General features: G+C 36.2%; 4 protein-coding genes across 8 annotated transcripts; 2 read left to right on the plus strand and 2 right to left on the minus strand.

Moving 5' to 3' along the window:
- Nucleotides 1–6,343: 6,343 nt before the first annotated feature.
- Nucleotides 6,344–33,497, minus strand: NSUN3 (NOP2/Sun RNA methyltransferase 3). The gene is made up of 6 exons (XM_070943737.1): nucleotides 33,405–33,497; nucleotides 32,482–32,591; nucleotides 26,583–26,926; nucleotides 25,901–26,055; nucleotides 21,007–21,128; nucleotides 6,344–6,606 (listed from the first exon to the last, which is right to left on the minus strand). Exons 1-6 carry the CDS (start codon nucleotides 33,495–33,497, stop codon nucleotides 6,345–6,347), a joined length of 1,086 nt encoding a protein of 361 aa, XP_070799838.1. The 3' UTR covers nucleotide 6,344.
- Nucleotides 33,498–36,764: 3,267 nt separating this feature from the next.
- ARL13B (ARF like GTPase 13B) lies at nucleotides 36,765–78,909 on the minus strand. Of its 5 annotated transcripts, XM_070943744.1 has the most exons (13): nucleotides 78,845–78,909; nucleotides 77,552–77,660; nucleotides 76,781–76,944; nucleotides 73,112–73,182; nucleotides 71,577–71,826; nucleotides 53,709–53,814; nucleotides 50,729–50,931; nucleotides 48,515–48,629; nucleotides 44,706–44,961; nucleotides 44,009–44,125; nucleotides 42,743–42,811; nucleotides 41,405–41,447; nucleotides 37,928–37,970 (listed from the first exon to the last, which is right to left on the minus strand). In XM_070943744.1, the coding sequence occupies exons 3-12, from the start codon at nucleotides 76,837–76,839 to the stop codon at nucleotides 41,440–41,442; spliced, it is 1,254 nt and encodes a 417-aa protein (XP_070799845.1). In that variant the 5' UTR covers nucleotides 76,840–76,944; nucleotides 77,552–77,660; nucleotides 78,845–78,909; the 3' UTR covers nucleotides 37,928–37,970; nucleotides 41,405–41,439. The 5 variants fall into 5 exon arrangements, with proteins under 5 accessions (XP_070799844.1, XP_070799841.1, XP_070799842.1 ...); XM_070943743.1 differs by lacking the exon at nucleotides 41,405–41,447 and having other exon boundaries at nucleotides 36,765–37,970; nucleotides 76,781–76,893; XM_070943740.1 differs by lacking the exon at nucleotides 41,405–41,447 and having other exon boundaries at nucleotides 36,765–37,970.
- On the plus strand, nucleotides 62,590–63,471 carry STX19 (syntaxin 19). The gene has a single exon (XM_070943738.1). The coding sequence runs from the start codon at nucleotides 62,590–62,592 to the stop codon at nucleotides 63,469–63,471; it is 882 nt and encodes a 293-aa protein (XP_070799839.1).
- A 3,869-nt stretch (nucleotides 78,910–82,778) lies between the features above and the next one.
- Nucleotides 82,779–120,971, plus strand: PROS1 (protein S). Its single transcript, XM_070943745.1, has 15 exons — nucleotides 82,779–83,102; nucleotides 97,921–98,078; nucleotides 98,754–98,778; nucleotides 100,750–100,836; nucleotides 103,612–103,734; nucleotides 103,846–103,977; nucleotides 104,994–105,119; nucleotides 106,798–106,919; nucleotides 109,371–109,489; nucleotides 111,269–111,458; nucleotides 113,668–113,835; nucleotides 116,571–116,739; nucleotides 118,265–118,416; nucleotides 119,460–119,676; nucleotides 120,548–120,971. The coding sequence occupies exons 1-15, from the start codon at nucleotides 83,018–83,020 to the stop codon at nucleotides 120,727–120,729; spliced, it is 2,055 nt and encodes a 684-aa protein (XP_070799846.1). The 5' UTR covers nucleotides 82,779–83,017; the 3' UTR covers nucleotides 120,730–120,971.
- The last annotated feature ends 23,208 nt before the right edge of the window (nucleotides 120,972–144,179 follow it).

Below are 144,179 nucleotides of genomic sequence, written 5' to 3' on the forward strand. Positions count from 1 at the left end.
ACATTGTCTGGCAGACGGCACCCTGAGGAGGCCCACTCTGTGCGAGCGTACTGGCCGGTGGGAGGCTATTGGTGGCAGAAGGCGGTCTCGTAAATATCCCGGCCCTAAGCCATGGAGCGCTTTAAAGGTGGTCACCAACACCTTGAAGCGCACCCAGAAGACCACCGGGAGCCAGTGCAGCTTGCGCAGGAGAGGTGTCACATGGGAGCGCCTCGTTGCCCCCATAATCCCCCGTGCGGCCGCGTTCTGGACCAGCTGGAGCCTCCGGGTGCACCCCAGGGGGAGCCCCATGTAGAGAGCGTTGCAGTAGTCCAGGCGGGAAGTGACGAGTGCCTGAGTGACTGTGCGTAGGGAGTCCCGATCTAGAAAGGGGCGCAACTGGCGTATCAGGCGAACCTGATAAAAAGCCCCCCTGGCCACGGCCGTCAAATGATCTTCTAAAGACAGCCGTGCGTCCAGGAGGACGCCCAAGTTACGAGCCCTCTCCGTGGGGGCGAGTGATTCACCCCCAATAGCCAGCGATGGCATCAGCTGGCTATATCGGGATGCCGGAAGCCACAGCCACTCGGTCTTGGAGGGGTTGAGTCGGAGCCTGTTTCTCCCCATCCAGGCCCGCACGGCCTCCAGGCACTGGGACATCACTTCAAGGGCATCGTTGGGGTGGCCTGGGGTGGAGATGTACAGCTGGGTGTCATCAGCGTACTGATGGAACTCCACCCCGAAGCCATGGATGATCTCACCCAGCGGCTTCACATAAATGTTGAACAGAAGGGGCGAGAGGACCGACTCTTGTGGCACCCCACAAGCAAGGTGCCTTGGGGTCGACCGCTGCCCCCCTGTCAACACAGATTGCGACCGGTCAGAGAGGTAGGAGGAGAACCACCGCAGAACGGTGCCCCCCACTCCCAACCCCGCCAGCCGGTGCAACATGATACCATGGTCGATGGTATCAAAAGCCACTGAGAGGTCTAACAGGACCAGGATAGAGGAGCAACCCCTATCCCGAGCCCTCCAGAGATCATCCACCAACGCGACCAATGCCGTTTCCGTGCTGTGCCCAGGCCGGAAGCCGGACTGGAGCGGGTCTAGATAGACAGCTTCATCCAGGTACCGGGGAAGCTGTTGCGCCACCACACTCTCAACAACCTTCGCAATGAAGCGAAGGTTGGAGACTGGACGGTAGTTAGCCAAAACAGCCGGCTCCAGAGAGGGCTTCTTGAGGAGGAGCCTCACAACCACTTCTTTCAAAGCGGCCGACAGGACCCCCTCACTCAAAGAAGCGTTAACAATCTTCTGGAGCCAGCCTCGTGTCACCTCCCGGGAAGCCAGTACCAACCAGGAGGGACACAGGTCCAATAAACATGTGGTCGTGTTCAGCTGTCCCAGGACCCTGTCCATGTCCTTGGGAGTCACAGGATCGAACTCCCCCCAGATAACACTCTCAAGACCTGCCTCAGTCATCCCGTCCGGACATACCCAGTGAGAGGCAAGCCCTTCCCGAATCTGAGCGATTTTGTCATACAGATACTGCACAAAATCCTCAGCTCGGCCCTGCAAGGGGTCATCCCGCACTTCCAGATGGAGGAGGGAGCGGGTCACCCTAAACAGGGCGGCCGGGCGATTATCTGATGATGCGATAAGAGCGGCAAAATAGCTAGTTTTCGCCGCTTTTATCGCCACTAGGTAGGTCTTAATATGAGACCTCACCAGTGTTCGGTCAGATTCGGAGCGGCTGGTCCTCCAACTACTCTCCAGGCGTCTTTTCCGGCGCTTCATCTCCCTAAGCTCCTCGGAGAACCAAGGAGCTAGGTGAGTTCGGTGCCAGGTCAGAGGCCGCAAAGGCACGACACGGTCCAAGGCCCCGGCAGCCGCACTATCCCAGGCGGCCACCAGGTCTTTAGCTGAGTCATGAGCCAGAATCTCAGGAAATGGCCCAAGCTGCATCTGGAACCTATCAGGATCCATCAGGCGCCTGGGGCGGAACCACCTAGTTGGTCCCGCCTCCCTGCAGCGGGGTGCAGCGGTTAGAAAGTCCAGTCGAAGGAGCGAGTGGTCAGACCATGACAAGGGTTCGATGGCTATATCCCCTATATCAAGGCCACTCAACCACTGACCAGAGACAAAAACTAAATCCAGAGTGTGTCCCCCTGTGTGAGTGGGGTCATGAATTAACTGAGTAAGGTCCATGGCCGTCATGGAAGCCATGAACTCTCGAGCCACTTTAGACGTTTCACCGATAGATGGCAGGTTGAAATCCCCCATGATGACAAGTCTGGGGGTGTCCACCGCCACCTCGGCTATAACGTTAAGCAGCTTGGGCAGGGCCGTTGCCACGTGGCAGGGAGCCAGGTACGTGACCAACAAGCCCATCTGTACTCCACGACCCCACTTCACAAAGAGGGACTCACATCCGGCTATCTGTGGAACAGTGGTCTCCCTTGGATCCAGACCTTCCTTTATAATAACCGCCACCCCCCCCGCCCCTGCCCTGAGCCCTCGGCTGATGAAATGCACGGAAGCCTGGTGGGCATATATCCACGAGGGGGACTTCCCCCTCCTGGCCCAACCAGGTCTCCGTAATGCCTGCCAGGTCCACCTCCCCCTCCTGAATAAGATCGTGAACGAGGGGGGCTTTATTAACAACGGACCTGGCGTTGCATAACATCAGCCGAAGGCTCTGGCCCTGAGAATCTGGACAACCTGGGGAACGAGGAAAGCATTGGAGACCGGAGTGCGCAATCGCTCTAAGATAGCGAGTGCGCATTCCCCGAAAATGATGTGGTCCCCAGCTTCCGCCATATCTGCCCCTCCCACTCACTATACTAATGGAACAGCCCTCTTTAAATCGAACTCCAACCCCCTCCCCAGCCTCCGGTTCTACGTCCCTGGTGTCGTAGCCCTTCGCTGAGGCTGGTCTTGAACCCGGTGGATTTCCCCCAGAACCCACCCTAATCCCCCCCGAACCCCTTAAAATTTTAGTTAAAAACCCACTAAAAAACCCACTTAAAAAACCCCTCAAACTCTTCTTTGCCGCATGCCATTCAGCCCCACAAGTTTTTATATGTTCCTCAGAGCTTTTCTTTACACCTGTTGTTGAAAATCAGTAGTCACTGTTCTGAAGTACAAAATAAATCAAAATGAAAATTATAATCCTCTAACTTTTAATGAGTTTAGGTTCAGCACCAAAGATTTGGAAGGACTGAAAGAGATAAATTGAAGGTAGGATTCGGTAAAAACTTTCTCAAATCCAGATTATCCCCCCCCCCCCAAAAAAAAAGACAGTACATTATAATAGAGAATCAAACAATGATCCTTCTTTGCTTACACAAATGTATATAAACCAAAACATTTCATTACATTTTTTTTTACCCAGTTGGAGATATAGCATATTTTAGAGCCCGACATTGAATTCAGAACAGGAAGTTAAAATGTTAGAGTTAAAATGTTATAATAGAAAAAGAAAAGATACTTGACTTCATTTTAAAGGAAGATGTGATATTGATTCAAAGCAAAATAATTCTACATAAGAATTATGCTTCCATACACTATCAATATTTTAGGTTATATGCCAGAAAGAAATCAACTATACAAACATTTCTTTGATTCCATTTACAGAATATATTGCTTGGATAAAAATATTACTGAAGCTATTCCGTTGTGCCCAATGTTGACCTATAAAATACTTTATTGTTGGATGCCTAATTATCTACAGGACAATCTTTTACCTGAATCAGCCCATTCAGTACATTTTCCTAGGGTGTTTTTGGTTCTATGCCATTTTTATATAGAGAATGATGGCCAGGAGGTCCTGTTTCTTTTTTGTTATTCCAGCTTTGGAATATTTTGGAATACTTTTCTCTTAGAATTAAGCTTTGATGCATTCCTTCTAACATTCTGGAAGCTAGTGATGATGCTGGATCTTTTCTTGAGAGTGGTTATTCAAAGTCTGCCATCAACATCTTCAATTCTTTGTCCTTTGAATTATCTAAACTGTAATTTTACTTGGCTTTGTTATGATGTTATGTCTTATTGCTGTTAACAGGGTGGATTTGATTTAAATTGAGTTGATTTAAATCACAATTTAAATCATGATTTAAACCACTAGTAAAAAGGCTTGATTTAAATCAACTCGATTTAAATCATAATTTTTAAAGAGCAACTGTCATCTCTGCTACTCCTTTGACCCACTGTTGACTCACCGATAGTCCCAGTGTTGCAGAATATACAGCCTCATGCTACATAACTAAGCTCCATTTCATGCTGAATAAACTAAATTATTTATGTATCTTAAATAGAAAACTATCTTATGATAAATTTTTACCCCAAAAGTTTTTTATTAAAATAAATTTGATAAAAATCAAAAAAATCCAATTTAAATAAAAAAAATCTGATTTAAATAAAAAAAATCTGATTTAAATAAAAAAAATCTGATTTTTTTGATTTTTTTAAAAAAAATCATTGATTTTTATCCACCCTGGCTGTTAATCTAAGTCTCCTTGAATTTTATTTCGTTAGATGTTGGCTGTGAACACTTTGACTGTGGACATTTTTGTGTTATTTCAGCAGAATGAGAACAAAATAAATGAATAAACAAGCAGTTAGTGTAAGCATACAAAGGCAACCCTATTGTTCGCATTCCCTAGCTATTTCTGCAACTTTCTTAGCATTCACCAAGAGGATATGCAAGTTCATGAATGACTTAGTTTCCGTACTTTTACATATCCAAACAGATCTCTATTTGAAAGGGAATACATTTTAAGAATTAAGAGTTGATACAAACAAATGTATCACAATATGGTATACACAGTGTAACAGAGAATAGCGAAAAATATAGTCTTGTGTAAAAAGACTGGCTATACACTTCCTATACAACAGTCCATTTTTGAAAGAAGTCTGCTTTGGAACAATTATTCAGGAAAAAAAACCTAACATGATTTTGAATAAACTCTTTGTTCAGTTTGTTTACTTCAGTAATTACAGTGGTAGTTATATAGAAATGCCCTTGCAATACTGTGTTGAATACAGCTATTCCTCATCCTAGATTTGAAGTTGCTTTGTCAATGCTAGGTATACTACATTTATCTCCAAAGATGCAAACCAAAGTACATTTGCTGGTGATCAGCTCTTGAAAGGTGTTTTCCCAGAATTCCCCTATTGTACATTCTGGCAGTAGAAGTGGTAGCACCAATTAAAATTGTTTCAATATAATCTGTGATTTTCAGTGGCAAAAACTATCACTTGCAAGAAGAACCTGCTAGCTCAGAATGATTTTGCATGAAGCTAGAATAGCTTCATTATAAAAGGGTCATTCATTTATTCATTTATATATTAACTGTTTTTCTTGATTTTTGAAAAGAAACCATTTGATACTATATCCAGGAATGCTAAGTTGCCATATATTATTATTATTTAGTTAGAGAAACTAGCTTTGTGACATGCAATCTGGGAAACTAGAAAAGTTAGCCTGTACTTGTCATATGTAAAATAAAAGTATCAGATTATGTCAGATGGTTACACTTTATTAACTGATTATAAATAATGGTTAAGTTGGTTTCTAGATCTATCTGAAATTGTCTAAGGTTTTTTTTTTCTCATCCTCTTTACCTCTTTCCATTACAACATACATATTGCAACTGCGAAAAAACCCCTAAAGAAATGGAACAAGAGCTGTGAATTCACAAGACAAACAGCCAATGTATGTTGTCAACTGTCTGAACAGGTCTTGAAGATAAATTGGAAGTTCTGAGTGGTTTCTTTCTGAGGTATTTCTTTAGGCCGGAAGGGCAAATCATGCTGGTTTAAAGAGAAGTGCTGTTTGCTTTCTCTCTGGCTATCAGGAAGAACCTACATACTAAACACTGAATATGGTTTAATTGGAAATCAGTGTTTTTCAACATAATCCATTATACATTCTTATACATTCCAGACAGGTTATCATTCAGAGCTTTTCTCTGAATACTCCATCTAACCATTGGGAACAAAAATTAGGAGAAAATGTAAGAGTTACTTCCAATACCTAGAAACTGAAATTAACTTCAGAATAGTTTTGCTTTATGGTGTTTTAAACTATACCACTTTTTCTTTGGAAGCAATAGACCTATACCAAATAGTTCCAATTTTTGTATCCACAGTTACTGCTGCAATATGGTTATAGGATTTAATAGAAATCTCTCCTCTTCATGAAACATGTAATTTCTCAAATATTTTAAGTAGTTTAGTTCAAAAAGAAAATACAAAGATTATTAAAATTGATTTTGTCAGTGGTGTATGAATCACAAGGTGTTCATTACTCTTGTCAAACCCTGTCATTATGATTCACAAGAACTACACAAGCATTTCATGAATCATACTTTCTTTAATTTAGATATATACATTGGTCCCCACGCTTTCCCTCTTTCTGGAAGTACCAAAAGTTCATGCTGTTGGACATTGGCAGCAAAACTGAATTCCTTGGATAGTGAAGTGACCAGGGTGTGCAAATCCACTGGCAAAACACTGCTGCAGGAATCAAGGATGTGATTTATGACATCATTATTCTCTGACTTAGAAAGAGTACATGTAGAATAAACCAGATATCCTCCAGGACGCAATGCTTTAATTGCAGATCTGTTAAATAATAAAAGCAAAACAAAGCAAAAAAGAGTAAATATATTGGGTTAAATTGGATTCATCAGCATACATATTTACACTTGGAATCTTCAGCTGCCAGAAAACCGTGCATACTTATGTGGATTAAGCTTAACATTTCAGTAATGGCATGTGATTATTATTGCTCAGCCAATACATACAATAGAATCCATTACTAAAACGTTGGAAGGATATACTACATTTTGCCCATAGGAGATAACTAGCTCATTCTGTTTCAAACTTTGACAAAATGTTAAACTGACAATAAATTTTGGAGAAAAAAATGACTAAGAGAAAAGAAGGGAGAAAATACATTAACCTAAATAATTGGTTTACTGAACTAGCTATAAGGAACTGGATATTCTACTAATCCTGATTTACAAAAAAATACCTGAGCCTTGCACCACACTAACCGAAAACTAAATGTACAATATGAGGTACAATATAAGTAACAGAAGTTTATAGGATTTAAACTATAGAAATCAACTGGACATTTCTTATTTCAGAGGAGCTATCAAATAAACAGCAGTCTTATGAAGTGACTCAGGTATCACCTTACCATATTATCTGGGTTCCTTTTGTGTTACTTCTGAGTAAGTGGATTATGAGTTCTCTAAGATGTTGTTGATTATGTGCAGGCTGCATGCTTGCCTGTTCCTTCTGGAAAGGGGCAGGATGGGGAATTGCTCCCTGGATTCAGGAAATTACAAATACCTTGTTATGGGAAGAATCACTATTAAAATAAGGCAGTTTCATACCCTTCTTAAGAGGCCCTCCTTGGAGCCAGAGGTATGGCTTGGCCTCCATACTCCCTTGATGAAACAATAGATTGGAATCAATTAGAGTGCTCTGGGTGGAGTAGGTATCTTAGACCTTGGTCAGGGTTCAAGCCCGGGGACAGGACAGAAATAGTAAAATTTGGTTTTTTTCTTGTGTGTGTGTGTGAGAGAGAGATTATTCAGTGGGTTGAATGGTAACTGGTAATATATTGCAAGCCCAGGTCACACTGGAGGTGCTATCTAAGTATCATTCTGGTGCGTGAAGACTTTTAACGTCTGTATGTGTAATGCTCTGTGGGAATACCCTTGAAAGATAGGAAGAGCAGCAGCTAGGGCAATGGTTAGGTAAGAGACATCTCAACTCACTGAAGGAACAGAGGTATAGAAAACATGTCAGAAGGGGCCCTTCCTAGTCCCTAGAAAGTAAAGACAAGGGAAGAGAGATGCATTTTCAGACTTGCAAGACTTTTACGTTACAATAAAGGCAGTTAAAATTCATGGAACTGGTTTGTCATCTGGATTATTCTGGAGAACAGAATACCTTAATCACACCAAACTTCCTCTTGTTTCTAATATATAAAGCACTACAGTGGGGCTGACTAAATAAAAGTATTTAGTCAGCCACCAATTGTGCAAGTTCTCCCACTTGAAAAAATGAGAGAGGCCTGTAATTGTCATCATAGGTAGACCTCAACTATGACAGACAAAATGAGAAAACAAATCCAGACAATCACATTGTCTGATTTGGAAAGAATTTATTTGCAAATTATGGTGGAAAATAAGTATTTGGTCACCTACAAACAAGCAAGATTTCTGGCTCTCACAGACCTGTAACTTCTTCTTTAAGAGGCTCCTCTGTCCTTCGCTCATTACCTGTATTAATGGCACCTGTTTGAACTTGTTATCAGTATAAAAGACACCTGTCCACAACCTCAAACAGTCACACTCCAAACTCCACTATGGTGAAGACCAAAGAGCTGTCGAAGGACACCAGAAACAAAATTGTAGACCTGCACCAGGCTGGGAAGACTGAATCTGCAATAGGCAAGCAGCTTGGTGTGAAGAAATCAACTGTGGGAGCAATAATTAGAAAATGGAAGACATACAAGACCACTGATAATCTCCCTTGATCTGGGGCTCCACGCAAGATCTCACCCCGTGGGGTCAAAATGATCACAAGAATGGTGAGCAAAAATCCCAGAACCACACCGGGGACCTAGTGAATGACCTGTAGAGAGCTGGGACCAACGTAACAAAGGCTACCATCAGTAACACACTACGCCGCCAGGGACTCAGATCCTGCAGTGCCAGACGTGTCCCCCTGCTTAAGCCAGTACACGTCCGGGCCCATCTGAAGTTTGCTAGAGAGCATTTGGATGATCCGGAAGAGGATTGGGAGAATGTCACATGGTCAAATGAAACCAAAGTAGAACTGTTTGGTAGAAACACAACTCGTGATTGGAGGAGAGAGAATGCCGAGTTGCATCCAAAGAACACTATACCTACTATGAAGCATGGGGGTGGCAACATCATGCTTTGGGGCTGTTTCTCTGCAAAGGGACCTGGACGACTGAGCCATGTACAGGAAAGAATGAATGGGGCCATGTATCATGAGATTTTGAGTGCAAACCTCCTTCCATCAGCAAGGGCATTGAAGATGAAACGTGGCTGGGTCTTTCAGCATGACAATGATCCCAAACACACTGCTCGGGCAACGAAGGAGTGGCTTCGTATGAAGCATTTCAAGGTCCTGGAGTGGCCTAGCCAGTCTCCAGATCTCAACCCCATAGAAACCATTTGGAGGGAGTTGAAAGTCCGTGTTGCCCGGCGACAGCCCCAAAACATCACTGCTCTAGAGGAGATCTGCATGGAGGAATGGGCCAACATACCAGCAACAGTGTGTGCCAACCTTGTGAAGACTTACAGAAAACATTTGACCTCTGTCATTGCCAACAAAGGATATATAACAAAGTATTGAGATGAACTTTTGATATGGACCAAATACTTACTTTCCACCATAATTTGTAAATAAATTCTTTCCAAATCAGACAATGTGATTGTCTGGATTTTTTTCTCATTTTGTCTCTCATAGTTGAGGTCTACCTATGATGACAATTACAGGCCTCTCTCATCTTTTTAAGTGGGAGAACTTGCACAATTGGTGGCTGACTAAATACTTTTTTGCCCCACTGTATATATATATTGGCACCAAATTACTTCTAGGATTGAATCTTTCCTTTGAGTTGGCATGACCACTTTGGTTTTACCAGGAGAAACAGCTAGTTTCATTTCTGGGACATGAGAGTCCAGATATAAGAGTTTTTTTATGATGGATCCAATTCTCTGGAATAGCATCCTATTGACTGGTTCTAACATTATCTGCCCTCCAGAATCAGTTAAAAATAACTTTTCTGGAGGGCATTTCAAGGTTGAGCTGAAGTATTGTGTTTTAGTTACTATTTTGTATTGTATTTCTTTATCATTTATGATTACATTAGTTTTCCTATTTTTGAGCAGCCAAGAGTCTCTGGATAAAATTCTGAATAATAAATTAAAGAATAAAACTGTTGTAAATTTTAATTAATTTTAACTGCTAAAAAGATGTACTTTAAAAAGGAAGAAATATATACCGTATTTTTCGGTGTATAAAATGCACCTTTTTACCCCCCAAAAGGGGGTGAAAATCTGGGTGCGTTTTATACGCCGAATGTAGCCACGCCTACCCGCTGGACCCCACTCTTCGGCCATTTTTGGCCAGTTCCAGGCGGCAGAGATCTCGGTCAGGGCACAGCCTGAGGAACAACCCTCCCTGTTCAGGACAGTGGGGGGGGGGGAGGAATCTGCCCAGCAGCTTTGGGAAACAAGGCGAGTGCCACAATTTGCGGCTGGTCACCCCTCTGGCCACGCTGACTTCACTCCCCAGCAATGTGAGAAGCCGCCGCCGCCGCTGCCTAACCCTCTCTGCGCCCAGGAGCCAAGCCAAACTGAATGGGAGCCCCTAAAGAGAAACGTTCCTTCTTTCCAGCCATCGCTGCCCGGATTCCAAAATGCAAACCAAAATGCAGTGGGGAACTGGGAAGTGCTTTGGATTCAGGGAGGAGATTGTAGCGCTGACGCCTAAAAGTGTTTTTCTGTACATTGCAGAACCGCGTGCCCCCGTCCTCCTTCTCAGCAGACTCTTCTCTTTCTTCCTGGCCAGATCTGCCGCCTGAAACATGATACACTTTTTTTTGTCTCTGCACACACCCCATGTTTGGAATCGGGAAGGGGATCACGGGTTCGGGCGGCAGACCCGGCTTAGGCAGCGGCGGCTCCTCACATTGCTGGGGAGTGAAGTCAGCGTGGCCAGAGGGGTGACCAGCCGCAAATCGTGGCTCCTGCCTTGTTCCCCAAAGCTGCTGGGCAGATTTCCCCTCCCCCACACTGTCCCGAAGAGGGAGGGTTGTTCCTCAGGCTGTGCTCTGTTCCTCCCCCCAGAGCATGCTAGGAGTCTCTTTGGGAGAAAGCGAGTAGTCCCTGCACCTCTCGCTTGCAGGAGGAAGAGGAGGGTGGCGCCACCTTAAATGCTGGTAGGCAGAGGTAAAATACTTTTTTCCTTGTTTTCCTCCCCCAAAATTAAGGTGCATCTTATACTCCGGTGCGTCTTATACACTGAAAAATACGGTATATCACTTCAAAATTTTAGCAATTGTGAAAAACTCAAAACATTCACAGCTTTTCCTCAAACACTGTTCACTGCAAAATGCCAAGAACCAAATACAATTTTCTGATTGGTTGCCATATTGCATTTAGACAGTTTTATCTTTGGGTCACCTGTTCACACTTAAATGTAAAAGGATGCAGGTATACATCAGAAAAGAGAAATGATATAGCAATTCATATTACAAACTTCACTCTCTCAGCCCACTCCTTAGTAATTACATGTTCTGCATTCTACTAGAATGGTCAAGATTAACTCTGTCATTAATTGATCTATTCTCCATATTGAAAAAGGAAAAAAAAAATCAGGGCAGATAGTGAGGACAGTGTCATATTTCAATGCTGCCATCTTGTGTTCATTAGCAGAAACTATTTTCTGAGACTGCAGAGATGGATCTGATCAGCAGGGAAAAAATTTGCTCCAAACCATTCAAACCACAGAAATAACATTGACATTCTTCCCTATATTCCTTCTTTATAAAAAAGGAATTCTGTTACCCCCCTTCCTTCTTTTATTGATCAACGTGGCATCTTCACATTACAGTAATTTGATTTCAATTTCTTCTTGCAATGGCCTGCTATTCTTCCTTACAAATTCATTGGAAGTTGCAAGAAACTCTTATCTGTATCCTCAACATACAATTTATCATGGGGCTGTACAGTACTGAGATAATGCAAATGAAGTCCCAGAAAGCTTTGCTTATATCAAGTCTCCAGCATTTCTCTCTCTAATATCATAGTCATAAGTTTCCCCTCAATTCCAGACTGATGTAACTTCTCTTCAGCGTTGAATGTTCCTTCAATTATGGGGAGTCTTATACAAAGACTTTTGAAACTTTTTACAATTTATAGTCATAACCACATGTAGAAGCAGCTGCTGGAAGATTTGCCAGACATTCCAAGAGTAATTTCTTAGAAGGCCTTGATAGATCCTTGCCATTTTTTAAACTGCTTTGCCTGGCATTCTAAAGAACCATTGACAAATGTTGTGCTGTAATCTCTATGGGCCCGGCCAAGCCAAGCTCCAAAGCAGTATAATAGAATTCAGATTAAAGTGCAATGGCAACTTATTAAAGGATAATGTTGCCTCTGCACAGCATTATATACCTTTTGTTACACAATCACTAGAAGAATATTAGTTATTAGACAGCTAGAGCAAAATCTCTTGGTCTTGAATGCCAAAAGTCAAGCAAAATAAAAGAAAAGCTGTCCAAGTAAAATTGTTTAAAAAGCTATTTAAGTTTTTTAAAATTCAAACTGAAATTGTACAGCATAATTAGACTTTATTAAAGGGCAACTGAAAAAGGTGTGTTTTTAAAGCTGGAGTAACAGCCTGAGTAAAAGGCAACTCTAGCGCTTCACTGAGAAGTTCCACATTGATGGCCCCACTAAGAAGAAAACCTGGCCTCAGTTTGTCAAAAGAGAAAGTTTTCCATCCTCTTTAGCACTTCTGAAAGCTATTCTTAAATTTGGATGAGCAATGTGAAATTCATAGTTTCAGAAAGGATGCAATTTTTTTCCAATGGAAGTCTCTATTGGATCAAAAGGATCTTTTTTAAAATTATTATTTGTTGATTGAGGGGAAACCAGTTTCAAATGCTGTATTTGTTTTCGGGTGATTCGTAGATTTTTATAGCAATGGGATCACCATTATAACTGAAAGGTCCTGAGAGCTAGTATAAATGTCATTGGTCAATTTTAGCTGTTTGCTTTGCTTTTTCTTATGTCATTAATACCTTCAGTTTACCCAAAAGAAAAAAGTACGAGAGCTTTGTAGTATATTATATAACAATGAAATATATTGATAAGTGAAATGTGGTATGAGTCCAGCAAATACTGAATTCCAGAGACACATTCAGACTCTAACCTGAATCTACTTATTTGTTTCTATGTCTTCTGGAAGTACTCAGGAAACAATTGGTTGAATAAATAGTAAATAGTTAAGAGTGCATCAACATGTGACAGGTAATGGTTTAGAATGTGTTTGAAAGAAAGAATGCAAAAAACATATTTTACTTGTATTTTAACATGAATCCAAAAAAACCCATCTCAAAATCCTTTTAAAAATGTATTCCTTAATCTTAATATATCATAACATTTCCATTGTGTGATTTATGACATGGCGGGGCTGGTTATGATAATTTTCATCCCCTCTAAATCCTAAACTTGGAGCTCTCTAGTAAATTTTGTGTGCAATTTTAGCTAGGAAGCTAATGTTAGTATTCCCCCCCCCCCCAATTTCAAGATTAAACTCTGAAATATGCTCTTGGTGAATTTCATTTGCATAATGGTAGTGTAGCAAAGCTTCCTGGTTGCACTCTTCTACTGCATCCTAGAGGAAAATTGTATGAAATTATACAGGAGAATGGAAAATGATTTTGTAATCAAGGGCTGACATGTGGACATTTTAAAGCTTTTTGGCCTTTGAAGTACACAGGTACAGTAAGTCACCAGAGGAAGAAAGTGAAAATTAGCCACTGCTGTATTGTCACTTAGCTAGGTACTATTTTATCAAGCCCCAATTTCTTTTTCTTCAAGAAAACAGGCTCCAATTTGATTAAATATGCTTAGGGGAATTGGACAATTTCAGCTTGCTAGTATCTTTTTTCTACCAACAAGATTCTTGTTGTCAAAAATGTTCCATTTTAGAGACATAATTTAGAATGATTTATACAAATTTGCAAAAATTTCACTGAATGATGTATGTTTCCTACAGCCAGAAGTCCACAAATTAGATTCTATATGTCAAATACTGGAAAAAGAAAACTGAAGGAGGTCAATGTTTTTAAATGTGATTGATTTCTCCAAAGGAAATGGGTGACATGATGCATTACTGCAATAAGACACTCATATTTTGGTTATAAATCACAGGCTTCCATTTTAGGTAGGAAGTCACTCCCTCTTAAAACAAAGGAGTAGGAAAACACAAACCTCCCAACCCTTTTTGTGATGCTGTTATGACAGATTTCCATAAAAAGCTCTACTTCCTTGAAAATAAACTATTTTATTTCTCTCTCAATTATGCTGACAACGAGTATGTATGATCAATAGCATGAAGTATGTATGATCAATTACTGAAGAAGTATGTAGCACGAGTATGTATGATCAATTACTGAAGAAGAAAAAAAAAGAGAAAAACCCTGGCTTATTAATCTCCTTGCTAGTAATATGTATTAACATTTCACCTAAATTAGTAAAACACAATATAATATAAATGTTAAGAAGATCTATGTTCAAATGCCAATGTCTAGGCCATCTAACCATTGAAGCACAGTATCGTTTATATTTTTTTAAAAAATCAGATACTGGACTGGTATATGCCCTCAGTTTACTGCCTGGTCACTATATAATCTACAATTTGACTTGGGACCCCCACAATCACACTGAGGGAGGATACTATACCCCATTTATACAGACAGTTTTGGCAGATGCCACGTGAGATATGAAATCTATAGTAAACTGAGTGTTCTTCTTTCAAAATTTTGAATATTCTTAACAGGTTTAAAATGGAAACTATTTAGACCAGGGCTGTCAAACTCACGGCCCATTGGCTGGATGTGTCACACAATGGCCACGCCCATGCCCGGTTTAGCGAAGGGAGAAAAAGTCCCGATACCTCACGTGACGCTGCCATGATGTCACGAGTTTGACACCTGATTTAGACTATATATTGCAGAATGCAGAGATGGTTAGCAATGACCAAACAATGTTTTGCAAAACTGCAGTGCTAATTAATTAAGAATAGGCCTACTTTTAAAATTAAGATGGATTTCTATGCAAACCTGCCTGAAAAGACAGGCAGCTCTTAAACAATACCCACCGGCCCTCTTAGCATAAAATAAATGATTCTGCCTGGCCTGATGACTCCTCTGTACATTATTGGTGTATACACCAATAATACATAAGATGGCCCAGTCTTTCAACTGCAATGTTAGCATTGCAGTATGGCCAGGTCAGATTTTTTTTTTGGGGGGGGGAAAGGAAGACTTTTACCTTGGAGCCATGGTGGCACAGTGGTTAGAGTATTGCATACTAATTCCGCTAATTCAGCTCACTGCCAGGAATTCGATCCTCACTGGCTCAAGGTTGACTCAGGTTTCCATCCTTTTGAGATCGGTAAAATGAGGACCCAGATTGTTGAGGGCAATATGCTGACTCTGTAAATTGCTTAGAGAGGGTTGTAAAGTACTGTGAAGCAGTATATAAGTCTAAGTGCTATTACTATCACCTTACTAATTTCTAAGTGTATCTCACTGCTGTCTCCCAACAAGTGTTGCCATGGAGAAGTAGAAAAAAGAATGGCAACAGAGACAATGATTTTAAAAAGGCCTTGTTTCTATGGATCTATCACAGAAAAGGTAAGTACTAGTTAACCTTTCAATATCAGTTCACGTAAATGAATGGAATAAGCTACTTTAATCTAAATCAGCTCTATGCCTGCTTAAGCTAAATTTAACATCTATTAGTCTAGGACAATGTATACTTTTTCTCACTTTTTGCATAGCTGATTCACTGTCTCTCTCGTGTCCGTCAAGCTTATTGTGTGAAGAGGACAATAGTGCTGGATCCAAAAAAGTGAATTTGTTAAAACCTATGGTTGAAAATGTTCCAACAAATAAAAGAAATCAAGTCAAAGGAGGGGTACAAAATGTTGTGCATGTGTGTCTGTGTTTTGCATAGGACTGGACTGACCCCTTGGATAGGTTACTGAAGTAACCTACTCCAAAAAGTAATCAGAGCAAAGGAGTGGATCTAGAAAAAAAGGAAACTTTAATTTTAATTCACTGGCTTCTATATTTGATTCCTTCAAGTCAGTGTTGATTCTTTGCAACTGCCTGTACAAGTCCCTGCATTTATTTATTTATTTGTTTGTTTATTTAGCAAAATTTCAGAAGTGGCTTACCATTGTAGCACCCTCTTCCTAGGCCTGAGAGAGTGACCTCTCCCCCCCAGTTGGCTTTGTGCCTGAAGTGGGACTAGAAGTCAGTTCCCTGGTTTTGAGCAGTGCTGTGGAGTCGGAGTCGGAGTCGGAGTCGAGGAGTCGGAGTCGGAGGAAATTTTGGGTACCTGGAGTCGGAGTCGGCAAACAATGCACCGACTCCGACTCCGACTCCTACTAAAAAGGAGATTTTAAAACACAAAAGAAAAAAAGCTTTATTTAACTAGGGAATTGTAATAATGGTTAAGTTTGGAGGAATATATGGGGGAAATTATTTGGTTTATTATTATTGGTAAATATAATTAATTGATTTGTAAGAAATTGGATTGCATGGAAATAATTGGAATATTCATGTTCATATTGATTAATATACAAAAAAGGTAGTTATATAACTAATTGATTTATATTAAAATGTTGAATTCATATTAAACAACTGTAATATTACATAATTAACCAATGTGAGGATGGATATAAAAATAGATGACAATGGGAAGGGGTATAATATAGAATAGAAGGGAAAAATTGAATTTGATTAAGATTAAGATTAGAGATGAGGATGAAGGGTAATATTGGTTTTTTACAAAAATAGATGAGGAATAAATACTCAGGCACATCACACCAGTGATTACCTTCAGAAGTTAGTGGAGGGTGTTCTAGAAGATTTTGAAATTAAAAAGGAACAGATTTTATGTGTTGTGACAGATAACGCTTCTAACATGTTGAGCACAATTGAGAAGATGAAGGCAGATGAAGAAGGTATCAAACAGATATTAGACTTAGAGGAAGACAGCTCTGCAAGTATTAGAGAAAGTTTAGAAACTGAAGAGAATGCTGACATTTTTTTAGACAACTTTGTTGAAGAAGCATTGAAGCTTGCTACTATTCATCATATGCGATGTGCTGTTCATACACTGCAACTTGCCATAAGAGATGGATTAAAAGATCGCCATGCAGCTACATTAATTGGCAAATTACGGCAAGTAACTGTTGCAGCCAGGGCCCCAAAAACAGATGCAATTTTGAAAAGACGTGCAGGAAAAGGAGCCATTTTGGATCAAACAACTCGCTGGGGAAGCACTTATTTAATGGTGAAGCGTTTGCTTGAACTTAAAGACTTCATAGAAGAAATGGACAATGAAAATCTTGCATTAACTGCAAGCCAGTGGACACAAACAAAAGAGCTGGAGAACCTTCTTTCTCACCCCTTCACTGTCACCAAGAGGTTGCAATGTGATGATCTAACCCCGGGTAAATTCCTCTTGGAATGGAAGAGCCTGTTATATCGCCTGAACAAAAATGGAGGGTTAATAGCTGAGGGCATTGCATCTTCAATGATGAAAAGAGAGAGTCTTTTGCTGGAAAATGAAATCTTGTTAGCGGCTATTTATGTCGACCCAATGAGCCGACTTTTATTGAACAGTAAACAGATTGCTACTGGGAAAAAGGCCCTCTATGATGTAGCAGTTCGCATGAAGGGATTACGACCTGAAATACCTCCACAGGAGGATGGAGTTCTTTTAAGCAATAGTGGTAACTCAGAATCATCTTCTTCAAACGAAGAATTAGACTTTGATTCCTTCTTAGACAAAATGGAAGTTGCTAAAGGAAAGCGACGTCGCATAAGCGTTACAGAACCAGTAAATGTCCAAATAAAAAAATTCCAACAGGAGTTTTATAAAGCACTAAAAGAAGTTGAAAAGTATGATCGCTCATCAAAACTTACTGTTGAAGAAGCCATCCTTGTTTATCCAGAGATCGTTAGTGATGTGGCCAGAATAGTTACTGCAATGCCACCCACCCAAGTCAGTGTCGAAAGATTATTTTCAGCCCTAAAAATAATAAAGTCTGACTTAAGAGCCTCTATGAAAGAGGATCTGGCAGAGGCAATTCTCTTCCTTAGAACTCTACATTGAATTGATTTGCATTTGCTAAGCCTATAACTACATTTCAAGATTAATATAAACCATTTCTAGGTTTTACAGATTTTGTTTTTGGTTCATATAGATAAGCTTTGTTTTTGTTCTAAAACAACCAAATAATGTGGTTTGTATTTTTGAACTGGTAAAGTTCCTGTTCCTGATGTTTATGCCTGCTGCTACTATCCAGCAACTTGATTAATTAAATTAATAAAAAAAAATTAATAAAACTTTGTTGTTTTCATTGTGTTTGTCTTTTGCTTAAACTGTTCAATACAGTAGACTGTTGGCTTCCCAGCCAGTAGTCCTGTGGTAATGACATGTATGTTGCCTTTCTTTCCTTCAAGGAATGTATAAAATACATTCGCATATTAATACAGAGGAGTCGGAGTCGGGGAGTCGGAGTCGGAGTCGGAGTCGGAAGTACAAAAAACTGAGGAGTCGGAGTCGGAGTCGGAACATTTATCTCCCGACTCCACAGCTCTGGTTTTGAGCTGGTGCCTTAACCACTACACCAAACTGGCTATCTTAATTAATAATTATATATTTTAATTCACTAATAGGCATCAAATAATTCAATAATCTTTATAATTTGGTGCTTCCTTTGAAGAGATTAAGGAAACATCATCCAAGGCCCCTGAGAAATTACATCTCTGTTCTATCATTTTCACTGCCCCGAGGTATTCATTCCTCTTGAATTGTCCTTCTTTTGAATTCTATTCTGATATGTAGCTAGACTTTTTCCCAGTAAGGTGTTTAAAAACCTAAGTCATGTAACAGCTGGGCAACCTTCAGAAATGCTATGACTATTACATTGGTTTCAACTGGCTGTTCTTTAGAGACAAGGGATTAGTTTATATAAAACTAACATACTCTTGGACTTTACAACATAGCTAATAATTTGAACCAAAGGACAGGAAAAAATTAATCTTTATTTGATAAATTAAGTTGTAATCAGGACTCAGAATATAGCTAAAAAGAACTATGGTTGGCTTAAATAGAAATGGAAAATGAAATCTTGAATTTTATACTTAAGATAGGGATAAAACATTTTTCCAATTAGGATGGGGAAGAGAATAGAGACTAAGTCAAACAACTGACTCTTTATATATGAAGTTTATAAATAATAATTAGCTTTATGCACCAAGACAAATTCCTTGTGTGTCCAATCACACTTGGCCAATAAAAAATTCTATTCTATTATACATACTGTACATTTAAAAATATGTCCCCAAGAGATTGCCCATCACATAACACTATGAAGAAAAAGAAAATTCTGATAACAATAATGTGCATTGTCCATGTATCTCTCTCTCTCTCTCTCTCTCTCTCTCTCTCTCTCTCTCTCTCTCTCTCTCTCTCTCTCTCTGTGTGTGTGTGTGTGTGTGCTTCTCTGCTAGGGAATGTAATTTGTTATGATTCATTTTTATTTACTTATGGATTGCATCCCCTCAATAAGCTAACCCTCCAAGTAAAGTATATCACCCAAACTAAATCACCAATTTATAACATATTGAATTGGGAGATGACCCCTCTCAGCAGCTTTATCTTAAACAGAACCAAAGAATCTTGAGACAAACTCTTTCCTTTTGTTAAACTGACTGAATTGACTTGCACAGGTAGGCAAGTGCCTCGAATTTCTAATCCTTGCAGACCATTCAGAAAAAATATTGTGGTTGACAATATTGAAGGCTGATGAGATTAAGACAAGGAAGGTTGTGCTGTCACTATTTAAGTTCCATCACAGAATATCCATGAGTGGCCAGCGCTGCTTCCATCTCATGCCAATATCTAAATCCACACTGTCCACCGGATGGTACTGGACTTTTAATTCCCTGACTGTATTGCTCACTAGGAGTTTTGAGAACTGTAATACAATAAATAGGAAAAGAAGTTGGTTAGGGACAAAGGCCGGCCTAGATCCTTGTTACGGGTACTCAATTTATGACAGCAACTGAGACTAGAATTTATCTTGTTAAACAATGCAGTCATAAAGTGCAACTGTATTGCTTAGCGACTATAATCCTTGAACTCCTAGTAGTCACAAAATCCCACGATCGCATGATTGTGAGGCAAGGCAACTTCCCGCTGACTTCCCACAACCAAAATCAGTGTGGAAGTCAGCAGGAAGTTGCAAGTCTCCAGGATGCAGGCAGGTAAGTGGCTGCTGCCAAATGGGAACCTAGGCGAGGGGGTATGCAAGGGGAAGGTCAGAGAAGGTACTGCGAAGGTAGCCAATGGTGATCATGTGGCATTTGACAACCAGTCGTAACAGTAGTGGGTTTCAATTTTGGCCGCTACCAGTTCACTTGTGGGTGCATGCACATGCGCAGAGACATCTGGGCAGGTAGGAGGAACCTCCTGCCGCCGCCGCCGCCGCTACCGGATCACCTGATCTGGGGCGAACCGGTAGCAACCCACCACTGAGTCATAAGTGTGAGTAGGTAGCCCAGTATCGAGGCTGTGATCATGTGACCATGGGAGTCCTGGGACAACTGGAACTCTGAGGACTGGTCATAGCCACCATTGGTTCAGTGCTGAGTAACTTGTAATGATCACAAGTTCACAGATCATAGGTCCAGGATTATCTGTATTGCTTTCTTCACCTGAATTTATAGACTAAAGGACACTTGGTACTCACAACTTTTACTTATTTACTTCAATTTAAGAATTGCAATTTTTTTTTTTTTTTTTGCTTAAGGTGTTTTTAAAAAGATTACCAGGCATTGATCTGTTGCTGTTGTTCAAGTACATTAAAACTCAGATATGGATGCCTGATGTTTTCCCTTCCTTCACCCTTTGGGAATGTCCTAGTTACAATTGCGAAAGAACTCAGCAGGAAAACTTGAATGGTACTCTCTATACACTATGGCAATTACCAGGAGAAAGCAGTGTAGCTCTATGCTTTTTGGAACAATGACTGGCTCAGTGTGACTACATATGGAGAGGATAATACATAGGTCAAGGAGACGTAGAGTTTCAGAATATGATTTAGCACGTCCTTCATTCTGGGAATGAGCAGTCCTTTTTTCTTTTCAATTTTTACCTGAGCAATTGTATCTGTACAGCAGATAATAGCTTCCTTTGTGCTAAACGCAGAGTAGCCTGCTGGGTATCAGAAGAGAATAACCAACTTCTATCATTTGAGCAAGGAGCATCCACTAGGATCTGAATAATCAATGACAACAACAACAACAAAAGGTTTAGTAGAATTACAAAACAGAATCACAGAGTTAAAGCATACTAGTTAGTTTAACCAAACTAAGACATTTCTTACAAATGGCTAACCAGCATTTGAATAAGTCTGAGTAATTGGTCCTATTGTTGTTAGAAAGCTTTTAACGTTCAGTAGGATATTGTCTTTCTGGAACTTAAATCCATTAAGACCTGCATCCTGGAATAATAAACAGATCTTAAACTTTGTCTATGACATAGAGTAATTCAAAAATGTATAAATGCTATAAAATTTCTCCATTAATGTTTCCTTAATTTTCCCTTATCAAGGCTAAATTTTTCCAGAGGTAGCAAAAGGTTATGAAAAAATTATATCTGTTATAACATGCTTTCTAACAAAGACCCCAGTTTATACATTAAAAAAACAACCTTCTGTATTCCATGACATATGTATAATTTGTATAAAAGCAAGATGGCATTAACTTCTTCTTGAGCAAATAATTATGAAAGTGTAAAATAGTTTAGAAATACTTCTTATTACATTATAGTCTACAACACAAGACCTTCCAAAAGAGTCTACTGTAATGGGTAAAAAAATGGAGGACTAAACTTAGTGCACTTTACTACTTTTTTGGTATAAAGTTTATTAAAGATTTTAAGAAGATTAAAAACAATCCGAAATTAATAACAAGTAAAGAAAAAAAGGGAAAAAGAAAAAGACTAAAGTATAAAAAGATAAAACAGAAATCCTTTGCAGCAAATACATATATGATTATAAAATCTTAACTATATTCTTACAATAAAAAGCTCTGTGCTTTCTATAGTCTGAAGTACAGAAAAAAGCAACAAAGATGATTAGGAGACTGGAGGCTAAAACATATAAAGAACAGTTGCTGGAATTGGGTATGCCTAGTTTAATGAAAAGAAGGATCAGGGGTGACATGATAGCAGTCTACTAATATCTCATGGGTTACCACCAAGAAGAAGGAATCAAGCTATTCTCCAAAGCACCTGAAGGCAGGACAAGAAGCAATGGATGGAAACTAATCAAGGAGAGAAACAACTTATGACTAAGAAGAAATTTCCTGACAGTTAGAACAATTAATTAGTGGAACAACTTGCCTATAGAAGTTGTGAATGCTTCAACACTGAAAGTTTTTAAGAAGAGATTGGACAATTGGACATTTGTCTGAAATGGTAGAGGATTTCCTGCCTGAGCAGGGGGTTGACCTCCAAGGTCCCTTCCAACTCTGTTATTCTACTCTATAAATCAAAAGTTCATTTTTTTTTTCATGCTTCATGCAAGAAATCTATAAAGGGTTTCCAGTCAGCAACAAATACAGATATTGTGTTTTTTCTGTATTTCTCTGTCAAAGAAGTCCATTTAATCATCTCTGCAAATTCCATCATCTTCATCAGCCATTCCTCCATTGCAGGCAGTACATTTACACTTACATGCACTTTTGAGTATATAATAATTTGACTGCAATCAGTTATCATATATAAAATTAAGTAGAAAATTAATACTGATAATCTTTGTTTTAAATTGCTGGGTTGAATTATGTGTATATGTATATGTGTTTTTCACTGATATTATATATTGCTTATATTGCTTTATGGGATTTTTATTTATTATTTTTCACATTTCTGAACTGGCCTTCCTCCTAGAGGATCCAGTTAAGATCCCAAAGCTCCTGAGATTTAATGCCCTGTTGCAAATTGTCACAGGACAACATACATATATGTATAACTTGTAATTATACACACCATTTTCCTTGTCAAATACAACCACCCTGGTGTATGATATATTCATTATCAGATCAGGAACCTTTGATACGTTATACAGTCTAACAATTTCTAGGAGTCTGGAATTACTTTTTCTAACTAATACATTTTATTGAAAGGATACACTTTCATGAGCTGCAGTTTTTAATAAATTTTGTTAGCTGAAACAGATTCTACCATCTTTACGTGTCTTCTGCTATTAATCTGAATCTGATATTTGGTATCATAGACTCTCTTCCTACAATGTCTACTATTCAATACTAATCATTTGAATTCTTAGCCAACCACACAGCATCATCTGTACCAAAAGTATACTACACCTGTAACATCACAAACCTGCTTATGCATTTTGTCCGTAAATATATAAACAACTAATGAGAATCATACAGGCACGTTCCTAACTCAAGATCAAACCATTCACTAAGGATTTCATTTATTCTCATACATGTTTTCATTCCATCATACATTAATAATTAGCAACCAATTTTCAATTTACACAAAACACTTCACTGTTCAAGCTGACAGCATTTATGATTTTATATTTCATTTGATTAAGAAGTGTTATGTGGCTACCCAGCTTTTGCACCATAGCCTTAGATAGCTGTCAGAAAATTAAGAATCCAAATTTTTAATAAAGTTTATAACAAAACTTCCTGGCACTCAAAAGAAAAATCTCCTACATTTATCAACATTTAAGTTTTTCTAGGCACCATTCCCACTCTACCCCAACACTGCGGGAAAAGATTGCTCTTGGTTTCCAGCAGTCTAGGAGGGTAGCAGCCTGCCAGATCTTAGATGGAAGGGTGTTCCACGACAAGGGCATTAATTTTTAGACTATTCATTTCAATTCTACATTCAATACATCACTGTCATTCCTCTATAAATCTCTAAAACACTCTTTCAGCATTTCTTCACTTTGACTTCATCCCAAATGATTTCATCACTTTTACTTTTAATTCAGTTCTCCCTGTTGAAGGTTCCTCGTTCAAACCTTTTTATCCATTTCCAATTTTATTTCCACTGTAATCACTCTGCATTTTCTCTTTTAACCTTTCCTTGCTTGTTCTTAAATCTTTTCAGCTGTTTTTCTCTATACAGACTTTATTTTTCAAATTGATGTAGCTACCCATCTCATAAACAAATGACTGGGCAGCATACAAAAAAATAAAAAAACCTATTTACAAATAACAATCATTATTAAAAACATTAAGAACTATAAAACACAGCTAAATAGGCGAAGGTATGTTAATACAGAGCTACCTCACTAGTTCACCAATTCCCACGAGTCCCTAGGCTTAATGCATAACCATACATTATACATTTTTTTCCATATTTTTTTTCATTAATCATTCTCTTATATGCAATTTTCTCATAGATTCGTCATTTATTTCATTATGCTATTAAGGATGTTTCTCATGCATGCATTCATAATGTCTCCACACTTATCACTGGCATTCTGTAACAATTTCCACTTACTCTGTTGGGATACTAATCTATCTTTTAACACAGTTTCATACTTTCCCTTCTGGCAATTATTTAACTTTGATTCTAGTTTCTTTCACTTATTTCTACATTTATGTTTTTTAACTGCAAAATTCCCTGCTAATGGAAGGAATATGCCTGACAATACGAATACATTTCATTATATTACAAAGGCCAATTTTATCCAAGCATGCTCACACAATTGTGACTTACTCACAATCCACCACCTAGAAAGTGCATATGCAGTGTATTCTGCACACCTGAACTGTAAGGATACTATATGGATGTAGTTATATCTCCAACTCCAGGCACAAACATATGTACATACATTCATAGACACACTCTTTGGCTATTCTTAAAAGTTTTTATAATTACATTTTTAATTGCTAGTCCTACCTTAGGCAGGAATCTGGACAATGGGACCTCCAAGCCACTAAATCCTCCAAGTACCAGCCTTGGCTGCCCCAGCTCTCTGGAACCAGTTACCTCCTGAGGTCTGGATTACCCCCACCCTATTGGCCTTCCGGAAAGCGGTGAAGACCTGGCTTTTCCAGCAGGCCTGGGGCCGTTGATCTCACTGTTCAATCTTGCGAGAACTGGCCATGGATAGTGTACATGTGTTTTTAATGTTTTTAAAATGCTTTTACAATGTTTTTTTTTTATTTTTATGTTCACTGTATTATTTCTGTTGTAAGCCGTGCAAAGTCCCTTGGGAGTTGGGCGACATAGAAATATGATTAATTAAATTAATTAAATTAAATTGAACAATTCTGTTATATTATTATCTGTAACTGCAAAAAAGCCAATGCATTCCTAAGCAGCAAGAACAGAGTGATAGTATCAAGATAATGAGTAGTGATAATACAATTTTATACTGAACATGTAAGACTATACTTGGAATACTGTGTCCAGTTCTTGTCACCACAATATAAAAAAGATGTTGAGACTCTAGAAAGAGTGCAGAGAAGAGCACTCTTGATAGGTGGTATAGTGGCTAAACCCTATGCTAAACGGTTGAAGGAATTAGGTATATCTAGTCTAATGACTTCTCCACAGCACTTGATCACAGAACAAGAAGCAATGGGTAGATTATTAAAGATATCCAACCTAAAATTAAGGAGAAATTCCTGACAGTGAGAACAATTAAATAGTGGAATGGCTTGCCTCCAGAAGTTGGGTTGCTCCATCTGTGAAGGTTTTCAAGAAGAGATTGGACAACTATTTGTACGAAATAGTATAGGGTCTCCTCAAGCAGGGGTTGGACTAGAAGACATCCAAGGTCTCTTCCAACCCTGTTATTCTATGTTCTGTTATTATTCTTGGAGAGGAGACCCAAAAGAAACCAATGCTATATTTCTGAACGAAAAATAAAAATGTATTTTTTTCTGTATTCTGTACAAAGAAAGAGCTATCACTATAATTTATTTTAATTAGATAAGTTAACAAGAGATAAGAGAAAAACTTAGCCTCCATAAAATTGTTAGCCAATATAGACAAACCTTATCAAACTTTTCAGGCTGAAGATTTCCTATTTCTCTTCCATCGTTCGTAGAAACAGTAATTAGGCTCATCAAAGATTCTGGAATGAAGGATTCTAGTGTCTGCTTCAACCAATGGAATCTCAAATTATCATATTCATTTGACTGTAAAAGTCCTATGCAAGAAAGTTAAGATTTAAAAAAATACATAGCCAAGCCAGTTTTCTCAAGCCATTTAGACTATATTTGGAATATACCGTAAATTAATTCCTAAATTTTAAAAAAAGAATGCCATGAGAGCATCCTTTATCAATGTCTTTGAATAAACTTAAATATGTTTTGGGGAACAAACTTGCTAACAATGTATCATTGAATTTACTAATGGAGTGATTTATCTGGGACGGTACGGTGGCTCAGTGGTTAAGACGCTGGGCTTGTTGGCTGGAAAGCCAACAATCCAAGTTCGAGACTGGTAAGCTCCCGTCTTCACCTACTTTAGCAGTTCGAAAGCATCCAAAGAGTACATAAAAATGTATCAGGTAGGAAACAGTGCTCTGTGACGTCATGCTGGCCACATGAGCCTGGAAATATCTTCGAACAGGGCTGTCACAAACAACCCTTGAAACAAAGATGAGCAGCACCCCCTATAATCGGTTACGACTACAAAGTAAAATCCACAGGAACTCCTTTGCTTCCTTCTTACCTGGGCAAGCATACTGCAGTGTGGCTACTGATTTACCCCCTGGAGCAGCACACATATCCAACACTTTTTCTCCATCTTTTACTTCCAGAGCCAGTACTGCCAGCAGAGAGGCAGCATTTAGCAAGTAATACTGCTTTAATTGTCCATCTCTGTGTTTCTGAGCAGGGAATTTTCCGGGGGCATCACTGATGTAACATTTCAATGATTGTGGAAAATAGGATGAAGGTCTTGTGAAAAGGAGGCGATAGTTCTTTAAACACAAATAAGACTCAATTTCAGAAGAGCATCTGAATTTATTAAGGAGGACTGCATATTGCCAGTACTGCGGTGTTGTAAGAACTCCCCTGCATATGAAAGAAAAAAAATCCAGGTATGCAGTGATATGTAAGAATTCAACAATTTGTTAATATGTATAGTTGTATCTGAAAGGTTAGAGAGGTTAAACTGATGGTCATTAATTTCTACATTAATTTCAGTTACATAGGAAGGCAATTAAAACAGGACAGAATATTGCACATCTTTTAATCTGAAATAAGCCACTCTGAATGTGTATGCACAAGGTGAAAGTGCAGGAATTGAGTTGCAAAATGTGGCCTTGAAGTCAGGAAAAATTCATGTCTTTTATCACTTGCTACCCAATTTATTTTTTTATCATTAAGTCCGTATAAGAAAGGCATTGTAGTGGCATTGTGGTTATGCTGTTGTTTTAAGGGTCAAATGATCAAGATTCAATGCTCCTGGAATTTGCTGTCTGTTTTTATATGGCTTACTTAAGTCATATAATTGAGTTAATTCATTTTCTGTATTCAAACAGTGAGTAAATTAATTTAATGACCTTGGATTGCTGGGATTGCATAATAGAAAGCCAAAGTTAAAACTTTATATGTATATAATATATGTATAATATATACGTTTGTTTATTTATTTATTTATTTATTTATTTATTTATTTATTTATTTATTTATTTTATTCAATTCAATTTATATCCCGCCCTTCTCCTAGTGGACTCAGGCCGTGCACAGCCAGAACTAAAACACATATCAATACAAAATTTAAAATTATTAAAAGAATTAAATAACTGTGGCCCAAAAAATTTAAAACATTGAAAACTAAAATCCATTTAACAATTTAAAAGCTAAGACTAAAAAGGGGGGGGGGAGGTTTCACGCCAGCCCTGCTTGATGGAAAAGTTTTTAGGGCACGGCGAAAAACCCGGAGATCCGGAATCCTTCGTATCTCCGGGGGCAAATCGTTCCAGAGGGCAGGAGCTGCCATAGAGAAGGCCCTCACCCTGGGGGTCGCCAGCCGACGTTGCCTGGCTGACGGCACCCTGAGGAGTCCCTCTCTGTGGGAGTGTACTGGTCGGTGGGAGGCTATCGGCGGCAGAAGGCGGTCCTGCAAATACCCAGGTCCCATGCCATGGAGCGCTTTAAAGGTGGTAACCAACACCTTGAAGCGCACCCAGAAGACCACAGGAAGCCAATGCAGCTCACGCAGGAGAGGTGTCACATGGGAGCGCCCCGTCGCTCGCATAATCCCCCGCGCGGCCGCATTCTGCACCAGTTGGAGCCTCCGGGTGCTCCTCAAGGGGAGCCCCATGTAGAGAGCATTGCAGTAGTCCAGGCGGGAAGTGACAAGCACCTGAGTGACTGTGCGTAAGGAGTCCCGATCCAGAAAGGGACGCAACTGGCGAATCAGGCGGACCTGATAAAAAGCCCCCCTGGCCACGGCCGTCATATGCTCTTCTAAAGACAGCCATGCATCCAGGAGGACACCCAAGTTGCGAGCCCTATCCGTGGGGGCCAATAACTCGCCCCCAATAGCCAGCGATGGCACCAGCTGGCTATATCGGGATGCCGGAAACCACAGCCACTCGGTCTTAGAAGGGTTGAGTCGAAGCCTGTTACTCCCCATCCAGGTCCGCACGGCCTCCAGGCACCGGGACATCACTTCAAGGGCATCGTTGGGATGGCCTGGGGTGGAGATGTACAGCTGAGTATCATCAGTGTACTGATGGAACTCCATCCCAAAGCCACGGATGATCTCGCCCAGCGGCTTCACATAAATGTTGAACACAAGGGGCGGGAGGACCGATCCCTGCGGCACCCCACAAACAAGGCGCCTCGGGGTCAACCTCTGCCCCCCTGCCATCACCGACTGCGACCACTCGGAGAGATAGGAGAACCATCGCAAAACGGTGCCCCCCACTCCCAACCCCTCCATCTGGCGCAGCAGGATACCATGGTCGATGGTAGCAAAAGCCGCTGAGAGATTTAACAGGACCAGGATAGAAGAGCAACCCCTATCCCGAGCCCTCCAGAGATCATCCACTGACGCGACCAATGCCGTTTCCGTGCTGTGCCCAGGCCTGAAGCCGGACTGGAGTGGATCCAGATAGACAGCTTCATCCAGGTACCTAGGAAGCTGTTGCGCCACCACACTCTCAACAACCTTCGCCAAGAAGGGAAGGTTGGAGACCGGACAGTAGTTAGCCAAAACAGCCGGATCCAGAGTAGGCTTCTTGAGGAGGGGCCTCACCACCGCCTCTTTCAAGGCAGATGGAAAGACACCCTCACTCAAGGAAGCGTTGATAATCCCCAGGAGCCAGCCTCGCGTAACCTCCCGGGAAGCCAGCACCAACCAGGAGGGACACGGGTCCAATAAACATGTGGTAGTGTTCAGCCGCCCCAGTATCCTGTCCACGTCCTCGGGAGCAACAGGATCGAACTCCTCCCAAATGGCAGTCCCAAGACTGGCACCAATCATCCCGTCAGTACCTACCCAGTCAGAGACCAAGCCTTCCTGAATCTGAAGGATTTTATTGTCCAGATACTGAACAAAGTCCTCGGCACGATCCTGCAAGGGATCCTCCCGCGCTCCCAGATGGAGGAGGGAGCGGGTGACCCTAAACAGGGCAGCGGGGCGGTTACCTGCTGATGCAATTAGAGCGGAAAAATAGTTACATTTTGCCGCTTTTATCGCCACTAGGTAGGTCTTAATATGAGACCTTACCAGTGTTCGGTCGGATTCGGAGCGACTAGATCTCCAACTGCTCTCTAGGCGTCTTTTCTAGCGCTTCATCTCCCTCAGCTCCTCGGAGAACCAAGGAGCTAGGTAGACTTGGTGACGGGTCAGAGGCCTCACAGGCACGACTCGGTCCAAAGCGTCAGCAGCCGCCCTATCCCAGGCGGCCACCAGCTCCTCAGCCGAGCCGTGAGTCAGAGCCTCAGGAAGTGGCCCAAGCTCCATCTGGAACCTATCAGGATCCATCAGGCACCTGGGGCGGAACCATCTGGTCTGTCCCGCCTCCCTTCGGCGGGGTGTGGCGGTTAGAAAGTCAAGCCTAAGAAGGGAATGATCCGACCATGACAAGGGCTCAATCACTAACTCCCCTATCTCGAGATCATTCATCCACTGTCCAGAGACAAAAATCAAGTCCAGAGTGTGTCCTCCCATGTGAGTGGGTCCATGAATTAATTGAGTCAGGTCTATGGCCGTCATGGAAGCCATGAACTCCTGGGCCATCTCAGATGTATATGCACATATCAGGTGCATATACATATATATGACCTGATATGAACAAGAAGCAATGGGTGGAAACTGATCAAGGAGAGAAGCAACTTAGAACTAAGGAGAAATTTCCTGACAGTTAAAACAATTAATCAGAAGAATAACTTGCCTCCAGAAGTTGTGAATGCTCCAACACTGGAAGTTTTTAAGAAGAGATTAGATAACCATTTGTTTGAAGTGGTGTAGGGTTTCCTGCCTAAGCAGGAAGTTAGACTAGAAGACCTCCAAGGTCCCTTCCAACTCTGGTATTCTATGTCAAATTAATATTCCAGCTTTGTTCAGAATCTTAAGGCAGCACACATTTGAATATTAGGCAACTGCAACTACAAGGTCACTGTGGTTAAATAAATAGTGCAAATTCAACCAATGGCTGAATTTGGATCAGTCATTGTATAGCCAGGTTGGGTGAACAAAAATAAGGCAGGATATAAATGCTAACTATTGTACAACATTTATGCTGTCTTCCTAAAATCTTGGGTGCAGCCCATTGAGAAGAGGAAAATCACACAAAGACGCTGATCTTATTTTTTTTTTTTAATTTGATTTATATGCCACCCTTCTCCGGAGACTCAGGGCGGCTTACAATGCGTTAAGCAATAGCCTTCATTCTTTTGTATATTTTATACAAAGTCAGCTTATTGCCCCCACAAACTGGGTCCTCATTTCACCTACCTTAGAAAGGATGGAAGGCTGAGTCAACCTTGAGCCTTGGAGAGATTCGAACCAGCAGAAATTGCAGGCAGCTGTGTTAATAACAGGGTGCACTAAACCCCTGTACTATCAAGGCTCTTTTGTACGTTTAATACCTCTAATTGTGGTTAAATTTGAATTTAATTGAATCACATTTATGTAACATTTGTGCAGGTTCTGCCTAACCCATTTAAAAGCTAAATATGGATGCCATTTAAAAGCTAAATATGGATTTTGGTATGAAAAAATATCTAATTATATCTAATTGATATAATTAGATAGAACACATCATACTGGGTCAGTAGAACAAAATAGTATCACCAAGAGACTGTTTACCAAAATCATATAATTTTCGAGCCACTATTCTTTAATCACCATACTGACTGGGGTTTTCTAGGATTTGAAGTCCATTTCTGTTCGAGTTGTCAAGGTTGCGAAACACTGGTTTATAGGATACCTCTTTTCCTCTCTGTCACATTGTAATTATGTGACAGAGTAGTGTTGTGATTATAGCATTGAAGCACAATTCAAACTGAGAAATATGTATATAAACCCATGCAATTTTCTAAAATTAAACATAGGAAAATCTAAAGCAGATACACAAATTGATGTGTCTAATTCATAAGCAAAGGAAAAATATTTGCAGATATTCAACTATATACGGTACTATTAAGAGGAAGCACTAGCATTGAAATCAGAAGATTTAGCTTGAGTTGAATCTGTGGAACCAATCCAGAAAACTATTAAGCCTGATTTTTAAAATATAGATTTCTATGTCAAAGATACTATATCTTATGATGGGAAAGTAAATCCCACAATTTTATTTCTCTTCAAAACATACACAACAATCTCATAGGAAGAAACAGCTTCCTTACTCTTTTCAAGAATTCTGATTATAATGGTCTCCAATATGGGGACTCTTGACATCTGTAATAAGCAAAAGGAAGCAGATCTGTGGTAGGCTGGAAAAGGACTGCAGAGAGACAAGATCTATGGTTCTCTTTTCTAACTGGTGTATAACCTACATCAGTTCTAGAATTGAAACCATCTGAAAAATAAAATACAAAAATACTGCTTTTGCAACATCTATTGTGGAAAGTTGGACATTATACTTTTTAGCTATTCTGACCTTCTATTTTATTCAATTAGATTGTCTTTTCAGTTTTTCACATCAGACAGAATTAGCTAGAAAATTGTAGATTTTCTGCAGGAGCAATTCTTCTGCCTCTTGCTGCACGTTTGTCAAAAACCATCAAAGCATTTATTTTGAAATTCCCATCACCCAATTTTGTCATTTATAAGGTCTGCATATGTGTCAAATGACTCCAGTATGGAATGCTGACTTCTGCCTTTCATAAACCATCCCATCCCAGGGATTGATGGGAGCTATATTCCTAAATATTATCAGAAATATTGAATTAAGTGCAGGGTCATTAAGGAGGAGGATTTTGCTATAAATATATATTTATAGTGATCGATATACCACCAGTTCAGCTTTGGCTCCGTTTTATAAGAAAAAAAATCTAACATAAAAAAGTTTTGGCATTTGGAAGACAAGTAGAATTTTAATTATTAAAAAAGGATGGATTGGGGTCAGGAGGAAAGAGTAGGAAGAAAACAAAACAAAACAGAAATTAACCTGACTGAATTCCATGCTCCTCCCAACTCTTCAGAGTATTGTTTCTCGAAGTGATTGAGAACAACCTGACATATTTGCTTCTGAAGCTTTCTTTCTGACGTTGGTTCTTTCTGTGTGAGAGAAAGAAAAAGAGAGAGAGAGAGAGAGAGAGGGAGGCAGCATAAATTCCCTGTATGCAAGTTACATTTAACCAGTAAATATTTCTCTAAGACAGGCCAATTTCGGGGACAGATTATTTGCAGTAGGGATCATTCACATCGCTTACACCTTTTGAACATAAAAGTGAGAAGAAAACGCCTAAAGCTCAAGCATCTGCGCTATTGTTTTTCGCAAAAAATTGTAGAACCTCCTTCTATCCCAACAAGAGAAAGAAAAGAAAAGAAAAAATGCACCTTTCCATTAACACCGGAAATGAGATCTAAATCTTTTTCCCAAAACTTTAACCTTAAACTGTCTACTGTTGACTCTACCCCATTCCTAAGAGGTCTGTAAGGGACGTGCATAAGTGCACCAGCGTGCCTACCGTCCCTGTCCTAATATTCTTTTTTACTTACTCTTTTCATTTATTCAAATTAGGTTTATACTTTTACCTGTTGTCTTATATATGCTTGACAAATAAACTTATGATTATTATGATTATGATTGTACTGGCGAAGCAAAGTTAGCCGACATCCCCATCTGTAAATAGAGAGGATATAATTTCACTTCATACCAGAGGTCTTCAAACTCGGCAGCTTTAAGACTTGTGGACTTCAACTCCCAGAATTGGCTGGAGAATTCTGGGAGTTGAAGTCCACAAGTCTTAAAGTTGCCAAGTGAGACCTCTGCTTTATACCCACTTAAAGTCGACTTTGGGCATTCTGGGAAAGCCACGGAAACGCGGCGAAGCGAAAGTGGGGTCTTCTCAACCGGTTCGCGCTCACCTGGCTCCTCGCCGAAGAATACCGCTCCTTTCTGTGTCGCCGAGCGGCAACCAAATTCGCCCGAAGCATCCCCCGCGAGAACATGGTCAACATTGGAAGCGGCGCGCACGTTGTGCTTTGCAGCCCTAGTCCGGCCGGCGGAAGCGCCTCAGAAAACCGAGTCGCGGATGGAGAGGGCACGGAGGAGAGCGCAATTTAGCGCCCCCTGCCGGGCAGGAGCTGACAACGACTCGTAGCACAGCAGCAGCATCAGACTAGGCTGGATAGAATGTGGGGCTGGAACGTAGCTAGTTCTTCATTTTTTAAAAACTCCTTGGGGGTCGGGAGTGCGCTATATAAATAAATGAAAAGCTAGCTTCTAAAAACAGGATCTACTTGAATCTGATTTTTGCTTGCCGGTATTTTTTCCCCCAAACATAATTGATGCTTTATTGAAAAACCAAGGGTCCCTTAATTTCTATTAAGAGGACAGTCCAGAAAAGTAGTACATTTATCTTCTGCTTTTTGTTTTGAAGTTGAGGGTAAATTACATTGTACTCCCGTTTTCCCTCACAACCACCCTGCAACGTAGGCTGACCCAATGGTACTAGTGGGCTTCTCTAATTGAAGGGAGACAGACCCTGGATTCCCCTGGTGCTTCACTACTCCTCATTGGCTCCTAATAATTGTTTCTGAATCTTAAAAGCAGAGTGATCAGTGTCTTGGGTCTGCATTTTTTATGCCATTTTGAAACAATGAATTCAGATAGACCCAGTGAAAAAACTTGATAGGGTCCAAACCTGAGTTTTACATGTTTGCATCATGAGGGTATCAGAAATCGTTCATTGGTCACAGATAGGTGTTATGTGCAATTTGAAAATGTTAGATGGATCCCATCTAAAATGTACATTTTTTGGGTGACATTAATAGCAAATGTTTATAATTTGATCACTGATTTTGTCAGTTGGTCAGTAATTCTCCATTTGGAGAAATGCCCAAACTGCTTAAGGAATGGGATAAGATGTGGAATACCAGAGGAGTGCGCGTATAGAATGAGATTGTAAGGTTACGTCTATTTTCAATAATGGTAGATTCAAATGTATTTGATATGTATATAATGTATATAATGTAAATATGTAATTACACGACACCTCAGATGTCAACAGAGATCTGATGTTTTTTAAAAATTTTAAAATCAATAAAGTATATTAAAAAAAAAAAAAGATGTGGAATACCAGAGACTTACAAAAATGAACCTATGGAAATGACCTCCAAAGGATTTCTTGAAGCAAATCATAGGACAACCAGTTGTAAAACTGGATTCTAAGATTTATTTTATGGTTAATTTTATGCAGATTAATTACATGTGATTGTGGTTTCATTTGAATGGAAATTTCATTGGAATCCATGATCCATTTCAGTCCAGGGCTTTTTGTTCAGGTAGCATCAAAACTAGCTGGGACTATATAACTGTAATGGCTCAGTGAATGCAGATGTCTGATTTGATGATAGGTTCATGTGAATACTATGTAAAAATCAGAATCACGAAGATCTATGCATTATATTCATTTTTATGGCTATGAATTCCTTCATTGCTCCATTTTATCTCCTATGCTCTTTAACGTCTACATTAAACTGCTGGTAGGCTGATGTAGGCTGAGATGCCAAAAATACATGGATGATACCAAGATCTCCCTCTCCATTTTAAAATGCCTAGCATAGGTGAGGCAATTGAAGTAGCACTTAGACAAAGTAGTGAACTGGATGAATCCCAACTAGCTGATTTGTGAGTTGTACATCTGCCGTGTCTGCCATTTATCCAAAGAAGCAGGTTTGCAGTTTTTCAAACGGATACATTTTGCTAAGTAACAATAAGGTATGCTACATCCAGACTCTATAGCAGAGATAAGCAACCTGCTGCTTTGTGGGTGTTAAGATGCTGGAGTCCAAAAGCTGTTAAGACTCCAAGTTACTAACTCTTGCTCTACATTAGGGCTGGGCAAGCCTGGAAAAAGTAGTAGCTGCTTTAAAATACATTAACTTCAATGAACTGATTCCTTAAAATTGTTTCGCCTTTTCACAGTCTCAACCCTTTAAAGCACTGTTTTTTTCCTCCAGGATCGAATGGAAATGGTTGGTAAAATGAATAATGGAGAAGTGGCTCACACAAGAGCCAAAGTATTTAAAATAATTTCTGAAACAGAAGCCTTACTCCATCCAACCTTGTGCTCAAATGCGTTGGGGAAATTTGAAAATCTATCATACTTCAACTGGATTCTTTAGCAAGTCATTAATGAAACTTACAATTAAAAAAAAATAAAAACTGTGTTCCAGATAAAGTTAATTGTACTATGAAATATTAAATCACATTTCTGTGTATCTTTATTTCAGACATAAAAACATTAAATGTACTATTCAATAAATAAACAAAACAAAAGTCAACATGTTAAAAACACGTTCCTAGTACTTATGCATCTGGTAACAATAAAAATCCCATGAATATGCTTCATTATTGAATCTATTTCCACTAATAAAATAGAAGGTAAATAATTCTTCCTATGACTTGCAACTTCCCATGAGTTGCCCTCAATATGTTCTCCAGACAGAAAATCTTCTATTTGAAACAGATTTTGAGGACTGGAGGCAGGGAAAAATACAGCATGGGTAAGGAGGAAGTCCTATTGCATAAGCCTTGAGAGAGGAAAAAATGTTTTTGAGCTTCAAGAAACTAGGACAGTCCTTAACTAAAAGGGAAATGAAAAACAAACTTCAATTTTTGTAATCTAAAAATTCAGGAATTCCATATATATGGAAACAATTATGTACCATGAATTATGCACCATCTTTTACATTAGCCAGAAAGTAATCTTACAACACCAAGCTCATTCAGCTTGCAACTGACTATGTTTATGAGACTATTTTTATATGACTTTAGGATAGATACAGATCATGTATGAAAGGATTAAAATTGATCAGTTTCATGACTGTTACTGTTACATGGGCGTTACTGTTATGAAGCAGAACAAAAGCATTACTTTAAACTGCAAAGAAACAGAAGCTTCTGAATAAGATATTGCTGGAAGGTGAGAATTTCCAACCCTCATTACATTCACAGATTTTTCAGTTTAGTATTAAGGCTTTATGATATTTGTAAGCCATTCAATTACTTTCACTATCTGAGCATACAGAGAAACCTCTGATCATATGCAAATTTTGATCATTTACCTCTAATATGCAATGAAGAAAAAGGAAGTAAAAATTGGATTGTAATGTTTTTTTAAAGAAAGGCATTTACATATTTTTAAAAATGTTCATTGTTAGAATAGTATTTGCAATTATTAACAACTGAAGCAATAAAAAAATCTTCAGGGGAGAAAGATACCTTTTTAAAATAAACATTGTCATTTATTTCAGCATATATGAAACCCCAACGTAATGGAGAAATGTGTCTGCGTGAATAAAATAAAGGTTATGGAGTAATTTGAATTCAAAGCCAAGGCTTGGGTTGTGAAGGAACATGAACTTTGCATCCACCTATTACTCTTTAAAACAGCTAAGCTTGTCCCATAAGCCTGGGAGAAGATACATTTGTTACATTTGGTATAAGGAGGTATAACTCAATTCTACATTCTACTTCTACTTATTTTAAAGTGACCCATAGCCTGGTTCCCCAATCCATATGTTCACATGTTCCCCAAGATGAAACAAGTACTGCAAGAGAAGTGGCCATGAATACTCTATTGAAGGCCATTTCTTTCTATCCTTTGGAAAGTCAAAAGGTTCCCTCTCCCTCTAGCTCCAAGAACACAAAATTAATGGTCTCAATTAACCTCAGAAGTGCTGTTTCCCATCAAGGAAAACATGAATACAGTTTCTTTCCAACACACATTTCTTTCTGGTGGACCAAGAACAAGATAAAACGACATAATTAACAAATAGGCAAACTGTGAAGCAAATCACACACAAGTATATTGCTTTTCCAAAAAAAAATGTAGTAGATACTTATGAATATAGGTAGGCATTTTAGTATGTCAAAATAGTTCTGCTGATCAAATAATTTCTTAAAAACAAATAAAATACTATAAAAATATATCAAATTGTTTAAATGTTCATATTTTTCCCATTTGAACATGTGTGTACTTTTTAAAAAAATCTTGAAGTGTTGAATATAGAAAAATATTTAGCCAAACTGAAAGCATGTATGTGCATAATCAAGTTGAGTTTGGTCTTGTTTCCAGCAAGGGAAATAAATATCTTGTTGTCATTTCTTTTGTAAGAATTCTGCTTGTATGAGTTTCCTTGTTCCATATCAACTTTGAAGAGCAGCTGGTAAATTGAGGAAGCAGGATTGTTAACATTTAGAAGAAACATCCTTACCAGGAACCCAATGTAACTGTGATGCCCTTGCCCAGCAACTTGTAAGAATACCAGGTATCTCTTCAAAAAAGAAAGCAATGTCTAATGTAATGTTATTTTAGATTCCTCTTGAAAGCTACAAAATGACTGCAAGTTAAGAAATGACACCATGCATATCGCTGTTGGGTCTTTGATGTATAGCAAGTGGCGGCAATGGCTTTCCATAGAAATCTAAAGCACAAATTAGAAAAGAAATCCAATTAACAGACAATATACCTCTTATCCAACTATTGTGAATTGAACAGAAAAAAGGACATGGAATTCTCTGCTTATTTAATATGCATACAAAAATCTTTAGCTTTCATCTGATAATTCTATCTTGTGCAAAATTTATATACTGAAAGATACAAGTTTGTTATACATGTTTATCGGTTTCACAATCTTTCTTTTACATTTTTGTCATTCCTTCTGGCTATAACTTTTACTTTCAGAATGACTTGTAAAAAGAGAAACACATTCGAAACAATTTTAGAATTACAAATACTCAGCCCACAACTACTCTATCCTAGACATAAAAACAAATATGGAGGAACTTTTTCCAACTGGTACAAATTAATAATGTTAAAACATAAAGGAATTTTTAGTTAAACATAGTAATAATGTTATGTTTAGTTAGACATAACAATCTAAATTAACTGACACCAGATGGCTAGTATTCTTTATTATATATAATTATCTCAAAAATCCCTGTTACTGCCACTCTCAACCCACCCTATGTTTCATAAATAATATATTGATCAAATCAGTCAGAATATAGAAAACAAAAGGAATAATTTTGGACAATCATTTCTATAAGAAGCATCTTTTTCCCTATTTTCCCAACTAATTCTAAATCAGAAGCAACCAACATTGAAGATTTAAAGTAGATATAAACCTTAGTGATTTGGAGATGTGAACAGCAGATTGCACTCAGTAGCAAAACCAAATATCCGAGGATTTTTATGACAAATGCATTTTTTTTTTAATGTAAGCAGAATTTCAAAAAGGAAAACAAGGCAAGTGTCAAATTATTAAACCATGTTAGAACAGAAGCATCCATTTAAAAAAAAAGAATTAAAAGACAGAATTCATCAGGCAAGCTTAGAATATGCAAAATTATAAAGCTATAGAAAGACAGTGGAGGCATTCAGAGAAGGCAGAACAGGACGTTGCATTGGTTATATTCCCAGTTTTTAGGATTTTTTTTTCTTTTAGTTGTGTTGACTATAGATTTTTAAATCATACCTATTGAAACATCATATTTTGCTTTAGTTTATCAAAACTCCTCCTTCCTCTCCAGATGTAAATTGATAATTAATGTTATCTGTTAAAACTGTTTAAACTCTACAACAGAGAAAACCTATGAAATTTCAATCTGTTGCAAGATATTAAGATATGTTTTTATTTATTTTGTATGGCATTAACAGAATGTTAAGTATGTATTTCCTATATATTTTCTACAAATCAAAAATACTTCAAGTGTAGAGTTGGATTATATAATACAATTAATTTGGTTACAAATCCTTACAATAATATTCTAAGATAACAAGATCCTTTTTACAGAAGAGAACTGCTGAATCAGACCCAAGTCTATCTTAGTCCAGTATTTTGCCAACCTATACTCCTGCAGTGTACAGAAGCAGGAGGTAGAGACATTAAATCATCCTGCTGATGTTCTTCTGCAACTTGTATTTGAAGGCATGCACCGCCAGCTGAGAGATAATATTTAGTCTTCAGAGCTAATGGCCCTTAATGGAATTGTCCTTCATGATTGTATCCACTCCCTTTAAAAGCCACCCAAATTACTGGACATCACAACTTGCAATACTGAATTCCAAAAATTGATTGTTGTGTATAGAAGTGCTTTTTCTAAAACCTTCAGTCAGGTTCACAGTATGACTCCTTGGCTTAGGGTTTTAATAAAAGGAGAAAAACTTCCTTCACTTTCTCCATACCATGCATGATATTATATGCCTCAACTGTTAACTTTGTCCCGTCACTTTTTCTAAGTTAAAGGTGTTCTAGACTTTCTCATAAGGTAAGGCATTCAAGACCCTAGTAGTTTTGATTTCTGTATTCTTCACTTTTCCCAGAAATATTATAGTCTTTTTAAAAATGTGCCAACAAATTGTCCACAGTATTCCAGATGCTAATATACCAAATTACTATAAAGGAATGACAATGTTTTCAATTTCATTTTCAGTCTCTTTTCTATGGTAATGATCGCTAGCACAAATCTTGCCTTTTTCAAAGCTGACACATACGATTGGAACTTATGGCTGTCATGGCGTATCTGCAGTCAAACTGATGGGCTTTGCCAGTGGCACAGGTCTATGATTGTTGCAGTGTCTCATGGTCATAAGATCACCACTGTGACCATCACAGCCAGCTTCTGACAAGCAAAGTTAGCAAGTCGCAATCATGTGACACCACATTTAACCATGAGTGATCTGCTTAATGACTGCAGTAGAGCTAATGTCATAAGTCAGGTGCACTCATGATGTTTCATTTAACAATCACACTACTTAGTGATAAAGTTGCATTTTTTAAGGCAGGACTATCTGTATCTAATAATTCTACAGTTTGGAATTGTGGCTTCTCTATTCTGTTCCTAAATTTTCTCTGATATTTAAGATTCTGGAGGTAAGGGTCATTGTGCTCCTTCCCCACTATAGTTTCCTGCCCTGTTCCTTTTGCCCACCATGATTAGAATTTTCCAACTACCTTTCCTTTTTCTAAAGATTGATGACTAAAATTGATCTCTTAGTCAAGAAATGCAGAGTCACTTAGTAGCTGATCTAAACCTAAATACCATTTTATTTAAAATCAACAGAGAGAATAAAACTATAACAAAATACTAAACAAGGAAGAATAAAATTTGGTGGATATTTGTGTTTTTTAAGGCCTAAAATATAGAAAAGTCCAATTATAAGAAGCTAGAAATCTAAAATTCTAGTAATTATTCACAGCTTCTAAAACTGGAGTCAGTGGTATGTAATACTCCCAATAAATCCAGAGTAAATAATACTTTTTTAAAAAATTTGATTTATATGCCGCCTTTCTCCGGAGACTCAGGGCGGCTTACAATGTGCTAAGCAATAGCCTTCATCCTTTTGTATATTTATACAAAGTCAGCTTATTGCCCCCACAACTGGATCCTCAATTTACCTACCTTAGAAAGGATGGAAGGCTGAGTCAACCTTGAGCCTGGCGAGATTCGAACCTGCAGTAATTGCTGGCAGCTGGTCTTAATAACAGGGTGCTTTAGACCACTGTACTACCAAGGCTCCTACTCAAGTGATGTATCTCTTTCAACATCTCAAATCAAAGTTGTCATGTTTTCAAGTGAAATATTGACAAGGATTGAAAGAAGTACATGCAAAATTGTAAGTAATTATATACTTTGGGCGAGCTGAAAATCAAAGCTTATAGGAAATATCTCATCTGTACAGCTTCACAAACTTGATTTATAACTTGCAATCAGAAGTATTTCTTGCATAAGAATAATTCTATCCCATTTTTTAACAAAAATATTGTCCAAGGAATGACAACTTTAACTCCAGATACAATCAGGCTGATAGGCCAAAAAGATTATAATCCAAAAACATGGCCCTTCTCCTCCCTACCTCTTTTTTCTGTCCTTTCTCTCATTTTCTTTTCTTTATACTCCTTAAAAAGAAATATGGATATTAAACAACTATTGAAAATTATACGGTTGTCTATTACAAAGGAAATCAATTTATGTACAAAATATAGATTTATGCACATATAAATTTTCCATACATATTTCTAATCTAGAGAAGTAAATTCTGAGACCACAGTGCTGCAAGTAAACCTTGAACATCTTAGTTATCATTTTACAACTCTTTCAAAAGTTGCTACTTCATAAATTTTAATGTGAAAGAAGGGGGGGGAATTAAATATGTGGGGCTCGCCATATAAACTGCAATTAACTAATTTTAAATGCTTTTAACCATAGATGAAATAAAATTTAGTTTTTGTCTAACAGTGCCCTTTTTTTAAAAAAAATATGGCCTTAGGTATTCTATTCAAAGGTAAAATATAGCCCATAGCTAGAGAAAGTTGGATAACCTTGATCTAGTTTAATATTACATGCTCTGAGAAGCAGGTCAAACCAGCACGCCAAGCATTAGTCTTTTTATTGCTCAAGATCATTTTAGAGGTCCTGAGGTTGAACACTAACTATACATATAAGACATACATTCTATCACTGAAGAATGCCATCTTGTCAAAACAGAAAATACTTCCAATTGGTTTTTCAAGTTTTTACATAAAATGATACAAATACTTTCAACCTTTCACATGCTATTAATAAAATTAACAGCAAAATTATATTTTTTAGAAAACCATATGCTAATAAAAACTGCACTGTACTTACAAATGGTTTCTAGTCAGATAAGTAACCATAAGTTAGGCACACAGTGTCTTCCTGCCTAATTAACTCATAACAATTCTGCCTCCCTCTTCTGCTGCCCCTTATAGAATTTAGCACGTGATTAATCTATGTTTAAGGTTCAATATTTATAGGTGTTGAGAAGAGAAAGAATGAAGTTTGTGTGAATGCTTGTCTGCTCAGAAGATATTTTTCTCCTATTTCAATATTTCTTAAAATCTAATTATAGCAATTCATAGCAGACCTTCTTTGGGTGAATAGTTAAGAATGGATATGGTCCTTTACACTTTAATATGTTCTATTTTTTTCCCCTCTGAGCAATATACAAATAATTACATGATCCCCTCAATAAGCAACAGATTTGTCCTGAAGCAAAGAGAACGAAATAAAATTATTAACTAAATGCCATTTACATATAGTTTGAAGAGAAAAACAAGGAGTGAAAATTATGGATTGTTCTTAAAGAAGCGCCAAATTAGTCAAAATGAAAGAAATAAGCCAATATGCAAAATAAAATATATGTTGCCGAGGACTATTCCTCTGAAATTACCATTATGATGAGTTTCACCAAGGGGCTCAAGTTTTCGAATTCTGTTAACTTTTGGTGTTTCCCATCCAACTGCCAAAAAAACAAACAAAACCCAAACAGCAATTATATAACTAAACAATGCTGATTCAGCAAATATTCATCCATGCACACGGAGAAAATCTCAAGCTACTAATAAAACCAGAACTACTGGTTTACTACTGATGAGCATGGTAGACATATCGGGGTAGAAGTTAATTTGCATAGGATTAAGACTGATATTGAAAATTTATTCCTTGGATGCAGATAAAGGCATAACATTTAATAAGCAAACAAATAAAGCAATATTCTATAAAGGTCTTTATAGAAGACTATTTTTCACAACCCCGTTCCCCCCCCCCAAAAAAAAAACCCAAAATGAGACAAAAATATATTTAGTTTCCAATAAAAGTAAGTTTTATTTTGTTGTGCTCTTTCTCTCTCTAATTCAATTGAGGAAGAAGGCATTATTCCTTTTTATACAGCCAAGCTTTTTTTCACTTGCCACGTAAATTTCTGGGATGGAATATTTAAGACCTTGGGAGCACAAGGGTACCACAGAACAAAGCAGAAAATAAACAGTGTCACTTCTAACAGATAAGAGTCCAGGAAATAGAGGAAAGCATGACAAAAAGACTCAGAGTAAAGCTGCCTTAACAATGTATGTTATGTGGGAGAATTATTTAGTAAGCTCTCAAGATTCTGTAATATTATTCTATTAGCAATAAATATGTTTCCATAAATTCACATGGTTCTTGTTTTATGAGTTTGTAAGTTTGTGAGCTGGAAAGATCTTTATTGTGACTTGGGTAATATAACAGAATCATGAACCATAAAAATAACTTTCCCACACAAGTTATACCTAGTATAATTACGGCAGAGTTACTCTAAATCTCTTTCTCATGCTTTTCTTTTCGGCTGGACTTTCTTCTACATTACCCTTACCGCTCCTTAGTTCTCTTGCTGCCTCCTTTATATTCCCAAGATCATTTAACAGTGCCATATATTTAATCTACATATCTTTTCTTTTGAAATATTTCATGTGAGGTTGTGTTATTCATGTGTTGAAGACCAGGGCTCTCCAACCTTGGCAAATTTACGACCTGTGGACTTCAACTCCCAGAATTCCTCAGCCAGTGCAGGCTGGCTGAGGAATTCTGGGAGTTGAAGTCCACAAGTCGTAAAGTTGCCAAGATTGGAGACCCCTGTTCAAGAACTCAACTTTTAAATACTGATGCACATTGTACTCACCTGGTGTATGAGTTGCAATTGGAGTAGGAAGTGGGGAAACAATTTCTTCTGTATTGACTGGTTCAACTCGATGATTTCTTTTTAATTTTAGTTTCTTTGCTTTCTTTTTACTGTTTTCTAAATCAAATATAAATAAAACCATTGATGTTACATAAAGAATTTGAACTGCAATTAGAAAACATCTGTGCTTACATAGATAAAGACAGATTTTAATCAGAGTGTAACACAACTTTATTTAGTAATAAACACACGGTTCTTAATTATGTAGACATAATGTTCAGTTAAGATTATATATTCATGAAAGACTATAAGAATTTAAGTTTGTCACCTAATAAAAGAAATCTATCAATTGCTTGGCAGCTCATTAGTCTTTTGTAAAAAGGTTGCCTAGTAGCTATATTTTCCTCTCTCTCCAAGTTCAAATGTTGAAATAAACTTTTGAAAAGCTAACAGGAATCATATGAGGTATTTTATCTTCTGCAAACCTCAATAAATAAATTCAGTCTTTCTTGCTCAAGATTCTTTGAATCAAAAAATGTGAAAGGATACTAAATAATTTTCTGGGTTTTTTTTTCAGAGTAAATGAAAAGGTAATTCATCAGTTCTTACTAAATTATTATGAGAAATCAGGAGTGTATGCTAAGATCTAAGAGAAATTGGCTGGTAACACAGCATTTACAAATTCTTACAAGTCTACCTGTTCCTGGATTCAAAGTTGGATTATCACCAGAGTCAAGACTTTCTGAGATCTGCTGGTCATTCTCATCTTCGTGTTCCATTTGTTGTGTTAGTGCAGATTTATAGTTTTCTATCAGTCTCTGTTCGTTGGATTGTTCACTGTTCAGACTCTGAACATCTATTATCTCCTGATTTGTTTTAGGTTTCAAGGCAATAGCAATCTTTTCATTCTCTTCCCTTTGCCTCTTCTTCTCTTTTTCAATTTTCTTTTCATTCTAACAAAATACAGAAGAAAATGCCATTCATTATAGCAGCATTTCAAATGTTAGTTGGGGAGAAGTTAATGTCAACAACAAATCAGAGGATACTTTAAAAGAATGACTGAAATACATTTCATATATTAAATTTACAAAACTGTTTTTTATACATTATTATGGATTTACACCAGGCACTAAATCAAGTTTTTTTCTAACTGCCCTCTCAGATTCTTAAGATGCTTTGGTGTTTTCCACAATAACTTTGCAGATAGTGCAACAAACACACATACAAACACAAAAATCACAGCCAGCTTAAGATCTATATTTGTGTCTTTATACTAGCCTTTCCTACTGGATAACAAATCATCAATAATATAAAATAATCTTCAATTTCATATAATGGAACCTCTAATTAATATTCAGCTCTCCTAAGAAAACTGCTTATATAACTTTACATTTTAATTACTTTGAATTTCAAGTATTTGAATTTTTACTGTGCAAATATTCTCAATAACCTTAGTTCAGTACTTTACATGAGCCTATGGATTTCTATGCAATTTTATTGACATATTGCTATGGATAATGAATTTAAAATATTAAGTAAAGCTTTTTTCCCATGTGGAGAATACTAAGCCTTAAATTACTTATACTGATTCTGATATCATGGCAGCTTTTTTTCATATTCTGAACTATTATTCCAAGAAATTAATTAAAAAGACACCGATTATAAAATTTGGTATCTTTTAAAATTGCTATCGTTTGATTGATTATGTGTCATCAAGTTTGTATTGACTCTTCACAATCACATAAATAGATTTTCTCCAAGAGAACTGTCTCTAATCTGATCCTTCAAGTCTTTCAACCATGTTCTGCCCACACTGCTGAAATTGAGTTCAACCACCTTACTGCTGACGGTCCCCTTCTCTTTCCTTTCACCGTTTCCAGCATTATAGACATCTCCAGAGAAGTAGCTCATTTGCATGAAGTGGCCAAAGTATTATACCCTGTTTTCCCCAAAATAAGACATCCCCTGATAATAAGCTCAATCGGGCTTTTGAGTGCATGGCAATAACGCCAAGCGCTTATTTCAGGGTTCAAAAAAATGTAAGACAGGATCTTATTTTCGAGGAAACACAGTAATTTGAGTCTGAACATTTTTGCTTTAAATGAGAAACTCTTCTATTCTATTATCCATTTGTTTGGTTTCATGGCTATCCATTACATTGTAAGAAATCGTTCCCAATATTAAAGTTGAAAAACAGCAATACTTTCTCTTCTGATTTTTTTCAAAGTCCAACTTTAACTTCCACACAATGGCACAAGGGGGAAAAAAAACCCCAATGCCTCTACCATTCTGATTGTTGTATTATAAGCAGATCCTGGCATCTAAATATATTTTCCAAGGCTTTCGATGCTACTCTACCAAGTGTTAGTCTGTGGCATATTTCTTGACTATTGACTCCTTTACTGTTCATAGTTTAATTATTTTATGCTATGTATAGTTGTATTTTCAGCTATCAGAATAGTGCCATTAGATTGCATAGATTGATAGATTATTGATGTTTCTTCAGTCAGTTTTAAAAACACACTCATATTTTTCAAATCCAGTTTGTCTTAATATAAACTCTGCATATACACTGATTTATTAAAAGGAAAAGCATACATGCTTTTCTCACTCCTTTGACAGCCTGGAACCAATCTGCTTTGCCATGTTGCTTTCTGACCCTTTCATAAATTTTACATCAAGAAAATAAAATGTTCTGGTGTTCCTATTTTTATAAACACATTCCACGGCTTGAAGTGATCAATACAATCAAAAGCCTTTATATAATCAATGAAAAATATATTTATGTGGGTTTTTTTTGGTGTTCTTTGGCTTTCTTAATTATCCAGCATGAATTAGCAATAATGACTTATTTCACTTAGGTTTTTTTTTTCTAAAGTCAACTTGAACATCTGGCATCCTTTCATAAATGAAATGTCTTTTGCTTCCAGGCAAGAGATCCTTAGGAAAAGACAGAAATGGGTACACATATAGCAGGCAGCGGTTAATGTAAAATAAAAGTAATTTGATGAAATAAATTTTAAAAATTGGCCTTGCCACTACAAAAATTAGTTAAGTATTTAATCTTTCCTCAATAGTATCTGGGACCAAACACATCTGTTCATATCTGGTAGCAGCACAGAAACAAGAAACCACTGAAAATATGGAAGGCACTGAGAGTGGTGAGAATTTCCCTGTTATGAGGGAAATTCCCCACTTGGGGGTGGGGGAGTATTTATGTTAGGTCAAAGGACCAAGAATAGGACAGACATTGGACAAAAAAAGAGACAAGACAGACTAGAGCAGGAATAATCAGAAAGACGGATTCATTTGGGGTAACTGAAAGAAATAATAGTAGTACATAACTATGGCTATAACTACTCCAGGAATGGGAATAAGATCTTCTTCCTAATAAGATCTTCTTCCTCATCTCATAATAAAGGTATCAAAATATTAAAATCCCAGAATTAACAAAAGGAAAAATATAGACGAGTTTTTAGAATACATGATAGAGAACATTTATAAAGCCCAAGCAGGAATTGGCAGCTGGGTTAGAATCCAGCTTTATAGGAAACGTCCAAAGAACTTACACAACTATAAGACTAAAATAAAGGAAAAGTGACATTACACTGATACAGTGTAACAAAACATGCATATTAGATATGCATATTCAGTATGCAGTGTTAGAATAGTTCTTACCAATCCTATCCAACCCAGATAAAAAATACCACCTAATGTTCAGAGAAGGCTGAACATTATTTGGCTACCTACAGAATTAAGGAAGCATAGAAAAAGTAGGTAGTTGTTGAAAAAAGGCTGTGGAAACAAGAAGCCAAAATAAAAGGAAGCGTAAAAACTTACAGAGAAAACAATTAGAGGAGGCCAGTATTAGAAAAGACAACAGAAAGCCATTATTGAAATATAAAACAATTACACATCTGACAAAGTTTATGGCCTGAACCTGCATAAGAGAAGCTCAGAAAAGTTTAATGGCTCTTAATCTCTATGACCTATCAAAGGTAGAAGGAATAGTCCTAACATTGGACTGAAATAAATCCCTCTGGTCTTCTAGATTTAAGTAGCAACCTAACATAGCACAGCCTTATCTTACATGATGCATCCCCAGAACAGGAACACAAGTTCTCCTGTGTTTTGGAAAAATACAAATTACTTTGGTATAGTCAGATAAGAAGGATCTCAAAAGAAATTTTAATAGAGATTTATCAAAAATACTCTGTTATATAGCAATGGGATCAAATTTCCCAATACATCATAATTAGTTATCAATCAAGCAAAAGGGGCTGGTAGAGAAGCAAACATAGTTATTAATAACAAAGGTAAGAGGAACAAGAAAAATAAAATAGAAAGCAAAGGAAAAATAAATAAATAACCAGATAACACAGAGAAAAGGAAAAAAGGGCCAAAAAAGGATTTGAATTTGTTTCAAAAATACAATACTGACTTAAGCACTCATGAACAATGAACTGATTTGTTACAAATGTTTTCCATGGGTGATTGCTCCAATACCTTAGTGATTACAGTTGATATAGGCTGAAATGGGTTTCCAGTTACAAGCTCAGTGTCTTCTTCATCCAAAATGCTCCTTCCTTCTCGTTCATTTTCTTCTTTCTCTTTCTGTTCTCTGATGATTTTTTTAAAGAAAAAAAAGATATTTTGAATCAACTAAAATTAAAAATTCTTAGAATATTACAAACTTTGAAAACAGTTCATATGCATTACATCAAAATGCAGTAAAGTGTTATTGATGAACTTGTAAAAGATGGATATGAAGTTGAAAGAACTGACCTAAAGTCAATCAATGTGAAACCTTGTTTACAATTCTTCTACTAGAATAACCTACCTTTCATTAATTTACTGAAATATATATTCTGTTCTGCTCTTAAAGCAAAGGGTTAAAATCAAAACTGAATTCAACCGAAATAAATGGTTATAAGCCAAATAGATTTCCTATACCAAGATAATAAAAGTATGCATTATTTGCCTGATTAAGTTTGACTTGAATTTGTATACTTTTAAATTTTATTATATGAATTTCTGTATAACTGAAAAGATAGAAATACCAAGGAATTATCAATTCTACATATTTGGTAAATGTAAAATAAATAATTAAATGATTACAGGTTTTAAAATGTTGAAGTTAGTGAGTGTTCTTTTCAGGAATAAGGTATATTTCCACCATAATTTGGTATGCTGGCTAAAAGCATATCTCACTATTTTTCTAGTTAGCTAAAAGAAAACTTAAAATATAGTGAAGAGTCACTAAGAAATCCCTATCAGATTCCATTTATCTGAATGATAAAAGTGGTCCAATTTTGCATTCTGAGATTTTAAGCCATTTTATCTATTCTTGTTTGGTTAGAACTGAAAACCATTGTTATGATTCATGTCCTACTTACTCCTCTGTTATGGAATATGCGTCTTCTCACATACTGCCAATTCTGACGACATTTGGTTCTCTTACCACCATTCTAGCAATGGGCAGATTTGTTATACTTAGTTTTGGTCTGCAGCTGGAAGATTTGAACACTTCTGTGCTTTTATCAGCCTCTATGTATGCTAGCTGTCAGAGGGCTGCTGATGGTGCTGACTGTTGTCAGGTCTGTCTGCCATTGCTATTATCATAGAGTGTCTGTGAGAGGTCAAGATCACCACAGTTGCCTATGTTTATTAGATGTTCCTTAGAGAGAAACTGCTAAGGTATCCCTAGCTTGGCCTGGTCCATATCAGACCGACTCTAATGCCATTCATTCTGTCTTTTAAAGATCAACCTGTTTTGGCATAGTAAGTAGCTGATGTCAGATGCTAGAGTCATCTACATAATTTCATACTTCTTTTGCAGTCTTTTCAATTATATATCCACATTTTTATGTTTTTTTATTTTATTGGTTTTTCTTGGCTTTTAAGATGGAGCATAAAGAAACTCACTACTTCCTTATAAAAGGCAAAGCTAAAGAGTGGATGGGGAGGGGGAGAGCAGAATTCCACTCACTGGCCAGAAAGAAGTATTAAGTTTTCCTCCTTACTAGAAGTGGCAGACCTACTTTTTTTTTAAATTCCATATTCAGTGAACAAGTTAATACATGTATTAAATTGTTAAAAACAAACACTTGTAACTGTTTCCATCAGACGTTGAATGTACGGATGATAAGTTGCTTTCTTTTTTGGCTATAATTCAAATATAATATCAAATTATGACAAATTCTGCATCTGGGACTCTGTCAGAATCTGAGACATATTGCCCAAAGTTAGCATAAAATGGGAAAATATTAATAAAGATTAACTACAATAGCTATACTATAGGGGAAAATGCATTTTTCTGTTCCACCAGTCTGAAGTATTACCCACTTTTGCAAATCTTTCAGAGCATCTAAATGAATTTTCCCCAACCAGGCATCCACCAGGTATAATGTTAAAGCCCATAATTTCTAGCCAAGGACAAAACTGTCTTAGAATTCAATAAATACGATGAGCACCAGTAGGATTCTGGACCTTATTGCTTGTCTTGAATAAATAATGGTCAGACTGGAAATGTCATTCTTAGATGATCACTATTAACACCTTTGACAATGTCATATCATGTGTCATGTCTGATATGAAAACACAGTTACTGAGTGTATTACATGTTAGATCTACATATTCTGGTCTTTGCTGTACAGTACCTTGAAATCCAATCTGTAATGTACTATAAAATGTTTCACAAAGATGACTTACTCTACCTACCTTTCTTTCCTTATCTTCTTCACTCTTTCTGCTCGGTCTCGTTTCTCTTGCTCTTCAATGGCTTTTTGCTCTGTGATGTCTTTCTGAATTCTTTCATATAAGGCATCAAAATCTTTTGCTATAGTGTGTAACAGCCAAAGTAAACCTTTCTTTATCGATTTGTCAATTTTTCTTCCATAGCCCACAATAGCAGAACAAGGCTCCTATAACCAACGGAAAAATCAGCACTATCTCATATTGTTACAGCAATATGTAATTGAACAATGTTATGGACTCACTGACAATTTCTGAAAATGATTGTGCAGCACACTTGTCAATAATAACTTGTTTATATTTTGATCCTTCCAATTATTCCATCTCACCTCTTAAGACCCAGCTTTCCAGAGGGATATAAAGTCAGATTTCCCTATATGCTCTGAAAATTACTTTTCAAAAACTGTTGCTGCTCCCAATAAATTCCCACAAGAATTTCTTATCTTCAAATTCTAACTTTTTAAAACTAGAATGATTAAATCAAAATTTTATTTTCCAAGAATGAAACAAATATTCTGCCACAAAACATTACACTCTGCAGTAGTCCATCTCTGAAACCTTTGTTACTTTGTTCTATTTCATTTCTACAATAATTTAAAATCTTCCTTTTGGTTATTTCATTCTATTCCTTCTTGGGCTACTTCTGCAGATATTTAGCATCCTATATCCATTGAACTAGCTAGAGCAGTGATGGCGAACCTTTTTTTCCTCGGGTGCCAAAAATGTGTTGTGTGTGCATGACAGCGCATGTGCGTGCCCACACCCATAATGCAACGCCACCAACAGGCCCTGCCCCCACACGTGCAACCCCTTGTGCACCCCCCATGCATGTGCACGCGACCATTTTTGTAGTAGCAGGCCTCCCTGAAGCCTCCTGGGACCAAAAGTAGAGCGCGGGGGGGCACCCCCCCATCCCCACGCATGCATGCACAACCCCTATCCCCCTCACGCATCCCAAAAATCAGCTGGCAAGACCCGAAAGTCAGCTAGCTGGGGGAAGCACGCGGTGGAGCTGACCTGGGTGTCGGCTTGTGTGCTCGCAGAGATGGTTCCGTGCACTACAGGTGGCACGTGTGCCATATGTTCACCATCACAGAGCTAGAGTATCTACTTTTTATCTCCATAAGTCTCCCTATCCCTTCATCCATCTCTCTCTCTTTCTCTCTCTCCCACTCCCTCCCTCCATAGAGAAAGTGAGTGAGTGAGAGAGAGAGAGAGAGAGAAAGAGAGAGAGAGAGAGAGAGAAGAGAGAGAGATAGATAGATTTGTAGCTATACCAGTAGATATAAAAGCTTTGTCTATTGTATTTCATTACTGCCAGATTCAACAAAAGTGCAACATTGGTACTTTACAATAATAAAAACAGAGAATGTATTAAGTGTATTCTTGAGCATTCTGATTCTTCCTTGGTTTTTAGCAGCATTCTTTCTGCCACCATAACTCACTTAGTTTTAATATTAATCTAACTGAATAAAACGTATATTTAGAACTGAAATGAATATTTTAAATTGCATAAATAAACTGAAACAAGAACAAATTATAATATCATTTATTAAACCGGATGTATCTGCAAATCCCAATTCTGTAATAAAACAAATTTTGAAAATAACCACAATCTATAATTTATTTGTTAATTATTCATTCATTCATTCAAATATTAGCTATTTCAACTGTTGAAGCAGCTCAAGTTAATACTTCAATTTACATACTGCTCTATTTTCAGAAAGCCTGCTCCACTTTCAGAAACTCTTGCATAAAATTATTAAAGTAATATTAACAACAAAACAATTAATATAACTGTATTCTATCAATCCCATATACCACTATTGACAGAATAGTATAATCGACATCTGCATCTTTCAAGAATACCATATGAAAAAAAGAGCAACCAATCATAGGTTCAAGGGATATTTGGGAGGGCTTGCACTGTTAAAATTCAGTTGTGCCTGGCAGCCCTACACCTATAATTTCAACACAAGAGAAATGATATTCGATGCTTACAGAAAACATTCATATGGGGAAGGAACATTTGTATGGAAAATGTTGGCATGCCAGTAAAGAACAATCTTCCTTCCCCTGTCATTGTATAAGTTTTCATTGTACAGGTAGTCCTTGACTTACAACAGTTCATTTAGTGGCTGAAGTTACAATGGCACTGAAAAAAGTAAGTTATGACCATTTTTCATACCTACGACGACCATTGCAGCATCCCCATGGTCATGTGATCAAAATTCAGATGCTGGACAACAGCTTCATATTTATGATGGTTGCATTATCCCAGGGTCATGTGATCACCTTTTGTGGCCTTCTGACAAGCAAAGTCAATGGGAAAACCAAATTCACTTAACAACGTTAGTAATTTAACAACTGCAGTGATTCACTTGATAAATGTGACAAGAAAAATCGTAAAATGGGCCAAAACCCACTTAACAAATTTCTCACTTAGAACATAAATATTGTGCTCAATTGTGCGCATAAGTCGAGAACTACCTGTATCAGTGAATTGTGGAAAATATAACTGTTAACCGAAACCTGGTAGCTCCTGGTGACTACATGGATATTTCCATGCAATTTTTGATAACTGTGGTTCCATAACAGACCAGACAATTTAAAAAAAACTGAACTGATTAGCCTTCTCAGTTTAGGAACCAACAATACAAATAGTAGTACCTTAATATTATGCTTCATCAGGAAATTAAATGCTTTCAAAAAAAATAAACTGATATTACAGAGACTGATATTCCATTAAGCACTTTTCTGAGAAATGACATTTGCTTATCATCCAGGTAATAAGCAACAAAATCATCTTTCTCATAGCCATCACTAATCAGACATAAAGAGGCCTATGATATAGAGAAAAATAAAGTGATAGAATTGCATAATTTTATTTCAAAATTCTGCCAAGCAACATGTCTAAAGAAATTAATCTTATTTAAAATGCACTTACAATCTGACAGAGGCATTTGTGCTCATTGACAAGCTTTTCAAGAGATAAATATTCAATCACATCTGCTTCTGCCAAGGCACCTTCTTTGTCTTGTTTATTTGCTAATCTAAGGGGAAAAAAGATCAAATAAAAATATGGTAATGCTACCTACCATGGTTAAAAGTCAATGCAAATCAATATAGATAAGCAGAATCTATTCAAATAATAGGAAAGACACAAAACATTGTTCTATAGCCAAACATAAATATTACTGTTGCCTATTTATTAACCATTTCTTCTCAGTGGAATAAATACAAATGTTTAATTTATTTTCTCATTACTCTTAAAATGTTAGAAAGCCTATATCTTGATCGAACACATCCTGGGTGAACTGAACTTAAATAATTTTTGGTAGAAGGCAGTTAAAGCTTTATTTTCCTATTATACTTTCTACAACCTACACCTCCTGAAAATGCTGCCCTTTTTAGAATGATCCTCTGAAAAGCAAATATATTTGAAAATGTTTTATGTGAAAATGCCTAAGTCTGACTCTGATGATCATACAATGATAATAGGATTACAATGTTATGTTGTAAGAAAGCAACCTTATGAGAGGTTTATAGGAGAAAGTTTATGGGAGAAAGTTTCACTGGGTTCACTTCACTTCAAAATAAATAGCCTTAGGATTGTGGTAGAAGTTTAGATATTTTGATATCAAAAGTTAAATTCAAAAGAATAACCATAAATGATTGTTCTTGCAAGTTTGAAACTTCCAAACTGTTCTTAGAAGCAGCTGTAAAGTTTACTTGTAATGGATGGACTTTTCCAGGTTTGTGATCTACCTGTTTGATATGGTTCCAAGCTGCCCTTATTTATACTCAGGTTGGTAACTCAACGGAGGAGATATGTTTGAAAAACATGTGATTTAAAATATAGAAAAGCATACACACAATGTAGTTGATAAAATCGATCTTCCTCTTTTTGTTCTTCCAAGGAAAAATATCAATTTTCATTAGTCACAGCAAAGTTATTAAAAAGTTCAGAAAAGTATTTTCATTTCTTAGAGATGAACTACAAACCAGTATATTTAGGCAAACATTCTTCCCACTTGTAGGTTGAAAATGTCTAGATAAATAGTACTGACAAGAACTGTATTAAAACCTTTGATCTGGAACCAAGAGCATGCTTAGTAAAAAGAAAGTGCTCTCCTTGTACTTCATTTATTTTGTTAAGTTTCTCTAAAATAGCCTTTCTCAACTCAGTGCTTTTCCAAATACGTTGGACCACAAATGGAGAATACCATGATGTAGAATAGTACCAAGAAGCATAAGAAAAGTGAAATTATACTTAGAGATACATAAGCAACAGAAGAGAGGCAGCTTTCTGTAAATTTTTCCCTAAACATAAGTTTGCAAATTTACTTATTTTGGCACCGGGCATCTGTTATACCAGAATCATACAAGGGAACTAAGTAGAGTATGCACTGTTCTTCCCCCAGCTGATCTGTATAATTACTCTATGAAGTGTAATGGGCTGAGAGTACAAGTTCAGATTATTCAGAAAGTGTAATGTCAAAGAGGTAGAGAGAGAGAAGTAGAGAGAGAGGGAGGGAGGAGAAAGAGAGAGAGAGGAACAAAATAGATTTGTCCACTTTATTACAATCCACTATCTTCAATGGTTTTCGCAATTGTTTATTTCCTCATTAATTTTAATAATGGTTCAATAATGGAATTTATATATGGAGTTCAACACCATATAAGAATTGCTCTTCCCCTCCACTACCACTTTATATATTGGATGAATGAATAAAATGATTTCAGTTGTCATGTATTGGTTCAGCTATATAATAATAATTTGAAAATACAAACAGCTAGCAAAATGGGTAAAACTTAGTTTGCAAATAGACCAAGTCCATAATTCTCTTCAATTCTCAGCAATAATTTCAAAGAAGCTTTTCTCTGTTAACAATATATTCCTTTCATTTAAAAAAACCCTTTTTTATTGCTTATGCTTTGATAGTTTATATCAAAATTGCAAAAGAATAAAAATACAAAGCTAAACAGAAGTTAACAACTACTAATAAAACATTAATAAAACATAAGTAAACTTTTGGTAATACATTCTTCCCTTCCTCAATGTTTTCCAGGTTTTCATTATAAGTATTTGATGTTCAGGGACTTCATTTTTAAGAAAGCACTAGTATTAAGCAACAGGTATTTTCACTGTAAGCTGGAAATTACAGTAAGGAGAGTGTTACACAAAACACTTCCTGGTATTGGCTCATTAGAATAAAATGGCCCGCCTTGGAAGAAAGGTTGTACAGTATCTCTAACAGGCAGAACCAGATTCTCTAGGAGTAAAGTAACTAATTTGCTTTTCTACTACAGGGCAATATAACCAACTAAGACTCTCCCGATCCATGGTTTTTCAAGGCACACTTCCTAAGTAATTAAGTTCTAGAGAGATTAAGCAAGCAGAAACTTTTAAAACGGGAATCACATTCCAGATCTATTAAGTATGCACACATGGATAATCCAAGTGTCCTATCCTTAAGTACAGAACGATACTGAAAAACAGGATTTTTAAAAGGAAGAAGGTAAGTGTATTCTGTTTACCATATTCCAAATAATCTTAATTAAAAATATGTAATATTTAATGTGTGTAAAATAGTATTTGTCCTCTGCTAAGTACGAGTTTATTTCTGTTGTACATGTTTGAAGAAATATATCGCTTTAATACAGAAATGCTAATTTGTTAAAAAAGTATTTAATGCATTAAATGTATTTCTTTTGAAAGCATGCCAGGAAATACATTCTTCCTTCGCACAAATTCCTTTTTTAAAATGGAGTTACTAAAAAATAAAGGTAGAATAGAGTTTGTGGCCTAGACAATGGATTGAGTGACACTCTTATAGACCACAGAGAGATCTTGTTGTGAGGTTAACAACATCACACACAACGCTAAATGAACAATTGTGTGTGTCTGTGTGTGTAAATAAATCACATTTTGATTTGGGAATAATAATATGCTTATTACACATGTTTGAAAATGAATTAAAGAAACAGAAAAAATCCTGTACTAAGACAATGTCTAAATAGGCAGTTGAGGAACTTCAGCATTTTTATTTCAGGAATCATGAAAAGGGGAGTGTATGTGTACATTTGCTAACAATGACATCATCTGCTGTGCATGAAAATACTGAATATAGAAACTCAGCAGTTCGGTTCAGCTATAACAAAGGATTCTAAGAGTGTTAACATGCAAATTTACTTTAGGATCTCCATAATTCTGAATTATGTATATTATCTGAACAAAATTTATTAAAGAAGTAATATTACTTTGTCTGTTAAGATATATTTTCATCAGCATGCTGCTAGCTAAATATAGTGCAATGTATATATTATTCCTCCTATACCAATGTAAAAACTATTTTGAAATTGGTTGTGAATTATTTTGGTATTTGATTCAGCTAAGGCAGCACAAAGAGATTAATAACAAGTTTATTGTTGCACTTTGATTTTTGTGTTAATATGCATGAGTTTAAAACTTTTGATTTTAGAAAGTTTCCTTAGATTGAGTTGTGAATCCCATCAAGCCTGCCAAAGAACCTTGGTATATTATTTAAGAAATATACTATACTAAAGTACTCATTCTTATTTAGATAAGTCATATTTGACCCAGCAGTTTAATGTAATGGTTGAGGGTGCTAGCCTAAAAACCAGAAGACTTTGAGTTCTAGTTCTGTCTTTTGCATGAAAGCCAGCTAGGTGACCTTGGACCAGTCACTCTTTCTCTGCCCAACCCACCTCACAGGGCTATTGCTGTTGAGAAAATAGGGCAAGGAAAGAATATTATATATGTTCCCCACCATGAGATATTTATAAAAAATAATAAAGGCAGGATAAAAATAAATTATAGTTACAAATGATCTCTCTTTGGCTTTACCATCAATATGTGTAAATATGTGTAAATAGTTAAAATAGCAGGGAAGGGAGAATCCATAAAATAAATTTAGCCTGAAGAATTTACAATTATTGCTCTAACATTCGCATAATAGTATTTCCCCAATAGTATTTATCACAAGAAATGGCAGGAAACAAGTTGTTTCTAATGTCATATTCTGCTTTTGTTTTCTTTTTCTTTCATTGAAGAGTAGGTGAATGGGAATGCTGTAAATAATTTTAGATTTCCCTAGAATGTCATTTGGAAAAAATCATTTTGCATAAACACTGCAATCAACACAGTTTAACATTTTTTGGAGTAGTTTCAATCAGAAATTACCTCTCTTTGCTTCTGAAATGCTCAGTAAGATTCTCATCATTAATGGTTTACTCAATTGCTGAGGTCTCTGAGGCAGTGCTATCCAAGATATTGTAATGTTAATTATGTACAGGTAGTCCTCGACTTACAACAGTTAATTTAGTGACCCCTCAGTTACACTGGCACTGAAAAAAAGTGACTTACAACTGTTTTTCACCCCTACGCCTGTGGCAACATCTCCACGGTCATGTGATCAAAACTCAGATGCTTGGCAACTGGTTCATATTTATGACACTTGCATTTATGACACTTGCGGTGTCCCAGGATCATGTAATCACCTTTTGCGACCTTCTGACAAGCAAAGTCAACAGGAACACCGGATTACTATCTTAACAACTGCAATGATTCACATCATATGTGATTCACCGTGTGGCAAGAAAGGCATAAAATGGGTCAAAACTCACTTAACAAAATAGCAAAATAAATTTGGGCTCAATTGTAAGTTGAGGATTACCTGTAATGGAGAAAGATTGCATTTGCCTTTTGAATTTACAGCATAAAGTCATCAAGAACAGCAGACAAAATATTTATAGAGAAACGACCCCTCCAACCCTGGTAATGGGAATTCACAGATAGTACTTTTAATATTGCTCAAAAAATATCACATTACAATTTTACTTCTTGAAGGACTCTTACTTTCTTACTCCCAGTAGCATTAATATACATAGGTCACAGATCTATGTGATACAGTAGTGAGACAGTACTCAAAACTCAGGTTTGTTGTTGCAGATTGATCTAGATTGTTCTAGTTTCATTACAAGCCATTGTATACAATAACTCCACCCCATTTCTTAACCATGCTGTCTTTCTCTGGGAGTGTTAACTTAATTATCTCCACCTTGTATCATTAGGACCATACATAGTATTTGCAATAAACATCGACAAGGACTTTCCAAATAAAAAGTTTTGGAAAGAACAATATTTGAGCTAACTCAGGCAGAACATCCTTGGATATTTTTTTCTTCTTTTAGAGTACATAACCTAAGGACAACGAGGTACTTAGGTACCAGAGGTACTCCAAAGCTTCAGCTCTGGACATCACAGTCCCTCTAGAAGTTGCTGCAAAATTGTATTGATATTTTTTACATGAAAAGCAGATTAAATTATAAATAAATTCTAATTTAATGTGACAGTAAACAAAAATGATGGGTGTGTTTTAAATTAAATTTAGTGTGCCCCACCCTCCAACTACATTTTTTCTTCTTACTGTTTTGGCATTCAGACCCCACTATGTCATTCAAAATCCAAGGTAATGTTTGATCCAAATTATTTATACATTTCTGATCTACCATATATACTGCTTAGATACAATGACTGTATAAGAAAAAAGAAAAATATGGCAGTATTATTCCGGAAAGGACTATTTAGTTATCACACACACAAAAAAAACTATTCAAGGACTTATAGACCATTTTTTAATGGCAACCCCCGCCCCCACAAAAAGCAAAGAAGCATTTATAATTTGCCCTTCCATTACAAAACAATATACTATAGAGTTAAACATAAATAGTACCTTTAAAATAAGTAAGAGTACTTACTTTCTTGCTAGCATGAAATAGCACAGGAAAAAAAAGTTTTTTTTAAAAAATGGGAGCTTGAAGGGTACTTAGAATATTGATGGCATATTTTTTTAAAATTTGATTTATATGCCGCCCTTTTCCGAAGACTCAGGGCGGCTTACAATGCGTTAAGCAATAGCCTTCATACTTTTGTATATTTTATACAAAGTCAGTTTATTGCCCGCACAATCTGGGTCCTCATTTTACCTACCTTAGAAAGGGTGGAAGGCTGAGTCAACCTTGAGCCTGGTGAGATTTGAACTTGCAGTAATTGCAGGCAGCTGATGTTAATAACAATGCTTTAGACTGCTGCGCTACCAGGGCTCTTGGTATTGGTCTATTCTTTTTTGCCATTGTACTCCAAAAAACTGTTGATTCCTTATATTAATGCTAAAGTTTGTGTGTTTGTGTGTGTGTGTGTGTGTGTGTGTGTGTGTGTGTGTGTGTGTGTGTAAAGTTATAAAGGTAGTCCTCATTTAGTTATCTTGGACAGGGACCATTTGCAGTTGCAATAGTAATGAAAAAGTAACTTTGTAAGCAATATTAATATTTACAATCTTCATAGCATCTCTTGCTCTCCCCCCTCTGTGTGTATGTGTGTGTGTGTGTTCACCACTACGTTCTCTTAGTACCTTTTGCCATGTTTTTTCCTCCTCCCCCCACTCCCAGAGTAGAGATTTACTTTAGAAAAGCCATCTCTTGCTGAGCTGCTTTTCTTCAGAGCATGCCCTTGCTAACTGCAAGGTAAAAAGCTCAAATGAGTTGATTAGAACCTGCTGCAGGCTGGCTGCTGCTGCTGCCTGAAATTGACAAGACCTTAATCAGTTACACGCTGAAGGCTTCTGTTTGCCTCACAACTGCAATAAGAAAGCAGCTGGTGTTAGCTCTCTTTACAATGTATATCTGCTTACTTCCTTCGTCTCCAATGAATGTAAGTACAAACATCAATTCTCTTCTTGCTAACTATCCCAGCACTGGGGGAACATACCAAAGGGTGGAGAAGTGGGGAAAAAAGAGCTACAATATTTGCACTTTTATCTGGCTTCCTCAAGAGTTTTGGAACACTTCCCCACTGTTTGGATTCCCCCAGATTTTTGGAGTCATATATTTCAGACGCTGTAAAGCAAAACAAACTGAAATAAAATTGTAAAAGCACAGTTGCAATCACATTATTTTTACTTAGAAACCATTTCTCTTAATGACTGAGTTGCTGATCAGAACTGTGGTTGTTGAACAAGGACGAGCGGTAAGAAGTTATATTGGACTTGTACTGCTGGATCTCTGGATACCCAGAGACACTTTGCTCTAAGTAGTTCTCTCTCCATGGCACTCTTCCACTGGTAACCTCAAACTAGTGCTAAGCATCTTTTTTACGTTTGCCCTTTGACAGTGAAGTATCATTTGAGATATCAACTGACTTTCATTGGGAAAGACAGAGATTTCTGGGAAATGCTTCCTACCAAATTCTAGGGAAGCAATATTATCTATTATGATGGAAATAGAAGCAGTCCTGCAGATATTTAAACAGTTTAAACAGTGATGTTTAAGTATGTAATCATCATGAGTCTTTCTAGTATTAATACTTCTAGGACTAATTAATTTTTGCAGGAATCGCTTTACTCCTTCAGTAAGGAAATCTGTCCTTTCTTTCTATCCAAAAAAGTTCCAGTATTGCAACCTGCACAATGGAATCAACTATTTATTTTGATAATTGGGAAGCTAAGTTTTTGAAAGTTTGGAAGTACTGATTGCATTTTTTTCTCCCTTTAGTGGAAAGGAGAACAAACAGATATGAATAGATGTGTGCCTTCTTCAATTTGCAGTGGGTCTCTATGGCTACCATCATCTAAATCAGGGCCCGGGGGCCAGATCTGGCCCACGGGGTGCTTAGATCTGGCCCGCGGGGCTGCCCTGGAAACAGTGAAGGTCTGGTCCGCGGTCCCTCTGCCAGTGAAAATGAAGCTGGCAAGGACCATGGGCAGCCCTCCCGAGTTCCGTTTTTGCTGGCAGAGGGTTGCAGGAGCGAAAATGGAATTGGGGAGTCTGTTTTTGCTGGCAGAGCACTTGGGCTGCCACAGGCACCCCGAACACAAGTGATGTAAGAATTGAAAATAAAAAGAAAAGAATGGTGAAAGGATAAAATCAGAAAAGGACTTGATGGCGATGTGGCTACGATACTCATAATGAGCTTCTACTAAAACCTTTCATTTTATCTGCATTTTAATTAACTTATTTTTAACTTATTTGATTTTTCTTAATGATCATACCTTACTTAAAATAATATACTACTGGAGCTTATTTTATATAAAGTACACTTGCAATTATGGAGGAAAGGAAGAAGTGACAGAGATAAAAATAAGGACATATGGATATGAAAGGTTTTTGCAGAGCCTTTGTACTGGAGCAACACAGGTCTAGATCAAGGCACAACCTCTTTCTCTTTCAGGAAAGAAGTTAAAGTACTTATTTCTAGAATGTATGGAAGAGCTTTTTGGGTCTTTGGATTAAAAACGAGAAAGGTGCTATGAACATAAGCATAGCATCTGTTTCCAATAACCAACTGACCTGGAACAGCAGACAAAAGCTTGATTCCAATAACAAATACATCCACTTTAAAAAGCTGTACATAAGTACAATATTTGCAACTCACCCATTCTGAAAAACTCTATATACCTCATACATGTGTATTAAAATACTAGTTTATATGTTGATCATTTTAATTTGCCAAAAATGGATAAAATGCAGAAAAGAAGTAACATACCAGTATTAAGATGTGAAAAATAGTGTGTATTTCAGTTTCCATATAGCTTTCGAAATAGCTTTCTAAAATGGATAGAAAGAGTCTACAGGAAGTTGTTTGCTACACTATGTGGCAGATTTCTGCAACTTTTTCTTTATAACATTTTCTCTTATGGTCTAATACAATTGTGGATTAATAAATGCTAATGAAAGTGATTTAATTCTTAGGTATACACTGCTGCCTTGGGTTTAATACTTCTGAACCTTAATATATTCAACAGAAGATGAAAGACCGCCTTCAAGAGCTTAAACTGAGAGCAAAGGAACTACAATTATTTGAAGAGAACAATCGTGTTGTTAATGCTATTAGAGAGGAACAAGGAGAATTTGAACAAGCAGCTGTTATTTTTGAAAAGGAACCCATAACTGAAAGGTACTTGCATGAAATACAACAACTTCATAATGATATTAATCGTTTGGCAACGGATGTTCAAAAGTTTAGTCGGCAGCAGAAAAGTTTGATGGCTTCCATGAGAAGATTCAGTGTGCTTAAAAAAGAATGCAGCAATACAAAAGCAATTAAAGCTCAAGCAGAGCACATTAATAAGGGCTTGGATGATCTTTCAAAAATAGTGAAGAGGGAAGAAAAAGAACATAGCTCATCACCTGCCCTTAGAAGGGTCCTCAGTTCTCAGCGTGCAGTCCTCTTCCATCGTTTTCAAAACATAATGATTATGTACAATAATGCCATAACAACCAAACAAGAAAAATGTAAGGATTTCATTATGCGTCAGTTGGAAGTGGCAGGAAAAGAAGTATCAGAGGAAGAACTAAATAATATGGTTGAACAAGGGAAATGGGAAATCTTCAATGAAAATCTGCTTACAGAGGTCAAGATTACTAAAGGCCAGTTATCTGAGATTGAACAAAGACACCGAGAACTAGTCAGTCTGGAAAATCAAGTGAAAGACTTAAGAGGCCTTTTTTTTCAAATCTCACTTTTGGTAGATGAACAAGGTGAAATGATCAACAGCATTGAAATGGAAATCATTAATACTCAGGATTATGTCCAAATGTCAAGAGAAAAGTTCAGGCTGGCAGCTAAGTATCGAAAAAAGAATCCATGCAAAGCACTGTGCTGTTGGTGCTGCTCTTGTTGCAAATGATTTGTCTTCTGGGCAATTAAAACTGAAGAGCTGATCCATAAAATACTGAATAGGACTAAACATGTCACAGAGAAAGTGGATTTGCTGTACTACTAAGAATATGTACATTTTTTTCACATGATATTTGCTTTCCTTAGTTACATGTCTCTAATGCAGAACGTGAAGAATTTCAGAAGAAATCACTACACCTTGAAAATAAGAAAAGGGATCAAATGCAAGGATCTTGCCAATGTTCGCCATGTACCATTATACCTTGGTAGCTGAGTAATTCCTTGTTACACTGTGAAGAGGGGAATAGTCTTGTCCTTTCCACATACTGCTTTAAAAACATGAATGTGACACAAAGGAGTATTATTATCAATTCATTATGATGTTACAGGTACCAGTGAAGCATCTGTTTGAGACACAACTGTACTGTCATATTTAATTTTAGCCAAGTTCCCTGGAATTAAATGCATCTTCCTAGCAATTTTGTTCAACTAGTTTGGATAAAGAAAAACTGCAAACCTACTGTAACATAAGTTACGGTGTACAGGTAGTCTTCAGCTTACATCCATTTGTTCAGCAACTGTTAAAATTTATGTCCTCCAACCTCCAGCCATCTCAGTACCCGAGGTCATGTGTTTACAATCCAAGCAGGCACTTGGATGTCCGGCTTATTATATGTCATGTGATCACATTTGTGAGCTTCCTTGCTGGTTTCCCACAAGCAATATCAATGGGAAAGCTGGCAGAGAAGATTGCAAGTCGCTCCAGTAAGATCCCCCAGTTCACCTGCATCTATGCGGCACGTTCTAAGATTTTCCTGCAGTCATAAAGGGCTACATCCTGTGACTGCGTCACTTAGAGATGGCAATTTCAGTTGAAATCATAATCCCAAGACATGCAGGTCATTAAACAGGAAGTGGTGGGAATCCCAAGGGGGGAAGTCAGGAGAGAGCTTGGGAGACCCAATGCAGGAGTGCTATGAGAAGCTGGGGGAAGCTGAAGATGTCTTGAGGGTTCCAGCATAAGCTGAGCATGAATTGAGGGAGGCACAGTGGGGGTTCAGTGCAAGCTACATGTGAGTTGGGACAGGGCTTAGGAAACCCAGCGTAAGCTACAAATGAGCTGAAGGATGAGGGGGTAATGGCAAAGGCTGCACACGTGTAGGGCGGCTTACCCAAGTGACTTGCTATCTTCCCTGCTGCATTCCCAATGGATTTTGCTTGTCAGAACCTGCATGAAATATCATAAATGGCAATCACACGACTATAGATCCCTGTGACATCATAATTGTGAGCCTGGTTCCTTAGCACCTAATGGCGATCATGAGACTGTAATGGTGCTGTAATGGCTATGGTAAAAAGCATTGTAGACTTCCCTGTCTATTTATGCCATACCCTAAAAAAAAAAAAAAAACTGGCACTGCATGCAAAGGTTTAAAAAAATATAAATAATAAGATTAATCTCTCTGTGTCTTTATGTATGCAATAGATTTCAGCAAACTCAGGATTCTTTTACTTTTAAAAATCCTTCCTCGCAGTTTTTCCATTATGGAAAGTCTCCAAATATTTGAAATATATTTTATTATGGTAATATTGAAAAAGACCTCTTTTAAGAAATAATCATTTTGTATTAATGATATTATACTCCTTAAGTACTAGCTATTCATTGTAAAAATTAAGCACAACTGTGGAGCACAAACCAAAGCCTTGTATGAATGGCCATGTCATTATAAAATTATTTTATTCAGTTTCGAAAATATACTCTGTCTCTAAGTAAGTCACAACAGAATAATCTGGGCAAGCATACAAATATCCCCCAAAAAACCAATAAGTGTGTTAACAGTATGTACTAAAAAGGAAGAGGAGAAGAGGAAATTAGACATAATTACAAGCAGTCTTGAGAAATGACAGGCCACTTAACAACAGTTCATAGTTAAGGCTCACACTCCAAAACTATATATGACCTGTCTCAAAGTTATACAGTTTGCAGTGCCACCGTGGTCATGCACTTTATGACAGACCACAGGGATCCTGCAGTCCCTCCACCTCTCTTCTCCCCCCCCCCAACCATACTGCCCCGATGGGACCTACAGCATTTGGGCCTGCTCCCCAAGCCTCCTGGAAGTAGTCACCATTTTTAGGGCCCCGACAATTCCTTGGTGGCTGCTTTCAGAGCTTTGTGTTCCAATCAGCTGGCCAGAGGAAGGCTGCAAAGCCCTCCTGTCTCTTGCTTGGCTTTGGAAGCTGGCCTTTGCCTGAAAGGCAGCTTCAGGATAAGGTTCCCAAAAACCTTTCTCTCGCTTCACCCTCTCCCCCACCCCCACAGAAAGCCACATTTCTTCAATATAAAACAGAAAAAGCTGGAAGGGATGGACTTGCTGATCTTCCCTCCTCACTAAATGCTCTCTCTACTCTCCAATCTCTAACCCTTTTAAAAATCTAATCTTGACTCCAGCTAAAGAATAGAGGAACAAAGTGACCAAGAAAAGAAAATCTTTCGGCAGCTTTCTCTATTGAACTGGAAAAAAAAGTCCTCTCAAAGTTGTGCAACGAAATGGAGGATGCTGGATCCTTGCAAGCTTTAGTTGTCATTCTGAGCTGTAGAGCTCAGGTAGGAATTAAAAGATAGATTATAGACTGTCCTATATAGGCAGTCATGTGGACAGCTAAAGCTTATAAAGACCCAGTGTCCTCCAGTTTGTTGCACAACTTTTAGAGATGTTTTTTTTTTTTTTTTAAGTTTCATGGCTGGCCATTACTTGAGGTAGTTCATTTACCGTTGCTAAGCTCCGTTAAAGCCATAACTCAGACTATCTGTATTCAAGAAGTTCTCTTTTGCAAGGAAGTTAACTTTCATGCTATCAGTCACCTCTGCTGTTGGTTGTCAATCGTATTTCACAAATGCATATTTAGTTTGTATAAAATATTGTTTTTCCTGAAGGCAATTATGTGTGTGTGTGTGTGTGTGTGTGTGTGTGTGTGTGTAAAACAGTAAAATAAACTACATCAATCCACATGTTAGAGAACAGGAAGAAATTGTTTTGTGTTATGATTACAAGGAATGTAGAAAAATATCTGAAATATAGAATTAAAAACAAAACTAAAACTGAAGCCTAAATATTGGTTAAATTAAATCTGGACAACCACAAGATATTTAAATAGTAAACAGTGAACAAGCTTTCCATTTTTCTCTGTAACTAACATTGATAATTATTTCATAGATTTGAAAATTATACTAAGACACTTTTATTAATCTATCTTTTATTTGGTTTTAAAAGTTTTTTTTAAATTAATCCACCTTAAATTCACTACATGCAAGGCAAAGGAGGCTTAACTACTCAAACATCCCTTCCTTCAAAAAAATCCAAAAGGAAATTTAATCATGTTTACACACTGATTAAACATAATGCTGTTACAAGCTTAGATAAAATTTTGAAATAGCTACAGATATGCAACTTTGCTCCAAAAAAAAAAAAATAGAATTCTTCAATGGATTACTGCAATGAAACAAAAATATCAATTTTGGGGAAATATATAATCCAGTTTTAGCCTTATGTAAATCAGGTTGTAAACAGGTTGAAAACAGAAACAGAAGAAAACTAGGAAATGTTATTAACAGCACTGAAGACAATTACTATTTAAATGAGATCTATTTTTATTGTTGTGCAAGATAATTAAAAATGTTAATAATAGCCAAATATACAACTATTACAAACATTACGTTTCTAACTGCAGAGTTTATTTGTATTTCATATGGTTTACTAAGGAAAACGCTTTGAAAAAAAGTGACAAAGCTCCAGTATACTTTCAACTCAGTTTAAGTTTTCATTTTGACCTCAGAATAAACAAACAAATAAAAATTTTGAGTAAGGCATATGTTTTTACCATATAGGAACAGAATTCAAGGAAGGATAATTTCCACTTAAAGGATAAATTTGGTCAGTCTTATTCAGTTTACAAACAATTAACTATAAAATCTGGAATAAACATTGGAGTAGCTAAATTAATATTTCTTCCTCAACATATCACTTACAGTAGTAGCTGTTATCTTCACTTGTTTAAATGCAAATTCTTGTTTTGCTTACAATAGTTTACAATATATCATCCCTGTCATCACTAAATTCCAAAAAATAAAATAACCTAGGCTATTTTTTTAACTGAGATGAAGTCACAGATTCCCAATTATGAGACTAAAAGAATTCTGACTTTATACAAGCCATGAATAAAGTCTGAAGAGAAAGAACCTTTAGAAGGTAGGAGAATAATTTAAAATAATTCATTCATGACACATTTTGGCATTTAAACTTGAAACCTGGCACAAAGAGCTTAAAAAAATAAAATAAAACATGCAATAATCCCCAGCAGTTGGAGATGTTTTTTGATTCTAAGGTTTGTTTTTTCACCCCAAAAATTCATTTTTTTTTTTTTAAAAAGAGTTACTTCCTGCACATAAAAGTCAATACCAACTAGACAGGTTTGTCAGACCAACATAGCCAATAAAATTCATATTAATGTTTTTTTTCAAACAATACCTTCCTCAGGTTAATGCAACCTTCTAATTTAGGACCAGTAATGGCAACAGTGTAGTGGAAAGAACTGTGTGTTATTCAGGAAAATTTCTATGTTTAAAACAAAGGGGCATTATTTAATTGTGCCTGGGGGGAAAAATTCGGTCTACAGATATATATTAGAAAAAATAGGAAGAAAAAAAGATGCTGCAATCATACATCTGGGGGCATTTTACTGCAAAACAATTTCTTCCATATAAACTGTGTTTGTCTTTCTCAAATGACACAGAAAGTAATGTGCTGATAGGTGATAGAAATAATCCAAATATTGGCCTATGAAAAATACTAGCAAGTTCTTGTGATTCTGTGTTTCCCCAAAAATAAGACCGTCTTATATTTTTTTTTGAACCCTAAAATAAGCACTTGGCCTTATTGCCATGCGCTCAAAAGCCCGATTGAGCTTATTATCAGGGGACGTCTTATTTTGGGAGAAACAGGGTACTATGTGTGATTATTGATAGTTATTTGCTATATTTTCTTCTCTAACACATAAAACAACTAATTTGGTATACTGCTTAAAGACCAAAAATTGAGAGAACAGAATTTTAGCCTTGCTTTAGAAATAAGCCAATTGGATGACTTTATCACAATATTTCTTTCAGCCCAAGGAAGAAGGCAATGACAAATTACTTGTCAAAAAGTTGCCAAGTCACCAATTATTAAGACTCATAAAAGCCCCACCCACCCAAAAAATCCTCCACCAAGATGAAGAAATAAATGCAACAATGAACAATATAAAGTTGTATATAACGATCATAGTCAAAAGCACAAGAAGAAGCCATTTTTAACCAACTGTAAAAGAAATAAAGCTGTGCTCTTTCTATGGTTTGTAGCATAAATAAATCTGAGTGGACATACTTTGAAGGGAGCAGCATAAGAAAAACCAGTTAAACAAGGCTCAGCATTCATGAGGGAATGCTAGATAGAAAGAGAAAAAAGATAAGGAGCATAACATAATGCTAGTCTAAGAAAGAGAAGTCTGTCTTTTCTGTCATGGCTCTGCTTCATTCCACCAGTTTACACTTCACTGTTTTCTTTCAAGCAGACAATATTGCTACTACAACATGTCTTATTTGAAACATAGCTGTACCTGCTGTTTTCTAGTACAGTGTAAAAAGCTTTTAACCTTTGTATTATACAAAAATGAGACTTGTTTTAACTCAGTAGAAAAATTAAGTGTCAGTAAGCCCACCATCACATACTTTTTTTCTTTTAGCAATGGTTTGTGAAGTATGTCACAAAAACTGGATTGACACTTAATACTAAACTATAATAAAGTAATTCTCAGATTATGATGGTAATCGGAACTGGGATTTCCATTGCTAACAATACAATTGTAAAGCACAATGCCATATGGCTACACTGTTTGGCACCTGCAATCCTGGCTATTGTCAGGATCCCAGGACCGTGTGGGTCATGAAATGGAAACAGGTGGAGTCGCAAGCAAGGAGCATGGGGGAAAAGGGGTGTAAAATGGGAGCTATTGCGTGTGTCGATGTTGTGGGCGGCATTACAGACTGTGGGTGGGTTTATAAATTGTGAGATATAATTCACCTGAACAGTAACTAACCATGATTTCCTGGTAATAAATACTGGGAATGTTAAGGATTGTAATTTTTTAACAGTTATAAGATAACCCATCCCTAGTTCTATGTCTAGTATCTGTATTTATATACAAGCAATTTGTGAGTAATCATTGTTCTAAAACGAGTCTTTTCATCTATCTAAAATGATAGCATTTCTTCTTTTTCTGATAGTCTTTCATGTACTAATTAAATCTCAACTTCCTACCCTAACACAATATAAAAAGCCCTAAAGTCATTTCAACATTGATCTGGCATGAATGCTTATCAGGGTTCAATAATACTTAAAGATATAGCAACAAAAGTGGGAAGTCAGTCATGTTTACTTATTATCAAATCTCAATGAGCAGCTAACATATTTTTTAACATATTTTTAAATTTTTTAATTGGTTTGTTATCTTAAATTGGGGCCAAATTAATATATATTCTTTTAATTGTTTTTAATGTTTGTATTGTATGTTTTTATCTGGCTGTACACCGCCCTGAGTCCCTCAGGAGAAGGTGCGGTATATAAATTCGAAATAAAATAAAATAAATAAAATAAATAAATGCATGTTGAACATTCTATAATGGGCCTACGGTTGACTTTAATCACAACCATGGCACAAAAAGACTTTACCATTTCTGAAAAAAGGTCTATACACCAAGTATACAGCTAAAGTACACTTCAGTTTAGGAATTGGTCCACTAACAAATTACTCTTTAGTTTGTTTTAGTTTAAAAAGACAAGATACCTTTGATGAATATCTACTGCTTTTAGCATTCTGGAATTACTGAGGTAGTAAACAAAAATCTAGAGTGGTATAAGGAAAATGCAGTTAATTTATATTATGAGAGAGGGCTTGAAATCCTTCTTCATATTGCTGAATTAATTTTTAGCAACATGGCTAGCATGACTGCTTTCCTGAATAATTACAGTCAACATAAATAGTTTTCACAGCAAGTCATTCAAATATTTATAAATTCTGCTTCATTATTTAAAACCACAAATAACCATATATTTAAATATTTTCAAACTAAAAATGTTTCTCAGAATTAGATTCAAATGCATAGACACAGATTATTAACAATAAGGAATGTCAGTGCCAGGAATGCCAACCAAAACATTTCAGATAGGAAGTACCTATTTGTACATGTAAAAGACTAGATTTATTTTTATGGATACAATGGGTACCAATTTTCTATTGTAAATAATGAGAGTTCTTCTGGGATACAAATATTCTCCGACGCAATTGAGTATTTGCAAATAAATTCTTCAGCAACATGAACTAAAGAGCTTATATCTTAATGTTAATATATAACCCAAATTTTCTGCCGTATTACATCCAAGAATGAAAGATGAAAAAAATGGAATCTGTAAATATATAGCAAAATACAGAAGATACTGTTTTTAAAAATGTCTTTTTTTCACAAATGCATAGAAAAATTGAAAATATTGCACTCTTATAAGGGCTTTTCTACTAAGAACATTTATGAAAGAATGTTATGTATCATAATATTTTTTTATTTATTTATTTTAATTTGATTTATATGCTGCCCTTCTCCAGAGACTCAGGGCAGCTTACAGTGTGCTAAGCAATAATATTTCTTTGAAAATTCTATCCGATGAGAACCATCTTAACATTTGATTAATTTTTTTAGTTTGTTTGATGATGTCAGTTCTCAGAAGTTAGCAATATGCAGAATGCATCAATTGCACCCTCTTGTGTTGGGCATGCATATCTCTTTAATGATATTTTTAATGAACCATTTATATTTTAATACTGAATCAATTATCAATAGTCAAAAATCAAACAGTTATAATAATCATAATAGTCAAATATTTACTATCATAGAAAAGACTAGCATATAAAAGAGTATATAGCTTTATTTATGTAACACAATTTCCCCATTATTTCTAATTATTTAACAGTAGCACACTCATTTTCAATATAATATTTAAATATCTTTAAATTTATGTTACTTACACTAATACAGGTTTCCCTGATATCTTGGGATGTCTTAGAACTTCTGAAATGGTTTCTTTTGTCTCTTCCATTCTTTCCACATCACTTGAATCCACAACAAATATTACTCCATAGGATTCAGCATAGTAATTTTTCCAAATGCCCCGGATACGTTTTCCACCTCCTAAGTCAAAAATCGTGACTTCAAACCATCGTTGTTTAAGATCAATTTTAGAAAATCCAACTGTTGGAGCCACATCTTCAGGGGATTCTGACAAAATTAAAATATACTATGAGAGACAGTTCAATGAAACTTGAATAAGAATTTTGATTTATTCTAATAATCTAATAATGTACTGGATTGTTTGGGTCTCTCACAGGTACAGTTCACAGTATAGGCAGTATTGAGTTATTTGTAAAAATAATAAAGGCAAGCTACAAATAAATAAATAAAATAAATATATTCCCAACATTTTATATTTTCCCCAAACAATATGGAGAGGCAAACAGAACTGAGGGTCAGCAATTATCTGGAGCTGGGAAGAAATTACAGGGTTTCATAGTTGCAGAATAAGAATAAAGAAAAGAAGCATGGGGGTTACTCCTTTAGTACACTACTCATAAATTATACAAACATCAAATTGTTATGTAATAGTTACATACAAATTACAAACTGCCTATATATAAGAATATCTAAGCAGCAGTTAAATATATTTCTATATGAAAATAAACAATTATTATGACTTCACCGTTTGTGAATTCTGATATGACCAATTACCCCACATTAATTCCAAACTATAATAGAGACCTATACTAATGCTAAATATTTTATTTTACTGTATAAGTAAAAAATAATATTATTAATCATTAGCTTAAGAGCATATCAAAGTTAATACTTATTTCAGAGCAACAGTAATATTACAGTGAAGCATGCTTTTACTGAAAATGTATTTCAGACCTTATCTGTACAAAAAGAAGTTGAATGAAACTTATTAGACAGGTTCTACAGAATTCCATATGCAGTGTTGATATACTGAGGGAAGTGAATTTTCTTTTATGATTATCCTGCATGAAGTGGAATTCCCTAACATACAGAGATAGACTTTCCTGACTTTAGAGAATAGCCACTTAATTAATGGGGCACCTTAGAGAATAGCACTTAATTAATGGGGCATTAGTGTATATGAGTTCTTTTTAGTCAGAGGAAATGTTCAGTAGATTCAGTAGATATTCTAAGGTATCTAAAATATGCATAACAAGAAACCAATCGACAAGCATACAATTATGCATATTTCCACCAACCAAAGAAGTGCCAAATTAAAGATGTAAGCTAAAATATGAAATCTGCATTATTTTCAGAGATGTTTCTTGTCTTTAAATTCTATGGATGGGGGTGGTGGTATATACTTTCTTTCTCCCAAAACAATGAGATATTATTTGATTTAACAGAGTAAAATATTACAGTGTATCAGATCCTGATTACAAGTTTAAACATGAAAAAAAATTTAACAGTATTATTTTGAAAATTATAGGTTAAAATAGAATATCCAACATACCGCCTTGGATTCCTTTTACTGTTGCAGTTTTCCCAGCATTATCAAGACCCACCATGATCAATGTCACCTTCCTTTGAAATACCAACAAAAAGAAATTAGAATGTTGTCCTTAAAAAGAGCACATAATATTTTACAACAAATAAATATACTTTCAATATTACCACCCAAAACCACATGGCAAAGATTCAACAAAGATTTCATCTATTTTACAAAGTGCAGGTAAAGTAAGTGGTCTCTAACAAGTTCTAAAACACATGGAAAAATATAGGGAGCAACAGAAAGAGACTTAACTCTTATTTCAGTTCTACGGTATGTAGAACATGGTACTAAAACCATCAAGGGGATGATTTAATATATTAAGATACACATTGAAGAACATTTGTAGAATATTTCTATTGTGAAGAAAAAAACTATCTAGCCTCTAGATAAAAATTTGATACACTTCAATGAGCACAGAATCTCTAAATGTTCAAAGCAGACAAATTAAAAAAAAAATGGGTAGAATGTGAAGGAAGAGGAAAAACAGAAGAAGCCAGCAGAGGGATGGAAGGGAGAAGAGAAGAGAAGAGAAGTGAAATATTTTAGAACTAAGAATAGTATTTTTTAGAAAAAGAAATTTTAAAAGGATTGTCTCATGAGGAACAAAGATTCTCATTGTTGAGGCCAAATGCTGAGTAGACAGAAATCAGAAAATTGACAGATAAACGTATAGTAAAAGATCTAGAATAGTTAAAATGAGGTAAAATCAGACTATGAATGAAAGTCTTTACCAGTGTTACCCAAGACAAAAGTTTATATTTTCAAATCTTGTAAAAGAAAAAGAAACATAGTTTAAAAATGGATTAAATAAAAAGTGGCATGTCAAAAAAGTAAAGAATTCATGGAAATTGAGACATGTCTTAGTTTACATATCTCAGATGCCATAATGTTCATTTGATCTTGGCAAAGCATATTATGTGTATTAGCCATTGTAGTTTATAAACCATATTTTATGGATCAGCATGCAGTATAAACTTATCCACCATAAATAAAATGGATAACAGAAGCCAAGAAAGAAAGGAAAATTTAAAGTTGACAAGTTCAGTACTCACAGCATTGAACTATATGAAGTGGAAATTTCAAGAATTATATTTGTATATATACATAAAATACAGTATAGCCTTTGGAAATTAAGGAATGAAAAGTAATCCATAATGTCAGGATAATTAGATCTTAAGTTTTTTCATTTTTTTCCTTGGGATTATGTATTTTTAAAATGTATCTATACAGTCCTCCACTTTTGACAACTGAGCTCAAAATTTATGTTGCTAAGTGATAAATTTGTTAAGTGAGTTTTGCCCATTTTATGACTTTTCTTGCCACATTTGTTAAGGGAATCACTGCAGTTGTTAAATTAAACACATGGTTGTTAAGTGAATCTGGTTTCCTCGCTGACTTTGCTTGTCAGAACTTTGCAAAAGGTGACCACACGACCCTGGGACCCTGCAACTATCAGTTGTCAAGCTACTGAATGTAAATCACATGACCACGGGGATGCTGCAACGGTTGTTAAATGTGAAAATTTGTCGTAAGTAACTTTTTTCAGTGGTGTTGTAACTTCAAACAGTCACTAAGTGAACTGTTGTAAGTCAAGGAATAGCTGTATATAAGCAATTAGGTTATGTGCTGTGTGGGATGTTGGGTAAATAATTTGAACTGATCAATCTGCAAGACTAAATATTGACCATGAAAAAAGGATTTTTAAAAAATACATGGTAAAATCAAGATGTAAATTTATTAGACATCATTACCTATAATTAATATTATAATCTTTTTGCCCAATCCATAAACATAGGTGTTACAATTCTTGATTTTTACTGCATAGTTTTATAACTCAAACTTGCACATTATTATTTTATCATTAGAAATTGATTAACCGCTGTTTATATATATTTTAAGCATTTTAACTAACAGACTTTTAATACAGAATTTAAACAGTAATTTACACATATCCAAATATCAAAAGATAATTTAAATTGACTATAAGCAATTCCTAATGAATTCAGTAAGCCTTATTTCCAATTAACCATAATAAGATTAGAGTTCAAAAAATTACTTTATACCATTTTAGCAACTCATATGCACCAGGAAGAACATTTTTACTTCCTGATTCTATCATTCCAAGAGAAGACAGAGATAGTATGCAAAGAACAAACTTTGAAATAAATTCTGAGTTGCTCAAAAATTTTAAAAAAGAAACTTAGTTTCAAACAAAGAACCCTTGATGATTTCTAAATAGTTTAGTTGCTCACTTACCAATAGCATAGAGATATGTACAAATAACACTTTCCTTTTCTGCTTTCTCCCTGTACAAATCTTTATTTCAGCAGAAAACAGAAAAGGGAAAGGTTTTTTTTACATATCCTATGTAAATCATATGCTAATGAGAAGGGAGCAACTATTCAGAAATCATCATAGATGCTTTGTTTGAAATTTAAGTTTCCTTTTTAAATGGATGATACTTTTCCAAAAACATAAAAAAATCTGCTGCTGAAAATTATTATTGATTGCCTATTTTTTTTTTAATTTATTTATATGCCGCCCTTCTCCAGAGACTCAGGGCAGCTTACAATGCGTTAAGCAATAGCCTTCATACTTTTGTATATTTTATACAAAATCAGCTTATTGCCTCCACAAACCGGGTCCTCATTTTACCTACCTTAGAAAGGATGTAAGGCTGAGTCAACCTTGAGCCTGGTGAGAATTGAACTTGCAGTAACTTCAGGGAGCTGGAAGCTAAATACTACCTTTAACAGTAGCATTAGCATTTTTGACAGTACAATTGCAGTACTCTGGGTCTCAATTAACCCAAAAATGATTTATTAATCCTTACGTTAGCAGACGACTCAAAGGAGTCAACTAGAGACTATGGGGCTAATCTGCTTCTAAACAATGATGTAGAATTCTTTTAACTGTCTAGATCCACAAACTTTAGAAAAATTAAAGAAGCTTGGATTACAGAAACTTCAGTAAAATATCTTTAAGGCTAGTTGCGGAGTAAATAAAGTACTACTGAAACTGCAAAATAAATTTCTCATCCTAATGTATAGTGAATTCATTAAATGAAATCCCTTTAAATGATTTGAAATGCTTATTAGCCATCTAGGCTAAGTTGTCTTTTACAGGATGAGCTATCAACAGACTCACCTGCTATCTTTTAACTGTTTATGGCTATTTTCCTTTCCATTACTTTTTCAATCTCCTCAAAAATTTCTCATATAAGCCTTGTTCTCTGTAAACAGGGCCAATGGATAACTGAAGTATGCCTAATGTGAGATCTTTGCAGCATGGCCAACAGAATAGGCAAAAAGCACACAAGAATATGTCATAACCTTAAAACAGACAACATATTTATGTTTTGTTTCCCTCTGATCTTAATATGAACTCCCACCATTCTCATTTCCTATGTATCAATAACACTCCATGCATCCAACTACACTTTTAAAAATATATATGACATAATTAATTTTAATTACAGAAAATCTTCCTTATAATATTCCAGATATTTTGCCTTGGTCTGTTCTATGTGAAAATGAGTTAACTACAGGTCTACATACCTTCATAACTGCTGTACCATCTATAATCTTCAAAGTTACTAAAAAATGAGTATTTTAAAGCCTGGTCATTTACCTGACGGGTTCTCGCCACCGCTTTAACCAGCTACAGCAATTGGCCATCAGACTGTACATCCCTTTCCAACAGCCATTCAGAGCACCAAATAAACTGCAGGTATCGTATATTGACTAATTCCAGAATATTCAATCAAGGGTTGAAGAGATCAATTTGAATATTGCCTTATTACCAAAATAAAGGGGAGAGTAAGAATACACAATAAGTTCTTGGCAACTGTAGTCTTTCAAACCAATCTCACTAAAGAACTACTTCTATAACATAGCAAGCACTCTCCTTTATTTTGTGGGGCCACATTTATTTAAAATGTTATAGTTACAGTCAGAGTGCAGCATCCTTATCTTTTATCCAAGAAAAGCAGTTTTTAGATAATCATGCATATGAAACAATATAGCCATAGTTTTCTACCTCATTCTTTAATCAGGAAAGAGTTGACTGAATAGCCAATCAAAAACTGGATTTATAAAAGCTACATTCAGCAAAAACACAATATTCCCAGAATTCCCAGAACCTATTTTTACAAAAAATGTTAAAAATAAACAAATCAAAGGAAAAGGTTGAACAACTAACATAGGTTGAATAAATGAAAATAGAATAAAAATTAAAAGCTTTCTTTATTGTCAAATGGATAGAAAAGTGGGCCATAAATTCAAAGTATATTAGTTTTTAAAAAATAATTTACTCTATTCAAAGCAGGTGGGAAAGAATTAACAGTAATTTAAATACAAAAAATACAATATTTCCTAGAATTTTAATATTACAGGCACACACCTGAGCAAGCACTGGTTTGTTACACTAAACAACCACTATCAGAAAGATAGTAGAAAGATTGGTAACGAGGCAGAATCACCTTACAATCTCCATAATACAGTAGGACATTCTGTAATAAATGAATTAAAAAAGGAGAGGCACATCATAAAATTGTTAATAGTATTATTTCTAAAAAGGAATGAAAGCTTTACGCATCCAATTGTGACATGCATTATTTGTAAGGCATGTATGAAATGATTTCATTATTATTCAATGAAATCAGGTATAAGATCTGCTGTAGGCTGATTTGTAGAATGTATCCAAAACTTCTAATGGAGCATATGTATGTGGTTTTTAAAAATGCAGTTAAAGATGTTAACTTTAACAGTTAACAGCACTGGAAGTAGAACCAGTAATTATAAAAGCAATGGATTTATTTATTTATGATTAAGGAATACGGCGAAGTCAGAAAGCTTCATGGATCAAGGATGGCTTTTAAATCGTAACTAAAGTTCAAACTAAAGCTTATTGTCAGATTGAGCCACCTAATTTTTCCATCCTCCTTCAAATATGCATGAGTGTTTCATGATACCTTATGTATCATGTATTATCATGTATGATACCTTATGTATCATGTATTACATAAAATGTAAACAATACAACTGTGATTAATGCACAGATAATTCTGATTCATGCCGCCGTCTCCTCTCAAATGCTTCTCTACAGGCAAGTTCAGCTTTCCTCCTTGATAGTCTATTAAACAGTTCAAATAATTAAAAACAAAACAAAACACGGCAATGCCTTATAGACGAAATATGCACACTCCCAAAAAGTGTATTTTGTGAGCTGACTATTATACAAACTTACAAACAATTGTAAGCTTTGGTCCTACATTAGAAAGGCACTGCTTCGGCTTTTATATTCTGCGATGTGCTGTACTCAAAAGCCGAATAAATATGAATTGCATTCCATCGTTCATTTTAAATTCCGGTGTCATAAGCCCGAGACATGAGCGTGTTCACGCGCGAGAAACGCACGGACGGGGGCAGTTATTCAACGCCACCAAATCTTTGGACCCGGGAATGACTGTCGTACCAGAGCACTAACAACGGTGGCCAGCAGCCCAGTACTGAACGAATCGTTCCGAGCTATGAGAACTGTTCTGTTACAATGATTTATTAGGATGGCCAGAGGGGAAAAAAAAATAAAGGAATGCGCCAAGCCTTCGGCTCTAAACAAGCAGCCCAGGCGCCCCCCTCGCCCCCACGTTAAATTAGATTCACAAAGCTCTCCCGCCCCCGAGGGCCTCCTGACCGTCTTCTCGTCTCCCCGTCGCTGAGAAATCCTATAGTAGCCATAGGTTCTCGGGGCGGCCTTTCTACAAAGTCACGTGACCGCGCCTCTTTCGCAAGTTTATCTAGACGTCTTCACGTGATGCTCCCGGAGTATGCTTATTGGCTAGTCTCCGATAGCAACCGTGCGCAGGAAGGACGCGTAACTACGTCGGTCTCCCTTAACTACGAGAGAGGGAGGGGGGAGAGGGGGAGAGAATGAGAGAAATAGAGACAAGACCCCAAATGAGGAAAGGAAACAGCCAATGAAGGATTCCTTGACTGATGGCACCCACCAATCATTGGTCCCGCGAGGAGGCAGGATTTAGTTTCCAGAATGACGGACGGGTGCCTGGAATTCTTGAATTGGAGTGCTGCTTTATTCCCTGTGCGCGTGCGCTCCTGGAAAGTGACTGAGGGGCGGGGGCGGGGGATCTGAAGATTTTTACAAAACTGTATAGCCAGATTCAATATAATCTCATTGTTAAATAGTGGCCGCCAAATAAAATAAAAAAAATACTTTGGTAGTCTATCACAGATCTGGAGAAGTTTTAACATTTCCACATGTTTCCTGCTTAGGAGAACAGACAGAGTAGGAGCTGCAGGAAATATTGATCCTTACTTGACTACCTACCAAAGGTCGAGCATCTTGTAATTCAATAAGACTTTAATCACTTATTCTTGATCCAATACTAATAAGTGTTCCAGAACAGCACCCTGCTACTTCTACTCTGAAGGAGTCTCACCTAGCAATATTTTGTTTTTATTATTTTTAATGTTTCTGAGGTCTTTAACCACATTTAACCAATGTGGGATTTACAAAGAGAAGACATTTTCTGAAGTGGTTCAGATGTCATTTGAAGAAGTGTACTGAAAGTTTTGATTGAGAGCAAGATTTGTACTTTTGAATCAGGCAACAAAAATAACTGGCTACCCTAGCAGTTAGGCATACTTTATTCCCCCCCACCCCCCAAAAAAGCTATCGATAAGCCATAATTTACTATATTAGAAATGATAAATTTAATTATTTATTTATTGAATTTATATTGCTGTCTATTTACCCATGGCGACTCAAGGCGGCTTACAGAATATAAAACCACATTGAAAACAAAAACTAACAAAAAGAATCAAATCAATTAATATAGTACAATATAACAAAATCACCCCCACCTCCCCACCCCCACCTCCACCCTGGCAACAACAGATCACACAAACCATTTAATGGCCTTCATCCTTGTCTGGGTTCCCCAGGTCCACTGGCAAAACCAGGTCTTCAGTGCCTTCTGGGAGAATATTAGAATGGGGGCCATTCTAATCTCTGGGGAAATGATGTTCCAGAGAGACGGAGCCACCATGGAGAAGGTCCTTCTTCTGGGTCCCACTAGGTGTATCTCCTTCAGGGATGGGACCCGCAACATTCCCTACCTCCCCGGTCTGATGGGTCAGGTAGATGTGACCGGCAAGAGATGATCTCTCAGATAACCTGGTCCCAAGCCACGAAGGGCTTTAAAGGTGACAATCATCACCTTGAATTGCACCTAGAAGCAAATCAGCAACCAATGCAGCTCCCGCAGGAGACAACTAGAGTCTGCACAAAACCATGTGGCCCGCTGCATTTTACACCAACTGGAGCTTCCGGGTGCTCTTCAAGGGCAGCCTCATGTATGTTCCAAAAATGTATGAATTTTACTTGTTTTGCTTTCTTCATTTATTTTAGCTATCCTAATTTGAAATGTATCCCACCACCAATACCTAGCTTGTTGAGAAGTTATGACTACTGCATTCTATATGCACTATATTTGATTTATCTTAAATTTAATTAGAATGTTGTAATTCACAATGGAATTATTTACAATCATTTACATAGTAGCCTTCATAGTAAACAAGGATTTGGAATGTATAAAATATTGACCAAATGTATGTTTTTGTAAAGTAAACCTTGTATATTTATCCCTTTTTCACCACCTTTATCTCCGGTTTTGTTTTAATAGCTTTATTGTCATTGTATGTATATACACAGTATACCCATACAACAAAATTCACTTAACACCAAAGACCAGGTCCAACACACATAACAATCCCCAAACACACCCCCACCCACCACAAATTCCCCATCCCTAAACACCCAAACATCCACACAACAGACCAAGTAATACTAAGTTGCCTGTATTGAGATCAGAAACGCTTGTATATATATTGTGACCTCAAGTTTGAATTCATGGATTTCCCTGTGTGGACTGAGGCTTTTTGTTGCTGTTGTTAAATGACCTTTGTAAAAACAAGCTATACATTGACAATTATCAGACAAATATCTCCTATTACAGGAAGTAATTTTTAAAAAATTGTGAGTATATCTGGACACTTATCTTGGCAAGCTTACAAAACTTGCCTTTTTCCAGGACAATTTTTTTCAACTTCCTGGTGTAACCAACAGCTTTGGAACTCCCTGAAGCTTCAGGTATCAGCCAAGCTACTACTCTTGCTGAGGCTTTCTGTCAGGTGCCAAGAATCAGGTATACACATTAAGTTCCAGTTTTATTGTGCATGAATATAGTCAGTTAACAGCCAACATCATATTCATACCAGATGAGAGTGAATGGAATTGAAGAAAAATTGGACTTAAATCTTTTATGGAAATGTAAAAACTCCAGGCTGATAATTTTAGACTCTGCTCCCTCGCTCTGTCTGTCCTTTTTCTATACTTTTCTAGAATGATCAAACTCTTAAAGAGGCAAAATGATTCCAATACATGAAAGTGTATGTCAAGAGCCTTGGTGGCGCAGCAGACTAAAGTGCTGTTAAGTAACACCAGCTGCCTGCAATTACTGCAAGTTCAAATCTCACCAGGCTCAAGATTGACTCAGCCTTCCATCCTTTCGAGGTAGGTAAAATGAGGACCCGGATTGTGCGGGCAACAAGCTGACTTTGTATAAAAAAGAAGACCGCTGAGGGGAGGCCAAAGCCCTACTAAGCAGGGATATACAAAAAAGTATGAAGGGTATTGTAAGCCGCCCTGAGTCTCCAGAGAAGGGCGGCATATAAATCGAACAAATAAATAAATAAAATAAACTGGTTACAGTTCAAACCTGAACATCAGGGCTACAAAAAAAGGAGCTCCATGCAGTCCATCAAACATTATTTTGAGACCCTCCTCCCTCCCCCCAAAATCTCAAAATGACTGCCTTAAGAATTGCAGATATTTCAGTGACTATTTGGCCACAAAAAAATCATGTGCATCTTCACCAATAGGTCACGATTTTGCTAGCATTTGGAGTGTAACATTGACAAGCAGGTCCATGTAGGACTGCAGCATTATAATACAAGTTTATGTGTCTCTTTAGATTTTTTTTCTAAAAAAAAATCTGTTGGGGAATCTTAGGATTCACCAACAGATGACACTTAAGATGCCATGCAAATTTCTTCCTTGTTCATCAATAAGCTATCTCTAGTCAGAATTCAATTGTAATATGTAATTAAAGCCAAGACTGAGATACTTAGGTAGCAATTCATTTAAAGCCATACATAGCAATTCACTGATGTCTTTGGAGGATAGTCTTCAAAAAGCCTTGTTACATTAAAATTGAAACCTTATGTACTGTAAACAGTGGACATCACATGACACCTTTTCCAAAAATTCAATGCACCGATTTATTCAGCAAAACCAATTGTCTTGAGATTGCGTAAAACAGAGCTGGGGTATCAGCCAGAGAGGCTGAGATCTCACGTGCTTAAAACTCTGATGGCTTCATTTCCAGCACGCTGTGCAAATACAGCCTCACGCTAGCCGAAGGGCAGCTTTGATTTTGGAAAGAGGAACGAGTTGAAGGTGAGCTGCCCTTTTCTGTGTTATTGGCAACGAGCAGCTTCTGGGCCAGTGCCATAATGTCCTCCCCTCGGCCTTCCTGTTTACCCACCACTTGAAATGGACAGGACCGCTTCCAGGAACTGTCTTGCCTTCGAATGAGGCCATTCCCCCAACCAGTCTCCTCTCCCTCCCGCTCCGCAGGAGGACTAGACCGGGCAGAACATTGTCCTCGCTTCCCGGCACCGTGTGAACAGCCAAACGCCAACTGAGAGCCGATGCCAGCATCCGCTTCCTAGCTCCAAAAGAAGATAACGCAGACCCAGTTCGCTTACTAACTCTCAGCTTCTCAGAATGAGGCTCCTGGACATTATTTGCCTGCTTATTTACTGCCTCTTGATTACAACGATCGCGATCTCCCTCTCCGAGGCAAGGACGTGTAAGTAACATTAGTCTGCTTTCCAACTTTCGACAGTTTCAGTGGGGCTTCCGCGGGTTTTTTTTTTTTTAGTTAATTTGGACCTGTTTTTGTGCTTTCTTCCTCAAGCTGTCTTTTGGAAGAGATTGTAAAGAATAGTAACGGAAAGAATTCTATACCGACCTACTGTATAACCTTTTCTGTGAAAAGAAGTCTCTGTCCTTCGAATTCCTAGGGATGCAATGCAACCTGATTACTTGCACGTTTACTCAATAAAATAAATTTCACGGAGTTTAATGGGACGTTGTTCTAGTTTATGGCATCGCAGGCTTAGGTGGACCTGGTTCCTTGTTGCCAGGAATGTCCGAGAGGTTCTGATGTGTCCCTTAAACTCTGAAAGATCTGATTTATTTTTTTTTCACTAAGCAAATATCTTTTCCATCTCCATAAACAACCATATTTGTAATGAGGCTACAGGAGAATGAGTAATTATCATTGCAATGAGAGAGAGAGAGAGAAAATTCTAACCCCAGCAAAAGAAAGGGAGGACATTTGGGGTATTGTGAAATCATATTAAAAATAAAAGTATTTAAAAACTACAATTACTTCTGCAATGAAAAGTTTAAACAAGTATTTTATGTAGAGGATGCAAATTGTGTTTTTTTTAAATTATTATTGTCTTCCTACAAATGCATTTAAATAATGCATGCAGCCTCTTTAAATGACCTTTTGTCATTTGCATCTACAGTAAATCTTCAGTAATCTTCAGTAACTGAAAATGTGTTTCTCCCTAGCCTTATAACATTGTCTTCAATACATGCCCATCCTACGCAAGCTTAAACCATGCTTAGCTTTTCCAGTAATGATGGTAAAGTAATGTTGTGTTCCTTATTCTCATACAATTCAAGGCAGCCTCTAGATGTAAAAAAAAAAAGTTAGGTTTTGTTACTCATTACCCTGGAGGGAATCAGGTGACTGTGTGGGCTTGAAACAGATGCAGAAGAGTTAGGGGCAGCAGATTTCATCCCTGAATAGTTTTCTGCTGTCCCTAGGATAGCTGAATAAGCCCTTCAACTTTGCAAGACAAAAAGGATCAACATCTTAATTTTAGGTTAAATTAGGAGATGAAAGCAGATTCATTAGCAGCCCATGTTTTTCCTCATTAAGTATAATATAGTTTTGGTTGTTTTCCCCTTCCTTCTATAACAATTTCATAAATAAATTGCAGAGAAAAAAAAGAGAAATCCATGACTAAGTATGTTCTAGTAATCTGTATGGAAACTTTCCTGTTTAGGTACAGTTTCAACATACTGCAGGTATGGAACATGTAGACTTCTACAGATTTCACTAGGACGCTGAGATACCCATTATTTACCAAAGTTCTCAGAATCTTATGGTATCAAGGACAACAAATCTAACTTCCACTGAACTTCTTCAGAACTGCTTTAGGCTTGGCACGTGGACCTTGACATAACCTGTTGTCAGATTTTCAAGTGGCCAAAAGAAGACAGTAAAAGAAGGATAAGGATGGTAGAGATTACAGCATCAGTTAGTGTCATATTGCAGCAAAAGCTAGAATGATCTATCGGTAATTGTAGAACAAACTAGTTAGAAAGCCAAGAAAATGAAATATAATCTAAATATATAATATACACATCATGTAAATATATGGAAAAATAACAGGAAACTGTCTCTAATGCTGTAGCTGGTCTGACCTTGAGTGTGTTATTGTAAATAACTCTTTAGTAGTTAATTATAAATTATATAGATCAAGGGCCAATTCCTACCATTACTTTGATGTCATCCACTGTTTTAACTAAGTGAGGGATGCATTCAAAGTATTGCTCCTAGCATGTCTTGGGATGTTAGCTATCAATTGAAACTTTGAAATGCATTTTAATTTCCAATCTGCAGATAATTTTGGATCCATTATACAGCCACAGTTTAATACAGAATGTTCATGTGAACAGTCTCTAGTTATAGACTCTGAGATTACCAAGTTATTAGCACAGCTAAATGTAAGAAAACGTTCAAGAGAAAACTTTGTCCCCTTTTGTTAATATCGATTGATAAGTCCAAAGGTGTTGCAGTTATCTTTGTTGCATAAGTCAATATCCTAGGAATGAAGATCAACATCTGTTAACAGTAAAATCAAGCTTATTATCTTTCTTATTATAAGCCAATTAGCCTTAAATAAGCTTTAAGCTAGATATCTATGTTGCCTAATTGGCTAGATGAAAACAATATAGGTTTAATGAAAATGGTATGGTTTTGGATTAAACCCTCATATTTTTTTTTTAATTTGATTTATATGCCGCCCTTCTCCGGAGACTCAAGGCGGCTTACAATGCGTTAAGCAATAGCCTTCATTCTTTTGTATATTTTATACAAAGTCAGCTTATTGCCCCCACAAACTGGGTCCTCATTTCACCTACCTTAGAAAGGATGGAAGGCTGAGTCAACCTTGAGCCTTGGAAAGATTCGAACCAGCAGAAATTGCAGGCAGCTCTGTTAATGACAGGGTGCACTAAACCACTGTACTATCAAGGCTCTAAAATTTTATAAAATTTTATTGAAAAATATACTATGATTCTGATTATTTTTCTGATTACCAGTGACATTCCATAAAATAAAATTGAGGGAGCATCTATAGGTAAACTATATTACCATACAGGTAGTCCTATTAACTTATATACAGAGCACATCATGAGAAAGGCAGGGCCAGATGAATTAAAAATTGGAATTAAGATTGCTGGGAGAAATATCAACAACATCAGATATGCAGATGATTCCACTCTAATGGCAGAAAGTGAAGAGGAACTGAAGAGCCTCTTGATGCAGGTGAAGAAGGAAAACGTTGGCTTGAAACTCAACATTATGAAAACTAAGATCATGGCATCTGTCCCTCTCAATTCCTGGATGGGGAAGAAATGGAGGTAGTGACAGATTTTATTTCCCTGGACTCCAAGATCACCGCAGATGGGGACTGCAGCCAAGAAATTAAAAGACGCTTGCTCCTGGGGAGGAAAGCTGTAGCAAATCTAGATAGCTTACTCAAAAGCAGAGACATCACCTTGCTAACAAAAGTACATATAATCAAGGCTATGGTTTTCCCAGTTGCAATGTATGGCTGTGAAAGTTGTACCATAAGAAAGGCTGACTGCCAAAGAATTGAGGCCTTTGAACTATGGTGCTGGAGAAGACTCTTGCAAGTCCCTTGGACTGCAACGTGATCAAACTGGTTAGTCCTAGAGGAGCTCAACCCTGACTGCTCTTTAGAAGGCCAGATCCTGAAGATGAAACTCAAATATTTTGGCCACCTAATGAGAAGGAAGGACTCACTGGAGAAGAGCCTAATGCTGGGAAAGATTGACGGCAAAAGAAGAAGGGGACGGCAGAGAATGAGATCGTTGGATGGAGTCACTGAGGCAGTAGGCATGAGCTTAAATAGACTCCAGAGGATGGTAGAGGACAGGAAGGCCTGGAGGAATGTTGCCCATGGGATTGTGATAGGTCGGACACAACTTTGCAACTAACAAAGTCCTAGGTGTCAATGGCAATTAGGACCCGAATTTCTATTCCTAAATGATGTAATCATAAATCACAATGTTATTTGACCACATCACTTAGCATGGGAATCCCAGCAGTCTTGGTTGCAGAACTGTGTAGTTGTTAAGCAAAAGAGATGGGACTTCCAGGCAAGAGCATGGGCACTTGTACAAGTGCTGTGAGGTGTGAGCTAGTGCTGTTGGCAGGAACTCCATACTGAAGATGGGCCACTGGGACAGGTTGGTTAACGGCAGCTGCAGTCTGTTTGGGGGGCATCACAGATGGTCACTATGCAGTCTATACTATGGACAAGCTGTGTGGAACTACCAGCATGCACTACTATGGAATATAAGTGGACAGGGGCTGCTATGGAAAATAAGATTCCTTCATATCTGGGATTATCAAGAGAAAAAAGGGAGCTTGATTTATGAGAGTGACTTGCAACTGTGTCTGCCAACTTCTCCATTTTGCTTATGGATAAAATAAGATTTTGCTTATGGAAAGCCAGCACAGAAATTCACAAATGGCAATCACATGACTAGAGGAGGAGCTGCAATAGTTAGAACTTAAAGGATCAGTCATAAATTCCATTCATTCAGCTAGTTATAACTATGCAAAGTCATTGAATGAGTGGTCGTAAATTGAGGACTACTTGTATACATATAACTTAATCATCAGGGCTATTATCAGAAGCAACCTCAATATAGAAAGACATCAAAAAAGAGTATATTTTGGGCCGCTTGTTTCATTATTATATTAACTCATTGGTTGAAAGTTTTACTAAGCTAAATTTCCATCTTCCTGTAAAGAAAGTGTACAGATTCCTTCCGTCCCCAGCATTGTGACATTTTTAGTTAACTGGCAGGTTTTGTAGTATTACCAGAGAGCAGCTGGTAAAAGTTACCTTGCTTGGATGCATGCTAAAACAATAGACCCTTAAGGATATAGCTGATTTTACCGCTTCACAAATTATGATGATCTTTTTAAGGGCATTCAATGATCTTGGGAGTCAGGTGGCATTCAAATTTCATAAATAATTGAATACAATAATTGAAGCTGAATCCCGTGCATAGTAGCATTTAAACACAAGCATTGAGCTGCTATCATAATCATTATATAAGCTATATTCTCTTATCTAATTATAATGTTATGAGAGCATTCATTAGAAAATGAGCGCTCTCATAATGTAGGGAAACATTGAAGGCAAAAGGGGAAGGGGACGGCAAAGAATGAGATGGGTTGGATAGTATCATTGACACAATGAACATGAATTTGAGCAAACTCTGGGATACAGTGGAGACCTAGAGTAATCTGGTTCATGGGGTCATGAAGAGTCAGACACAACTGAGTGACTGAACAACAATAGTAAATAGTTGCTACTCCTATGGAGAATGTGAGGTATGACATAAAATTTTATATTTGAGATAAAGTAGAAATCTATAATACTACAAAATTCGAAACAGTAATACTATGGTTGCTAAAGATGTAGATAACTTCTGTATCCTTGCTTACATCTATGGTAGTAAAATAAAAGAACAAAAATGTACCCTGTTCATGTCCAAAGAACATCTTTACATCAAGAAATAAGAAGGAGATTGTACTTCACAAAAACTGATATATTGTAATACTTGTATTAAGTTTTAAGGTGCTACTTTTTAGATATACAGATATTCTCCCCCACCCTGAGTAACATATGCTGATAAAATTTCTCTTTGAAACATTTAAAAGCTATGGCGTGTTCTCAAGATCTGGATTTAGTAACGTTAAAGCCTCTCGAGGGATTATGTATGTATTGATTCAAATTCTTTCTCTGAACTTTAGAATCAAAAGGATTTTCTGCTCTGTTGTTTACTATGATAGGCAAAAGAACTCACCAAAGGAGAATTGCTGAAATTCTTAGTTACTTTCTGCCAGTTTTAGCACTTTCAGAAGAAAAGAGGTCTATTTTTTGTAATAACGAAGCAGTAATAAGGTTGCCTATGTTTTACTGATTTTAAAAATACATATTCTGCATCTAAATTACTTCTTCGTTTGAAACAATATGTTTTAAAAAAAATGTTAATGCCTGTAGGCAACAGGATTATATAACAAATAATTATTTCTATTAGAAACAATTTCTAATAGAATAAGGCTACAAACCTCTACATAATTACTGGCAAGTCATACTTGTGTATGGTGTAATAAAGCACATACAAATGCACATATACCTGTGACGTGGTGAGTTGACTTGTCTAATTCTGGAGAGAAAGGAGTCCCTCTTCCAATAATCCCTCTTTCACCTTTCCACAAGTCCTGGAACAGCCTGTTTGATAAATACTGCTACCACCTATTTTCCTCCAGATAAATGCTCCCATGAGTAAAGGGGGTCATCAGTTCTCCTGCTGTAGCTTAACTGAGCACAAGAATGATTGAGCTCCTTGAAATACTTTCAAAACGAGAGTCACAGATTCAGTAAAAATTCAAATCTTTATTATGTATATTGTGTTTGCAATAAAGAAAGAGGAATTTAGAAAAGGAAAATAGAAAAACAAAAGCAAAATAGGTGTGATAAAGAGGTTTTCTCAACTATGGCTTCTTCAGCCAAGAACAAATTCAACAAAAATATTTTAAAAGTTTAATAAAAGCATTACAACTAGATCATTTCCCATAAAACAAAACCTATGTATTCTACATCTACTGTATAGCCACTACTCCCTAAGCTGTGGTTCTCAACTTGTGGTCTGTGGGGCCCATGATGTTGTCAGAGGATGTCTGTGAAGGCTTGAAGAAATGTTAAGATTTAAATCTTGAGTTAATTCTTGGGGGTCTATGGCCATGATGCATGGCCACAAAAAGTATTTAAAAGGGGTCTGTCCATAATGAAGAAAAGGTTAAACATCTCCCTTTTCAAGACCTCCAATTAAGATGAGCCTATCTATTCTGATCAGATTTTCTACTGCACTAAAACACTTAAAAATCAGAAATTCTTAGTAATCAGCCTGAATCTCCTTTTCTTTTCATTTCATTTGTTCCTCAACTCTTCTTCAGTTTCATAAAATAAGACTTTCCCCTCTTCTATGCAACAGTATTTTAGATACGTATCTACAATTATTTATCTTTGGCTAGTCCTTCTTTTTACAAATTAAACTTACCTAGCATTTTATAACTGCTCCTCATAGAGCTTTGTTTTAAGATTTCAGTTCATGGTATCTCTGATCAAAATATTCTTGTATAACCGTAGAGCATTTTAATATATTACCTTCCCTTGAATTGGGATATAATGTCTTTAGTAATTTAGCCTATGAGTCAGTTAGCCTTTTGAGCTGTTGCATCAAAATGCTTGTACTTATTTAGTGGTGATCCACTAATATTCCTTGATCATTCGTATGCATGGTGTTACTAAGTCATATCCCTTGGTGCTTTATTTATGTATTTGTTTTTCCCAAACTTAATTAAGTTCTTTACAGTTGATATCTTTGAGCATCATCCTGTTGGATTTGTTCCAATATTTAAGCTTTTGAAGTCATTTAAATTTTATTTATTTGTTTATTAATTTTTTATGCAAATTTATGCATTTATACACATCTTCCTTATAAGAGGAATTGTGGTCTTGGTTCCCTTTTTTAATTAGGGTTTATTAAAAGTTTTTTTTATTAATATAAAATAGAAATAAAATAAAGATAATGGAAAAAAGGAGGATGGCAGAGGGGATGAAGTGAGCGGAAAAAGGAAAAGAAAGAAACAAAAAGCAGTGATTTCTAATTTCTTTTGGTACAGTAAGATACATGATAGAGGTATAATATCAACTTTTTACTTGGTCTTGTTTCCTAAGCATATTTCCTGTACATATGCACCTACTGTTGTTGTCAATTTATGTCACAACCAATGGAAGAGCACTTGACTTCCATTGATCTAAAATTAAAGGCCACTTGTCTCAGTCATCTATACTAGAAGAAAAGATCTTGAAAACAGAAAACATCCAGGATTTTGAACAATTGCTCAATAAAGTTTCACATTTATGCTGTATTTATGCTGTATGTGTTTCTTTTGAACTCTCTATATCTGTCTGTACCTGTTGAAAGTCAATAAACTCTATCCTAATAAAAAGGAGTAGAATAATCAAATATTCTGTATTTTTTATTGGAAAGAGATTGGAAAGAATCCAATATTAATATTTACCGCCTAAAATTAGTATATATTCTATCTTTAGACATGTCCATCTGTCCTTAAGTAGATCAGATTCAAAAGATACCTAAACATATGTACAGAAATGTATTCTGTTCCCTACAGTGAAAACACTCTTCAGTTATTTTAAACTTTTACAGCTGATTGCAAAGGTTAAGGATCAAATTCCTTGTCTCAGTCAATGCCTATGCAAACAGCAGTTGACCAAACTGCTACATGATTTCAAAATTAAACATAACACTTTTTGTAGATTTGAATATATACTTACTATTTATAAATTCTTTACAGATGTTCACAGTTTGTACAGACTGAACGTAACAAAACAGTTACAGGTGGTCCTCGATTTACAACCACAATTGAGCCCCAAATTTATGTTGCTAAGTGAGAAATTTGTGAAGTGAATTTTGCCCCATTTTACGACTTTCCTTGCCACGTTTGTTAAGTGAATCATTGCAGCTGTTAAATTAGTAACACGGTTGTTAAGTGAATACGGCTTCGCCACTGGCTTTGCTTGTCAGAAAGTCACAAAAGGGGATCACGTGACCCTGGGACGCTGTGGCCGTCATAAATATGAACCACTTGCCAATCATTTGAATGTAAATCACATGGCCATGGGGATGCTGTGATGATGGTCATAAGTGTGAAAAACATAAGTGTGTAAGTCAGTTTTTGCAGTGCCGTTGTAGCTTCGAACAGTCACTAAGCAAAATCTTGTAAGTCAAGGTCTACCTGTATTTACAAATTTGAAATGTTACAAGGAGGATAGTGAATATGGCAGTAGAACTAGCAATAGGAATAGCACTTAGACTTACATACCAGAAAACAGAATAACAGAGTTGGAAGGAATCTTGGAATCTAGTCCAACCCCCTGCTTAGGCAGGAAACCCTACATCACTTCAGACAAATGGTTATCCAATATCTACTTAAAAACTACCACCCCCAGTGCTTTACAAGTACTCTGTAAATTAGCACTATGTACTTAGCAGTTATCACTTTCATTTGTTATTAAAGGGAATGATTTTTCTCACTAAAGAACTACTCCTCACAATATTGGAGTGATGAAGAGAGCATTGACAGTGTGTTGGCACTGTAACAAGACTGTTATATCTGCCAATATTTCAGATTGGAAATGGGGATGTATTTATTTCAATGTGCTTTGTGTAGTATAATGGACAACTGTTCTTTGTATTCCTTATTCCTTACTTACCTTTATTCTGATTCTCAAACCCTAACAGCATAGTTTTCATAAAGTCTGATAAACAAGACTCCCAAACAAATGATTTCTTTATCTTTTTGCTTCATTATCTAGAGATAGAGAAATTTTTACAACCAATTCTTGGAAATATTTTAGGATTGTGTCAACTGACTATACCCAGAAAAACTACAGGAACAGGAAAATAATGATATATGCACACATACAGCATGGCTGTTTGGGTTCAGGACAGGGGTGAAATGTAAAATTTGTTACTACCAGTTCTGTGGGCATGGCTTGGTGGGGGGGGGGTAATGTGACGATGGGCATGGCCAACTTTTTTTTTTCTTTACTTTTCAAAACATTTTTTTCTAATGCTTTAAAAAGCCTCTGCCAATCAGGAAACTCAGCTGGGATCATCAGAGAGGCATTTAAAAAAATACCTCTCTGCCGATCAGGAAACTCAGCTGGGATTGTCCGAGAGGCATTTTAAAAAATACCTCTTTGCCGATCAGGAAACTCAGCTGGGATCATCAGAGAGGCTTTTTTAAAAATCCCCCCCCCCTCCGACCAGGAAAGCATTTTTTTTACCACCTCTTCGGCCAAGAGGTTGCAGAATACCGGCAAGACAAATTAAAAACAATATAAGGACTATGATCAATGTAATAGAATACTATGAGGTGTATCCAGAGAAACAGGTAGCCCTGATTTTTCTGGATGCACAAAAGGCGTTTGATAGGGTCAACTGGAGATTCATGACACAACAAATAAAGAATATGAAATTCGGGGAGAAATTCGAAAAGATGATAGTTTCAATATACACAAAACAGAGAGCAAAGATACTAGTCAATGGGAACTAACAAATTTTTTTGAAATAAGTAGAGGAGTACAACAAGGGTGCCCACTTTCACCACTACTTTTTATTCTAACACTAGAAAATCTACTTAGAAGAATCAGACTCAACAAAAATATAAAAGGACTCAAGGTTAAAGGAGAAGAATACAAGGTCCAAGTGTTCGCTGACGACCTTGTATTCTTCATAGAGGATCCATTAGAAACAGAATTAAAATTAACAGAAGAAATAGAGAAATTTGGTAAGGTGGCAGGTTTAAAAGTCAATAAGGATAAGACCAAAATACTAACTAAAAATTTAACAGCAAAACAAATAGAAGAGTTAGAAAAACAATCAGGATTACAAGCAGTTAAGAGGATAAAATATTTAGGTATCAATCTGACAACTAGGAATGTGGCTATAAAAGATAATAATTACGGAGAGTTAGTACAACAAATTAAAAATGATTTAGAAAGATGGGGGAAACTAAAGTTATCATTGCTAGGAAGAATTGGGGTGATAAAGATGAATATACTCCCAAGGCTCCTCTACTTATTTCAAACTATTCCAATTAAATTAGGGAAAAACTTTTTTACAAATTTGAATAAAATAATATTAAAATTCGTATGGGAGGGGAAAAAACCAAGAATAAATTTAAACATATTACAGGATAATAGATCTAGAGGGGGTTTTGGCCTACTAGCATGAGAAAAATACTATAAGGCAGCAAGTTTAACATGGATTAAGGAGTGGGTCAGTTTGGATAATTACAGACTATTAAAACTGGAAGGCCACGATCTATTAAAGAGGTGGCATGCCTTCTTGTGGAACGCCGGGAACAAAACATGTAAACATTTTAAAAACCACATAATAAGAAATTCACTGATTGGCACTTGGTTTGAAATTAAAAATAAACATTATATGAAGATTCCCGGCTGGATATCTGCATTGGAGGCGGCAACGCACCCCAACACACTAGCCCCCCATAAATTAATAAGATATAAAGAATTACTGGATCCCCAAGGAAGATTAAAAACACGGCAGGAACTCAGGGAACAAGGTATAGAAATAGATTGGTAGCCCTATCTACAAATACAAACTAGATACAATAAAGATAGTGAGGAAGGAGGAATCGAAATAAATCCCAACCGACTAGACAAATTATTAGGAGCTAAAGATGGAAATTTGATTTCAAAGATTTACAAATACTTATTAGAATTCGACCTAGCAGAAAATCTAGTCAAAGGACAAATGATAGCTTGGGCAAGGAATATTGTTAAAAACATACAATTTGAAGAATGGGAAAGGGTATGGGAAACCAACTATAGAATAACAAAATCCGTAGCATATAAGGAGAACCACTACAAGATGTGATACAGATGGTATCTAGCCACTGCGAGATTGGCGAGGATATATGCAAATCTCAATCCAACATGTTGGAAATGTAAGCAAGCACAGGGAACCTTTTTTCATGTCTGGTGGCTTTGCCCAAAAATTAAGAAATATTGGATAAAAATAAAAATTTGGATATCAGAAATAATTGCGGAGGATATTGAGTTAGAACCAGAATTTTTTTTGTTAGGAATGCTTAAACAAAACATTAGAAAAGAAAAAAAGTACCTAATATTACATATAATTACGGCAGCTAGGTTAGCCCTAGCACAAGTCTGGAAAACAGATCAATTGCCAACAGAGCAGCAAATAATTCAAAAAATTTATACATGTGCAGAAATGGATAGACTAACGTTGAAATTGAAAGATAAGGAAGACTCACAGTATTTTAAGATATGGGACAGTTGGTATGAGTGGATAAACCAATGGAAAAGAAGTAAAGTCAAAATTTAGTAAGAAATTAAAAGTAATAATTATACACCGTCATTAAGGAAAAAAAGAAAATAAGTTTTTGTATATATTTGTACTTATATACATTATATATACTTTGTTGTTTGTTGATACTGTTGATTGTATTTTAAGGTTGTGAATGTTTTATACAATTTTATTTTTTTTTAAATCTAATAAAGTTTGTTTTTTAAAACCAAAAAAAAGAGAGAAAAGTCTCTGACTATCCTTGCTGAGCCGCAGGATCATCAGAAGCTTTTTTTTTTTTACTTTTAAAAGCATTTTTTCATCGGAAGAGGTTGTAGAAAAAATGCTTTTAAAAGTAAAAAAAAAAAAGCCTCTGATGATCCTGCAGTTCAGCTGGCATGGGGGGGGGGCGCAGGGATTTTTGCTACCGGTTCTCCGAACCACCCACCGCCATCACTACCGGATTGGGCGATCCGGTCCGAACCAGGAGCATTTCACCCCTGGTTCAGGATTTTTATGCAACAAGGTTTCACACAAAATTACACTGTTAACACCATGGCACATTTGTGATACTTATTACTTATGGAATATAAGAAACATTGCTACAATGACATTTAGTGTATGAAAGGATAGACTTTCCCCACTTTGGAGCATATGTATAAACTGATAGATCTGAGTTCTGCACCTTGGAACATTAGAATTGAAACTCATGTTCCAGATCTTTAATTCCATCATAATTTAAGAAGTCAGGTTGGAAAAAGGGGTGCTTGCTGTTTCTAAGCTTGATTATTTGCCTGTAGATGGTTCATTGCTCAACTAGGTAATATCAGTGAACTGATCCAAGCAAACAACCAAGCTCAGAGACACAAAGGGATATATACATTCTACTGAAAATGGTGAGTGATTATGACATTTATAAATATAGCAAAATTATTTGCTATTAACTCTGCCTTTTATTTAAAAAAAAACTGCTCAAGAGGAAATGCAGAAAGTCATCTCATAAAGGAAGGAGGATTTGTGTGCAAAGAAATTTTGGTATACTTAAAAACGGCAAAATAAGAGTCATATTGATTCAAGAAGGAAAATAAGCCAAATTCACAATTTGGTCTTAACAAAGTACTATTCATATAAATTCTCATAAAAGACAATGAAATTTTTGAGTTCTCTGGAGTTCATCATCAGAGATAGTACTGAAAAAAGCAGAGGTTCAAGAAACAGGCCAAAGTTTGCAGGGATTCTTGAGGATAAAGGATGAGCTATATAAAGGAACTACTATATCGACTTCATAAATTTAAAAATAGCTGCTTATAAGACATATTCTTAATAATTTAACCTAAAGTACCCATGGTGAGTTTGTGGAATTCTGTGTTTTTCACTTCTTCTTTTTTTTAGAATAGAAGAGAATTCTTTATTGGCCAAGTGTGATTGGTCACTCAAGGAATTTGTCTTAGGTGTACATACATTGTGTCTCAGTGTACATAAGAAGAATAAAATACATTCATCAAGAATAAAAAGATACAACACTTAGTGATAGTCAAAGTTACTAATAAGTTATCAAATCATACTAGGAAACAAAAACAATATAATTGAAATATACAAGGAACATGGTTATAGTAATAAGTGGGAAAAGATAGATACTAGTAAGGAAGAGAAGAATAATAGTAATATAGTCTTTGTAAATTATTAGACAGTGTTGTGGGAATTAGTTGTTAAGCAGAGTGACGGCATTCAGGAAAAAACTGTCCTTGTGTCTAGTTGTTTTGGTGTGCAGTGCCCTATAGCGTCTTTGAGGGTAGAAGGTGAAACAATTTATGTCCAGGATGTGAGGGGTCTGTAGATATTTTCACAGCTCTCTTTTTGACTTGTGCAGTATACAGATCCTCTGTATACTGCACAAGTATAGATCCTCACGGTTGGATTATTGCAACACGCTCTACATGGGGCTACTCCTTTCGGTTTTAATTTGTAATTGATTTTAATTGGACTGTTTTAAATTGTGGGCTGAAATCATTTAATATCTTTTAAAATGTTTTTAAATTATGTATGCTATGTTTTACCTTGTCTGTTCACCACCCTGAGTCCTGCTGGAGAAGGGCGGTATAAAAATAAAATAAATAATAAATAATAAAATAAATAAAAGTGTTCAGAGACTACGGTTGGTCCAGAATGCAGCCGCTTGAGTGGTCGTGGGTGCACCTAGGTACTCCCACATTACACCAATCCTCCGTGAGCTGCACTAGCTTCCTATCGGTCTCCAGTCACAATTCAAGGTGTTGGTTATTATCTTTAAAGCCCTATATGGCTTAGGGCCAGGCTATCTTTGAGACCATCTTCTACCGCATAGCTCCCAGTGACTGGTAAGATCCCACAGGGTTGGCCTCCTCTGGGTCCCGTCAGCTAAACAATGTCGGCTGGCGGGTCCACGGGGGAGGGCTTTCTCTGTGGCTGCCCCGGCTCTCTGGAATCAGCTACCTCCTGAGGCCTGGACTGCTCCCACCCTACTGGCCTTCTGGAAAATGGTGAAAACCTGGCTTTTCTGGCAGGCTTGGGGCCGTTGATCTTGCCGCTGCGATCTTGCGAGATACGGCCATGAGCGGTGTGTATGGGTTTTTTTAACATCTCTTATTGTATATTGTTCATACTATCTTTGTTGTAAGCCGCCTAGAGTCCTCGGAGAGTTGGGTGGCATAGAAATACGAATAATAAATAAATAAATAAATAAATAAATAAATAAATAAATAAATAAATAAATAAATAAATAAATCCCCAATGGAAGGCAGATTGGTAGCAATTGTTTTTTCTGCAGTTCTAATTATCCGTTGAAGTCTGTGTTTGTCTTGTTGGGTTGCAGAACCAAACCAGACAGTTATGAAGGTGCAGATGACAGACTCAATAATTCCTCTGTAGAACTGAATCAGCAGCCCTTTGGGCAGTTTGAGCTTTCTGAGTTTGCGCAGAAAGAACATTCTTCATTGAGCTTTTTTGATGATGTTTTTGATGTTAGGCATCCATTTTAAGTCTTGAGATATGATAGAACCTAGAAGCTTAAAGGACTCAACTCTTGATACTGTGTTGTCTACTGTGTTGTAAGAGGTAGTAGTATAGGAGGTTTTCTTCTAAAATCTAAACTTTTTGAGTTGATTTAGGAAAATCAAGGAAAGCTTTGTCTTTCTTTCCAGTTCTGTAAGTTGACTTAAAAACAGCCCTCAAAGTTGTAAGAAGTTTGATTTTATTTTTTGGCATTACTTGATGACACAAGACAAGGTTGTTAATACAAAATGTTTGCTTTCATTTAGTTTTATCTCAGAAACATGCCTCAGACTTTTTGGTCAGAAAACGTCGTGCAAATTCCTTTATGGAAGAAAGCAAGAAAGGGAATATGGAGAGGGAGTGTATTGAAGAATACTGCAATAGAGAAGAAGCCAGGGAAATCTTTGAAAATAACCCCGAAACGGTAAGAGCTCTCTGACCTGTGGTGTTTTGTTCCCCATAATTAAAATAATCATGGCAGAGAAATCATTCTCATTTTGTCTTAATCATGACACACACATGCCTTGGTAACGATTTTTATCATTTGTCCTTGTGATATTGGGGTCACCATTGTTGTCATTTCATTTTTCCAATTTGAAATTAGCGGTTTTCCTCTTCTTCCTACACATTGTTTGCATCCCAGATCTGGGATGCTTCACTGTGGTTGCTAGGGTGGTTGATGATTGGGATTTGGTGAGGTCACACTGAACACATCTTCTATCAGAACTGTTGTGAGCCTAGAATGCCCCTTTGGTCCATAGGAATCTTCTGAGAGCTGTTCTGGTTCTTTCAAACCAGATCACCCTTAGGTTCTAGGGCATTGCAATAAAATGGGTTCCAGTGAACAGGTTATAATTGTGAAATATATGAACATTGTTTTTAGTTCATACATTTTCAAAATGATAGTTTGTTACATACATTTATTTACATTAAAAAGCACAGATTATATTTATAATATTCTTAATAACATAAAATATAGAAAACTATGTTTTTATAACCTTATAGTCCAGCTATTAAACAAGTCATTATTTTAAACAAACTGTATGTACTTCTTATCAATTCATATACATTCTAATTAATTTTTTTTTTTGAAAAACAGGATTATTTCTATCCCAGGTATTTAGGTAAGTTTATGTTTGGTTTTTTTAAAAAGTATGTTACTGTTTAAATGATAACAGGGTTTTTTTAATGAAACTTAAAAACATCAAAAAAATTTGGTTGTAGCAAAAATTTGATTATTCAATTAATTAGTGCTGATTTTATGACCCACTTTTTGTTTTACAGTTACAGTATAATAGCTTTGGACTGTTCTGAAAGTCCCATGCTTGGCACAAAGTGGCACCTATATTTTTTTAAGGAAAGAAAAAAGTGTCATATAATATCATTTGTTATCTAGTTGGAATGGCACTGTAGAGTCTGATCTAAAAGTATTTTGGAACATTTGCTAAAGCATGTTCTTTGCAATATGATTCTGTTCATTTCTGTTACAAAAGTTTAGTTAACTGCCATTACTAACTTGTTAATTAATGTAATTAATGTATTATTTAATCAACACTTTATTATCTAATTATTTCATTTTGGTTGAGATAAACTATAAAGAAAAATACCTTCTTTACAATTTTATCAGCTTTCTTTGTTACATAGAGTGCAGCACAGATGTATCCTTGAACAGTTTTATTTTTCTATTCACTGATACCAGATTTTATGTAATCAAGACTATTCTTGATTACCTGATTACTTGATTGTCTGTTACTTTAATATGGGCACATATTTCTTCAGTATGAACCAGTGGCAGTAGCTTAGCAGTTTAATAATACATTACACTATCACGCTAAAATCTAAGATCTTACAACAAAGGGAGAGTGCAAAGGAGTGTACAGGGCCTGAAAAAGTGACAGAATATGGAGCCTAGTAAATTTCTGAGGTGAAATGGGTATACAAGGGCCTAGTAGAAGTGATGCTGTTCCATGCAACATCTTTGCCTTTATTACATATTTTGGATAACAAATAGACTCAGGTGATTATTTCTACCTTTACAATACTAAGTAAATATTATCTCTAAATAATACAAATGAGAGTCAAATTAGGCTTATTTGTATGATTTTATTTCCACGAAGAATTAAATTTTCTAGGTTCACCCCTAAGTAAAAGTAACTGCAACGTTGATTTCTTATTCCTTCTCTCAATCTGTTGCTTTCGCAGAGATGGGTTAATTATTAGTGGCGACATTAGCATATACAGAGCGTGAAGTATCAAGATTATAACAAGGGGTACAGAACAAATGAATAGGCATATACAGTACTTCAAAACCTTCTAATTTATTATAATAAAGCTAAGAAGCCACAATGAAAAAATTAAAGTTACTTTCATATATCAAATGCAAGTTATATTTATTCTGCCATCAATTTATATTTTTTGTTCCTTTTTTTAATGTCTGACTGAAGTAGAAAGTTAGAAGTGACCAGGAGTGGGTTCCACTTACCTTTGCTACCGGTTTGCAACGGGAGCGCATGCACGGCGCTTCTGCGGATGTGCAGATCATCCGTGATGACATCTGGGCGGGGAGGCAGAGCCTCCCGCCACCGTTACTACCGGTTCGCAAGATCCGGACCAAACTGGTAGCAACCCACCACTGGAAGTGACCTTCTTTTGCATGTATCCCTTGTTCTGGTAACAGCCAGATCTGCTTCAGGGTATTTGTTTTTCACCATATGAAATCAAAATCATCTGCATTCATAATAAAACTAGAAGATACAACATTGTGTAAATACTGGCCAAATAAAAAACCAGCTCAATTTTTACAGAGATGAGAAACTCCCTTTGGACTCCTAAGTGGCCTTGATTTTGTTATGACTGATTTGTATAACAGCAGAGTAAATTTCACACTCCATTAAATCTTGGATCAAACTGTTCACTGTAAGGAAAAGAAAAAAAAAATCTGATTAAACTCCTTCATTCATTTAAATAATACATTTAAAAATGCACGTTTCCGTAACTTCAGTGAGAAGATATACAGGTCAGGAAGCCCTGCACCATGTAATGTTGTTTTTAGTGGCTATTGCAGGTCAATAAACAGGTGATTGATGCTTTCACAGACTGTCTGGCTTCATTCAGAACTGGAATTTTCAGAGTGCCATCACTGACTCCAGATTCTCCAGCTGATCTGCGGTCCTGTGTAACAGGTATGATTTCTTACACATTTTATAATTTCTGAACTAAGATGGAAACTATTATGTAAAATAATTGCAATTAGTAATGCAATTGATTGCATTAATACATTTACCTAGTTCCTGTAATGCAACAGTGGGAAGTATTTATTTTAATATTTATTTTAATAAACAAATGAATGAAAAGTGTATGAAAGAAATTGGCAGGGAACAACTTGAGTGAAGTTTTTTTCCTTTTGACTTTTCTTCTTGTAAAGGGTTTCTTCTTGTATATAGTGATGAAATTATAATCTGGTTATCCTTCAGATTACATAAGGAAATTGAAAAGATCCAAAATTCAATTTATATTTTTATTCTTCAGTAACTGTTTCTGTCTTTTATCCACAAGAACAGAGAAGGCCTAAAGGGAATCATTTTTAATTGTCTTACCTGAAGACTGGACTGCTGCACTAAAGTTTCTGCAATCTCAAATTAAATTGTGTTCTTATTCATTCTTCCTTGATGTGTTCTGTATTGTCATTAAAGCCTCTGGGGATGGAATCAGTGATAAGCATGCCTGAGCATGTTATCTTGCTAAATAGTCTCTAGTGAGAGTTAATTCTCTGATGTTCCTTTTTTCCTTCAATTGTGCTTGTGTCATAGCACAAGCTATTGGGACAACAGGGAAAACAAAACAAACACAAATCTAGCAATTGATCACTAAGGCACCCCTATCTTATACATTTTGTAATGAAACAAATTTGCTTGTAACCTCAGCAGAGCATCTGACAGTATTTGTATGTCTCAGTGCTGCCGGTTAACACAGAGTGAGTTCACTGAGCCAAAATGTGGTTTCTTTATTTTTGGCATAATCTACAAATACATTGTGGTTTAATGACTTCTCAAGGAAGAAGCATGTCTGAAAATTCTCTTTCACTCAGCTTTGTCACAGAGCAGTGATGGGTTCCTCCTGGTTCCGCCGAGCCGGTAGTGGTGACGATATGATGTCACCGAACCGGTTCTGCCCCCCCCTACACCCCACCCACCCCCGCACTATTCTTACCTTTTATTTGGCCCCACCCCCAATCTATTGCTGCCTCCTGAGTCCCAGCTGATGGCTAGAGGGAAAAAAACTGTTTAAACTCTTGCCACTGGGCTTCAAAGGGCCTCCCTACAGCTGATCAGTGTTAAAAGAAAACAAATGAGTAGACCGGTGCTTGCAAAAATAAATGGGTAGATCGGTACAGCTCTGCAAGCAGTTAAAAGCCTGGTCAATCAGTACCTCTGCTAAATCCTAAATAATTGTCACAAGACCATCAAGCCATACCCACAAAATAAGCCACACCCACTACCCAACCGGTAGTAAAAAAATTTAGAACCCACTCCTGTCACAGAGGATCCATCAGGTTAAAGTAGCATGGACTTTTTATTTCAATTTTTAGCTGATTCACTCACTCAGAGCAGTCCTGGGCAAATACCTATTCATACAATATAGTGTTTTGTTCAAACTTGGCAACTTAAGATGTGGGAACTTCAATCCCTAGCAAGCCAGCAAGTCCACTTACCTCAAAGTTGCCCAGGTTGAAAACAGATATAAGGCTGTGATGGCGAACCTATGGCACGCGTGCCAGAGTGGCACACAGAGCCCTCTCTGCTGGGATGTGTGCTGTCGCCGTCAGATCTCCATGGCGTTTCTTTCATGAGGTTCTGTTTCCCTGCAAACGACAAAACAGAAGCTCACGAAAGAAAAACATCTTACCTCTTGCTGTACTGCCAGTGTTGGGATACCTCCCGCCGGCCAGCTGGTCTTTGGGTCTCAGCTGCGCATGTCTGTGCATGCACACATGTGCATGTCTGTGCATGTACATGCACATGTCCATGCATGTCTGTGCATGTCCGCATGCCCATGCATGTGCTCATTTGTGCGCGCACATACCTTTCAGTTTGGGCATGTGCGCACACACAGTTTGGGCACTTGGTGTCTAAAAGGTTCGCCATCACTGATATAAGGCATGTTCTAGCATGCTTTCAGTTCATTTGTTGTAATAGTACTTTGTAAGGATTTGTAACCATTAAAAAGAGTTTAGGATTTTCACATGGATAGAATGTTTAATATCCTGATTTGACATTTGGCTTTAAACACCCACAGGCTACCTTAGTGTTACAATGCCTAGTTCAAATTGCTAGTTTGATATATAAAATCCTAAATGACTTATGACACAAAGAAACTACTATGCTTATATAAGCATAGTATATAAGCTTGAGGGGGCTCTTCTGTGAAATGGAGACAAGGACAAATAACAGAGTTTTCTTACTGGTAGCAATTTTGTCTCTGTGATTTTCTCCATGCAGAGGTTTAAACAAATTTGCTGCCAAAACTAGCTACCTAGTGAAAAAAGAAAGAAAGAAACTGTTTCGGCCAAACTTTTTGATTAATTGAGTTTATATGGAGAATAAAAACAAATTATTTTTTTGGTATGATTTTTTTTTACTCTCAATAGAATATTTTATGATATTTTAAAATGTTAATTTTATAAATTGTGATAATTCTGTAATTACATTGGAAATTTTATAAATAAATTCAATAAATGGGCAGCATTCACTTACAAAGAGATCAGAAGTTTGTTCTGCATTGCATCTGAGAACAAGCTGAAAGGTTCAGCAAAAATTAAAATTGCATCTGTAGGATACAATGACTTTTATCTTCAGTCATTGAAGTCCTTTCTTTTTTAGGCTGAAAATGAAGAAACAGAATTAAAAGAGAACTGGTTATAATATTAGGACTTTTCTGATTCTGTAATCTTCCTGCAGTAATACCAGACCAGTGTAATCCTTTGCCATGCAATGTGGATGGTTATGAAGAATGCAGAGATGGACAAGCCACATTCACATGCATTTGTAAATCTGGATGGCAAGGAGGAAAATGTGAAGAAGGTATGGTCACTAAACTAACGGATAACAGGGTATATCTTTTCATCATATCTTTTCATGTATGAATATACATGTTCAGCATATGACAGTAGGTTGTTTTTTCTCCCCCACCAGATATAAATGAATGTGATGACCCTATAAATAAAAATGGCGGATGTGATCAAATGTGTGTTAATTTTCTTGGAAGCTACCGCTGTTACTGTGAAGATGGTTATTATATACAGCCAAATAAAATGGGCTGCAAGGGTAAGGAAAAAGTCAGAAAGTACAAATGACAACACACTAGAAACAAAAGCTCAATTTATATTATGAAATAAGACTAAAAGGCTAAATTGTATCAATCGTAGTGCCCATGGCTATACAAGCAGCTTTCAGTGCATGTGTTCTAACATTAAGTGGGAACATAAGAAACTGTTGCATATCGAGTGAACTTGCAGTCATCTACCATAAGGTTGTCAATAACAGCATTCCAGCTTTCAGACAAGATTTGTAACAGCCTGTCAATCTTATATTTGGAATGCCCTCCATGCCCTATCATGAAGCAACAAGCCCTTCTACTTCTATATCATAAATGCCCAAATTTATCAGTTATCCATTAATACAATGGAAAACTAGTATGTGAATATGTTGACATTGTGTTTCAGGCAATCTACCATGGTTATTAACAGATTTAATTTATATTTACATGAAATTGAATCAGGACCAATGAAAGGGGAAGGATCACTATATTCTGGCTTTGACTTAAGATGATTTGCTTACAAAACTTGATTTTTTCCTTCACCCCATAAGGATAATTATATTTAATTAAGATGTGGAGAGTGTATATCCTTCCAAAACAAACCCTGTTTAAATGTAATCCTTTCCATACATGTTGGATTATGCATTTTATTACTCTATGGTCCGTGCTAGATGATATTAATGGAATTTCAGAAAGCCTAACTTAGAAAGAATGCATGAAAGAAACCTTAGACAATTCATGAAAAATTAAATTAGCAATAATGTGGAAAATGAGATAACTTATCTTTAACAATTTAATGAACATTTGAGAATCAAATCCTTACAATTAGTAAAATGTCCACATCCTATTAACTTGCATTGTTTGTTTTTTTATATGTTCACATTATCCATAATTTCTTGGTTAATATTTCTTAGTTAATATTTGCAGAACTTTTCCAGCTTTATTCCATTGTATAAAATTGCAACAGAATAGAAAAGTAACAATTTCCTTTTCGGAGAAATTAATGCACATTTTATATGTATAGACAGGAATGAATGCATATTGTATCAAAACATTTGTGGGACAGCACAGTGCAAAAATACACCAGGGAAGTATGTATGTGAATGTGAAACTGGTTTCTTCTACAATTCAACTACAAAGAAATGTGAAGGTATATATATTTATTTGAAGTAGATTGCTAAACAAACTACTAATTTGTCTTTTGTAGAGAATTTACTATAATTTTCTATTGAATAATTGTCACTTTGATTTCATATAAATTCCATGTCGCAAAATATATGTTATAGAAATATGCCATGTCTACATTTGTATAGAACGCAAATATGTTATTTATACTGAATCTAAAATGCAAAAGTTAAAGTCACATGCACAGCAAACATATAGACCTTAAAACATGTAATCAAGCAGTGCTTTAGACTATCAATGTTAGGAAATGATAAAATTCTGAGACAAAAAAAAATCATTAAATATTTTTTTCCAAGATTATTCTGTACACCTTTGATCCTAATTCTTTATGGTACCAGGAATTTCCACCCTGAGAAAGGCCAAAAGAGAACCTTATATAAGGGGCATTCAGCCTTCAGAAAAAGTCTTAAAACCTAACTTTGCCAGTTGGGTCCTGAAGAAACTGGTGCTGGTTGGAAGTGGTTGGTACACTAAGAGAAAAGGCACCCCACCTTTCTCTTCCAAGCCCTTGTTTTAACTTGTTTTATTTTTGTAATTTTAATTTTAACTCATTTTTATATTTATAAGTGCAGAACAATTGTTTTATCTTAATGTAAGATGCTCAGATTTGTCTGAACTGTGAGATTAACAGCACATAAATTTGATAAATAAATAAGATTTTTTTAAAAAAAAGTTTTAATGCTGCATTTCACATTGCCATGTGCCTCCAAATTCTTGACTGTGTTTGGCCAATGCAACAGAGAACTCAATTTGCTTCATCGAGATAATATTTTGCCCTGGTCAGCTCAATTTTCTTTCTGGAAAATTATTTCCCAAGGCTTCTCAAGTATTCAGAATTTGCACACAGACGTACATGTCTATGATACAGTTGAATTGAACTGCTTTTTGCTATAGAGAATGAATATAAGCAGTGTATACTGTACATTCCAAACACTATATCTAAGATGTTATTGATTTAATATGTAATATGCAGTAATAGCATAAAACTTTGGTTTGAATATTATTGAACAATAAGTATATTATTATTATTATTATTATTATTATTATTATTATTATTATTATTATTATTTCACTATACTCAGCAATTTCCTTAGCAAGAATACTTCAGTTCAGTGACTGTTTTTATTCATTCAGTTAGCCTTTTCCACAGTATTTGTTTACTAATACATTTTCTAGTTGCTTATTTAATGAGTGAACCTTGGGTAAAAAAGCCTCAGCTATTGAAATTTAAAAGCAGCAATCTTTCAGTAAAGGATCCTTTGCATACAATGAAAATAAGTCTTCAAGACATTATAATTGCATTTTAAAAATCATGAAAATGTAGTACAAGAGGCCTTGCCAAGATAAATGGATAGTAATGGCATCCTATCAAACATTCAGTAAGCCTTTGTTGTTGTTATTTATGTCCTAAAACTGAAAACCTGATATTTATGACATCAAGTTGACTGCATTTGGTATAACTGGTAACTGATTATTTTAAATGCAGTAGAGGAGTACCTGCATCCATTTTTTATAATTCATGAATTCTTAGGTGCCACCTAAATATGCATTTGTGCTATTCTTTCAATTCTTCAATTTCATATTATTTATGCATGATTCTCAAGGGTTCTGCCAGTTGATTCATTTTGTCTATTTTCTTGCAGATATTGATGAATGTGCTGAAAACACTTGTTCCCAAATCTGTGTCAATTCTCCTGGAAGCTTCACATGTTATTGTGATGGCAAGAAAGGTTTCAAGCTTTCCAAGGATATGAGGACTTGTGAGGTGAAATATAATTATTATGATTTTTATTTTTCTTGATGCCAGGAGACAGCTAAACATCTTTTACCATCCATTTCTGCACTATGTCTGATTTACTGATCTATTCATAACTTTTTCTCTCCCTGTATTCAGAGCTACTTATTTTTATTACTTAGATTTATATTCTTTTTTTTTTTTGAAATTTTTTATTTTTATTTTTAAAACATAAAACAACATCTTTTTGGAGCAAGAGTTTGGCCCGGTATAACATAGGTATAAATTCCCAATTTCATCGATTAACATCTTAAGACAAACAAAGAATAACAAAAAACAAAACAAAACAAAAAAACAAACAAAACCCAAATCTAAACCCAATTTTTTCCATCCAATCTAACATCTTATTCTAACATTTAAGTTTTTATTATGTAGTCACCCTAACTCTTAAACTTCAAATCCAAACAGCACTTTATAGTATTCATTTATCATTTTAAACAATAAGTATTTCATGTATTTTCTGTACTTCAAAGATCCAAATCAAATCAATGTTTCTTTTAGAACACGTCTAATATAAAATATTTCATTCCTCTCTGAAAAACATTTTAAAGTCAATATCCATTCTTCAAAAATATTCTTCATTTCTCCTAGGTTTATTTTTAGCTGGATTGCAGCTTAATTAGCTGGTTTCCAGGGATGCTTTCCTCCATTCCTAACCTTATTTATTGGCTGGGTCACAGTTAGATTTAACTGCTTCCAACGTTTTCTTCTTCATTCCTCCTATTTTTATTTTTAGCTGGATAACAGCTTTTCAGCTGTTTTCCAGGAATGCTTTCCTCCACTCTTAACCTATATTTTGCTGGTTCACAGTTTAGCTTTAACTGCTCCCCAGTATGTTTCCTCCTCTCCTGTTAGGTTTATTTTTGCTGGATCACAACATAATAAGTTGTTTTCCAGGGATGCTTTCCTCTACTCCTTACCTTATATTTAACTGGTTCACAGTTTAGCTTTAACTGGTCCCCAGCGTTGCCTCCTCTTTAGATTTATATTCTTCTTTTCCTCTAAAATTTCAAAGCAGCATCCTCTAATTATATCTTCTCATCAAGACAACAGCAGTTTTGTAAAGTAAGTTGGGGGTTGAGAAAAGTCACTTGGACAGATTCCTTGGCTAAAGGTGGACTTGAAACAGAGTTCCTATATATTAATAAAATATATGTTCTTATTACTTGAAAACTCTACATGACATAGGAATAGGTTACTTGAAAGATTGCCTTCTACCAAGAACATCTGCCCACCAAACACGTTCCCAGAAGGTTTCATCTGTTAAATCTTGTCATCTGTGAATACCTTTCTATGGTTACCTCTGAAAGGTACTCTCTTCCCACTATACAATAGACCCCAACTCTTCTTGCCTTCAGAAAAGCCCTTAATACCTGGCTGTTCCCCAAAGCATTAGGGGCTAGTTAGGAATCCCCTGTGATTGTTTTGTTATGTACTTAAATGGTCCCCAAGCTCTGACGTTTGGCAGCCCGGATGGAGTGGGGGGACAGGAAAACAGGGTGACACAAGCGACGAGTTGATGCATACGTGTGCACACACACATAGCTCAACTTGTGCAAGTTGAGCTGTGTGCATGAGCACGCAACCAGCCCACTACTCATGCAAGTTGAACTGCGCACATAAATGTGTGCACCAGCCCACCACTTGCACAGCCTGGTTGCAAATAGGCCTTGGCCCAGTCATGGGCCATGGCCCAGGGATTGGGGATTCCTGATGTATTAGGTTACTACAATTTTTATTATTGGTATTCATATATTCATATATTGTATTGCTTAATATCATGAAAGCTTTCTCTCCTTTGCTTTATTGTTTGTTTTTATGCTGTACACCACCCAAAAGTCACATTAATTGAGCTGGATGACTTTATTCTATAAATAGACGACTAAAGATGCTCAGATAAAAGTTTAAGATTTGATTTCTGTGACTAAAGTTCTAAAATATAGTTATTTTAGAAGATAGAGATATTGTATTGTCATTAATCATAATAAAATATTGACTAGTTATAAAGGTCAGAGTTAAGCCTGAGTCCAAATTAGAGTCAAAATTAGACAAGCATTATTCATTCTATGAACAATTGGATGGCTTAAAGAAAAGAACAATGCAAGTACAGGGAGCTTGAGTTGGATTCAGGCGCTGATACTAGGAAGTAGGATCAATGAAATTTTTAGTTTCTCTGCAATAAGCAGGAATAGGAGATATTATATGGATTGTTATTATAATTGACAATATATGGTTAAATCTTCCTTTCTTGTCCTGTTTTGGTTTTCACCTCTAAAGTTGTAATTTACTTTTGAATACAATAAAAATATTAACTATACAAATGGATGCATACTAATAATAGGCCTCAACAATGGCAGGTAGATTTTGGAGAAGAGTTTGGAAGAATCATTACCCAATGTTTCTTTTGCCTGTTATTTCTAGACGATACCAGATTGTCTCCCTTTGAATCTTGAAAAAAATTACGAATTGCTTTATCTGGCAGAACAATTCATTGGAATCCCTGTTTTGTATTTGAGGTTTAGATTGCCAGAAGTTACAAGGTGAGTAGATATGAGTAAGCATGCAGATAAATGCAGTTCTATTACTTATGGCTATTGTGATGAGCATATAACTAGCTGTAGGCAGTTTTATCAATGCCAGTTAATTGTATTTTATTGTGTAATATTGTTTCTGGTAGATAAATAAAAAAATAAAAAGAGCAAAACCAAAGAAAAGAGAAAGGCATACATATGTACATAAAATAAATAAAATAAAACAAATAAAACAAAGCTGGCAGTAGCTTCCTTCTTCCCAACCTACCTCCATTTTTTTCCCCAAAACCAATAATGCTGTTTAAATATTTTCATACTTTGTTTTGGACATCTGTCATTATTATTGACTTCTTTTTGAATTAGTTTAATTATTTTTAACACTTTATCTTTTACTTCAAAAACCATATTCTGTGTCCTTGCTTACCTTGCTATGTTATCTGTGTCTGTGTCTGTAATTCCTGCTTTAATTTGGATAGATTTTTGCAGTGAATGTATATGGAGATATGTATAGATATAACACGTACACATATATAAAACATGTTTTATATACACACACACACACACACACATACATACCATGTTTTCCTGAAAATAAGACCCTGTCTTATATTTTTTTGAAGCCTGAAATAAGCGCTTGGCCTTATTGCCATGAGCTCAAAAGCCCAATCATATATTGACAGCAAATTTCTTTTTTCCATTTTTGTGCCAAATTGATTCTTGCTGCTGACAGCATACTTCATTTATATTTTCTGGACACATATCTAATTTAAAAAATGTGATTTTAATTCAATTTTGGGGGGAAATTTTCTGGATGTTTTGGTGCATTTCCTTTTGGTACGTTTGAGTCTTTTCCCATAATCATTACATGCAATAAAATGTTCCTTCTTTGTTGTTGCATTTCCAATATTTATTGTTGTATCATTTGTTTTGAAAATAATTAATGGAGTTCTACAGGTAGCCCTTGACTTACAACAGTTCATTTAGTAACCTTTTAAAGTTACAACATCGTTGAAAAAAGTAACTTCTAATCATTTTCACACAACCATTCTTCACACTCATGGTCATGTGATCAAAATTCAGATGCTTGGCAATCGAATCATATTTATGACGGTTGTAGTGTCTTGGCATCATATGATCACTTTTTGCAATCTTCTGACAAGCAAAGTCAATGGGGAATCCAGATTCACTTAACAACAGTGTTATTAATTTAACAAGGGCAGTGATTCACTTAAAAACTGTGGCAAGAAAAGTCATAAAATGGGACAAAACACACTTAACAAATGTCTCACTTAGCAACAAAAAGTTTGGGCTCAAGGACGACCTATATATCTTTTGTAAAAGTTATTTTTTACTAATTTTCGATCACACTGTAGCATTGTAAATTTTCCTGATTTTTCTTTAGTTCTTCATTATTCCACTATTATTTCAGTTTTAAAGTTTTGCACCCATTTTATCATGCAGTTTTTAATTTGTGCTGTGTACATTTCATACTTGAATAACTATTTTTAAATACACACTAATAAATTATTTTGATTCTGTGTATTTCACATTTTATTATCTTTCTCTGGGTCCCTCCTTCTTATTTGAGATCACTTTTTATTTTTCAAGTTATTTGCAAATGCATTAACCATGAAAAATGCTCATGTTCATTCAGCAATTCTTGTTTTATCTTGAGTCAGTTTTTTCAGACCAGATATATCATATTTGCATACGTGTAACAACATACTTAATGTATATATTCAGTCTTCTTGTTGCATAATTTTTAGGCTTGCCGTTTTCTCAATTCAGATTTTCTGCAGAATTTGACTTCCGGACTTACGATAAGGAGGGTGTGATACTGTATGCTGAAACCATAAATAGTACAGCCTGGTTTCTACTTGCATTGCGCGAAGGAAAGATTGAAATTCAGTTCAAAAATGAGCTTGGGACAAAAGTAACAAGTGGTGGTAAAGCTATTAATGATGGCTTGTGGCACATGGTAAGTCTTTTTCAGCAAATGAGAACCTGAAAACAGAGTCACTATTGTGAACTGAAAAGCCATATAAATAATCTAAACATACAGAGAAAACCAGGTTTATGAAATAAGCCTTTTTTAAAAAAAATAATACACTTGTAGTATAATCTGTCATTCTGTTTAAATGAAATAATTGTATGTGTTTTATTATACTTTAAATCATAGGCCAAGACTTCTATAATACTTTAAATCAGGGGTGCTATTCAGCAGGTTCTGACAGGTTCTGGAGAACGGTAGCAGAAATTTTGAGTAAACCCGGCAAATACCACCTCTGGCTGGCCCCAGAGTGGGGTGGGAATGGAGATTTTGCAATATCCTTCCCCCAGGAGTGGAGAGGGAATGGGGATTTTGCAGCATCCTTCCCCTGCCACACCCACCAAGTCTCACCAAGCCCTCTAAGCCACACCCACAGAACCGGTAGTAAAAAAAATTGAATTTCACCACTGCTTTAAATCATAGGTCAGGACTTCCATCAGGATTTTAAATCCAGAATTTATAAATCATTGATACATTCATTGTTCATTCTTAGAATTACTTTAGCATTTAGAAGCAAAGGTTTCAGTTCCTTGAAAAGACTTCTTGGAGAGAAAATAACGCTGCGGGATAGAAAGGTGTTATATGCTGTATTCTGGAGTACTTAACAGGAGACTGGGATTGTCAAAACTGAATGGACACATTGCATTCTCTTCTCTAGATGCAAAGTTTGTATATAAGAGCTGAATACCACAATGTACATACTTCTCTAACATATTTTTCAAAATCTGAATTAATAAGCCATCTACTGAGGACAATAATTAGAAAGTAATTATTATCTAGGCCCAAGTCAACATAAATGCATATTGAAGGTTTAGGGATTGATTTAAAAAAAATAAACTTTGAATTATACCCATTCAAACACCAGCAGTTCTTTTGTAATAACATATCAAGTTGTTGATATGGCCACAGGGTATTATGGTTATATAATCAAGATATTCTGCAATACTTTTTGGCTTAGTATCTTGCTAGTAAAAGTAGAGAGCCCTCTGTACCAGATTATTCTATTCCATGCCAATTTCAACACTTTTCCCCCCCTCCAAATAATGCTTTGCTCCATTTCTTGGCCCAAACTCTCATTGAATTAATAAGTATTTAACAGGATAACACTGTCTGGTGCACCTCAGGATCATCAACTACCACTGCTCTGCCTAAACAATAAAACTTCATCAGCTAGCACTGTCTAGATCTATCTGAGAGTGGCTAACTATCACCTTCCTCCATCATAATCCTTCCACTTTCCAGAGTTCCACCTAGATTTTAGCTTCCTTGGCCTGTTTAGAAGACCCTACCTTGGCCTTAGAAGACCCTACCTACTCCTTTTTGTCTTCTATAGGAAATTAAACTAATTCAAAGTGTCTAATTATATTTATCAGTATATTAAAACACAGTATGTGTTGGGTGTTCTGGATGGATACATGAAAAGATACTAAGGGGCCCATAGGGTCTCACAAAGTACATTGTGCCATTGCATGTTAAACTGGTTAATTTGTTTTTAGCAAATCATCATCTTCTTTTAATGATCCCATAATCCCTTGCGGGGTGGAGCCTGGGCAACTGAATGGAGCTGAGTGTTTACTGGCTGGATGCTCTTTCTGTCACCAATACAGAGCTTGTTTTAGCAGATAAATTCTCATTGTGCCCAGAGAGAGAAATATCAGCCTCTACCTAGGATCGAACTCACAGCCTCCTGATTGTGAAGCAAGAGCTCTACCTCTAGGCTACTGCACCACTCATGTTTTTAGCAAATGTCCTAGTTATGTGAATCCATTCAACCAAATCAGATCTACTGCACACACACATCGTTTAGGGGTGAAATCCAGCAGGTTCTGACAGGTTCTGGAGAACCGATAGTGGAAATTTTGAATAGTTCAGAGAACCAGCAAATACCACCTCTGGCTGACCGCAAAATGGAGTGAGAATGGAGATTTTGCAATATCCTTCTCCCAGGATTGGGGAGGGAATGGGGATTTTGTAGTGTCCTTCCCCTACCACGCCCACCAAGCCACACCATGCCCACCAAGCCATGCCCACAGAACCGGTAGTAAAAAAAATTGAATTTCACCAGTGTCATCGTTATTGCTGGATTGGAACAGATTCTCAGCATTTATACACTTCTTATACCTTTTTTTATATTTAGATCTCTGTGGAAGAACTAGAGAATAGCATCAGTGTGAAAATAGCAAAAGAAGCAGTGATGAACATCAATAACCCAAGACCTCTTTTCAAGCTTTCTAATGGCTTTTTGGACACAAAAGTGTACATTGCAGGACTCCCTCGCAGAATGGACAACAGTCTCATTAAATTGGTAATTTTTGTAGTATTTGTTGGGGCATCATATTGCAGTAAATTTAGGTATAGCAATTAATGTTTAGATTTTTTTTCTTTTAAAACTGTCATTGATCTCATAAAGATATTATGTGTATATTGTATAATATCAAGTTTAGGAATTTATTTTTAGAATAAGAATGTAATACTAATCTACACCTACTATTTTTTAGAGTCTTGTTAATCTAACGTTCTCACTAAGTGTTGATTATAATTTCTTGAATTCTTGAATATCATGACTATTTTACCTGAGAATTCAGGAGATCATGGCCTAAACACTTCTAGAGAATCCAGGACTATGAAAGGCTGAGAAAAGGCAATAATGTGGTGAAATGCATACATTTACACACATATCCCTACACATATTAAATATATACGCCTATTTGAGGGTCAATTGCCTCCAAGCAGGATCAGAGATCAAAGAATGATGAAAAAAACCCTTGAAAAACCTTGTATTGTCTATTATTCCATGCATAAATATCAATGGAGTGAAGGAATAAAATAGGAAGAAGTATCCTATTAAGTACCATAGCTTCAAAAATAGTTCTTTTTTTTCTTTTTCTTTTTACTAGCACTTATACTGAAATTACAGATGCATTTTCATGAGCTAGAGTAGCATTTGTCCTGCAGTAATTTGGAAGTAAATTATAGTTGGAAGCTTCAGTTTTAAGCATTCGCTGAGATAGCTGTAAAAAAACAATAAGTATGTTTGCTATGAGGAAAAAAAACCCAATGTCTCTTTATAAAGACACTCTACCATGAAAAGTACTGTTCCAGAGAAGAAAACTATATGCTTCCTACTTCGTTGAAGAAAATAAAGGGCAGAGTTGCTAGTAACAGAATGAACTGGCAGAAAATATTAATAATAGTTTAATCCTGCCTGAAGTAAGAGTGTAAACATAAATAAGTTTGAATATATTACTTATGAGATTCCATTATTGCTATTTTGAAAATGTAGCATGTTGAAAACTCAAGGCTATCTTCTGAGCTATCTGCTTTGCAATATTTTTAACCTAAAGATAATTCATTTTCATATTTTTTTTTCACAAAAAAAAAAAAACATTGGGCATTTCCAAGTTCTACAAAAGACTGAAAAATGCTGTGTACATAAATTATAACTAATCATTAGTTGGCTATTTGCCTGACATGTAAAAATCACATCTAGTTTTCAGCAAAAATAAATGTTTGATCCCAGCTGTCAGTTATGTTTGCAAGTGTTACACTGAAAGTAATTCTTTATGTCCCTTCCCTTAGAGTCCAATCATGTATTTTCATATTCCAAATTTTTGTGGGACTCAGTTGTTCCTCAATGAACAAATGGTGTACATGGAAAATATTGATACATGGCTTTATGGAATCCTAAACCAGGAAAATAAGTGACCCTTCTGAGAATTATATCCCCAAAGGTTACAATAAAACCTGATCTGCAAAAGAGATTGTTATATGTAATTTTAGATCATCAGAACTTTAAGCGTACATTGACAGCTGTTGTCACTTTAGTAAGTCATACTTCAAACTATATTTCAGTGTTGGTCACATTATTTGATATCATGAAAACAACCAAAACTTAGGGTTTCATTATATGAAGATAGAAATACATTTGGTTATGGAAACCTTTTTAACATTGCTTTGTGTTAGTGTGTCACTCTTTAATAGATAAACGAATTAGGTTAAATCAATGAAAAATCTGTGAAAACAAAAATGTAACCTGCTATTTATAATATGCATGTATAGTTACTTTAAAAAGGCAATGCAAAACATCTGAAAGGAATGTTTCACAACTCTGAAAGCACAACACACTTCTTTAGGAAATGTTTTAAATATCCCAGATAGATAGCTTGGCAAAATGGCTTACTAATTTTTTATCACAAGATTGGCTAGCAGAGAAAGGCTAAATTATTTCTGTTATTTCTTTGCCTACCTTGCGTAATTTTATGATACAAGTAGTTCCTTGTATATCTTCCACTTATTCAATAACCTAGATTTTTAACTACTTGTACTTGCGGCTATTTTAGCACCTCTGTGAATACGTGATTGCCATTTGGGTACTTATGACATTACATCATCTTGAAATCCCATGATCACCATTTGTGACTTTCATTGCCAGCTTCTGATAAGCAAAGTCACTAGGAAAGCAGGCAGACGGTCACAAATGGCAATCATGTGACAGTGACATTGTGCGGGATTTGCTTAATGACAGCAATTGGAACTGCAAGAACTGCCATTGTAAGTTGGTGTGATCACATAATGTCACTCCTTATTATCATTTTGTTTAGTGATGGAGTTCCTAATCCTAATTATCATTTGGTAATTGAGAACTACCTATATCTACAAAGGAAAAGACTTTTCTTTTCTGAAACTGCAAAGCTACTTAAGAGATGATTTGTTCTTCCCAAGAAACTACTCATCCATCTTCAGAGAAATTCCTTGTTATCTTTTATAGCTAATGAATACTAATTATCTTTTGGAAATTTGTAAAAATGACGAACTAATAGAGTATGACTTGAAGGGAAAGAAATTCAGTCATTGATAGCATAGATATTTAAGTAGATTCCCAGTATGGCATCTCTACTCTGAACTTCTGTAATGTTGTGTATATTTACATCTATCTTGTCAATATTGTAAAGTCAAATGGTATCAACAAATCCAATGCAAATTCCAGTCTCAGATGATATTCCTGGTATGACGTAATCAGTTCTGTAATTTTTTTTACAGATTAACCCCCGTTTGGATGGGTGTATTCGTGGTTGGAACTTGTTAAATCAAGGAACCTCTGGTGTAAAAGACTTAATTCAAGAAAAGCAAAGCAAACATTGTTTAATAAATGTTGGAAAGGGATCTTACTACCCTGGCACTGGCATGGCAAAGTTTCACATTAGCTACAGTAAGCTTGCTTGTTTAACACAATTTTCTGTGCTATCCCCCAATCATAAAATCTGGATAGTATTGGTGCACGTTTACCTATATTTATTTATTTATTTATTTATTTTATTTTTAAAATTTTTATACCGCCCCCTCTCCCGAAGGACTCGGGGCGGTGAACAGCCAAAATTAAAAACACACAATACAAACATTAAAATACTATAAAACAAAATTAAATTTATCTTTGGCTTCCCCAATTTAAAACCCCTTACCCATAAAATTCCCCAATTAAAAAAATTATGTGTATATATGCATACATACTTATATATCACAATCATAAGATCATAAAACTGTTAAATATACAGTATGGCAAAACCCTGATGAAGAGGGTTGTTTTTGCTTTCTTATGTTAATGGGGAAGGTACCATTTTACGTTGGGGCAAAGTATTCCATGGACTGGAGGTTTCTGGTTCTTGCTCTCTTAGGTTCATTAACTGATTGCTTGACTTATTATATCCCACTGTTGACTTTTAGCAACAAGATAGATAGACTTTCTCTAGAATCCTTAGCTTTGTGGTAGATACGAATCCATAACATGCCTTCTCCATTCAAATGTACAAGATGGGCAGATTCTATTTGGAACAGAAAGACCCCAATATAGCCAGAATCCATCATACGTTTCATAGGTGACAGCACTTTGAATTTTACCAGGAGACCTATACAGGTCTATAGGAGACCTATACAATGACCAAAGAAGTGGTTTTAGTTTGTTGAATTGGTTTTCTTTGTCAATGCTTGAGCTGCAACATTTTGTTTCTGAATATTCTTCAAAGGCAGATCGAAACAGTAATCCAAACAGAAGGTGCTGAGGTTGTGAGCTATTGTGCCTGAAGTATCTGAGTCCAAGAATGATAAAATCTGGAGTTATTATTTTTTTTAAAGATATCAGAAGTAGCTTGCTGTTGCCTGTTTCCTAGGGTTAAGAGAGTGACTGGCCCAAGGTTAGTTTCATAGCTACCTGGGATTAGAACTCATGGATTCCCAGTTTCTAGCTTGATGCTTTAATTACTGCACCAAACTGGTTGTTGCAGCTGTATTAAATATGGAATCTTGCCTACAAGGTGGGTGTTTCTGCCCAAATATCCTTGTAGGTCATAGCAGAAGTATTTCAAAGCTATAGGTCTAAACTGTTGTCATGATCTATCTATCCAGATTATTGGATGAAAGCTGCTTGTGACGGAGCACCTCTTTTCTGCAAATATTGCAAATATATGAGCTGGCAAATTACAGAAATATTTCAAGAGTTATATTGAGTCTGCTTATCAGTTTGATCAGGATAGAGAAATACATAAGGCAGCTTTTCTTGAAAAAAATCATATAAGTAGTGCTACAGAACATTTTTTTAAAAAATATATGTTTCAGGAAAGAGTAAAATAATCTCTTTCAAAAGGCTTTTTGCATGTGGGAAAGTTGAGAATAAATCATTATTTTGTAACTGGCTGATACATTCTTTCTCTTGCTTTTTGGTTTATTTTAAAATAAAACAGGTAACATCTCAAGCAACGCAGATGATTGGTTAGTAAATGTGGCAATGGGTATCCGACCATCCACAGGCATTGGAGTAATGTTTGCCTTGGTTTCAGGTGAAACAGTTCCTCTTGCTTTGTCTATTGTGGATTCCAACTTAACAAATGTACAGGTACTCTTTGCTCCCACTACATGCATGCCTGATTGAGACAATTAACCTAGATATCTAGTATCTCCATGACCTAGGGAAAAATTATTGGAAACTTTTTAGTCCCTTTGCCACGGCAATTTCATGCCACCCAGGTTCAGTAGAATTTTCCCTAGCTTAAGCCAGATAAGATATTGAGAGGTAATTATGTTTAGATGTGTGCATAATTAGTTTGATTTTGACAAGCAGAAGTTAATCGTTTTCACCAACCCCAGGGAGATTGAGATAAATTTCTCATTCCCTCCCCTCTCTCCCTAGTCACATCATTCAAAATGTCCATAGGGCAATTCCTTGTTTGAAATAAGTCTATGGATCTCTATAAAGAAATCTTTTTCTGGTTTACATTTTTACTGGGCAGAATTTTCATGAAAAGATAATTAAAAGAAGCAGTGACTGCAGGATGGAGGTCAAAAAAGTTAAGGTGGCAGTTTCAGCAGCACACTTTGAAATCCTGGCATTTATTTATTTATGTATCATATATATATATGGCCATCTTGTAAAATGTGACTGCATGTATGCATGCAACAAATTGGACAGGGCTTTGATCTTTCTGCCATCTCGATTTTTTAATAAGACCATGAATGCTTCTGATTAAAAAAAAGTAAGCCATCTGCTGTAAGATTATATATATTTCTGGAAACATGGTTCTTCATGTTTGTTTACATTTAGAAAATAGTTTGAAAAATGTTGCTGCTAAATGTTAAAGCAGGAGATCAGGGCTGCAAACATTGTAAATTTGTATTTAATTATAATTTATTGAAATGCTACTAAGAAAGATGTTGGTTTATTCAGCTATGAAACTTACATTAATTGAATTATTTTCACTAGTATTTAAATATTCATATTTCTAGTATTTGTTCTTGTCACTTAATTGAAATGCATTTTATGCATTATTTGGTGATGCTATTGCATTCATTAAATAGGCTTTTAAAGCTTTTCTGGGTATGGAAAAATGAAATAGAAACTGAAATCAATTATCCCCCTCTTATTTTGTTTCTGAATCCCAGGAAATCATTGTATCTATTCAGAATGTCATCGTTGCTCACTTAGAGTCAAGAAATTTGTGTACCTCAAAAAGAGTGCAACTCAGACTCAAGATAAGTAGACAACAGCTTGAACTTACAGATAATTCACATTCAGTTATCACCTATTCAGGACACCAGCTCTCAGTCCTTGAAGAAGCAATTAATGAATCTGTTGATACCTACCTAGGGGGCATTCCTGGTAAGTCTTGTCCTTATTAATTTTTAGTAAATGCCTATACGATTACAGTCTTCTAGGCATGTGAAGAAGACAGGCTTTAAAAGAATCCACTCCAACACTTATCAACTATGATGGGATGGTTTTCCATGAAATTCTGAAAAATGCATAAAAATCAGCCTTGAAATGATAAAGTTTTTCATCTAGACAATAAAGATATTTAATTGTGTGCATAGCTCAGCTTAGCCCTGGGAAAAATCAATTAAGAAATAGTAGACTGAGTTGGCATGGATTTCATACTGTGTTTTGTAACACTTAGTGGTTCTTATTAAAAGAAATTATTCCTTACACGAAGTGTAATCGTTTGTGTCAATGGAAAGATAAGCTAATAATTATAATACATTATCAGAGTGGAGCTGCACTAACACATCCACATTTTGGGCTTTCGACAACCCATTTGTAGTGGGTTTATCTAAAGAGAAGAGCCTATTTGATTTCTTAGGTTGAATTTCTAAACTAACTAAGAAACATATCCATCTACAGCATGATATTCTATTTAGATACTACAGTATCTCAGATTTATAGGTAGGAATCAGTAGTAACAATTCTATCCTTCTATCAAATTAGTAAGTACATTACCAATACCATTAACTGTGAGAGTTAATCAGAAATATAGATTCTCTATTTCTGAGGTAATATCACAATGTGATATCAAGAATGTTTTGAGATCAGTTTTATTACGGAGATGATAATTGTACTAAAATGATTACAAAATTCTTTCATAAAAACTGGATTTGACTCACATATCAAATATGATTTTTCTGTAAACATTTGTATCCTGTTAACTTGTTTTTTAATGTGTGAATTAGTATTAACTATTCTGTGTTTAATTCAGATGTTCCAGTTGAGGCAACTCCAATCACAGTTTTTTACAATGGCTGCATGGAGGTGAAAATTAATGATAGGGAGATGGATTTGGATGAAGCCATTTCCAAACACAATGACATTAGATCCCATTCTTGCCCACTACTGTTGCAACCGAGACCTGAAGTCATGGATTACCCTTCTGATTTTTAAAATCTACAGGAAACTTCTGGTTGTTCTGCACAAAATGGATTGAACTGTAAATGCTGTTTTATTTCTAATAATCTGTTTTCTGAACATATACATTTCAAAAATATGTCCAACATGAATGGACAGAACCAAGGTTAACCTCCCATCAGGATAGCATTGCTGTTGTCATTTCAAGATTTTTAGTTTTTTAGTTATCATATTTTGTATTTTACATGCATTTTGGAAGAATAAAAGCTGAAAACATCTATTTGCATTTGATTTATGTATTCTGGTTATAAAAATGGGATATTTCATTTTTTCTAAAGAACGCAGTTAAGATCCTTTGGTCCTTTGAAAAGGATAGAGTAGGGAAGGTAGGGTAGGATAGGGCAGGATGGGATATAAACTCTTGATGAACATCCATTTTCTTAAACGTGCAATAAGAGTAATAGTGAAACTGACAAAGAACAAAGCATTTGTTCAAACAAATATGGTCTTAATTTATTATATTAAATAGATCTAAACTAATATAACTGTTGGTGAATCTTTTCGGAACTGAGTACTGGAACGGGAGCACACGGACACGTGCTGGAAGCCGGAAGAGCAACCAGCCGGTGCTCATGCGCGTGCCGGGAAGATAATCTTATGTTTTCTGGTGCACCACCTGGTCTTTGTGTGCGCATGCGTGCCAGAACCTGGAAGACCAGGTGGCCAGTGCGCTTGCGTGCACCGGAAAAGATCATTTTCCTGGCACGTACATGCACACCGGGTGGCTGCTCTTCTGGTTTCCGGCACTCCCACGCATGTGAAGACCAGCTGGCCAGTGCACCAGAACCTGGAAGAGCAACGGGCGATGGCTTGCATACCCGGAGAAACGGCTCTGTGTGCCACTTCCGGCACGCGTGCTATAGGTTCGCCATCACAGCTATATAAGCTTTTAGTTACAGCAGCTCTTGTTAAAAAACTACAACCATTTGCGCTATGAGAAGGCATTGTTTTGTCATAAACTCTGTTGTATTCTCCCACGGTAAGCTCTCCACATTCTAAATTAATTTGTTGTTAACCTTTTTAGTCTTTATCTCAGTCTCCATACCAGCTGAAGCTTTACTCATTTGTTAAAACAGCTGGCTGTCATTTTGCTCCCCTCCCTGCAAATCGGGAAAGTCTAGTATCTGCTGTTTTGTCAGATCTCTTTGCAGGTCCCGTTCTAACCTCTCAAGATTGTTGGAAATGGAGGGGGGATAGTTTTACTTACAAATCTCTTGCCAGCAAAGTGCGCCTCAATTTTTGGTTGTTTTGCATTCTTCACTTGTGGGAGATATCCCAAGCTGGTACTATGGCACTTCTTTCTTTTCCCCATGCCTTATTAGTCCTCAGCAACCAAAACTTTGTCTGTGTTGTGGTTTACGCTGTTATCATCTACAAAAAAATATTATTTAAATAAAAAGGATCCAATGGGGATACTAAATATTGATAAAATAAAATAAAATAAAGCCAAGAGGAGCTGCTGCAAACACGCTCTGGCAGCAGCGGCCCCACCCCCCTACTCCCAACTAATCAGGTACTGATTCATGCCTGGAAAGAATATTTTAGAGAACTATATACAAATCCCAACTATGTAACTAAGGAGAGCCAAATTAGTTTGGACAAAACTGCTTACTGGCCCCCTGTTACACCAGAAGAGATATCCTGGTTGATCGGAACCCTCAAGGCTAATAAGACACCTGGTGCTGATAATGTCCTCCCAGAAATAATCAAAAAGAACACCAGTTGGTGGGCTCCACTTTTAGCATCTTTGTTTACATTTATAGATAAAATGGGCCGTATGCCAAGAGATTGGGGATTAGCAATTATTATACCAATTTATAAAAAGGCTAATAGCAATGACCCAGGCAATTATAGACCCATTAGCCTTCTGAGCGTTACTAATAAATTGTATGCCAAACACCTAAATTATAAACTACAGGATTGGCTAATTTCAGGGGGGATAATCAAAGACTAACAAGCTGATTTTAGAGGAGGAAGATCTACAGTGGATCATATTCTGGCATTTCACCATCTGGTTCAAAAATACATGTATAAAAAACAAATCCTCTCTTTTTGTGGCCTTCCTTGATTTTAAGCAGGCCTTCAATTCAATATCTAGGAGCACCCTATGGGAGAAATTAAAATGCACTACAATCAATGAACAACTCCTATTCCTCATACAAAAATTGTATGCCAATTCCACCTTGAAATTGTAATCCTCAAGGGACTTTAACCGGCCCAGTAAAGGTTCAAAAAGGGGTACGGCAGGGTTGTATCCTGTCCCCCTCCCTTTTTAACTTCTATATTAACCCCTTGATCAATCTCTTACAGAATCCTGATCTACATCCTCCTAACTTAGCACAACGCAAAATTACGATTCTCCTATATGCCAACAATGCTGCTATTATTTCACAAACTCCCATAGGACTGAAGAGAGCAATTAGGGCAACACTTGGCTATTGTAGACAGAACCAGTTGGTCATTAACTTTGATAAATCAAAAATTTTAGTTTTTGCTAAAAGACCCAGCCAATACTCCTGGAAAATTGAAGGACATAGATTGGAACAGGTTAGGACATTTAGATACCTTGGGATGGTCTTCCACTCGCAAGGGACATGGAAGGCACACCTGGATCATACATTGCAAGCAGCCAATAAGTCCTCAAATGCAGTTAAACATTTCTTTTATACAGGCAGAGGTCAATTAGTACCTGCTGCCTTAACACTTTTTGAGGCCAAAACATTGGCGCAAATTCTTTATAGGGCACAAACAGGAATCCTTGCAAAGAAAGACTTGCTAGAAACCATACAAATCAAATTCCTGCGAGCCATCTTAGCTGGACCCAAAGGAACTTCAAATGCCCAATTAAGAATTGAGACAGGTATGCCTCAAATTCAGGTATGAGCTTGGAAGATGATGATCATTCATTGGCTAAAAATGCATTTCTTTCCAGAGGGACTGTCTTCGTGAGTGTTGACTGACAACTTCCCCTCCCCCTGGAAACAGGCAATAAACCACAAGCTGGGCTCTTATGGCCTCTCACTGGTATTCTTAATGTCCCTAGGCTTTGACAAAGCAAAGCAAGTATTAATAGAATGAAGGACATGGAGTTCCAAGAAGAACTAAATAGGTTGCCTCTCCACAGTAGGGACAGAATCAAACAGGGTGTGTGGGAATCGGGAAGATATCTAAATGATCTGATCTTCCCAAAACAAATAATAGCTTTCTTCAGAGCCAGATTTAATATTCTCCCCTCAGCACTTCTCCAGGGTAGGTATAAGAGAACACTAGCAGAATGGGAATGTATAAGTGGTAAAGAGAAGTCGAAGATATCTCACATATTTTATTGTACTGTGAGTTATATAAAGGTTATAGGTCAGTATACTGTATATATTCTCCCCTTATTAGAGAGATTGCCAGGGAGGGCAGACAACTTTTATGTAGGCTTTCTCCTCCAGAACTCAAACCTGGCTACCACGCATGCAGTGGCAAAATTCTGTGTTGCTGCAATGTCCACAAGAAAAAAATTGGTTACAGAATTATAGCTGTCAACTTGTGCCAATTTTTTGGATATATCTATAACAATTTTTGGAAAAGTATATTTACTCATATACTTATTGGCTGTCCACTCACATAAACTAGGGAGTGACTGAACAGTTTGAGATCATGTATTTTCTTAACAGGGATGTTATTATCCACTATTAATGTCAATATTATATTTTAATATATTGTATGTCTATTGCTGGTCGATGACCATAATAAAGTTATATTCTATTCTATTGTTAAACAACTACTGCATTTCTCCTTACTGAGAAATGTAAACAAATGTTCAATTTTGTAAAGAAATAATTACTACAGATCCAAACAGATAACTTTATATAATTTATTAAAAATAATACAAAGCAAAATATGATGAATAGGATATATCCGATTTATTGGGTTGATTAACAATCTATATGGATATTTACAATGTCTTCTTATGAAACATCCCAGTACTGCACAGTTATTGAAAAAAGATGTTTCTGCAAAACAGTTCAGTGTCACTTAAGATTTTGCAGAAGAGAATTACAACCTTCTAATTTTATTATCTCACAGCATAGCATATATTTTTCTGGTTGAATAAACATATTTGTCAAGTGAAAGATATATATCTAATTTGAAAAAAAGGCCAGTGCACAGAACTTGTGAGTCTTAATGGCTCCGAATTATTTGTACCTTAGAAACATCGAAGATCATAATTTCCATTGATCGACTGATTGCAAATATTCTTACCTTTATAGTTGTTTAGATAGTAGCTATTATTTGTCTACTTTCTGCAGTCATAGATTCATCTAAACAGCTGTCTGAACATTTGAAACCAAAGATAATTCACTGTTACAAAGTGGGGTAAAACTATTTTAAAAATCTCTAAATGTTTCTAGCTGTCAATTTCACCTGTGAACAAGTATAAAAAATGAATGTTTCACGGAATCATGGCAATCAAGGAATGTTTCAGAAGGCTGAGAAAAAAATACCTTCTAGGACTGCCTGCAAATAGGTTATATATATAACCTATATATGTAGAATCCACAGATAACTGCAAGTGACCAGCTGACTGACTAGGAGATTTGCAAAAGGAAATATTTTCTTTGATTTCATCACAAGTCATTGTCTAAAACATGCAGAAGAAACCATTGATAAGCCTGAAACATTTTGGAATAAACTACTTCATACCAATGAATCAAAAACTGAACTCTGGCCAAAACTGTATAAGTTTAATATATAAGGTGGGGAGGACAAAATATAAACAAAAAGCTCTTTCTTCAATGACTGTCACTGTTAAACCTAAGGACAGCTCTCTTGTGCTTTTGACATGCAATTCAATGCATGCTTAAGTATAACTTCTTTTATCTACTAGTTGACTTCTGAAGTAATATATGGCAATCCATTAATCTTAAAGGACATTCTTCAAACCTACTAACACACTAATTCATATATATATATGACTAAGTCCCCATGGTTGTCAATAAGTCTTAGTATTAGAGAAAACATTCATTAATTCTGAAAAGTCAGCTAATGCTCTTGTACTTTATTCAAGTAAGAACATGAAAAAGATAATATGGAGATTCAAGAAATAATACATAAAGGCGCTTGTCTTCATCTAAATGGCATGCTTTGCAAAAGTTGCTATGTTAAATTATAACTAGATGATTTACAAGTTGTTACTTAGCTTCTAAGAGAATGATGGAGACATACATGATTGCCTATACAGATGATTCTATCTACCAATTCATACTTCCTAGACTCTGGTACCAAGTTTATATCTAATGCAAATACCTTAATAAATATTACTAGTCCATATTAGGAACAAAGGTTAGACTTTATACCATATTCTTTTTAGCTGAACTTAAAAAATCAAAATACTAATAAGGAATATTGGTAAATAAATATTAACTAGTGGGGTTCTGCATCCTTTGGTGATGATGGGGGGAGGGGGGAATGCAGTGCCTGTGTTCTGGTCATTAAAATGGCCTTTCCTTTTTTTTTCAGCATCCTGCTGCTTCATCATTATTTTAAATTCAAAAGGTTTCAAATGGAAGTCTCAAAAACAATGTCATGCTTTAATGAATACAGATCAGTACACTACTGACACAAAATCTGAAGGACTTTTTGTAATTTGATTTTAAAATATACATAGATATAGTATCAACTAAACATTGCATGTTTGCTAATTTATTAAGTGCATTTTTCCCTTTATAGAACCTGGAAAAATGAAGCAATACATAACTTCATTCTTAATTATTTTACAGAATACCTTAGATGTATATCCAGGTGTGGTACCCAATTTCTCTCTACATTTGCTTCTATCTCAGACAGAACCACATATGAAAGTTAAGTTAGTAAGATTCAATGAGAATGTCAGAAATAATATACTAAAACCTGCCTTATAGCTTCTTGAGTTTTCTTCTACTTTATTTTCACAGTATTTGAAAATTTATCTTGGTGATGTTTTGAACTTTATCTAACTTATCTTGACAGATCTCAGAAAATCTATGCAGTGTTGAAGCTAGCTACTGCTTTGATGAACAACACCAGAAAACCAAGAAGCTATAGTTGGGTTGAGATCTTGAAAAAAATTTCTAAGAGACAGAATAGTAAATCATTTCCATACTGCTGCCAGAAAAATCAGCATGCTTCTTCTCTACAAGATTACTACTATTGTTATCTGCTTTTCCATACCTCTGAGGCTCCTCTAGTGGTCTACACTTATCACTTTGAACAGACCCATGGACTTTTCTAACAATGTTTCTTTTGGGATTTAATTGAACCATGGGAAACCAGCAAAGCTGCAGCCCTGTAGACAGGATACTCATAAGTAAACATAGTCCTGAGCTAATTCTTAACTGATAAGTGGAAATACATAACCCTCCAGCTATGAAACATTCACTCAAATTCTCTTCGGCTTTGAAATAAATTTTAAAAAACAAACAAACCCTTTTCTTCCATAATATTGAATGAGAATTGGTAGAAAATAAGACTAAAGAATTTTCCTACATGACACTTTTTCAAGAGCCCATAAAGTAGGATTCAATGCCATTTGTTGAGACAGACTGGAATAGTGATGTCACTTTGACAGGAAAACTATATAAGTGTAAAACAGCTGCTAAAATTCTAACTTGATTATCACCAGGAATTTTTTTTTTTTAAAAAAAGTTCTGCTTTGAACTTTTCACAATACACAACTGAGAGATATAAATCAAACCCCATGCAGTTTACAAGACAAGAAAAGAACAGCTGCTAAATAACTTTTAACATCTTACTTGTAGTATGAGACAAATTACTTGATATAAGTTTCATGTGTCAATCTTGGTACAAGTGGACATTCCATTTACAGTATATAGTCTAGTTGGTTTTTCAATGCCATCTATAAGGATGAGAGAAAAACTTTCATCTTTTTGTTCTTAATAATATAGTTTATCCTTTGAACTCTTCTACCATATTGAGTTGGAATTCTTTGTTTGGTTCTGGGTTGGCTGGGACATAATTCAAGTGGACCTTTTTGAAGTGGAATTGCTCCAATCAATCTCTTTTTTTATTTCAAACGTTGAATTCCATACAAAATTACTTTGACATAAGACTCGTTGAGTTTAGTCACAGGACCTTGAAATAAACATGAACAAGATCAAGATTTGCATGTTTTAAAAACTTTACTTAGGAAGAATATATCAGATATTTTGAGACATGGTTGACAATTATGGTTTGCCTGAAATACAGAATATTCTCACAGATGCAATTAATTTCTCCCTTTAAAATGAATGAAAGGAAGATATTTTAAAGAGTCCAGGACTAGAATTCTTAAAAAGTTGCCACCCATTTCCACTACCACACATCACACAGATACACACTTTCTTGTTACTGTAGGCTTCATCAATGGATTTTTTTCATTGTTTTGATTCCTTGAAGTCAGTAGCCTACAATGAGAAAAAACATGAAATGATGAAGCAATGGCATCAATATTTAAATAGGTTTTGCTGACATGAATAAAAACTATTGTTTCCCGATTATTTTAAATATTGAACTATATTTCAGATTGATGTATTGATCCATGTGAAAAGGACTTAATCTCTCTTTAAAAGTGCCCCCCCCCCGAGATAATGCTTTTATTATTATTTTAACATATGAATTATTTATGGCTTTATATTTCAGGAAGTTCACTTGTGTCCATAGGTTTATATGGATGGACAGATAGACAGCTAAAAAAGTCAAGGGTAACAGTTCAACCCAGAATTCATGACATACTTTTTATCCTTACACAATCACTAGAATCATATGCACTATTCAAAATTCTAGTCAAAGCTCTTTAAAAAAAACTCTAAAAATTAAATTGTTTAGAAGCAAATAACACATGTGGTGAGCAGCACCAAAGCAGTTACAACAAACAAAGAAAGAAAAAGCTTTTGATTTGAGGAAGAAACACTTGTGGAAGTTTTGACTTAATCTTGGAGAGAACTTCTCAAAAGAAAAGCAATTTAGAAATGGAGCCATTTCTCAAAAATGGAGTTCTCTCACACAATATTCTGGGCAGTTAGTTGAATTAGATGATTTAGGTGATCCCTTTCTACCACGTAGCTTTATGAAGAGTTCTATCACCTTCCTCTTACATCAGATGAACTATAGATAAGTTGAAGAAAGTGAAGTCCCACTTCCAGTATTGTTTAACAAATTGTCTCCATTACTGTTGTATTGGCCTTAGAAGATAAAATTAGACACAAAAATGCTAAGAGCACCATTCAATTTTTGGCTCATTTACTATCTTCATCTGTTTCTGTCTTAACAGGTATGAATAAAATACAGTATAAACCTTCCAGGATAAGCATCTTGCCTTAGAGGAAATGGACATAATCTTAGTGTTTATTTTTTTGGCGGGAAAAAGTTCCATGATCTGTAAATGGCATGTTGATAGCATGTTCCAAGCCAGGCAAAACCAAGAAAAAAGTGGGCTGGGTGAAGATAAAAACTAAATTTAAATTAAATAATATTTACAATTGAATTAAATTAAAAACAGTTAACATGATTCTTCCCAGTATATTTAAGAACTTGTCTTGTTTGGAATTCAGTGGCTCTCTAAACTATTGTTCAAATGAAGAGCTTAGCTGCACCTAACTACTGTTACCTAATCAATATCAGGTAGCTTCATTAAGTTAAGTATTAATCTTTTATGTTGACCCACTATTGAGCACAGTATCCATCTTCCTGAGACTAACCATTAGTTGCTTTTAGATGATCAATGGTAATGAAAGTAGCAAGCTTGGTTTGTTGAGCAGCCTTAATTGTCTCTGTTTAACTATCAAGTATCGAGAAGCTGAAATTTCACCCAAAGAAATGTAGGAGGACTGTTAAATATATATTTCTGTATTTCTGTCTACCATTGTCTACATATCATCCTCTATCTATCACCCTCAAATCAGTTTACTATTTAGGAACAGGGAATAATAAAAATTTATGTTCCATTTTGCATATGGACATTAACATCTACTTAAGTAGGTGTCCAGCACATAGCTGGTAAAAATGGCTACCTACACTGTTACTAATGATACATCAGGGAGCTATACAATCAGTAATTTAATTCCATTATACAGCCATGCATATTTTAAAAATATGGTGTTGTGCATTTGGAAACCAGAAGATGGAGCTGGATGACTGTGATAATTCAATACAAATTGAAACTAATAATACAAAATTGGTATTAAATAACTAAATAACTCCTCATCTATGTAGTGAAGCACATTTTCTTTTCAATATAAAATCAGAATATTAACATATTTGATAATGCAAACAGTTGTTTTGATTCAAATTAATTTGGGAATTCATCCAAGATTGCCCTCAGGCTCTTTAAGGTCACATCCTTGAAAAGATGGTCTTCCCAAGTTCCACTATGAGAGCTAGTGAAAATTGTACTTGTGATTAATCTCATTGGTGTTTGTACAGAATTTGCTCAAGAGCAAACAATTGGCACTATGAAATAATTAACTTCTGGAATTATTTGACGTATTTTAGCTTAAATCAATAGTTATTTCTTTTCCATTCGAATGGCAATGATTTAAAAAGTGCAGAAGAAATGTTGAGTAAATGTGCTTAGCAATATGCAGTTAGGTTGGTGCAGTTTGCCAACTGCAACCTTTGTTGGGGGAAGAAGACCTGGCTTCACTTTAATGGAATCCTTTAGTTAGGATTCCAAAAAGATGTTTCAGAGTGTGTAGAGTTGCCATTATAACACCTATCTTCAACTCTTTAAAAACCTTTTGTCAAGGTTGCAGCAAATACATTGGTCCCTCAAACCAGGGTGAAATTCAGCCGGTTATATCCGGCTCGGACAAACCGGTAGCGGTGGCTGTGGGAAGCTCCACCTACCTGCACGGACATCATGATGTCACTTTTCTGTGATGATTTTAAGCCTCTGCGCATGCACAGAAGGCTTTGCACATGACGTGTGCACATTTGCGAACCAGTAGGGAAGGTAAGTGAATTTCACCCCTGCCTCAAACCTCAGAGCACTTTATGCATATTATTTCTGAAGTGGTGGACACTTCTAATTTTAATATTAGTAGCCTTTGAAAACTCTGTACAGGACCATGATATTTCCTATCCTTAATCCTATGATTTCCTTCAGTGGATTCTGTGACATCTCTTTTCAAGGCTTGATCCACAACAAAAAATGAACTCCTCAGACTTACAATGTGCCTATTTCTTTAGAGATAATATAATTATATTATACTTATATTATTTAGTATGATACTATTTTTATCTGTGATTTTTCATAGCTTTGTTTTGATAATATTCTACAGGATATACTATAAGAATAAAAGTCATATGCCAATTACTCGCAATTAATAGTATGGTTCAAACGTTTTTCAGTAATCTATTACATAGAATAATTGCTGATATGTCTTTTCCAGTTTTGATTTTTTAGCAACATTCGGAGTATGTAGTAATGCACATAGGATAAGGACATTATTGATACCCTTTCTGGGCAGATTTGTGGAGCACACTTCTTCTGGTGTAGGCCATGGCTTGTGCTTGCCTTTTGGACTGAGATTCTGTATTGCTCCCACCCTGTTGGCATTCTCTAAAGCCTTGGAGACTTGGTGTTCTTTCAGGGTTAGGGTGAGGTGGATAGGATCCTTGTTTATCTTTGTTATTTTTACTTCCTGTCTGAATTTTGCATCTGGATCCCATCTTGTTTTTGGTTTGTAGTGTTTTATGTTATTATTTGTGAACTTTCCAGAGTCAGAGTCAGGTGGTGACTAAATTGAAATCAATCAACCTGTCAGATTCACTAGGTAGACTAGACCAAGAAATCAAGTCCAGGGGAAGGCTCAAATTACTTTAATTGAGATTAGCTAGAGTAACAGAAACTTGTAAGTCTATTGTGTTGTACAGTCTCCTTCTTATAGTTCAATTAATTATGGAAGTATCTGTCTGAGTCATTTTCATATGTTATCTGGACATTCTGAACTTACACATTCTCCCTCCAAATACACACATGCACACTATCTTGGTAACAGAGTGTGTATATTTCTGTTGAGGTCATTTTTCTTATCCCTGTACACAATGATCAATCAATTAATCAACTAATCAATCAATGCCATTATTGAGTGTTCTTATATGCTTATGTTAGAAGCCATGTGTGCCAACATTGTATAAACGGAAGAGAATACTCTTATTTCCACCATCTTCAAATTTTCTTCAGGATAGCTTGTCATTTTCAACAAATAGAGTGCCAACATCTGTAGTTAAACATCAGAATTTGTTGCCTACTAAAATAGATGAATCCAGAAAAAGAGCTATTAATTTGTACTGGTGTAGGCTGGGTGAGAACATGATAACTACTGCGTATAAATTGAAAGAATAAAAACAGACTGTTTTAGCAATTTCAGAATTTCATGCCAACTTTCTAATAATATGTAAATTTAGAATAGAATAGAATAACAGAGTTGGAAGGGTCCTTGGAGGTCTACTACTCCAATCCCCTGCTTAGGCAGGAAACCCTACACCACTTAAGACAAATGGTTATCCAAAATCTTCTTTAAAAATTCCAGCATTGGAGCATTCACAACTTCTGGAGGCAAGTTTTCCACTGATTAATTGTTCTAACTGTCAGGAAATTTCTCCTTAGTTCTAAGTTGTTTCTCTCAATATGTTTATGGATAACAGATTACTCAGTTGAACCTTTCATCCCTTCAGTGAAGTAAGATATATTCACATCAGCACTTATCTTCCTTTTACACATTTTAAATCTCTTATGCCCTCTTATAATATACAAGTTCTGGCAAGTCCATCATTGTTCTGATGAGCTGACTGAATTATTTTTGGCTCCATCTGTGGTCCTGTCATGCTGGTGATAGTCAACTAGCAGCTTATTGTTGAAGTTTGAAAAAGCCAACTGTGTAACTTCATTACAACAGGAACCAGTGGTAGGTTGCTTCTGGTTCAGCCCGGTTCGGGCGAGACAGTAGTGGTGACAATGTGACGTCACTGAACCGGTTCTCTTTGAGGGCCCGCCCCCACTTTATTCCTAACTTTATTCCTCATTTTTTAGCTCAGCTGATAGGCACTGCAGAGTGGATTGCCACACTTCAGCTGGGCAGAAATGTAATGCGCTTTTTGCTCGCACATGTGTGGCAATCGCACACAAAGCATGTGCGCAAAGAGAACCAGTGGTAACACCGGTTGGAACCCACTACTGACAGGAACACAGGAAGATCTCTATTGGACCAAGCCAAAAGTTTAACCAATCCATAATTCAGTGTCACATGGTGGGAATGATCTTGAAGGATGAGGTACTGCTTAGTGATCAATCATATAAGAGGAGGAAAGAGGCCACAGTTTCTTAACAGTCAAAGAAAGAAACTTAGGAAGGAACTGGCCTAATTGATCAGGTTGTAAGAAGAGATGGTGGGATAATTACTTTCAGATTTACAGATGACAGTGGATACATCCAGGAATTACACAAAGTAACAATGAAGGCAATGGCCCACAAACTTTATTCCAAACTTCCCACAAACCTTATTCCAAAGCTGGTCTTTATAATAGAAACATACAGCTATCAAAACTAATCAAGACCTGATGATTTTACTATGGGAAGATTAAAATAACTACATGCTATAGGAAAGGTAGTTTGGGGGTAACATTTGCCCTCAAATGATACTTGTAAAAATCAGTACATTTTTCTCTTTTGTATGTGGAGACTGTGCATGAAGGAAAGTCCACATATAGCAGATGTGGAGTCAGCTTTATGGTTTCATCAGCAATCTTTGCAGCTTTCTAGTCATTACATCTGTGTTTTAACTTCATGTGAAGGAACCTTTCATGAATTCTTCTGCCCATGTCATCTTTCCTCCTTTTCAACTCTTAATACCTTATAGAATGAAAGATATTGTCCAAAGATAAATATGCAAAGTTATATAAATAAGGGTCTTGATGACTCATATTTATGAAGGCAATAACTTACTTAGGCTAAGAGGCAGTTTATCTATAAGAATCACTTCCCAGTGAGCAAATCAGTAAAAAGTTATTAACTTCATATTCTAAGCATCCCTGCCTTTAAAAACATTTAGCTGGTAACACTATAAACAGTAATTTTTCACTAAGCAATCCTTTTTTAAAAAAATCTAATCTCAACATTATGTTTTGTGATCTTAGCTGAGGATGGATTTTCTGCTGAGTGAAACCCAGAGGTGAAATGCTACTGGTTTGGGCCAGTTCGCCCGAACCAGTAGTAAAAAATGCTACTGGTTCGCTGAAACAGTAGTAAAAAATGTAAAAAAAAAAGTTCCGACGATCAGCTGAGCGACGCACGATCATCAGAACTTTTTTTTTTTACTTTTTAGGCATTTTTTTACTACTGGTTCGGGCGAATAGGTAGTAAAAAATGCTTTAAAAAATAAAAAAAGAGACTCCAACGATCACAGCTGTGTCACACAATCACCAGAACCTTTTTTATTTACTTTTTAAAAGTATTTTTTTACTACCTATTTGCCCGAGCTGGTAATAAAAAAATGCTTTTAAAAGGTTAAAAAAAAGGTTCCAACAATCGCGTGGCACACCTGTGATCATTGGAGTCTTTTTTTACCTTTTAAAAGCATTTTTTTACTACCGGTTCTGGCTCGCGTTTTGTGTGCACTGTGCATGTGCGTGCAGTGCATTTTTGGTGCATGGCGCACATGCGTGGCCAGCGAACTGGTAATAAACCAGTTCAGATTTCACCACTGGTGAAACCCCTTAAACATTGTCTTGTGAGAAGAATTTGATGCTATCCTGTGAGAAATATTTCCAACCCGGATAAACCACAATGTTTTAACAATCTAAAAAGACAAAGAATTTCTCAATAAAATGGTGTAATTTAAGGCTGCTATACCCAGTTCTTTGCAAGCATAGCCAATGGTTAAAAATGTTGGGAATTAATGGGAAATTCTGGGAATTGACATCCATATGGCTTAAAGAACCAAATTTTGGGAAATACTGACTGTCTTATAACATTTATTTATTTTATTTTATTTATTTATTTTTCATATTTGTATACCGCCCTACTCCCGAAGGACTCAGGGCGGTGAACAGCCATAATAAATACAAATACATATAGAAGTTAAAAACTATTAAGAAACAGATTAAGTAATTTAGGCTCAAAGATTAAAAAACATCCAAATTTATCTAAAGAGGTTTAAAACCCAATTTAAAAGACAGTTTAAAAGCCAATTAAAAAGGGAGAGTTAGGCCAGACCAGCTTGTTGGAATAGAAATGTTTTCAGGGCTCGGCGGAAAATGCGTAAGTCTTGGATGTTTCGTAACTCCGGGGGAAGCCCGTTCCAGATGGTAGGTGCCCCCACAGAAAAGGCTCTCCCCCTGGGGGCCGTCAGTCGACATTGTTTGGCCGACGGCACCCTGAGGAGTCCCTCTCTATGGGAGCGAACTGGTCGGTGAGAGGCTATTGGTGGCAGGAGGCGGTCTCGTAAGTACCCTGGTCCTGAGCCATGGAGCGCTCTAAAGATAGTAACCAAAACCTTGAAGCGCACCCGGAAGACCACTGGGAGCCAGTGCAGCTCGCGCAGGAGGGGGGTTACATGAGAGCGCCACATTGCTCCCATTACCACCCGCGCGGCCGCATTCTGGACCAGTTGGAGCCTTCGGGTGCTTCTCAAGGGGAGCCCCATGTAGAGAGCATTACAATAATCCAGGCGTGAGGTGACAAGGGCATGAGTGAAATTTCTCTCACTTGTCTTGAATTCTGGCATATCAACAAAAGTGATAATTTGTGACTAAATTACTACTGACAGCTTAGTCTAAATCAGCAAATCAGTTTCCATATTTTCCAAGTATATTTTTGAAATCTGCTTTAAATTTTCTAGTTTTAAAGAAGTCCAGCAGAAATCTGTCACATAAACCATTTTTTTGGCAGAATATTAGGGTACATTTATTCAAATTCACCAACCAACCAATCAGATAAAAATGTGACACAATGATAAAATATTGTTGACGATATTGGGAAGATCCCAGTTTACCTTGGAATATAACAGTAAAGAGACAGCAGGCGATTTGTATTTATAAAGCTGTCTGACTCTTTTATTCAAATTTTCTGAGAATATCATAAAATATATGATACTTGTGTAGTACTTTATCCCTTATAAATCATATAAAACATTTACTCGTAGAAAACATATATAAACATAAGTCCTGAAATGAATTTCTCAACTTAAATGTTACTTATTCATTCATTTGTTTCAATAGCTACCCTGTTTCTCCCAAAATAAGACATCCCCTGATAATAAGCCCAATCGGGCTTTTGAGCTCATGGCAATAAGGCCAAGCACTTATTTCAGGGTTCAAAAAAATATAAGACAGGGTCTTATTTTCGGGAAAACACAGTATTAATATGTAAAAATTAGCGAAAAACAGTGACAAAAATAGACAGGGAGAAAAAAAGAAATTAGCCTAAGAAAGTTAAATATGTTCACTAATTGTATTACAATTTTACAGGAAAATAATTTGAGTTGATATTAGAAGTGTAAAATCTTTACAGTGATCTTTAAATATTTTATTCATTTGCTCAATTCCCAATCCCAGAATACTGTTAAAATATTCAGTTGAGAAAATAAGTTATTACACTGGTGTTTTCTTTTTTCTTTTTACAGCAAGTTCCTAAAAAAACAACAACAATCCAACATCCTTCAGAAATCTATAGAAAATAACACGATCACCCTGGGAAAAAAAAAGAAACCTAGAAAGATCTAAAATACCTTGGGTGCTCATCTCAACTTCTCAAATTTATATTTCTGTAAGATCTTCCCTATCTTTTGGGGATGGCCGTGCAATACATCCAAGTCAGAGAGAGAGAGATAAGGAGCAAAATCAACAGTGCTCCAAGCAGTTTCTTACATTTTAAAACATTAAAACCAACACATCCTATTAATATATTTCTAATATCTACATAACTCAGGATAGCTTATGATTTTTATAGATTTTACTTGTTACTACAATGCTGCATTTAACTAATTTAATCAGAAGTAATACTTGCCAGTTTGGAAACCCACAATCTGCCAGTGCATTTATATTGTTAAATATAAATTTGGAGCCCCAAAAGCATTTCAAGATCAAATTTCTGTCATTCATCAGTAATGTAGCTGATATGTGAGTTTTTTTAAACTAGAATAATACTAAAATACATATGGAAAGATTGGAAATGTATTTGCTCTGTTTTCCCTAAATTAAAAAAAAAAAAGATTTGCCTTTTAGTCTTGGCCCTGTTGCTCTTTTCTTGCACTGTAGGATAGAAAGATTAGAGATATAGCTCAACAGATACTTTACTAATGCTTTTTGACAATGAATATGTGCCTCTCAATACTTCTTATGGATTTGGTTCTAGTCTTCATGTGTTCTTTATTAAACATTAGATACATTTCAGAGAATGAACTACAGTATAACCATGTCAGAACATGTTGGATTTCACCCCTGCTGTAATGGAGTCTGCAAGTAGTGACAGATGTTAAGTGAAATGGCGTGGCTTAAAGACCCCACCCTTTGTTTTCCTTGATGCAGCCATTAAATGAACACATTGGTTGTTAAGCAGAGCACAGAGTGCCTCAGGGAAGGAGACTTAGCACTGTTCCAAGGTCATCTGCCTCAGGTCTCCCAAGGCTTTCCCTTCTCCTGAGTCACCTGAGCTTTACTTCTCGCTATTGGAGTCCTTTATAGTTCTTCAGCTTCTTTCCCCCCCCCCCAGTGAGCAATGAGTTCAGGCTGTCTGGAGTTTGCAAGCATCCAAGAGCACAGACGTCACAGTCTCCACTTTTTAGTCCAGCATTTAGAAATTAGCCTACTTTATAAACTCTTAGTAGGTTAACTGATAATGGGTAGATTTTTCACCTGAAAGTCCGTTCTACTTATTAACAGCTGAATTTCTGGAATAAAAAAAAAAATCTTGTAATGCCCAATCCAATCTTTCAGTCTCAGACGGTTATTCAATTAAACATGATGAGTTAGTTGGCAGAGTATATGGAAAATTCCATATTTTGCAATTGAGATTGTTTTGGAGGAAACAGTACAGCAGGAGATTGCCAGATGATGCTATAAAATTCAAAGTTATTGTGCATGTCTGCCTGAATGACTTTCCTCACCAAAACACCCTCTTGGTGAATACCAGAGCATATTTCACAGCACTCTGGAATATCTGTAGGAGATCCCAGAGGTAGAAAGATTTAGTTCTTCCCTTTTCCCTTTTCTAATGTGCAAACTGTCAGACTGGAAGTTTGAGAGTTTCAATAAGATCTGAAAACATGAAATAAATGAAAAGAACTTTAAACATGAAAGTCCACTGAGGCGCTTATAAGATCCCACTGAAGAAAAGCGAATAATTCTCAAAGACTGTGAAAGGAGTTGGCAAGGGTTTTGTCCTTAAAGCAATGCAATGCTTGAATGTGTGATTTAGTTAAATCAGTCAAATGCCAGGCTTTCATCTTTTGAGCTCTGGTTTGCACCATTCTCCATGCATTAATTAGAAGGGCCTTGGCTATCAGCTCTTCATGCAATTAAACTTTCACATACACAAAGAGCAACCTTGGGTCATCACACTCAAACAAAATGTTTAATGAAAAACAAAGACAGGCTGAACATCCCCATATCCCCTACCCACATATGTGCACTGTTAAACTATGCTAAACTTTATATGCATAATATCTGACAGTGGAAACATGATTAAATAAAACGAAGAAAGCATTGCTAAATCAATTACAGAATGAGACATGCAGACACTCCATTATATGTAGACGCTGTACAGAGAAGGGGAAGTAGTCATGTGAACTTATACTTTAATGTGATTCACAGGGCTCCTAAGCAGAAATGGACCTGATTCAATGTTATTTCATGTCTGCATGGAAAACAAACGGAGTCCCTCCCTTGATCTCTGTCAGTCAATACAGCCACTATGAGTTTATACCATTATGCTCGATCCTGGCTTCCTTCAGCTACAATGGCAATGGTTTTGGCGAATGAAAATTCTGATTTGGGGGGCAAACAGAAGACTATTTAATATAAGACTCAGTTCATTTCCTGAGATGATGTTTCAAATTAGAATACATATTTTCATGCGAATAATCCTACCTTCAATTTGTGACATCCCTAAATTAGCCTGGAGAAAAATGAATCTTTGAGACTCTGGGAAACCTCTGCTGTCACTATAGACCAGGGGTAGATAATATATGGTTCTCCAGTTGCTACTAAAGCAAGATACTGGTACTGTGGGCGTTTGACCTAATCCAGCCTCATTTTTCATATTTTCTTATGTTCTTAATTAACAGGCTTAGCTGGTTCTCAACTTAGGTTGTTTAGGTTGTCTGAGCCTGTATAAATTTAATTCAGCAATGTTCAGACTCCAGAGGACTATACATTGACCACCCTGCTATAGATTATCTTTTTAACCAAAAGAACCACTACTGTCTGATTTAGCATAAGGCAACTTCTTAAATGGAACCTACTGCTATTTCTTCTGTAACATCTATAATACTATTAAAGGCATGCAAAGCAGTGGTGGGTTACTACCAGTTCGGTCTGGTTCTATAGAACCAGTAGTAAAACCAGAAGGAGGCTCTGTCCATCCGCCACGACATCATCATGGGTGATCTGTACAGAAGTGTGTGTGCTCCCATTGTGAACCGGTAGTAAAGGTAAGTAGAACCCACCCCTGATGCAAAGATTTGGGGAGGGGATTTGGGCAATTTTCACACAGATTTTATCACTTATCCCAACCAAAGTAAGAGTAGAGCTGTTTTAAACTATGGTGGCAAGAAAAATAATAATCAGGTCTAATAATTTTTTTAGTTACAAAAGGTGCTACCAAACACCACACATGGAGTGGTGTAGGATTTAAATTAGGATGAGATGGGGAAGATGGTTGAGAGAAAAGGGAGAGAAGATAGATTGGTTAAACAGATATAGATTAACCTCAAATAGATGTAGTGTAGTATTCATGTGGAAGAAAAGGCCAGGAGGTACCATGATGTGAACTTAAAAACGTATATAAGTTTATCTAAATATAAACTCCATGTTAACCAGTATCACCAAATATTGTATTATGTGCTTGCTTTTAAATGCCATATTTCTCTTGATTGCCCTTTGATAACTTCACCTTATACTTACTTTGATTATTGCCTTTGAATAATCATCTTATTGTGTACTGACATTTTATATATATATCTGCTAGCCTAAAATTTATGTTATTTGTCTGAACCTTATCATTGTAGTTAACAACTATAAAAAGGTAAAGGTTTCCCTCGCACATATGTGTTAGTCGTTCCTGACTCTAGGGGGCAGTGCTCATTTCTGTTTTAAAGCCGAAGAGCCAGCGCTGTCCAAAGACATCTCCGTGGTCATGTGACCGGCATGACTAAACACCAAAGGCACACTGAATGCTGTTACCTTCCCACCAAAGGTGGTCCCTATTTTTCTACTTGCATTTTTTATGTGCTTTCGAACTGCTAGGTTGGCAGAAGCTGGAACAAGTAATGGGAGCTCACCCCATTACACGGCACTAGGTATTCGAACCACTGAACTGCCGACCTTTCGATCGACAAGCTCGGAGTTTTAGCCACTGAGCTACCACATCCCTATATAACTATCAAAAATGGAAAATGAGTTGAGACATGCGGATAAAAGACGTTTCATCTGGAATGTTCTTGATGGGCATCTTCATTTTTAAAATCATATTACCTTCCTCAGATGAAAAAAAAGTCAAGAGAAGACAGTGTGAGAATGGAAAATTAAGCAAAGACCTAACTGGAAAGATACTATGTTCCAGTTGGCATGAAAAAAGGGATTTTGCTGCAGTCTTTCTGAGAGTTCTTGTTTGCAGAAAAGACATTTGGGGATACCTAATTTTGTAATTTATATTGCTTCATTACACTTGTGAGTCCTTAGCTCAACAAGTCTGTTTATTGTCTTGAACCCTAAGACAACCTACTGGCACCTAACTAGCCATTGGGTGTTAGAATAATGGGGGAACTAACAGTACATTTTAATATAAATTCGCTGATTCCCAGTATGTATAAATTTAGTCTATTGCTTTAAAAATATATATATATTGATATTGAACCTGAGTTCCTGAAGGACTGCTTCTTTTCTTATGAACTTGTCCAATACCTGGAATATGTATAAAAGCATTTTTCAGGCTAATACTCAGCGAGGTGAATGGTTATGGTGGGTGGCATTTCTGTGATTATTCTTCTCCTTAGACAGAAGTGTCTTAAACCTTCCTTTCTAATTCGACTATCCAGAAAGTCTGTCCTATTCTATTGAGTATGGAAGTATTTAATTTTGTTCTGCTTACCATCAAGTTTAATTTGCTTCCACTGTGTCTTATTTCAGCAGAATAATGTTTGAATTAGGCTCTGTTCTTTCATTTGGCATGTTTTTAGTTAGTTGGTGGTTATTTATTTTTACATGTTACAATATATCATATTGTACTTGTCATAATATTTTACATGTTAGTTGCTTTGAATATTATTTGGAGAAAGAGGTTATGGGATTTAAAAAAAATATAATAAAAATTAAAGTAAGCTGCTCTGCTTCAGCTTTATTATTATCCATAATACATTTTTATCTTAAAAATTGAAAGTTAAAGATTGGAAATGCTTTTATCTTCAGGGGTTGCTTCAGATCAGACTTTCTAGATGCATTGGATTACATCTCCTATTATCCTTATCTAATATAATGCCATCATATCTTGGGTACCACACTGATGAATATTAAAATGGGGAAAATTGTTTCTTCTACTTGAGTCTCCTTGCTGCTGCAAGATTATTTTGTAAATAATAACCAAAAAAAAAAAGTTAAGCTACTCTTCCTAGGATCTTTGCAAATATTATTCAATAACTGATTTAGTTCCATTTCAAGCCAGGAAATGAAATTAAAGAAAAATATCTTTCAAAGTCAAAAGCTGGATTAGGATCTGATACATATAGTGTCTATTATGAAAATCTTATAATTTTATGGTTCTGGCTAATATCATTTCAATGTGATTGTTTACAAGAACTAAATTGCTCCAGATAATTATTTAAGTGTTGCACAATAATGCCCTGGAGAAAATATGCTCCATGAATTACAATAAACTGTATTCCAAATAAATTATTATCAAGACAGAAAATTTCATGTCACTTTACAATAGTTGTAAGTCAAGGACTACCTGTATATTTCATTCTTTCCAAATCATTTCAATAAACCAGCTGATATAAGTCTCATCCATGATCCATGATATCTGTTTTTAAGAATGGCATGACAACATCACAAAAGAAATGCAATTAAAGCACCAATGGTCAATGTGAAAGCCTGATCTAATTTCTCCCTTATTCATTTTGTCATCATCCTTCAACCTTTTTTCCCCTGATTTATAATCCCTATAGGGACGCGGTGGCTCAGTGGCTAAAATGCTGAACTTGTTGATTGAAAGGTCGGCAGTTCAGCAGTTCGAATCCCTAGTGCCCTGTAAGGGGGTAAGCTCCCATTACTTGCCCCAGCTTCTGCCAACCTAGCAGTTCGAAAGCATGTAAAAAATGCAAGTAGAAAAATAGGGACCATCTTTGGTGGGAAGGTAACAGCGTTCCGTGCGCCTTTGGCATTTAGTCATGCTGGCCACATGACCACGGAGACATCTTCAGACAGCGCTGGGTCTTTGGCTTTGAAATGGAGATGAGCACTGCCCCCTAGAGTCTGGAACAACTAGCACAAATGTGTGAGGTGAACCTTTACCTTTACCTTTATGCTCCCTATATTTGGTCATCTACAGTGAAATAGTGCACTATTTTCATATCTTTTCTGAAAAATTCTACTCTATAATACAGGTAGTCCTCAACTTACGACCACAATTGAGCCCAAATTTTATGTCGCTAAGTTAAAGATTTAAGTGAGTTTTGTCCCATTTTACGAACTTGCTTGCCACAGTTGTTAAGTGAATCACTGCAAATGTTAAGTTAGTAACATGGTTGTTAAGTGAATCTATCTTCCCTATTGACTTTGCTTGTCAGAAGGTCAGAAAAGGTGATCACAGGACCCAGGGACACATCATAAAATATGAATCAGTTGCCAAGCATCTGAATTTGATCACATGACCGCAGAATGCTGCAATGGTTGTAAGTGTGAAAAATGGTCATTTCACTTTTTTCAGTGCCGTTGTAACTTTGAACAGTCACTAAATGAACTGCTGTAAGTTGAAGACTACCTGTAGCTAAAAAACTTCATCTTTAGGGAAAGGGACTTTTTAGGAATATGCTCGATTGTCGCTATAATTCAATGAATTTTGAATTTAATCAATTGAAAATACTTAATTATGAGTTCGGGCATAGTTGAAGTGGAAAAATGTGAATACTGGGTAATCCCAGCTGATTTGTCTGCTGGTGAAAGAAACTCTATACTTTAAAGACCTTTTGAAGAACAATACACATTGGAAGATCATATTCATGGCATGCAGAAGATCCCAGATTTGATCTCTTAAATATACAGGATAGAACTGTGAAGGTTCCTATCCAAACTAGGGAGATTTCTGCTATCAAAGAAGACAATATTGATCTAAAAGCACCAATGACAGTTATGTCATATTCCTATGCTATCGTTTGTTTTCTAACAGTGTAAATAAAAGAGTTGCAACTCCTATGTTTAGAGTAGTTGTCTTTACTAGAGATTGGATAGGAAGCATATCAAGGTCATGTACTTGAAAATATATTTTAAAGTATCTGAAGTGGCACTAGAACATATGCCGAAGGGCACTGACACAGGTGGAGCTATTTAGCATTATGCAATTTTCTGCACATAAACCATGGAACAACCCATGTTAAAGATTAGGTTAATTTAGATTTGGCAGCATTTGTCTGTTAATTTGTTTCCTAAATACACACCAGTAGGTGGACTCATACTGAATTATAGATGAAATGATTATTTCTTTATTAGTGAGCATGCTCTATTAAATCCTGAATTGTTCTCTCCCCCCACCCCACCCCAAGGAAACAAGCTGGCAGAAATCACTTTGTAAATGGAATCCTCACTGAGTCTCCATTTGCAACACATTAACATATTTGATTCATGACAACTTGGGAAAATTAGAGCTTGAACAGAAATGAATATTAAAGCTATATTAGCAAGTTACAGCAGAAAAGAGGGGAAAAAAGAAAAGATACCATCAGTGACCTTACAACTTAACACAGAATAGACTATAGTTTAGCGGCAGAGGGGATGTCAACTCCTGACCTCTATATATAAGAATGGAAAACTTTCATTAGTTTCCTTTACTCTGCTAGGTGGACCAATTGTTGAAAAACACTTAAGGCCCTTGATTGTTTCCATTTTAAGCAAATTATATGCCATATTTTAGCACTAAAAACTATATTGAAGAATTGAGCCCATTCTTCAAAGAATGCTTTTGTGATGATTTG

The sequence above is a fragment of the Pituophis catenifer genome, unplaced genomic scaffold (assembly GCF_029215685.1).
Source record: "Pituophis catenifer annectens isolate HBS135680 unplaced genomic scaffold, rPitCat1.0.hap2 SCAF_4, whole genome shotgun sequence".
Taxonomy (NCBI): Eukaryota; Metazoa; Chordata; class Lepidosauria; order Squamata; family Colubridae; genus Pituophis; species Pituophis catenifer.

Coding starts and splice junctions, on each gene's coding strand:
- NSUN3 (XM_070943737.1), bottom strand. CDS start 33,497: ATGTTGACCATGTTCTCGCGGGGGATGCTTCGGGCGAATTTGGTTGCC. Junction 32,592..33,404: donor ATTCTTCGGCGAGGAGCCAG/GTGAGCGCGAAC, acceptor TCTCTCACACAG/AAAGAACCAACGTCAGAAAG. Junction 6,607..21,006: donor GTACAGATACAATTGCTCAG/GTAAAAATTGAA, acceptor ATTATTTAACAG/ATCTGCAATTAAAGCATTGC.
- STX19 (XM_070943738.1), top strand. CDS start 62,590: ATGAAAGACCGCCTTCAAGAGCTTAAACTGAGAGCAAAGGAACTACAA.
- ARL13B (XM_070943743.1), bottom strand. CDS start 76,839: ATGTACAGTCTGATGGCCAATTGCTGTAGCTGGTTAAAGCGGTGGCGA. Junction 73,183..76,780: donor CGGTGGCGAGAACCCGTCAG/GTAAATGACCAG, acceptor GGTATTTCAAAG/GAAGGTGACATTGATCATGG. Junction 50,932..53,708: donor ACAAATGCCTCTGTCAGATT/GTAAGTGCATTT, acceptor CGTTGGTTATAG/GAGCCTTGTTCTGCTATTGT.
- PROS1 (XM_070943745.1), top strand. CDS start 83,018: ATGAGGCTCCTGGACATTATTTGCCTGCTTATTTACTGCCTCTTGATT. Junction 103,978..104,993: donor AAATAAAATGGGCTGCAAGG/GTAAGGAAAAAG, acceptor TTATATGTATAG/ACAGGAATGAATGCATATTG. Junction 119,677..120,547: donor CTACCTAGGGGGCATTCCTG/GTAAGTCTTGTC, acceptor TGTTTAATTCAG/ATGTTCCAGTTGAGGCAACT.